Below are 140,820 nucleotides of genomic sequence, written 5' to 3' on the forward strand. Positions count from 1 at the left end.
TTCAGCCAAGACCGAGAAAGAAGAACAACAAAATCAAACAAAAGAACCTTCCCTACAAAAAGATCGGCAAAACAAGTTAAACGGTTATTTCAGTCTGAAAATTCGCTATATAAAATCATAAGTTACAGTAAAATCAAAAAACGTTATAATAAATTCCAAGCTGAGTAAAAAACAATTTTTAACAAAATAGAATCATCAAATAAACTATTTGTATTCGCTGATAAGTCAAATGATTTATATAAAGTAGACAAATGCATTTACAAAAAAAAATTCAAAAAAAAAAATATGCGCCGAATATCAAATATCAAACAAAACACTATAAAAAAATTAACGATGAAACTTTTGACATTGTAAAAACATCAAAGTAGAAGGCAAAATACCAAAACTCCAAGAAAACCAAGTGTTCCTTATAACTAAAGACCACAAAGAAAACTTCCCCAATAAAATCGAATACAGAGTCATAAACCCAAGTAAGTCTAAAAATTTCACCTTTCACCAAATACTCAAAAAACTCAACGCACAAAACTATTTTAGCAGTACGAGAAGATTCTAAACTAAAACTATGAGAAAATACTTTCAAGTAATTATCTGGTTCAAAAATTCAAAATTTAACAAAAACTACAGATTCATAAAATTCGATATTACTAAATTTTAGTATAACTAAAAGTAATTAAATTAAAGCATTAGAATTCGCTGAAAACTTTTACCCCATAACAGACAAAGATATGAATCTATTAATACTTTCTTGTAAGGCAATCTTAACACAAAACAATCAAACCTAAAAAAAAATAAGTTCAAACCAGTTATTTAAAGTTAGCATTGGATCATTTAACGGGACAGAATCTGGGATTTAATAGAATATTTTTGCTGAATGAAATTATTAAAAGTAAGATTTTACAGATAGTGAATTCGGATTATAAAGTAACGGACTAAGGATAATGAGAAGCAAATCAACGAGATCAGCTGAAAACACTGCTAGATAGTTAATTGAATTATTTAAACAAAACGGCTTTAAAATAAGAATAGAAATCGGATTAATCCAAACAGATTTTTTAGATGTATGTATACTTTAATATTTTAAACTCAAGTTACCAACCTTACAACAAAACAAACTCACCAATTTTGTACGTAAACAACAACTCCAATCAACCCTGACAAGTACTAAAACAACTACCGGAAACATAAGACTAATAAAACTTTATAACAATGAAGAATCTTGTAACAATGTAAAAAGTGAAAATCAAAAAGCATTAATTTCAGCCAATTACAAAGATAATTTAAAATACGTCAAGAGCATTATATCAAAAAGAAAAAAAAGATAAAGAAAAAGATATATAATATTTTTAACCCACCGTTTAGTTTAACAGTAAGTTCTAAAATAGGCAAACGAATTTCAAATTTAATTAGCTCATCCTTAGATGAAAACTATCCATAAAAAATATTTAACCGCAACGCAATTAAAATATTATACAGTTGTACAAGTAATTTTAGAAACAAAATAACAGCACACAAAAATAAAATTTTAAACAAAAACAACATAAACGATAAAAGTAACAAAAGATAAACTTTGCAATTGCCGCAAAGATCCCTGCCCTTTGAAAAACTAATGCTTAATTTCTATCATAATCTATAGCACAACATTAACATCCAATAAAGCAACCAAACAGTACGTGGGATCTACGAGAAGTAGTTTTAAACAAAGATATAAGAATCACAAATCTTCATTCAACAACATTAACAAAAGACATACAACAGAACTGGCAAACAATATTTGGATTTAAAAAGGTAACAACACAAACTATAAAATTAAATGGTAAATACTAAACAGGACAAAATAAAATTTAGTACTTAATTCGGCTGCAGACTTTGCAACTTAGAAAAATCAAAATTGATAAATCAGACAAGACTATAACACTATACAAAAAAAAGCAAAAGGCAAAATATATGCAATCATTACCAAAAATTATTTTTTAGCAAAATTTAACCTAATTAATTATTAAATCAAAGTAAAATTAAGCCGCGCTCACGATCAGTTTAAAATAAAAGTTCTAATACAACATTTCCTTTCCATACTTTACAGAATTTAAATAGCAATTACTAAAACTTTTTCAAAATGTAAAATTTTTTAACCAGTAGCAAAACTAAAACCAGCGTATTTTTCAAACTTAGCTTACTCCACAAAAACCTTCACTACTACTACATCAAAACACTTATAAAAGTTTTAAATTGTAAATTTCTGTAAAACATATTTAATAGAAGTTTCGGTCAATAAAGCCAAGTAAATCACTTTTCACCAAATACTAAAAAACCGTAGAAAAAGTTTTAAACCTAAACCAATGGAAAAATACAGAGGAAGTAATTACCTGGTACAAAAATTCAAAATTTAGCAAAAACTACAGATTTATAAATTTCTATATCACTAAATTCTGTCAAAGTAAAACTAAAAGTATTTTAATTAAGGCATTAAAATTCGCTTAACACTTTACCATATAACAGACAAAGATATGAATCCAATGCTTTATTCATTTAAGACAATTTTAAATAATACCAATCAAACCTGGAAAAAAAGTAAGTTAAAATCAACTATTTTATGTTAGCATGGGATCTTTTACGAAGCAGAAATCTGCAAATTATTAGGACTATTTTTGCTAAGAAAAGTAAGATTTTTACAGATAATTAATTTAAACTATATAGTGATGACGAGCTAGAAATTATAATAAAAAACCAACGAGATCAGCTGAAAACACTGCTAGATACTTAATTAAATTATTTAAACAAAACGGCTTTAAAATAACAATAGATGTCGGATTATTCCAAACATATTTTTCAGATGTATTGTTTAACATATTAAACTCAAGTTACAAACCTTACAACAAACCAATCCTACCAATTTTATATGTAAATAATAACTCCAACCACCCCCGACAAGTACTAAGATAAATACTTAAAACAATAAACAGAAGACTCATAAAACTTTTTAAATGTAGAAAATCTATTAACATTGTAAAAACTGAACATCAAAAAGCACAATTTCAGCCAACTAAGACATTTCTATCAAAAAGAAAAAGAGATATAATGTTTTTCAGCCTACCATTTAGCTTAAGTGTAAGCTCTAAAATAGACAAACTTTTTTTAAATTTAGTAAGTACATCTTTTGACGAAATCACCTATATAAAAAATATTTAATCGTAATACAAATAAAATATCATACATTTGTACAAGTAATTTTAGAAACAAAGTATTAGCACATAACAAAAAACTTTAAACAAAAACAATAAAAGTAGCACAAAAGATAAACTTTGCAATTGTCGTAAAGGACTCCTGCCCTTTAAACAACCAATGCCTAGTTTCTAATACAATCTATAGAGCAACAGTAACATCCAATAAAGCAACTAAGTAGTACATGGGGTCTACAGGAAAGAGTTTCAAAGAAAGATATAAGAATCACAAATATTCATTTAACAGTACAAATAAAAGACATAAAACAGAACTGGCAAACTGTATTTTAGATTTAAAATATAAAAGTACAGATTTTAAGATTAAATGGGAAATACTAAGCAGAACATAATCAAAATTCAACTCTAAATTCGGTTGCACATTTTGTAACCTTGAAATAATCCAAATAGATAACGAAGATAAAACTAAATCATTAAACAAGAAAAGAAAAAGACAAAATATATGCATATATTATCAAAAATTCCTATTTAACAAAATTAAATTATTTAAGTTAAAATCAAAGTAAAATTAAGCCACGCACACGAACAGTTTAAAAAATTTAAAATACCACTTTTTCTTCCCTATCTAAAAAATCTTTTATAGCATTTACTAAAACTTTTTTTTAAATTCACAAGTTCTTAAATTAAATGACAAAACGAAAAGCAGCTATATTCAAGCTCAACTTACTGTACAAAATATTCAACATCATTATTAAGTCACAATATTTATAATATTTATAGATTCTAAAATTCTGCATAATATGTCAAATAAACTAAGGCTTTTCTGATGATTATATAAGATATTTCTATAAAAAATTTGTAAAAAACTTACGTTTTTTATTTAATCAAAAATATGTATGTATATGTATACATTACTTTTTAATCAAGCAAGCTTTACTATAATTGTTTCTCACTTTAAAGTTTAGGTAAGTTGTAAAGTTTTATGATATTAAAAACTTTAAAAAATCTTCAAGTTGATCAAAATCGGTTTTTGTAAAACAAAATTTAAAATACTTGTGTTATATGAATATAAAAAACTTTAAATCTACTTGTTTTATAAAAGTGCTTTTTCCACTTTCAGCTGCTCCTAAAACAAGTAGTTTTATTTGGGATTTTTGCATTTTTTTAGCTATTTTTAATTGCTCATCAATTCTTTTATTAGTTGACTTAGCTTCATCTATACTACTTCCTACGAAACATGATGATAATGTTGATGACATCTTAGTAGTTAAAGTTTTTTTATAAAACCTGAATAACTTAAAGATAAATTTATTAATACTGACTTAGACCAAAATAATACAATACTTTTACTAAAATTCTTTTTACAGACTTAAAATTTGTTTTTTTTAAGATTAAAGTAAAAGTTTTGTAAAGTTTTTATGCACTTTTAGTATGTTGAAAATACTTTTTTTCAGTATTAATTTTTTGTACTATGACAAAAACTCAGAGAAAAGGATTTATTTAAACATTTTTTTCATATACTTAATTTTTTTGTCAAAGTTTAGAATACATATTTGAAAACATGCATTTATTTATTTTTTTTTCATTTAACTTTTACTTTTTTTTTATATAATTATGACGTCACATGAGCAGAAAATACGCAAAACAATAGTTGAGTTTTATCCTAAACACTTTATTCTTTTTAAAGTAATGAAGTTCACAATAAAAAAGTAGTAAAAAAAAGTTGAATTTATAGTTCTTTAATTCAATATACCTTAAAAACAACTTAGTACGTTGCTTTTGTAAATAAGCTGACCATATTAACAGCATTTAAGTGTACCAAACAAAATTTAAAAATATCTTTACGCTAAGAAAAAGATATGACAGTAGTATCTTATGTATCTTATATAATATCAATAGTATCTTATACAATATTATTAAACAAATACTGTTAAACAGAACTTATTTCTTTAATTGAATTAGTAAAACACACAAAAAAAATGTTTCTTAAAACAATTTACTATAAATTAAACGACTCAACTTTTGCTTTTTCTCGGTTTAAAGTCATTTCTACTACCTGATTTTGTAAATCGTTTGACATTACCGTCAGTAACTAAACAAAAAAAACATAATTGTACAAGTTTAAAAGAGTCCTTTTGTTGATGTGACGGAAATCCCCCAATATTTGCTGAGTCAGCATTAAAAAATATAAAAATTTTATGTTTCAATTAGTTTTTAATATGTTTGGGTAAGGAGGGTTAGGGTAAAGGATATAAATTTAAAAAAATATTTTGGTTAAGGTGGGTTAGGTTTAAGAGTATAAATATTGAAATTATCAAAAAAAATTCTTTCAAGTTTGCTTTTTATTGCATTTAAGGCTGTTTTTCCAAATTTTAGTTTTGTACCTATGGCTGGCACTACAGGTAGTTTAATTCCTCCAATATAGAGACTAATATAGCCATCCGATTCTCTTTTGTCAAAATCATCTAAAGTTGCTGCGGTAATTTTTTCTCAGTGGACGAGACTTTTAGTAATAAAATCCAAATTAGTTTTAAATTATTTGATACTTCTTGGCTAACATTTAAAACTTTTATAAACATACAAGTAGCTAAAGTTGTAAGTTTAAGACTCCCATTAACCAGCTTTAACCAAAGTTTTTAATAAATAAGTACCTTAGGTGCACTAAGTTTAAGTCTTTTAAAAGTAGAAATTGTTTGTACATTTTACAGAAAATCGTATCAAAAAACTAAGTGTTCTCCAGTTTATTTTTTATGTAATGAGCTTCTGTGGCTTAAACTCTTCTCATTATCTGAACATTATCATTATCATCCAGGTTGTTATCTGAACTGCCTGAACTAAAATTAACAAATAAGATGAGTATGAAAGCACTTGCTCGCTTAGTTTTATTTTATAATTGTTTTCATTGCTTAATTTTTTTGTTTCTTCCCAAACATATGTTTTCAACTCTAAATCTTGCAACTGTATCATTTAAAACAAACTTAAAAACATAGTTCTTCTTTTATTGCATCTTTTGGACAATATCGCCTCCTTTTGAGATCTTTTTTAACTAAATGAATTTCAACGGTTTTTACCTTTTTAAATTATGTAATAAAAATTATTCAAAAATACTAACTAAAAGTGTATATAAAATAATAAAAACTGTTTAATACTGTAAAACTATGTATAAGACTAGTGTTTTAACGTTTGAATTTACTTAAAACATACTTTAAATGTAAGCTTTTTAAGCTTAAAACTTTGGTTATTAAACCTGTATTCATTAAATATATTTAATACTGAGTTTTGAAATATTTTTGTAAATATAAATGTACAGTGTTTTACAGTGCACAAAGCTAACAAATTATGTCTTTATGCGAACGCATGAAAAAACTTGTAAAATGTAAAGAAATAAACTTAAGAGTTGTGTGCATTGTTGTAATTTTAAATACAACTAAATAACAAAAGTTTTTCTGGAATAAATCTTCTTTTCTTAAACTTCCTACTATAACAAGTTTCAGTTTTTTAGTGACCTTTTTGTATGAAAAACTTGTTTTTCAGCTGTATAGTAATCTTTAAATAAAAAATCAAACTATTTTCCAAATATATACTTGAGATTAATAAGAAAATACATAGATAAGTGTAGTCAAATCAAAAAAGTAATAGAACTAAACTTCACAACTAAACTTAAAATAAAATATTATCAATTTTTAAAAATTAAAAGCATTTTTTAAAATTTATCTTTTAGTTACCTTATTTTAAGTACTTTAATAGTGTTGAATTAAACATATAATAGTTTTGATACTGTGATTATGAAAGTTTTATTGAAACATAGTTTTACTACTGAACGCTTTTAATCTAAAAAAAAGTTTAAATAATATAGTAAAATACCAATCATAGTAAACACTGATCTTATACAATGTGTAAACTAAAAACTTTAAAAAACTAAGATACTGAGTTTAAAGATATTTATTTTGAATGTTTTAAGTGCTAAACCCTACAAAATATTCATCTAAGATGATTAAAAATAAACAAGAAACCTATATTTTCTTTATTTTTAGTATACTAAGTTTTTTTTAAATATTATTTGAAACCTGCTACCAAAACTTAGCTTATAATCTGCCACACTACCTGACACTAAACATAAAAGTTAGTAATTTTTAATAATAGTTTAGACTAAGAAATAGTTTTTTGGTAATTAAAATTACACGATTTAAAAACTGTTTTATAGAAACATTGAAAAATGTTTAATTAACGACACGAGAAAGATAAACAACCTAATAATAGCTAAACATATAATTAAATCTAAGAAATTTTATAAAAATATACTAAGTTAATGGTAATATATCTTAAAGTAGTTAATGAGAAAACTCTAAAAGCGTGTTTGTTTCTTAACAAAAGTTTACACTAACCTAACTATTTCAGTTTTTATACGTTCTTTCCTCATTTCAAAATTATATTTAATGCTTTGAACACTAAACTCATAAACAATATTTTTAAGTACTTTAAGTAAAACAATGCAAAATATAAGTCAAAATGTTTTAAAAAACTTAACTTGTAATGTATTACTAAGCACTTAATACTGCTATGAACTAAACTAATAAAATGTACAGTACCAGATTTAATAATAATAATATGGAAAACCATAGAAATAAAACTTTAATAACTTCCTATAACTACTTAACCTTTGTACTATTTAGTTTTTTTTTATTAAATTCAGCTTAAGGTAAATTGAGTTATATATTTATAATTTGGCTGTGGAAAATATTGTTAATTTTTATTCAATAAAATTTCAGTATTTGTTTATTTTGAAAACTATGCAACTAAATGGTTATAGTTGTTTAAAGTGTAAAAGTAGTAATACTAAATTAGTTGAAAAACGCAGACCCTAATTGCTTACTGAATTATAATAGCACAGAACTAAATATAAAGTTCAGGTAAAAGTAAAAACAAATTAGTAATGAAAAATAAACTAAATTAGTTGAATGAAAGTTTTGTCGAGACCTTTCGTGCTAAAGGAATACCCTTTACATTTACCTATACTAGATATAACGGGAAAACTTAAAACTTTCATTAGACCAATGCTTTCCAAAGTGGGCTTATGGGCTTTTTAGAAAGTTATGCGGCCATAAGCTGCAAAGGGGAGGGGGAAAGGATATAATTATCCTGGAAAAAACATTAAAATGTATCCAAATGTTGTGCGACTCGATAATCGAAAGGTTTTTTCGTGCATTAGGTTTTAAGACCTAATAATTTTAGCGATTTTATTTTAATCGCTCAATAAACAGTTATAATTTGAAACTTTTACTAAATACTCTGGAGGTGATGATGAAGAGCAAAAAAAGTTCTTACGCATATTTAGATAAGTTTTTTGAGAGATCTTGTTGGAAGGGGCCATAACTTTATTAAATTCTTAAAATAGGGCCTTTTTAAAATACTTCAAACCCTGCTCTACAAAATTCTTCTTAGAAAATTTTAGCAAAAATTAACACTTTTTTAAAAGTTGAAGAAGATACTTTTAAGCAACACTAAACTAATCTTTTTCCAAGTATGTTTGTTAAGTACATTTAAGTGTTGCTTTGTCGTGTTCTAAAATTGTTCTTAACACAAAAAACAAGCTATAAATATAAATCTTAATGTTCTTAAAATTTTATCAATTCTGTTTTTTTCTCAAGTTAGTTATTTAAGCGTATTTAAAACTTCTCAAGTTAGTTGTTACACGTGTTGTCAAAATTCTTTTTTTTTTTTAAAGTTTGGTGATTGCTGTAAAAGTTATATTTTTAATATATTTATTAAGTTGTATTAAAAATATAAGTTAAAGGTAAACGTATAATACTTTTAATAACATTAAAACTAAGCGGCCACTATCAAAGTTTATATATTTAAGTAAGTTTCGTTTAACAAAATAATTTAGATTTTTATTAGCCTAAGAAATCTAAAAAGAATTCCATGACAATTCAAACTCCGACAGTTTGAGTTCTTAAAAAAGTATTTAAGAGAGCATATCTAAAAAAGTATTATATATTTGAAAAAATAGGAATAAATACGTATGAAGATATTTTTAACATGTACAAGATTTTTTTTTGCAAAACTTTAATATATTTTAAAATAGTAAAATTAATATTTTTTACAACTTAATTTAGCCATATCTTAAAATCTATAAAATGGCTCGTAGCTATTGATAAGAGCTAAACACATATTTCTTTTCTTTTTTAATATACACAGCTTTTAGTTTTGTATGTTTAAATTTTGTTAAAGAATTTGGATTGTCTGAATTTGAATAGCCGTGAACCCATTTAAAAGACTAAAAAATTGTGTATTCAAAGTACTCAGTACTTATTAAGTAAAAATACTAAACTAAATAATTTTGCTTATTTAGTGGTATTTGTTAGCTTTAGTTTCATTAAGTTATTTAATTGTTACAAAAAATCCTTAGCTCTATATTAGAGTTTTAATATTTTTAATAAACAATTTATTTAAGAATACTTAGTTTAAAAAGAAAACGTAAAGTTAAGGCTAATAAGTTTTGCGGAAATAACAAAATATTGGTTATAAACATTAAGAGTATTTAAATAGTTTAAAATTAACTTAAAAAGTTTTATTACTTTCTTCATCAATAGCAACAACTAAATATTTTAAAACATTAAAAAAAAAGTTAATATAAAGACGCATATATAGTTTTTAGTAATATATATTTGAATTATAATAAAAATTACTGTTTGTCAGCTAACTGTACAAACTTTAATTTAACGGTTATATAAAATTAAAACTTTATTTTTAATTTATAACTAAAAATAAAATCTTCACAAAAACTGCTAATTAAAACTTATTTTTACGAAATACTTACTTGGCGTAACTTTTAAAAGCATTAAAGTTTTAAACTTATAAAACTGTTGAAAAGTAAACTTCTAAGTTTCAAATCTAAATGACTCTTTTTATTTTAAGATTGCTTATAACTTTTTAGTTGCTATGTTTAATTTAAAAAAAACTTTTTTTTTATTTTCTTAAGAAAGCTGTTTTAAAACAACAAAGTTGTATCTAAAAGTTTCAATTTTTACAGTTTATCTACAAAAGATATATTAAAAACTGTACTAAATTAACAACAAATAAATAATCTCTACATAACAGGTATAAATGTCTATAAAACTAAAATTCATGCAAAACTAAAGTTTTTTATCTTGATTTAGTTAGATAATAATAATAATAAAAAGTTTAAAGTAGCTGCTTTGATTACCTAGATTAGTAATTACTATTCAATAGCTATGTTGTTGTATAAACAGCTGCTTCAAAATGAACACTATGTTTTAATAAAAAGTTACTGTTTTGTAATAAATTTTAAAAAGAAACCTGAACTAAAATACTAATTTTAGACTTAGAATATACTAAGAATTAAAAAAAAATAAACAAAACATCTTCATTTTATGTAAATTCCACTTAAATGTTTCGACTTTGTCACGTGACACAAACTCACGTGTATCGTTTATGATGTCACAAGTGTACAGGAAACAGTTAAGTGACGTCCCAAAATGTTCTTAATATCATAGAAACTAATTAAAACGCATATCAAATAATAGAGTTTATAAAAATTATTTAAATTAAATTTTAGTTATGAGTTAAGTTCAAAATAAGGTTATTCTACTAAAGTAAAGCAGTAATTATTACTTAACTTAAGTTTGACAGCTTTAGATTTCTTAGGAAATAAGACCTTTTTTTATAACGAAATATTCAAAAAAGAAATCAGTTTTCAATTAAAATGAGTTTTCCTAGAATTTTTCCTAAATCTTTTATTCACGCCTTAATTTTTATCAATATTTTATAAACCTTTTACAAACTTATTGTGTTCGATAACCATAAAACTAGATTTTTCGTCACAAACGTAATAAATTCAGCAGTTTAATGTTAAACAAAACTTTCTTCAAATACTTGAACAGTTAGTTTATGATTTGCTTTTAACTTAGTTATGCAAGTTATTACTATTTTAATTGATACTAATAATTTCTTATAATGTTTAAATTTATAAAACAGATACTGAAAATAAATTTGTTGTTAAGACTTTTTTAAACTATCTAAACAACGTTTGAAAATAATATTTTTCTAATGCTTAAAACAATTTTGCTATATTTGAATGTAAAAGCTTAATTATCGTTGAAATTCAATATTGATAATTTTGCTTACAAAACTTTATTTACATTAATTCGACACACAAACTACGATTTTATATGTCATCTATTAATGAACAAAATTAATGCAATACGAATATTTTATATTCGGTAGAGCTTAATTTTTCTGTCTGATTTATATATTTATGATGTTTATAATTAGAATATTAATAATTTGTATTTTTTTAAGTTTAACAACGACAAAAGTTTTAACTAATTAAAGCTACAAATCAATTTGTTTTAAAATAGTCGTTAACTTTTGCTATACAAAAGTATATTGAAACTAAATGAAATTAAACCTTAAAAATTCGGTGTTTTTTTGTATTATGATACCCAAACATTAAAATAATAAGTAACCACAATTCTATACAATTTCATGTTCACAGTATACTTACCTTCTCTCTTAATGAACATATTCATTAAGTTTGAACATAAATGCTTATTTTAAATATTTACATTTTAAGATAAAACAAGTTTCTGAAAAATAGTTTAAACTTAATACAAAATTATTCCAAGTGCTTAGCTTAGCGAATACCTAAAAAATAAAATTAACTTTAATCAAGTTGTTAGAAAGAGCACCTCGAATAAAATTGTATTTTAGAAGACTATAAAAAAAATATGTGCATAGCAAAAAATAATAGCCTAATTAAAGTAAATTAGATTAATATGACAAACAAGAGGAGAAAGTAAGTTCTAAATTATTTTACACTAAAAGAAAACAATAATCAAAGCATTAGGAAAAGAATATTTTTAAATTATATAGAAAATCAGCTGTTCTTACTTTAAACTTCAAATATTTAACTACTTATTTCTTTGCTTTGTTCATAAAAAAAACACATAAAAAATAAAATGAATAAAGTACATACATGCTAGAGTTGTCAAATAAAGATTTTAAGTAAACTAATAGATCAAAATCATTACTATAACAAAGTCAAAATTTAGAACAAAATACAAAAAATTTAGTGGTGATTGCTAGTTATGGTTTTGATATAAAGTAATTATACTAACTACTTTAACTATTAAATTAACAAACGCTAATAGAAAATTCAAACTATTTTAACACCAAAAGCAAATGGTCGGAAACATTTGATGCGTATGTCAGTTACAAGTTATTTTATTCTATCGATCAGAGCAGTGGTCGTCAAGGTGTACACTGGTGCACACTAGTGTAAACGAAATTTATTTTGGGTGCACGAAACTTTTAGGGTACACAAAACTCTTTTAGGGGTGCACAAAATTTTTAAACAACAAAAAAAAATCTGTTTTTATTATAAGATTTATCTAGTTTAAGCGACATAAAAATATTTTGAAAAACGTTTTAAGAGTACTGTACTGGGAATTATGTAGTGATTGCGGAGATGTGTTCAAATAATAAGTATGTAAGAAAAAGCCATATAAATAAAATATCAGTGTGCAAACAAGGTAAACCAAACAGAAAATTTCATTAAAAACAGAATCAAATGATAAATTCTAGTTTTAGTTGTTAAAAGGTTTGCATGTAAATATAAACTGAGTTATTACTTTAAAGGAGAAATGCATTAGTAAAAGTGTTTACGTAGTGACACCACTAACGGCACTTATTAAAATTAGATCTTGGGGTGAACCAATTTTAATTTTTGCATTTTGGTGTACAAAGATTTTGATTAGCTTGACGACCACTGGATCAGAGTATCTCATAATTTTAAACATTACTATAAATGTTCTAAAGAACTAGGGTCTATAGAGTAAAAAACAAAAATAATGCAATACTCATAAAACCAATTAAAATATTTTAAAGATTTTTAGTGTTTTAAAATATACTAGTTTCTTAACAAAATCAGTTAAATATGTTTTAACTTTAAAAACTTAATAAAAACGTTCAAACTATGGGCTAGCAACGTACAGATGCGGACTACAACCGGCCTGCTATACTAAAGTTTCAGTTCACGAGTTTTTTAAGTTTAATAACTACTTGTGGAAAAGAAGTAAAGTCAAAAGTTTTTGTAAGAGCTACTTTAAGTTTTAGTAAGTCAAAGTAATTTAATGATCACTTATTACAGTTTTGTTCTTTAAAAGTTTTCTTATTTATTTTTACTATATTTTTTTTTAATACGTAGCCTGTAAAACTTTGTCTAAAAAGTCTAGCCAGCGGATTTTTTTTTATACATTTGACCCGTCAACTAGAAAAATTACCAACTTTATTTTTACAATATCAAAATTAAACAATTTTTTTTTAAGTGTCAACAATAAAAACATTGCACATGATGAATGTTATTTCTTTTAAAACATACATTTTTTTAAACCAATAAATTTTGGAAACTGTTGTATATACTACATTTGATTCTTAGGTTAAACATTATATGGATGTATAAAAGAATAAACATTTTTCAACAGGAGCGGCTTTAGGCTGGTATCCTTAAGTCTGTGCTATTCCTGAATAACTTTAGAAAAAATAAAAAGGAAAGTCTAGACTATATACTCATCACTACATATGCTAAGTTGGGAGCCGTTTATTTCTAACCCGTGATCATTTCTAAACCGATCATTTCTACCCCAATCATTTCTAACCAGACACTTCTAACCCGAAGACTTCTAACCCGATCACTTTTAACCCGTTCATTTCTAACCCTATCATTTCTAATACGATCGTATCTAACTCAATCAGTAAAACTTTGTTTATTTTTAGGTTTTTTATATCAGGAAATACTATTAAAATTAACTAAACTTTAAAAAAATTCTCTTATATTTAAATTTATTTTTCCTAAACAAAGCTTAGTGTTTATATAGTTCAAACTATACTAAACTTTTAATAATATTTTCATATTATTTTCTTTGTTTTAACTTTTTGATCTGCTTAAATCAAACTTTATTTTGGTTATTTAAGACTTACTAAACGGCAATCATTCCAAATTAAGGAGAACTTAGTGAATTTTTTCTTGACTGGAAAATTCTAATAAACTATAGGTTTTTGTTCTTATGTAGCCCTTGAGGCCTGTCTTAAGGGATTACATAAAGTAGAATTAAATACAGAGCTAAAGCTTCTCTTACTCTATTGTTTTTTTACAGCCAAATGCTAAAAGCATTTGGTGCTAGGGGCAAGATCTACATTTTTCTGCCCCATGGTTATTAAAATGTTCAAAAAAATAAATTTTAAATACAAGAAAATAAATACTAAGTATTCTAATTTTATTAGTTAAATCTAGTTGAGAAATCATAACAACCAGTTTTACAGTTATACATAGTTTTATCTAATTTAATTTAAACTAATAAGAGCAATAAAAAACTACAATTAATTAACAATACAGTAACCTCTCGCATATTTACGCACTCGTGACGTTACGCACTCTCGTTTAGTTACGCATCTTAGAATTCTAAAAATCTCAAAAAATAGATTTTTTTTAAATATTGCACAAGTTAGGTTTATTTTATATTTTTAGTTTAACATACATTTTTAAATGCTAACTCACCTCTCTATATCTTTAGACTTTGTAAATTTATGTTCCTTGACTAATTGATAAACATTTAGTTATATCTCAGTATATCAGCAATTTTGTGAACAATAAGAGATTAAATAAAAATTGTGAGATAAATATGACTGTGTTAAATAATGAAAGTATAATAATAAGAGTTTAAAACACAAATAAATAATACAGCACTCTTGCCCTATATATGAATAAACATCTAAAAAAGAAATCTAATGAAACTTCCTAGTAAAAAGTAGAAGTAATACTTAATAAATATAGAGTTCACACTTAACACAAATCTCAATTCTTTTTTTTAGTAAACATATCACTAATATTCATTTGACGTTTCACTTAATTAATTATATCACTAAAACGAATATATGTTTTATATGAATTTAAGTTTTTTTTCAATATATGTATAGTTTTATCTTTTGTTTCCATATTTATAAATGAAGTATACAAGTTGTTAAAAATAGAAAAGTTCTCAGTCTGCTTTTAACTAGAAGCAATATCAAAAAACAGCCATTATAGTAAGTATGTTTGGTACCTCTCGTATCTTTACGATCTCTCGTATCTTTACGTATTTTTTCTGGGGACACAATGTGCGTAAATAAGCGAAAGGTTACTGTATGTACAAAATTAGTGCAAAAACATCTTATACTAATAACAACTCAAAAAAATAAACATTAACCGCCAACACACAAAAGTGGCCGAAAATTAAAACTAAAATTTAATAAAAAAAGGGCAAATTTGTCACATACTCTCTCGTTTAGCCCTTCAACTGAAGCCCTTACGAGGGGTTTCTGTTACCATGTTTCTTTTGTTAAACCAAAGTCAAAGTATTTAAATACATTTGAATTCAAAGACTAATTAAGCGCTGCTTTATATCATGAATTTTGTGACTGATCAAAAAAAAGTATTATGAAAAACTAATATAGAGAAATACTTCAAAACACAGTTAAGTTATTAGAGTTAGTCAAGTCTTATGAAGTTTTTATTCCTCCAGCGTCAGCTGCCGCTTCACCACGCACTCGTCATCTTCCGAACCGTTCCTCTCATCACGGTTTAAAAATAACGCTGCTGCTACCTCCTCTCAAACTTCTCTCCGTCTTGACTGTCCCATTTTATCACTGCATTCATATGTCGTCGCTTATGCTTACGGTTGAATCAGGTCCCTAGACTGGTCCTTTTATCTTCTACTACCTTGCTCTCATCTGTGGTGCTCTCTGACGCACGTTTCGAAGGAATTTTTTTATCTGTGGTGCTCTCTTAAATATAGTTCACATAAACTTTTTAAACTGTGGTTATCTCTAACACATATTACACTGGAATTTTTTCATCTTTGGTGCTCTCTGACACACATTTCACAAGAATTTTCTCATCTGTGGTGTTTTCTGACACTTTTTTCATAGGAATTTTCTCATCTGTGGTGTTTTCTGATACTTATTTCACTTAATTTTCTCATTTGTAGTGTTTTCTGACACTTATTTCATAAGTTTTTTTTTCATTGATCAAGAGTTTATGTGAGCCAAACTAACTAAGAAATCATTGTTCAGATACCAACCAAGCATTGAAACTTCCAAAAAGCTTTTTGAGGTTAAAACTTACAATTAACACAACGAAAAATTGCTAAAAAAATGTGTTCGTGCAATTTTAAGTTCAATTTTGTCATTGTTCGGGTACATAACTCCATTTTTATTTTATATAACTGATTTAAGGTTATTTAGTCAAAAATTAAAAGAAAACTTTTTGTCATTTAACTATTACAAAAAACAAGTTTAAGTAGAAACAAAGCTTCTACTATAAAAAAAATATATAAAACAAAACGATAAAAATTATTTTCTAAAAAAAGAAACTTGACTGTTACAAAAAACCGGCTAAAAATAAAAAAGTTACAAATTTAAAGATTTCTGTGAAAATTTAAAATTTGTTGAAAAACTCTTTTTAATGGTGCATATAAGTTTTACATGGTATTTAAACAAATAACTTAAAATAATAAAAACTAACAAAAAAGAAAAATATTGCTCAAGGTTACCATTAAAAAAAAATTTATTCTGCAAGAACAGTTAAGTTTTTTTGTTTAAACTTTGAGTAAACTGTCATTCTATTAAAAAAAAGTATTTTTTTTAAACTGCTATGACTTTCACCCTTAAACACTTAAAAAAACATAAAAAAAATCCAAGAATGGAAACATTTTGAAAATTATCTAAACAATTGAACTCATAGGAAAAAACCAAAAAGATTTAAAAAAAAAATTTAACCTGAGACTGATTCTCTTCTGAATATCTCCTGAGAAACCAAACTTATATATGGTTAAAAGCTAAGAAACTAATATTTACCTAAAAAAAATCCTAAAAACTTGATTTTTGATGAGTTAATCATGAAACTCTCTTCATAATTGATAATATTTTTCTTTCTCTCAGGTTGTACGGTCTGTTTTTCTCATTACTGATTTCACATAAGTTTTTCGAGAAATGAAAGCTTTCACATTTCTCATCTGGCATATGTCTGGGTTTTTATATCTAGGGCTATCTGTAAACTGTTAAGTTTCTCTGTGTACTAAGGGTTGCCATACAGAAATGGAAAGACTCTGTCTTACATCATAGTTTTTTTTTTCTTGGCTTGACCTAATTATTTTCTGATTAGCTTGGTCCTCCTGACCTATCTGTCTAGTCAACTCAAGATATCTGAGCTTGGGTTGGTAGAATTCTTCTTCTAGTAATTAAGCTGATTTCTGCCTCTCCAACTCTTCATTTTGGAGTTTTAGTTCCCTTATTTGTTCTTCTAAAGTTATGGTCAACTCACATGGGGTGGGAACTCTAGCCCTATCTTGTTTACAGCCTGAACTCCTAACAGTCCTGTTGCCTGACTAATCTACCTCACTGGGAGTGAGGACACTGGCCTTAAGTAGGTTGCTGCCTGAAAATCTTAAGGTTCTTTTGCCTGAATGGTTTGTCATTCTGGCATTATTAACATTTCCTGAGTTAGAAGATTGGGTATCAAAATCAGAGTCACTAATTGTAACCCTTGAGGCCTGTCTTAAGGGATTACTTTTAGTAGAATTATATCAGAGCTTAAGCTCCTCTTATTGTTTTTTTTTAACAGCCAAACGCTAAAAGCGTTTGGTGCTAGGGGCAAGATCTACATTTTCTTGCCCCATGGTTATAAAAGTGTTCAAGAAAATAATAATTAAACACAAGAAAATATGTATTAAGTATTCTAATTTTATTAGTTAAATCTGGATGAGAAATCATAACAACCAGTTTTACAGTTACACATAGTTTAAACGTTTTAATTTAAATTAATAACAGATAATGAACTTCACCACACGACCAACAACAACAGCATCCGAGACAACCTACGACCGGTTTCGTCCAAGTTAGAACTCATCAGTAGGCATAGTCGCGTGAAACCGCTGTTGCTTTCTAACCAAGCGGGGTTAAGCATTTGTTGATTTTTTTATGAAAAAATCACAATTTTTAGATATGAAATGTTTTAACAAAACCTATAGAACAGTTATATCATTTAACAAACCGCAAAAGCATGTAATGTCGACTGGCAGTCTGCTTTTATTTCATTAACAAACTTTTACCTAGACCTAGAGCAGAAAATTTAATGACACTTAAACAGACTTGTTTGTTAATACAATAAGTCCGAGGATGATCAAATCTCGTCTAGTTAATATTCTTTAAAAATTTCAGTTAAGTTTATAGATTATATGAAAAGTATTACCATTTAATTCACTTTTTTTGGGTTAAATACATTTAAATTTAGACTTATAATGATATAACTACTTTTTTAAATGTATTTTATTAAAAATATTTAAAACAACGTAAGCACAAACAAAATAACAACAAAAAAAAAACTTATATTTAAGTTATGTATAATTACGAGCAAAAGCTCGCAAAACTTATTTTCATAAAGTAAATGTAATTGTGAAAAAACAAACCTATAATATAAAATACTAATATAAGTCGTAAATAAAACAAATTGGATGTTATATAAACTTAAATAAAACTTAAAAAAAAGATTAACTGCAGGAGATTTAATGACCCTTGGACTTGTTATATTAATAAACAAGTCTACTTAAAAGGGTTATATTTAAAACTTATGATTTTCCTTTAAATAAAACAAAAGTATTCAAGTTCGCTTAATTTTTTTTTAATTCCATTATCTTAAAAGGTCTGTGCAACTTGTAAAACATTTTGTGCAAGTTTTCAAGCTTAAAGTGAAAACTTACTGACTATAAAATAGTAATAGATCAGTCAACAAATATACATCGCTTGCGCTAGACTTACAGCATAGTTCATAGACCTGTGTTTCTGAACCTTGGTAAATTTACACCTGGGAGTAAATTACCTTGTTATAGGGAGTAAATTTTCCTTATTACAAGTTATGTGTATCGATTTTTTTAAATTATTTTTCTAGTATATAAGTCAATATTTAACCCAAGCTTTAAAAGTGAAATAAACTCTGTAAAGTTTACTATTTTTTATACTTGTTAAGCTCAAATTTCAAAACAAATCTAGTATTTTTCCTTAAGTTAAACACTATTTTGTATTTTGGGGGTAAATTTGGTAATTACCTTCCAAAAAGAGGTAAAAAATAAAAAAAAAGTTTAGAATCGGTTTTATAGACTGTACTATAAAGATATTTGTATGTGACTATTACATTTGTAAAGGTTCAACCTTTCAAATTTATTTGTATTAAAAGTTTATTTTTGTTACGTAAACGACAAGTAGGTATAATTGAACTGTTATACAAGCTTATCTTAAGAATTTAAAAAAACATAATTAAATAAGAAATTAAAATAATATAGTTAATCTTATTTAATCAAAAAAATCGATTTAAGCAGATTGATATAACAAAAAAAAAATCAAAACAGGAAATTAGTTTAAAGTATAATGAATTAAAAGAAAATAACTACTGAAAAAATATTAAAAAAAAAACTATATAAACATTAAGTTTTGGTTAAGACAACGTATACTGTGTTTTAATATAAGAACATTTTTGTTAAGATTATTTAGATTTAAAATAAAATATTGATGAAAAAACAACTAAAACGGAACAAATTTTGACTGGTCGGGTGAAAAACGATTGGGTTGGAAATGATCGGGTTAGAAACGATCGGGTTAGAAATGATCGCGGGTCAGAAATGATAGTAAACCTACTAAGTTATTATGTTATTAAGAAAAAGTTGTCAATTTTTTTTATTCTGCTTTGGAAAGTTCTTAAATTTTGGAGTGAACTCATGGTTTAATGTTTGGTTAAAACAGATTTAACATAGGAATCAATTTAAAAAAAGTTGAAGATTCATATATTTAAACATCAAAATAATATCAAAATAAATTTAAGAATCTTTAGTTTGTTTTGAATTCATTCCTTTGATAAATCTTTTTTAGATAAATACCTAATAAAAAATTATAAATCCTTACTTAAAACAAAGTTAAAGTGTCTGATTACTTTAAATGAACTTTTAACTCTTTATAATTGAAACATAATGGCCAGAATGAACTATTTCTAATTTGTACTGGTGTTTTCATTACTTAGTCTAAAACAATATTGAGCATCAAACTCTTGAATAAAAAAATGCGATTAATTAAGCAGTTGGAATTAATAACAACTTATTCCGGCAAATTTGATAAAGAAACAAACATGTCATTTGTCAATCAAAAAGTGATACAGCTACTTAAAAAATTACTCGAACATGACATTTCAAGTTAAAACAAACAACATTAGAATTTTGGCAACCCTGCAAATCTGTTCTGCAAAAATATCATTCTCGATTTTTTAATGGTTATATAGAGACTGTTAAATATATTAAATTATACTTTTTCAGTTATGTAGTTAGCTTTAAACACATTAGTTTATGAATCAATTCTTTGCGCTAAAGATCTACCAGATCTTTAGTACCCGATCTGGTATATTACTGAAATTACTTTACTTGTTTTACTTCAAGATTTTGTACCTAAGTTTTAATTTAATCGCTGAAAAAATTTAAAACTTTAAAAGTTAATTTTAGTTGAAATTACAGCTCTTTAACGCCTTATTAGTTATTAAAAAGACATTATACTATTAAAAGAATTATTATAATCTGCATATTTTAAGTTTAAATCTTATAATAACTTCTTTACAGTAAATTCCGCACCGCCCAGTAATTTTTTTCTTCTGTGCATTATAAAAGATTATTTTCTGAAACTGGTAACTTGTACGAGCAAAAGCGTAATCGATTGCTTTAAAAACCGGCTTTAATTTCTTCACCACAACTTTAACAAACTGACATAGTTTTTATGTAGTTTAAGAGTTTAAAGATGTCTTTTGCAGTTGTAGTTCGTTTTATATATTTAAAAATTTGTTAAAGTTGTTATTCAATTTCTTTTTCTCTTCAACGAGATAAACTTAATACTAACTTTAATATCTAATAGTTTTACAACAATTTGTTACCCTTTTATTTTAGAACATTGGTATAATTAATATCAAGGGCTCGCTTGAGATAGAGCATTGGAGCACATATTACATCTAAAAAAATAAAAAGATTATTGTAACCTTATAAAAATTATAGTATTTTAATTAAACTTTTGTTTATAAACGATTATGTGTAGTTGTATTATTTTTATCTTACTATTTTAGTTTCAAAAACACTTGTAACTTTTCCACATTCCCTAACAAAAGTACCAAGCGTCGCTACTGGTTGATACTCTATTTCCTTTGCACAATTAGTCAGTCTTATTTTTAGTTGTACTTCGTTTTATTGTGATATACGTGTACGAAAGTTGATTTAATACTTTGTTTAACACTATAAGTTAAATCTTTTGTTGAGCGGAAAAATATTTAAGCTTATTTGTGCTTCGTTTTTTGCAGTTACGAAATTGGATATTAGAATTACTTTTATTTTGCACCATACAACAACGATTCTACAAATTTACGGTTAATGTAGCTTGCAATCATTAAAAAATGTGCTGAAATCTCATGTATGTAGCTTGATTTTTTTTTCTTCTAGGATGTATGTTTGTTGTTTATTTTAAAAATAAAATGATTCAACAATACAAATGGTTTATATTTATTCATACGTGAAGGTGTTTAATTTACAAAGGGTTTGTTTTGAAAAAATACTTTTCTGTTTGCTCTTTTTTACTAACTAGATCCGAATCGGCCGGATGTCTGTTAGGATCCGGCCGGATCCGGATATCAGACAAAAATGGCAATATCCGGCCGGGATCCGGACCCGGATAGTAAGTCCGGTACATCACTAAATAAGACTTCAAGTCCCGACCCCTGTACTAAATATTTATGTTTTCCCTTATTTATTAAGCAGTTAACCTAGTATATTCAATTTTGGTATTTACAAAAAATAAATAACTAAAAGTATTTTATAACCAAATTTTTAAAATGCACACTTTGTGAAAATATATTTTATTCAATATTTGTTAAGTACTTTATTTTTTATTAATTTTTTTGAATTGTTTGTATGACTTGCAATATATAAGTCTTAGTAAAAATATTTTATTCGATTTTACAGCTGAAGGTTTAAAACAACCAAAGTTAGAAAACACAATTAAAAGAAATGTACTATTCATATTTTGAACAAATTCATTTTCATTAAAGTAAAATAATAGTATATCTGAGAAAAAAAACAGTTTTGATAAAAATGTTAAGATTTTTTGAATGTTATAAATCAAACAATAGTTACAAATCCGTTAAACTTTTATACTGCTTTTTTTTTGTTTTTCAATAAAGTCCTAAAAGTCTAGAATTTTATCTCGTAAAAGCAACAAATTTAGCAAATAACTTCAGAGTTATAAATGATTTAATCAGAATTATAAATTTTAAGCCTAGCTAACTTATTTTAAAATAAAATTGTTATTCTCATACACTATTTTAAATAAAAGTTTTTATAGGTTTTCACAACAAGGCAACACATGAAGAACCATATGGGGTGTGTAGCAACATAAACTGCCTTGGATTATTTCAAACACTATAGCATTAATTTATATTTGAAGTTTTAACATAACTGCATACTTTAATATTAAGTAACACACAACTCCGTATGAAGCTTTCCGTTTATTACGGTCGTCCCCATTGTTTTTGTTATTTTGCAGATTCGCAAATTTTTTGATCTAGCTACGTATCTGGATGTTATTAAACATGCTTGCTAAGTATTACGTTTTAAGTTAATTACAAATTACCGATAAAATTGTGTGACATCAAAATATTAGATGAAAATAATTTTCAAAGATACTATTTACGCTACACTCACCTTTAAAAGAAACACTATTTCATTAATATGTATATATAATTGTATATATCTGACTCTTATAGTAACCAATTTTTAGATACTCATCTTCTAGACTCTGTTCTCTAGACTCTAGAATCTAGAGAACAGATTTGTAGGAAAGTAATTCTAAAGGTAAGACTGAACTGAAAACTGAGTCATTAATTTTTTTTTAAGCTTTTTCAATTATTTTTTTTAAACTAAATTTTAAACCCAAACATTTTTAAAACTAATTAAAAAATAAAGTTTTTATAATTAAGTTTGAAATCATGAAAAGAAAATGTTTTTTACTTCAGCAATTTTTTCAGCTCAGACTGTCGTCTAAGTATAGTAGCCCAGATACGTACATTTTTTGAGTCAAAAAATACTTAAAACATTGCACAACGTTTTAGAAAATTTTGAGAAATTAAAAAAAAATTCTAAAAATAATTAACATAAGTTACTTTTTTCATTGATATTTTTAATTTTACTTGTTTTTTATGTACGGTTACATCTTAATAAATTTTAAACAAAAAACGAAACTTTAAGCTAGCAAGTTTTTATATAATCGTTTAAATATACATATTAAAATTGTTTTATATTACATTGAGTCATAAAAACTGTAACTTTATTTGAATTTTAAAAACAAAGAAGTATTGAAACTTATATTTCCTTGGTTTTATTATATTTGTTACAAATAATAAATTTTCAAAAAATGCATTTAATGTAAACTTTCAATAAACAACATTGTGTTTTTTTTTAAAAAACACCATATCTAACATTTGCCAAAGTTAGTGATTTACTAGATTTACAAAAAAAGGGGATGCCAGAGCCTGATCCGGACTTGTTGCTAAAATTAAGATCCGGTCAGAACCGGATCCTAATCCTTTTTTGAAAATTATGATCCTGCGGGATTTAGATATAAGTGAAATAAGGAAATATCCGGCAGGTTTCGGATCCGTATAGTGGTAGTTCAAAAAGTAAAAAAAAAAAAAAATCATGCTGCTATTTATTACCCTAAAAATGCACTGATTGGTGAGATTGTAGTGTATAATGTAGTGTATAAAATAAATCGTTAAATATTTTAAAATATTTACCGTTAAAATAGTTGTTCTTAAATGTTTTACCTTAATTCAAAGTTAAGTTCTTACAAAAAATAAACTTATAGAACTAAGAGTAGGGGTTTAGATGTTAATAATAAAGATCTAAATTTCTGTAACTTATTTTAACAAAAAACGTAGATGCTTAAAAAAAATTTGGTCTAAGGACTTGGGTGTATGAAAAGATCTCTTGGTCATCGATTCGTTGTCTTTTTACTTTACTCTATATCCTTGACAAGACGTTAAAAGGTATCCGTGGTGTGCGACTCGATAACCGAAAGGTTCTGTGTGCACTAGTTCCTAAAACTAAGTATTTTTAGCGTCTTTTTTTTGTCTTTTAATAAACTAAACAGAATGAAAAAAAAATCAAAACCTTACTATTGCAGCCGATCTAAAATTAATGTATGAATACAATTACTAAATTTTAAACATCGAACACTAACAACTATTTTGTTTATATATGTAAATTGTTTATATAACTTGTATGCAAATAAGATAAAAAAGTTATTATTAAAACTACACTAAAATACAGAGTCTCACAAAAAAGATTTTAGCTAAAAAAAAACAAGAAATATTTCGGTTTGATAACATGAACCAGAAATATAAAAAAATAACTGATGGAATTTTAGAAGGAGTGTCTAGTCAAAGAATAAAAGAAAATAATGTATGTTTTATATTTTTGGTTAATGATGATAATAGAAAAGCTGCCTTTACTTAGTAAAAAAAGTCTAGGATAAATTAAATAGAAGAAATAAGGTTAGGACTTGTAACAAAGAAAATAGTATTAATTCAAATTTATAACAGGGTTGTTGAAGAGAGAAAAGTGACACTAATCAGGGTTGCCAAAAAACCTGGATTTCAACAATTTAGACTACTAAAACCTGAAAATACCTGATTTTTGAAATTTTTGAAAAACCAGCAGTTTTGAACAAAAATCACTATAAAACCATGAATTTTGAACAAAAATCACTAAAAAACATGGAGTTTCAAACATGTTGAGGAGTGAAGTTTTGATTTTTTTCATCATCAAAAACATTTTTTAATAAAAAACACAGTTAAGGAAGTTTTATCTTTTCAATGTTGTTATACTATTTAACACAGTTTTTTATTTTAAACTAAAAGATGTAATTTTAAAAACTTTGAAGAAATTTTGAAAACCCGGAGAAAGTTTGCCTAAAACATTTGGCAACCCTGACTAATGTTTTCTACCATAAAAAATTTAAGTAAAAAAAAAAATCATATGTTTTTTTGTTTATGTGTAATCATTGACCTTATGGTAAGGGCTCCTAATTATAGCTTAGAAAACTCTCTGATTTCGAACAGTGGTTGACAAACTTTAAAAAAAAACTACTGTTATTGATTTTCCAATATTTATTTGGATAATTTTTAAAGTAGCAGGGTAGTCATTTTTCCTACAATTAGAAGATTTTGGCTATAAAAACCTGTAATTTGAATAAAAATTTATTGATTAGAAAATTTGAGTAATTTCCCAGAAAATATGTTTAAAGTTGCAAAGGGTAGAGTTTAAGATTGATTTTTATCTTAATAAATATATATAAAACAAGACAAATAATGAAAATAGATAAGAAATAATTTTTAAACAATATATATTTTTTTTACACTATTCATAGTTCTTAGTTTCATTTATTGTAAAACAATTTTAAACTAGCATCTTTTCAGTAATTTTATACTATCAAAAACTTTTTTAATTTTAGTTATTACTTTTTACCAAAAAGAGACAATATAACGTGTACTTTAAAAAACCTGAAAAAAACAGTGGCCATTCTGAGCAGTCATTAGGACTTGTTTACCATTAGGCTACAAACTGGTAAATTTTTACAAAATCAACTATATTTTAAATTTTGACTTTTTTACTATGTATCTTTTTTTTAAACTTTGAAATATATAACTGTCAAGTTTCCCATTTAGTAGATATGCATTTTAGAAGGTCGAAAAAGTAAGTTATTCAAGTGTAATACTATGTATTATTTAACAATTAACGTTTATTTATACTTAAATAATTCAAAATAGTAACAAGTTAAACAGTATTCTTTCTCTATTACACTAACACATGTTTCTGTGTGTTAACCGCTTAACACACTTCAACCGAGCTCTGTGAAAAAAATAAATACTGATGGAAAGAATAGAAGCTAAAGTAGGTATGTATATATAATGAGGATATTATTCAAACTTGAACACCTTCTACAGAGTTCACTTGAAGGGCTTTTAAATAATTTATTGGAAAGGAAAAGTACAATTTTAAAAACACTTACACACATTTTTTATAAAGCTAAACGCCTTAACCATCAGCCAGTTCAATTTAAAATAAATATAGATGAAAATAAATATAAGCTCTTTACTAAACATAGATGCAAAAAACAAAAAACAGTATGACGTAATATTGTGCATCATCAGCCAATTATTATAAGAGGAGTGAATTCATATTGTCTTGTCGACATATGAAAAAGCTCCTCTTAAAATACAATAAATTTTGAAGTATTTTATAGTCACTTAACTGTGGTCTTTGTGAATTGTTCTTTAGTTTTTTTGCATAACTTTTGCATCTATGTTTAGTAAAGTGCTTTTTATTTTAAATTGAACTGGCTGATGATTAAAACTATTAGCTTTATGAAATACATGTTCCAGTATTTTTAAAATAGTACTTTTCCAATAAATTATATATACATGTGTATATGTGTGTTTATAAATAATAAAATAAGTACTATGGATTGTTTTAGACTAATGGTTAATAATAGATGCAATACATAATGTTAAATCCGACTGTTATATAACTGTATAATATTTGTAATTATTAAATCTAAATTAAATAAAGTAAAGTAAAACACAAAACAAAATAAAATAACAAATCGTAGCATAAAAAACTCACATGAAATTAGGAAATACAGACTTAAATTTTTTTTTAATCTATAGTATTTATTTTTGTTTTAAGAAACACATATATATATATATATATAAATTTATTGAAATGACGATTTTAAAAATGCTGGAACATATGTTTCATAAAGACAAAAAAGATTGTCTCTAATCTTCAGCCAGTTCAAATTTAAAATAAAAAGCACTTTGGTAAACAAAGATGCAAAAGTTTGCAAAAAAACAAAAACAATATGACGTAAGAATTGAACATTGTACATTACAAATAACCAGTACAAAAATCGATCTACCATCTAATTAATCAAACAACTAAAATTAACGAAAACAACAGTTAATTGACTATAAAATACTTCAAAATTTGTTGTTTTTTAAAAGGAGCTTTTTCATATGTCGACAAGACTTTTAAGCTTAAAAGAATCAACAGCCGTTATGTATGCGTTCAAAAAATAAGGTTGTTTAAATAAGAGGAGTGAATTTATATCTGTCTTGTCGACATATGAAAAAGCTCCTCTTAAAATAAAACAAATTTTGAAGTATTTTATAGTCAATTAACTGTTGTTTTCGTTAATTTTAGTTGTTTGATTAGTTAGATGGTAGATCAATTTTTGTACTGAATATTTGTAATGTACAATGTTCAATTCTTACGTCATATTGTTTTTGTCTTTTTGTAAACTTTTGCATCTTTGTTTACCAAAGTGCTTTTTATTTAAATTTGAACTGGCTGAAGATTAGAGACAATCTTTTTTGTCTTTATGAAACATATGTTCCAGCATTTTTAAAATTGTCATTTCAATAAATTATTTAAAAGCCCTTCAAATAGGGCTTAATATAAGGTGTTCAAGTTTGAACATTAACCTTGTTTTATATATATGTATATAGAAATAAGTTATTTAACTTAATAAATTAAATCTTTTACACAGAGCCAGAAATGCTTTATTTTGAACTTGTTTTGATGTTGATGAGTGCATAAGCACAAAACTTGAGTCCTTCAAGTTTTAAATCTTGAAATAAACCTTTATATATATATATATATATACACCTACTTTAGCTTCTATGCTTTCTTACAGTATTTATTTTTCTACAGAGCTCTGTTGAAGTGTGTTAATTTGTTAACACACAAAAACATGTGTTAGTGTAAAAATAAAGAAAGGATACTGTATAACTTGTTATTATTATATTTCCAGTGAACTTGTTTTGCTAGGATCTTCACTAGCAAGCCAAGCGCTTGAATTTATGTTTTGAATAGTTATACCTAAAAAAGTCTATTTTTAAATAAAAAATTACTCTTGGTGACATGCGTTTGGCAACAATCAGAAGGTAAAAGTTTTAATTTTAAAAGGCTACTTATTTAGTGCTAGTATTTTATACTTAGATTTTCATAAGAAAGCTAATTAATTTAAAAAACTGTTTATTAACACCTTCAGCTTAAATTCATTAAGCGTTTCATCTTTCTCTATATAAATTTTAGTAAATAAACTGTTAAAGTTCTTTAAAAACTGCTTTTTACTGTTAAATTCAATTTTTTTTTAAACTTTTGTGCTATAATATAAAAAAAAACACTTGAAAACATTTTAAACAATCAGAATGAAGATTTAGTGAATATAGTGAGGATGAAAAACTTTGCTAAGGAGTTTAGAGAGAAAAGATTAAAATTAAACTTTACTCAAAGAGAAGTAGGGACAGCTATGGGACAGCTGTATGGTTATGTGTTGAGTCAAACTACTATATCTAGGTTTGAAGCATTGCATTTAAGGTTAGAGATTGTCTGTCTTATTTATTTGATATAAATAACAAAAATTTATTTTTATATAGATTTGTAATAATAATGTGATTATTGTAAATCATTATGTACAAAGTACAAAGCCAAAGCTAGTTTAGTTCTAATGTTAAATGTATTAAAAGACAGTTTAAACTTTCAACAAATAAGATTAGTTATTTATGCAAGTTTTTTTGCTAGTGTATTAAAATGTTAACTATTTTGGTAGTAGAGTTTAATTTTAAAGTTTAAACATTATACATATGTTTAAAAATAAGTCACAAAATAAAGAAAATAAACGGTTTAAAGTACTGTATAAATTTTAATCTGAAGAAATGTATAAAAACATAATTCTTTTATTTTAAAATTTTAATTTAGTTTTAAAAATAGTATATCGATAAGTACTAAATAAGCCATAAATATTTATTTAACCTATATTAATCTCATTATTGTTAAAGATAAATTAAAAGTGTTATTTAATAAAACTTATTTCCTTTATTGATCTTAAAAATCCAATTAACTTTTGTAATTTACCAAGCTATTTGTACAAAATATGTTGGTTACATTTTAATTCTACAAATTATCACTAAAATATATAAGCACAAAATAGGAGACCACAAAATATTTTAATTACTACACTTAAAAAATGTGAGTTTGAAACTTTTACCATGTCAGTTTCTTATTTACGGGCATAGGGGGGTCCAACATTTTATTTATTTTTTTTTTTTAAATAAAATTTATATTAGCACTTACTTTAAAACTTAGAGTATATACTATAAGATAGTTTTTATAGAACAGAAAAATTCAATTAATTTTTAAGATGTAACAAGTTTTTGTAGCTGTCAAATTTGCACAAGCGTACAAAATTGTACAAGGGGACAAAATTGCAGAATGCACAAAATTGTAAAAAGTTACTTTTGCACGAGGGCATAAAATTGCACAAAGATACCTTTGCACGAGCAGACAATTTTGCGTGGATTAAATTTTATATATTAATTTTTTTGTTAATTCAAATTATTTTTAATTAATTTTTTTTTTACTGTTACTTTTACCCCTTACCCTTGGTCAATAAGTTATTGTTTTTTTAATTTTTTTTTTTATTTTAATTTTTTACTATCACTGTTACTCCTAACCCTTACCCTTGGTCGGTAGCTTTATTTTTAATTATTTATTTTTGTTAGTAAAATTTTATTTAATAGTTTTTAATAATTGTTTTTTTTTTATGTGTATTTTTACTATTACTGTTACCCCTACCCTTACCCTTGGTCAGTAACTTTTTTTTTATTAAATTATTATTATTATATATTTTTTCTGTATTCTTTTTATTTTTATTTATTTTCTGTATTATTTTACTCTAATGCAAAAACGTAACTCGTGCAAAATTGACTCTTGGTTCAAAATTGTCTTTGCGCAATTTAGTCCTCGCCTGCAATCTAGTAACCTCGTGCAATTTAGACCCGTTCCCAACAAGTTTTGTAACAAAGTTGTGATACAACAGTATTGAATCAAAAATTTTTAAGGCTGATTTTCTCAGAGTTGAAAAATTTAATAAAAATCTATCTCCTCTAAAATTTTTTTAGCAATTTAACTCAAATTGTCAGGAAGTGTAATTTTTAATATTACAAAAAACTTGTAGGAAGCGGATTTAAAAAAAAAAAACATAAACATTTTTATGACCAAAATAGAATTTTTTTTTTAATCAAACATTAAAATTTTTTTTTTTACAATTTGATTAAAATTTATTAGAGATTGCTCTGAATTTTTTTTAATTGCTCAAAAATTGAAGTAGAATATAGATTTTTAGAGAAGTAGTCTATTTTTGCCCTTTAAGTTTGTGCCTCCCATAAAGAACCTATTGAAGGCTCTAACTTTGATTTCTTATATCTCAAAGGTTACTTTGAATTTAAACAAGCGGTTAAAAGTAACAAGTAGTTTATCTAATTATGTTAAAAATAAGATTAAAACTTAAAAAAAAACTGGTCAACATCCCAAAAAGTAACAAGTTTATTTACAAACAATAACACTGACTACTGAATTAAATTTACTGAGATATAATGAAAATAAGTTTAGTGAAAAAATGTATGTATTTTTCAAGATATGCTACACACAGACTTAAAAATGACCAAAATGTCCTACTTTTTCTATGGACACTAGCACTGACCTAATAAAATAAAACTCAAAAAATGTATATAATTTCTGTTAGCTGTATCATTAGCTATCAAATTATGCAAACAAATATTCTTTAAGACAACAGATATTGTAGTGTATTGAAATTTTTAAGGCAAGTAAAATGTCTTAAATTTCCCCATTTTTTTAGACTGATTGTCATTTTTACTAAACTGTTTTAATTCTTTTTAAACATTCTGCTAAGCAGGATACTTAACGTAAGCTGTTATAAGTATATTTAAGTTAGATCTTCTTGTCATTTACGTAGCTAGAATGTTTTTAATGTTAAACGTAACAAGATTTTTTAAACTTAAACCTTTACAAATTTGATAATTAGATATAAAAATCTTCATATAAGTCTTAAAGCTAGGCTTTAGGTCTAGCACAAGCATTGTATAGTTGTTGCCTAGAACTAGTCTATTACTACTTTAAGTCGGTTAGTTTCCATTTTCTACTTAATAAAATACACAAATTGTTTTACAAATTACACAGACATTTTACTGAAATTAAAACTAATATTAGGCGAACTTTAATACTTTTCTTTATTTATTAAAAAAATCATAATTTTAGATATAACCTTTTTGAATAAAACCTTTAAAACAGTTATGCAATTAAAACATGTCAAACCGTAAAAGCATGTAATGTCGACTGGCAGTCTGCTTTTATTTAATTGATAAATTTCTTCCTAGACCTGGAGCAAAAAAATCAATGACATGTAAACGTATTTTTTTGTTAATACATCAAGTACAAGGATGATCAAATCTCGTCAAGTTATTCTTTTTTAAATTAAATTTTCAGAAAGTTTCATATAGTATTTGATAAGTATTACATCCAATTAACTTTTTTTGTTTGAAGTACAGTTAAATTTAAATTTATGTTGATATATATGCATTGTTTTTCTTTATTAAAAATATTTTAAATTACGTAAGCACAAACGAAATAACATTAAAATGAAAAAAGAATTAAAAAAAAAAAAAACTAACAGTTAAATTAAGTACAACAACAAGTAAAAGCTCTTTTTTTATTAAGTAAACTTGATTGTAAAAAACATATATCAACTTAAGTACTAATTTAATTTGTAATTAAAGTATTTTTGATGTTATTTAAATTTAAGTGAAAAAATTTAAGAAGGTTAACTAGACGAGATTTTATAACCCTTGGACTTGTTATATTAATAAACATGTCCGTCTAAGTAGTTCTATATAAAAGTTATGATTTTTTATTAAATAAAACAAAAATATTCAAGTTCGCTGTATGTTTGTTTGTTTGTTTAAATTGTATTATCTAAAAAGGTCTGTGCAAGTTGTGAAAACTTTTAAGCTTAAAGTGAAAACTTACCGGCTATTGAATAGTAATACATTAGTCAACAACTACACATTGCTTGTGCTAGACTTACTGCATAGCTTATAAACTGTAATATGAATATCTTTGTATCTGAATATTACATTTGTAACAATCTAATATTTTTAATTTACTTTGGTTAATAATATATTCTAGTAATGTAAATGACAAGAATATAGAACTTAAATACATTTATCACAACTTTCTTTAAGAATTCAACAAAACAGATTTTAAAACGATTTTAAAACAATCTAGTATATCTTATTTAATCAAAAAAAGTTCAAATTTAGCAGATTGATACGAAAAAAAAGTCAAAATAAGGAAAATAATTTGAAATTATACTAGGTAGAAATAAAATGATTATTAAATTAGTCTTCATTAAAACTGTATAAATATTAAATTTTGCTTAAGACAAAGTATAAACTATAATTTAATATAAGAACAACTTTGTTAAGATTAGTTAGCTTTTTAAATAAGTACAGTTTATATTAAAATAAGTCTAAAAAACAATAATGTTTTACTGATCGGGTTAGAAATGACTAGGTTAGAAGTGATCAGGTTAGAAATGACCGAGTTAGATACGATCATCTTAGAAATGATCAGATTAGATATGATTAGGTTAGAAATGATTGGTTTAAAAGTGATTGGGTTAGAAATGAGTAAATCCATGCAATTCTAAGGATGTGACAAAGGCATCATGAGTGGAAAGTGTTTTCTTCCCCTGCACCTGGAAAACGTCCATGTTTTGCTACCGTATAGTACACTACCGCATACACTGGAACAATAAATGTTAGCCTTTATGCAAATGCTTAACTTACGTCAGTTTTTCCAAGTTCTTGCAGTAAAGTGAGCAAAAATACCTTACCATCACGTCTATTGATGTCTGTTTCCAATGATGCGTTTGACCAGCAAATGTATACATAGTTTTTTAACAGTTTTTATTTTCTTGCAAGATTGATGGTGGAATATCTGTTTTTGACTTAGGACTTAAATTTTTGAGATTTATTATAAGGTTGAAGTTTGAGCATGCTGTTGAAAACTGACTCTGTAATGTCTACAGGATTTCGGGATCCGTACCAGTGTAGTCATGGTACGGACGTTCCAGCTTCCCAGTTTGAGAATATGGGTATATTTTCTGTTTTTTGTAAAGTTATTTGTTTTCAGTGTTTACTTTAAACTTAAAGCTATCCCTATTCACCCAATAAGGAAGGTAAACTGGCAGAACAACTCCTTATTGGCTCAGGGCTACTTAGCTTTAGACAGGCAGTGAAAAAAGCTCTTGTGTTTAAATACTTAATTAGCTGAAACAACATTAAGTATAAATATAATCATTGATTTAATACTAGCTACAGTTCAATTATTCTACTACATATCATTTAAAACACTCTTCCTTCTACTGAGGACTTCACTCTCAAGCATACCTGACACATTGAAATATTTTAACCCACGCAAGGCAAGTGGCACCTTATGCTTTGTTGGGACTATAAGAGCAGTAATTTGCTCACACAACTCATCTCTGTCAATTTCACTTGTTTCATCAGTATTGGCAATGTCAAAATCTTCTGTAACCTTTACAGGATAGTCAGAATGTTAACTCCGTACATTACCCTCCTGTGAGATGGGTTGATTTCTTTGCCAACCACGGAAAGCTTTTATTTCAATACTTGTAGAACTGGGTTGTACACCCTTAGAAACCTTCTTTTTCTCCAAGTCAGTCTCCGTGAGCCATCAATTCTCACCACAAACTGATTATTTGAAAGCACCTCCATCACTCCACTTCTGTCCCATTTATCAGGTGGGTGCTGCCCTGGTTCTTCAGTATACAACTATTGCCAACATACAGAGGTTGCAACTTCCTAGCTTTGTGATTGATTGCTTCTGCATGTTTAACAAATCTTGTACCCAGTGCCTCTTCTTTCAGTTACCATGCTTCTCTTAATACAGGACTCACAGCAGGATTAGAAAGTTTGTACAACTTATTTAAGAATGCAAGTTCATCTTGCAGCCGACTTCCATTATATTTTTTAACTAGGGATACTTGACAATTGCTGTCAGGGGTGTTGATGTCCTCAGCTGGAGCATTGCATGCATAAATTTATCTCTATCTAGGTAACCTGATTTGTTAACATTAGACCTTAGATTTTTTTTTTGCTTGCTTTACAGAAACTTCTGCTTTTCCGTTTGATCTTAAATAATAAGCCGAAGTTGTTCGATAAGTAACAACTCGGGTTATCAGAAATTTCTTAGTTATACTGGACAAAAGTTCTGGTCTATCATTGCTTAATATCTCCTCGGATACTCCAAACCTCAAAAATATTTCTTACCAACGTGACAATCTGTAGCCCACTACTAGAAAACTGTATCCAGTAAACTGAAAAAATCTGCAAATATATTTTCAAAAGAGCTTGAAAGAGGATCAGATTCATGTGGTAACGAGGGTTGGTAGGTCTCTTGAGTCCTTTCCATTTTAGTATGATTGTCCATGTTCTTGAAGTTGAATCTCTGGGGTTATTCTGAAGTCAATTCCTATGAGTTTCTTCATCAACAGTACGTTGTTGCGCTTGTTCAACAGGTTATTCCTGCTGTAAACTTTTGTTTGCGCCTCTTCTGGAACTTTGTTACTAGTTTGTAATTGTAGTTTACATCATGTGATTTCAGCTTACTTTGATCTTTTCATTTAAATTTGCAACAAGTTTAAAATGCCAATTAGGCAGCTGAGAACCAAACTGAGTTGGAAAATCTTTATTAATAATAAGGAGGTCAACCTGAATTTAGGAAACGGGTCAAAATTGCACAAAGACAAAATTACACGAAGTTACTTTTGCAGGAAGACAAATTTGCACCAAGGGTCAATTTTGCATTAGTTACATTTTTGCACGAGAGTAAAAAAAAAGAAAAACATATATAAAAAATACAGAAAATGAAATTATAAAATAGATTAATAAAAAAAGAAAAAAAAAGTTACTGACCAAGGTTAAGGGTAACAGTGATAGTAAAAATAACTAATAAAAATTATAAAAAAAAAAAAACTAGCAACCGAAGGTAAGGGTTAGGGGTAACAGTGATAGTAAAAAAAATAATAAATAAGTTACCAAGGGTTAGGGGTAATAGTGATAGTAAAAAAAAAAATTCAACCCGTGCAAAAATGTCTGCACATGCAAAAGTATATTTGTGCACTGGTACAATTTTGTCCATTGTGCAAATTTGACAGCTACCCATCATTCATACAAAAGAAAAAAACCCTGTTACTGAGTCGCTTACATAGATAATACCATTGCAGCTGAATACCTCATTCTTTAGAAAAATTCCACTAAAAGTAGCTTTAAAAGCTCCTAAAATGTTTACTCGAATTTTATTAGCAGCACGAATTGTGATTAATACAAAAAGTAAATCATTTTTATTAAAACCATCAGACCGCCTGTATGTCTCCAACTACAGTTTTTGATCAGAGTTTTGCATCTTCTAGAGGAATGGATTTACAGTTCTAATGAGTTCCCTCTACTCCAGTGTTTAAGACTTATCTAAGTCTGATTTTTCCTCAGGGTTTACTGCCGAAGCCTTAGCTTTCGCAAGAGCATACGCAAGGCAGTGGAGTTAGGCAAAGTTTTTACAGAGCTGGTGCCAAATCAGCTCCAACCCCAAAAATGTAAATGACCCTGCTAACAGACATTGAAAGTCACACCATGCTATTGTTTGACTTGAAATATAAAGTGAGTGCAAGTGCTTTGATATTGAGATATTATTAATCTTAATAAGTTTTAATTGTTTTACCAGATAAAACTAAATTAATAAAAAAAATTTTAGCATGAAAAACATGAGTAAGCTGAAACCGTTGCTTGAAAGATGGCTGCTTGACACAAGTTCAGTATATCAAAATACTAAATCAGGTTTAATTTTTTTGCTATTATAAAAAGTATTTTGTATGCAATGTAAATATATTGTTGACTTATTTTATTATTAATATTATTTTTAAAAACAATTTTTGTTTTCTTTTATATATATATATATATATATAACGTCTTTATATATAAATATATATTACCACAGATGTTCTTGTGCTAAAACTTTATTTCAACTAACGGCGTTTCACTGCTCTCAAATAAATTTAAGAACAGATCTACGGAGTCTCAACAAGCTCTAAGAATAAAGTTTTAGCACAAGAACATCTGTGGTATACATTCCGATAAGCTTAGCTTATCAGGATCTCCAGGATTTAACGCCTTATAACGTTACATCTTATAAATATATATTATTTATTTTAAAAGTAAGATTTTGAAATACCAGTACACATGTTTCATAAGACTAGACGCCTTAATCATCAGCCAATTAAGTTAAAAATAAAAAGCACTTTACTAAACATAGATGCAAAATTTATACAAAAAAACAAAAAACGGTATGACGTAATATTGTGCATTACAAAAATTCAGTACAAAAATCGATCTACCATCTAACTTTCAAAAAACTAAAATTAACAAAATCAACAGTTAAGTGACTATAAGATACTTCAAAATTTATTGTATTTTAAGAGGAGCTTTTTCATATGTCGACAAATCGATATGAATTCACTCCTCTTATTTAAACAACCTTCCTTTTTTATCGACATATGAAAAAGCTACTCTTAAAATACAATAAATTTTGAAGTATTTTACAGTCAATTAACTGTTGTTTTCGTTAATTTTAGTTGTTTGAAAGTTAGATGGTAGATCGATTTTTGTACTGAATTTTTGTAATGCACAATATTACGTCATACCGTTTTTTGTTTTTTTGTATAAATTTTGCATCTATGTTTAGTAAAGTGCTTTTTATTTTTAACTTAATTGGCTGATGATTAAGGCGTCTAGTCTTATGAAACATGTGTACCAGTATTTTTAAAATCTTACTTCTCAAATAAATTATTTAGAAGCCCTTCAAGTGGGCTCAGTAGAAGGTGTTCAAGTTTAAATAATAACCTTATTATATATATAAATGTATCTCAATTGTTTATATAAATATATAAATTTTTGCTTATATTAGTGTATATTCATTATGTGTAGTAGTAAATTTTCCATATATATTTTTAGTTTTGTTATAAAAAGTTGCATATTTTTTAACGGATAAATTAAGGACATACTTTATAAGTAAAAGGTTTAAAAAAAGTTGTATGAAACACGTAATACTGTCTTTTTCATAGATTTAATTTTAATGTACCAATTTATTGCTAATAACAAATTTTTTTTTCTTTAAACAATTTTATTTGAGCAGTGCTTTCAAAGTTTAACTAATTTCTATTTCAAAACAAAATAAATTCTCACAAAATTTATTAATAAAACAAAATACGAGTAAACTTAAGTAACAACTAATAAAAAACTAATCAAATTAATTATAAAAACTAAAAAAGATAATTAGAACAATAAATAACTATCTAAAAACCTAAAGTTTAATTTTAGATACTTAATCAGAACCTAGTTGATGATTGAATTTTTAATCATAAATGCCTCTACTGCTAATAAAATGTTTTGATTTTTACAAAATTTAATTACATCAAAGCAGTTGAAAATATTATTATGATTTTGACAAATTTTCATTGTTCTATATGTGAGAATACTGCACTATTCGTGGGCCTTGTATGTTCTTTAATTCTGACAAACAGTTGTCGCTCCGTTTCTCCAATATATTGGGTATCCAGGTCACCTGGACATTGAAACTTATAAACGATGCAAATCCTGTAAAGTTTATCGATCTGATCTTTCAATGAGAAATAGTTTACAACTTTAGCTGTTCTGAAGGCTACTTTAATATTAAAACCAATTGTTTTCAAAGCTGTTGTTATATTTCTGCTAAGTTTTTCTGAAACCTCTTTTATGTAATGAACTGTTAAATATTGTTGTTTAACAAGGTAGGGTTTATCTCCTAATTTTTGTAGTTTTTCAAATTCATTAGTTATGAACTTAATAGGATAACCGTTTCTTAAATTAAGATCCTTTATTTTATTTATTTCTTGGTTCTGTAGTACTTCTGATACTAATTTTTCGTTTCTGATGAGCAAATTTCTGATCTAGTTTTTCTTCTATGATTGCGGGTGCAAGAGTTTTAAAATTTAGTACAACGTCTGTGTTTGATGGTTTCTTGTAAATGGAGGTAATAAAACCGTTACCTTCTTATTTTATACTTATGTCAATAATAGTTAATGAAATTTACAGCAAGATCAACAACAAACAGCTGTTGTTGTTGATCTTGCGGTAAAGTTCATTAATTATTATTGATGGCGCGAAACATCTCAACTCTGTTGATGATGGCCGTAAAAGCTACTGGTTAATACTTATGTGAAGAAAGAAAAGTTTGTTCGATGTACTGGATTTCATTGTAAACATAAGATCATAAAAACTTAAATGTTTATAGTGATTGTAAAGGTTTTAAATTATATTTTTGCCACAAAAAGTAACAAATAGTTTTTTTTAACTTTTAACTATTTTCGTTTTTTTTGCAAAAAGTTCAATGTTAAAATTAGAAAGCCCTGACTTCATATGTTTAAGATTTGGTATGATTTTTTTTGTAATTCATTTAAATATTATGCTCGATTGACGACTTACGCGTGCTTTGGCATTTTAGATAAACTGCATCTTTTGCTTAAAATTTATGTACCTTGGCACTAAAGAAAGTATAAAGGAAGGTAAATAAAATAAGCACAAAAAACGACAAAATTAAGTAGTTTTCAATCTTTGTTATCATTAAAACATCCGAAAAAAAAACACTATTATATTAATATTAATTATGATAATTCAATAGGCTACTAATACATACTTGTAACTTTGATTGTGGACTCACTCTATCAAAAACTGCTGTATAAAATACTTTTCTTACTTTATTGTATATGCAATTGCAACAAAATAAAACTTATATTCAGCACCTACAAACTTTTTAAACATTTTTGTAAATTAATTCGTATGCTGATTGAATATATTTTTACAATACTTTATTTTTCTGTTTTTTAAGAAAATGTTCAACAATTTTTATTATTGATTTGTTTTAGTCTTCGCTGAAGGTTTACTTAATTTAGACTGCTCTATTTGAAAAGATAATAGTTATTAGAAGACGATGCCTTTAAAGTGTAAAGAACCTGATGACTTATTACATAAACTCATTATTATTATAATAGCTAACTGCTAATGTGCCCTAGATAGTCAGGTTTTTTTTTAGCTCGATCTTTGGTAACCCTGGACTTTGGCATTCACTATTTCACCAAAAGCAACGTATTTTAAATAGAATCATATTTAAACAATAAGATTTTTTTTCAACTTCTGTCCTCTTATATAATTAAGAAAGCAGTGAAGTATGCGCCATTGCTACACTCCAAAACTAGTCGCATGAATTAATTACTAAAAAAAAACATTTAAGTTAGTTAAAAGTATATGCTAAATTTAGAGTCTTGTTAAATCACAAAACACTTTAAGAAAATAAAAACTGACAAAGAAGAAAGTAAAACTTGTAATTGTAACAAAAAATGGGTTACATGACTATCCAAATTCTGACAATTCAAATTCCGACAACTCAAATTCCGACAATTCAAATTCCGACAACTCAAATACGACAACTCAAATTACGACAACTCAAATTCCGACAATTCAAATTCCGACAACTCAAACTCCGACAATACAAACTACGAAAATTTAAACTCGGACAATTTAAATTCGGACATTTGAAATTCGGACAATTCAAATTCCGACAACTCAAATTCGGACAATTCAAATTCCGATAACTCAAATGCGGACAATTCAAATTCCGATAACTCAAATTCGGACAATTCAAATTCCGATAACTCAAACTCGGACAATTCAAACTACGACAACTTAAACTCGGACAATTCAAACTACGACAATTCAAATTTGGACAACTTAAATTCCGACAATTCGAATTCTTACCATCCAAACTCTAACATTTCAAATTTTTAAACTCAATTGTGGCAATTTAAATTTCGATAATTTAAATTCGGACACAAAAAATATAGTTTTACACAAAAAAAAACTGTATAAATTTGACATATTTTGAAAATTGAATTTTATTTTATGTATAGTGATAAAAACACAATTTTTGTCGTAATATTTTGTTTAAATCAAAATCAGAGGTAATGTCTTTCCTTATATTAAACCAATCTAAGAGACGTGCTTGGTTATATATAAGCGGTCCTGGCGGTTACTGACTATAACGCGCTAATAAAATGATATCCTTAGGTAGTTCTACGATACTTTTTAAATTAATCTCGCTAATTAATAAAGTAGGTATATGAAATATTAATTGGACTTATACTATTAATCTAATAGGTTGATTAAACCTAAGCATCTGTTTATTGCAACAGTTTTACAAAGCAGTTAGATTACTTAAACTACAATTTATTGAAGTAGGTTTATAAGATTGTTAGAAACCTTAAATACTTAAACTACTTGTAAAATGAAATCGATTCTATAAGTTTAGACTGTATTTACAATGAATAAATGTGCGATAAACTACAACAAGTTGTACTAACAAAATAGTTCGACAAGAAACACTTCGGCTTAACAGCCGAAGCGTAGAAAAAAGAAATATTATTTATTAATATAGTGTCGTAAGACATTTTAGAAACTTAAAATTTTAGAATTTAATGCATTACAATAAAATCAATAATATTTCGTAGTATTTAAAAATAATAATGTTTTTAAAATTTAAAATTACTTGTTCTATTATTCAGAGATACTTACAACGACTAAATTTAATATACCTTAATTTTTGTTAATAAAAAAGTAATAAGTTATCAAGTAACTGTGGTTTTTTTAATATAAACAGTAATTGTTCGACTTATACTGATTTTAATAATTGTTTTATAACGAAACAATACTTTTTAATTACATAACTAAATTAAATTGATATCACCATAAGCATAACAACTATAAAAAAGTACTAAAAACTTATTTCCAAAAGTTTATAAGCATTAAACTTTGAAATAAGTATTTATGAAATATAATGCTTACTTTAAGAAAAGTTTGACTATAAAGTTGTATATCATTAGAGAATACAAACATTTTCAGTTTAGATTGTTGATAAAGACACTTATTTAAATTTTATTATCTAATTATGTTAGCATAAGAAAATAAAATAATAATGATATGGTAATAAAGTTTTATCAATTTCAGCTATAAGACATCAAAACACTGTATTGTAATACTCGTTTTAATTTTTGCAATCAGAACTCTGGTCTTGGTCTTGTCACCGTGACTCGGTTCTCATTATTAACTTCTTATTATTGACTACAATGCATAAGTCTAGTTAGACTATCGAATTATTATTTGTAATCAGTTTGTTTCTTATTTATATTTTATATTTATTTGAAAAGAGGTTAAGCAGTTTCTTGTTAAGTAATGTTTTAATGATGTTCAATATAATTTTAAAATTTTAGCTTATTATAAAACAGTGATAACCAATTTTTGTTTTAATGGTATCTAATCTAAATAAATTAACTTATAGAATTGAGCTTTACAAATAGTACATTTACTTTATAATACTACACAAAAACTTAATATTGTTATTTAATTCTGTTTATGCTAATGTTGTTAGTATTAATATTGTTTTTTATTTATTTATTACTTTTTCTTATCAAAAGCTAAAATTTTACAGTACTTTTCTTTATATTTTCATTTATAAAAGTTAAGTTCAGTTATGGTAGAATTTACTTCTTTAATATTATTATGGAACTATACAACAGTTTATTTATCTATTCAAATGTTAAGATTTTTTTCTACTGTTCAGGTAAAATTGTTAAATAAAATAAAAATTACACTTTTAGCACAAAATACTGATAAAATTAAACGTTAAAGTGTTTCAGCGTTTTACATTTTTTACTTTTTACTATAGAGGTTGTTATTTATTATTCAAATAAGCACATGCTTGCTATTAGTATTGTTTGTCTCCTTTTATAAATTAATTTAAATTTATATAAGCTTATTAGTTCTTATGTAACTAACTAAACAAGTCTTTAGGTACATTTTTAAACAAAAAATTCAGTTAATATTCTATTAGCTTGCTTTTATTTCATTTCGTTTAATTAATTGTTTTAATACTAAAGATTTAGACATTTAAATAATAAAAAATTATCTGTAATAGCTCGTAAAAAACTCTATAAATATATAGTGTACAACTCGATAACCAAAAAGTTCCTTTGTACCCCAGGTCTTTAGACCAAACTTCTGAGCGCTTTTTTTATCGTTCAATAAACAATATTAACAATGATAATTTATTTACTTACAAAAAAAAATTATACATATTTTTTAAGATTACTTAATTTTTATGTCTAAAATTATTCAAAAATTTTTAAATAATATCTATATAGTCATTTATTTCTATTACATAATATTGTTTCTAATTGTTTGTTTATTATTTTTTTTAGAAAAACTTAAATATTTTTTTTTCAGTAAAAAAATAGTTCTATAAAAACTTTAAAATCTCAAACCTAAAAAGCAACGTTTGATGAAATTTATAATTTTCATTACATAATTTATATTAACATATGTGTACATTTTAGTCGTCTTATTTAAATAGTTCAATTGTCGTAGTTTAAATTATCCGAATTTGAGTTGTCGTAGTTTGGATTGTCCAAATTTGAGTTGTCGGAATTTGAATTGTCCGAATTTGAGTTGTCCGAATTTGAGTTGTCGGAATTCGAATTGTCCAAATTTGAGTTGTCGGAATTTGAATTGTCCAAATTTGAGTTGTTGGAATTTGAATTGTCCGAATTTGAGTTGTCGGAATTTGAATTGTCCAAATTTGAGTTGTCGGAATTTGAATTGTCCAAATTTGAGTTGTCGGAATTTGAATTGTCGGAATTTGAATTGTCGAGTTTGAGTTGTCGGAATTTGAATTGTCCAAATTTGAGTTGTTGGAATTTGAATTGTCCGAATTTGAGTTGTCGGAATTTGAATTGTCCAAATTTGAGTTGTCGGAATTTGAATTGTCCAAATTTGAGTTGTCGGAATTTGAATTGTCGGAATTTGAATTGTCGAGTTTGAGTTGTCGGAATTTGAATTGTCCGAATGTGAATTGTCGGAATTTAAGTTGTCAGAATTTGAATAGTCGTGCACCCCAAAAAATGGATATAATCTTTGAAAGTAGTTTAGTATAAATAGTTTTTTACATTTTGTTTTCTAGAGCTTATTGTTTCTGAACATTGTCTAGTGCAGGGATTGACAGGCGTTTAATGGTCACGACTGTTTGATTATTCTGCTCGTAACTTAAGGCGTAAAACTTCTTACTTATTTACAGTTTAATTATATTTGCGTAATGTCTTTTTGTTATACAAGCCCATTGGCCGCAGTTTCAAGATTTAAAACTGCTTATGTCCCTTCACTTTCTTGCAATTTCTATATTACAAAATATTGTTCTATTTTACAGGACAAACATTTTGGGTATCCACGGAAATAAGTAGGTCTAATTTGCCGCTTATAAAAAAAAGAAAAAAACGAACTGCCTTTGATGAAAAACAAAAGCAACAACTTATTTATTTGTTTAATAAAGTAGGTTCATTGACGTAACATTTTATGAATTTATATCTAATAATCTTATTCCATTTAGTATTAGTTTTAAAGTTGGTATTTGTATTACTAGCATTCTTAATTACTTATGAATGAAATAGTTTTAAGATTTCTATATATTTTTGAATATTTTAAGGGTAATACAAGTTTTTGAAAAAATCTTTGAAATTTGCTAATTTTTGTGTTGTTAATTGTAAGTAAGTATTTTAGATATTCAAATAGTTTTTAACCGAAGTTGTACTAAGTTGTAACTTCGGATCAGGTTTTTTGGCGTCACTTATACATGGTTATAATATACAAAAGAATACTAAAAATTGGTAACAGTTATGAACAAGTTATAAAAAGCTTTTAACATTTCTTGCTTAAAAGAAATTTCTTGCTAGTTATTATGAGTTAACTGTTTTGTCGTATACTACACAATTTAGGTATGCCAATGTTTTTAATTTAAACATTTGCACATGAATAAAAAGTTTATTATCCAGTTCAATTGCTTCTATTTAAATTTTTTTTGATAAATAACAGCTATTTTGTTTTAATATTTAAAAAAATATGTATTCACAGAACCCTAAACCTACTACAGAAAACATTCTAGAGATCGCTCAGAAGTGTAATTTACCAAATAATATTATTAGAGTCTGGTTTTGTAACCGTCGCCAAAAAATAAGGAAAATATCTCTACAAAAAAAAGTGGTATCTGATACAGCAGATAATAAAGTTGACCAGAACGATTACTTCCAATCAAATGAGCATAATGTTAGGCCCAGCTCTTCAATGCAATTTGGTTTGTTAACAGAGCTTCATTCAAAGCAAACTTATTTGCAGTTTATGAACCCACCTATTACAAGTGCTGATCCTCGTTTAAATTCTGAAGTTCTTTTACCTTCTTCTGCTAGCGCTACCAGCTATCGTGAATTACTTAACATGGAATTTAAGCATTAAAGTAAACATTTTGTTCTTTTCAATATTGTTTTTTAGTTAAATGTCTTTATTTCTTAATGATTACAATTGTTATAAAGTAAGAGGATAAGTTGCAGCAGTTAATTTATTTTTAATAAAAAATGTTTGTTATTAATATTTTCAATACATTTTTGATAATCCATGTTTTACAGAAAAATATTTTTAATTAGTTTTACATATTTCTATGACTGTTAAAAACTTGACTGAATGAAAAAGATAAGAAATTATATACTTAATGAGTACTAAAAACAAGTATTATTAACTATTTTAAAGATTTTTGCTTATAACCTATCTAGTTAAAGTAGACGTTTAACTCAGCAAAATTCCAAAAACAACTGTGTTTAATTAGTTTTTAGTAAACAGAAACTATTTTATACATTGATGTATTTCTTTAAAAATGATACATTTTCTAATATAGATGCATGCTTGTTGTACTAAGCTGAGTTGTGAGTTCTATGAACTGGTAGTCTACATTTACTTAGACTTTACTTTTTTTTCATTTGTAATACATAAACAATAAAAATAAGTATAGAATATTTTTCAATAAAGAACTACCAAAATAAAGTTCGTTATAATTATACTAAGTTAAGTTATTACTAAAAGCATAAATGAATATATTTTAGTTGTAACTAATGTATTGTACAGTTTTTTTTTATCATAACGAAGTTTGAAGTTATAGGTATGGTTTAATTCAGAAAAATATACTATTTAGTATTATATATTTTAATTTTACAAAGTAACTCTTTTTTTTGCATTGAATAAAATAATAAACTGCTTGATGTTTATTTAATTAGTTACATTTGCAACTTTTTAGTTAAAGTTTAAATTTTATACATTGATTAAAGTATTTTTATTTCAACAATTAGAATTAACTTATTAGTTTGTTAGGTTGAAAATAACATGAAAAACTTTATTATCCCGCTTTTATTTTTACGATTATTATCTATGTGTCTAAAATGTTTAACACTGTACTAAAACTTAAGTATTAAGCTACTTCTTTGTTTGTTTAAGTGTTGTTATTTAGTTTTTAACGCTGGTTTATTGTGTTTTGTTTAAGAGTTTCTTTTAAAAAGTCATTTAATAAATTCAAAGAAAATATTTTGTGGTTGTTGTTGTTGACTAACTAAAACTATTAGAGCTGAGTAAATAAGAAACAGAACAAATATTGAATTTGTTCAAAAAAGCTATGTTAATTATCGTGTTATAATTTGAATATAATTTATAAGCAATATGTTCGTTCATTTATAAAACACTAGATATATTATTTGATAGAGAAAATCTTAGCAGTTTTTCATTAACAGTTTTATACTATTTCTAATGTCCGTATGAAAATTTCATATAAAAAATCAAAACAAGATAAAATAAAAAAGCACCAGGTATTAGAAACAAATATTTTTAAAATTGTATTCTCATTTAATTGTTGTTAGTCTTTGTAAATATTGCAAACAGCTTTTTTGTATTACTAAATCGAAAAGTTTTATTGAGATTGATGAAAGCTACATAAAGAGTTCTCACTTCCTGGATAGTTGCAAATTTACAAAATGTACTTAAAATGAAGTTGAAAAACTGAAAAAACACTTAGTTTTACTCTTTTGCAACCTATTTATTAGATACCAACCTATTTTTTAAAACGCATTTATACTTAAAAGTAAATTAACTGTGAATGAGGAGTCAATCAATGCAACTGTCAAACTTTTGTATATTTCTCTTTTTCAAATAGGTTTTAAGTATCAATACCAATTTATTAATCAATTTTAATAGTATAGAAAACAAGTATAGAGAAAATTTTATTTACTTCAAACATTCTCCCTACAATAAATAAAATTATCAAGTAAAAGGCGACACGTGGTATTTGTGGTTCGGAAATATTTTCAATCTAAAATATTTCCCTGGCTTAAAACAAGTTTTTTGAGCTAGCTAAAGACAAGACCTTTTTAAGTAATATTATTACTTTAAATTGTTTTCAAAAAGTTTGTTTATTGAAATAATAAAAACGGATCTAATGTATAAAAAGTATGATTAATTTTAAACGCCTTACTTATCACCTAAAATAACATTTCTATTAAAGTAGAAAACTATTAGAATTTTCTCGACGTACTTTATTAACCTATCAACATTTATGACTTAACAAATCAATAGAAACAGAATAGTTTTGAACTTTAACCAAAAATACTAGTCTTTAAATAATAGTAATAATTCACCATTTTAAAACTTATACAGTTGTATATTGTAGAAGAAAATCATAAACATTGATATTGTACAGGGTTACGATAGGTTTTTGATAAATTTCTTCCAGGTTTTCTAAAGTACAAGTTTTTAGGTCTATTTTTAGTATAAAATTAAGTTTAACGTAGAAAAAACTGTCTTAATAAGTAGAATAACATTAAAAGCTACTTTAAATGTATTACATGATGAAAAATAATTTTATGGTAAATTTTGTGCGTCAAATCGAAATTTAATTAATTAACATGTAAAAACTGTTAAATAATCCTGGGTTTTAGTGAATTTTGTTCAGTATTTCAGGCTTTTTTTTTTAATTCTAGGTTCTTTTAACCTAAATTGTTAAATTCCAAGTTTTTTGGCAACCGTGTATTGGAATGAAAACTATTTTCTAAAAGCCATTTTTTAGTTTTGAATAATAATAATCAGAGCCATTTTTCTGAGAGTTATTAAAAATGTACTAAAAATCTACCTTGTACATTATCTTTAAAGTGTTTTATATAAAAAAATCTTTTTAAATCACAAACAACTTATAGAAAACAAATATTTTTAAATAACAGTTTTGGATTGAAAAAACTTTTTCAAAAATGAATAAAAAAATAAACAACGGTAAATTTTGATTTAGTTATCTTTCCTATTAACGTAAGTTGTTTGTTTATATTATATTTTGTTGTGTAATTTAGCTTACTTATTTATTTTAGACTTAATAATTACAAATATCATATAATTTTATAACAGTCGGATTTAAGGTTAAGTATTTCACCTATTAATAACTATTATCTGTAGAATATATCTTATTTTAATGAAAACATATATACACCTACTTTATTCTATGCTTCTATTCTCTCATTACAGTAATTATTTTTTTACAGAACCCAGTTGAAGTGTGTTGATTCGTTGACACACAGAAACATATGTTGGTAGAATAAAGGAAGATTACTGTATAATTTGTTTTTATTTATATTCCAGTGAAGTTACTTTACTAGGATCTTTTGTTAGCAAACAATTAAAACTATATTTTGAATAGTTAAAAAAATTCTCAAAAGTTTTTTAAATCTTATTAAAGATTAGACTGAAAAGATCAAAAAACAGTTGTTAAAAAACTGGAGGACATAATATAATCTCTTTTTGTCTTAACACCTTAAAAGTTGTATGGAGCATAGTATGAAACAACTCATAGTTTTTAATGTAAAAAAATTAAACTAAATTAAAAAAAAGTTATTTAACTTCATAGCCTTAACTGGTTTAAACTTACATTTTTTGAGGGCATAAAAGGAAGCATGGACCCTCATGGTCTAAAAATTTATATTAAAAAGAAGAAAAACTTCATTGCTATTTTTCCAAAAAAGTTTTATTAGAAGAATATAATCAAAAATTTCTCAAATCAATAAAAACTAGTGCTTGATATGTTATCTGCAATATTGTAGCAACCAAAGTTGAATTATTTTTCAATTTCCAAATAAATTTATTCTACTTTTTATCATTATAGTTATTTTCAAATAACATTCTTTTGTAACAGTTTTTCTCAAATTCCAGGTAAAGTGGCAATCCTGTAAATACATTAATTAAAACAAAAAACTAACTGTTAGAAAATAAGAGTCTTATAAGATAGTCTACTCAAAAAACGTTTATTGACCAGTTCATTTAAAATTGATAAATTTTTAACTCTTACTGGTTTGTACAACAACACAATTTTATTTGTTAAACTAGAAATTACTTATAGTAAAACTTTTAAGTTAACTGAGATTTAAACTAGTCTTTTTTGTAGTGATGCCCAACACTATATCAAAAGCGTGCTTTGTTATTAATTTTCAATACTTGTTTGTATTAAGGTAAGTTTAGTTTGATTAAGAAAAAAACTTTGTATTTTATTCCTTGTAAAAAAAAATAATTTTTATGAGTACCAAGGAACTCAGCGCATTCTGTACTAAATTCTTATGAAAGTTATGCATTAAATATTTTTCAGAAGTACTAGCATACTTTCTATGTCTCCTAAAACGTTATTTTTAGTCTAACAAGTATACACAATCAAAAAAAAAATTTAGCAGGGAAATAAAAAGCTTAAAGGATAAAACTGATGCATTTTTAAATATTTTTCTTACTTCTTCTTCAAGTGGAATAACTGCTGCTCCATTGATCCTACTCAAGCGTCACCCCTGTTTACTAAATAAATAAACTTATAAATTAAAAGCCGATTCTTCGATTGGTAGTAAACTCAACAAATTTAAAATATTATATACTAAATTATATATTTTTAAGTAATTAAAAACTTCAAGGTCACATCATTGGTTAATTAAGACATTAGAGATTAATTATAAACTAATACACAAAACTAACTAAAACGAAGTATATTTTTTATTAACGTAAAAAACGAATAAACACAGAAAAACCTAATCATTGACAAAAAGTATATTTACAAATATATTTGTACAAACCACTGTGAAAAACAATCAAACTTTAAAAACAGGCATTACAAAAAACCTTTCAAAGTACTTAAAGCCAGTATTTATTTCGGCCATCATCAACGAAGTTGAGATGTTTTATGCAATCGATAATAAACAATGAACTTTACCGCAAGATCAACAACAACAGCATCCGAGACAATCCTACGACCGGTTTCGTCCTTATTAGGACTCATCAGGCAGGAATAGCCGCGAGAAACCGCTATTAAGATCACAATAGCGGTTTCTCGCGGCTATTCCTGCCTGATGAGTCCTAATAAGGACGAAACCGGTCGTAGGATTGTCTCGGATGCTGTTGTTGTTGATCTTGCGGTAAAGTTCATTGTTTATTAAAGTACTTAAAGGTAACATTAAATAAAGTGGTCAAAGGTATAAAAACAACCTTCATACTTAATCATAGCTTGTCAAAAAATAATTTTCATTTTATGACTTTTCGTTTATTTGTGAGATTAATTAAAAGTGTGTGCTTCTAAGTATGTCAAAATGGCACGAAAAAGAAGAATTAAAAAATTAAGATGAGTGTTTAACTTAGAAAATAATGAAAAAACACTACTTTTCTAAAAAACTCATAAAGTGTACTTTTATATTTTTATTACTGTTGTTAGATATAGAATAGCTTGAATTTTTTGGCACATGATAAGTAGTGTTTAAGATCATCACTGTACTTTTTCCATTTAGTTCAAATGTAATATTTTCACCCTCTTCGACAGTAAAACACTAGAAAAGGGAGTTTATAATAACATAGTTTATTATATTATAAAACAGAACATTGATGAATAGTTTAACTTTAAAATTTTTATTTTAGTAATTACTAGTTAGACATAAAAACATTATAGAAAAATTATCACATGTTTCAATATTCTTACAAACTAAATAAAACTTTGTATATAACTTTTTAGTACTACATATCTTGTACAGAAATCTAAGACAAAATCATTCAAAAACATCTTTATTAAAGCAACAAACAAGTAAAATCGATTTCGGCTAACGCTTTTCAATTACTTTAGTTAGCAACTAATTTTAAGATTAAATTTTGAGTATATAAATAGTTAGAGGTTACATCAGAAAAATCAATTAACACTAATTAGCATAATTGAGCTAAAATTAATTAGACATTCACAATTCATAAATGCATATATAAAACAGTTTATCAGTAATTTAACTAAGATAAGCAACATTAAAAATAAAATAAAATAAGCGACAAAATTCAAATAAAATCTATAACAACTTATAAAGATTAGATTTATAAACGTATTGTTGCTTACACAAATTAGGTTTACATGTTTTTATAAATAGAGATTCTAAAACACTTAGGTGATAATCGTTACGAGCTTTACTTAAAATTAAAAAGTTACTATCACTATAGTTCTTTGCGCAATATAAATTGTTTAATAAGTGTTCAGCTATCGCTGATGATCTATTAGATGGTTTTTTTAAACTAGTGTCCATCCATCTTCTGAGGGAATTAAAAACGTGTTGGTCCCTTCTTATATGGAATCTTTGGGACGTTCTGCCAATGTACTCACTGTCACAGTGGCATTTGTACATATAAATTATTTTGCTTTTTTCATGATCGAGGAATTGTTTGAAGAGGAATTAGATAAAATAAAAAATATTTTTGAAGCTCTTGGTTATCCATCGCATATAGTCAGAAAGACAATTAACAATACAATCTCAAAATTTGAAAAACCGGTTAAATTTGGTCCTAGTAAATGCCCTGTATATTTGAGATTGCCATATCTCGGTAAAGTAGCAACTGTTCTAGAAAAGACTGTTAAATACACTGTAAACTCCACTTTTAACTCTGTACAACTAAGAATCAGTCATGCTACAAGAAAGCCCTTAAATGGAATTTGTAAAGACCGTACTGCCGATCATGAAAAAAGCAAAATAATTTATATGTACAAATGCCACTGTGACAGTGAGTACATTGGCAGAACGTCCCAAAGATTCCATATAAGAAGGGACCAACACGTTTTTAATTCCCTCAGAAGATGGATGGACACTGGTTTAAAAAAACCATCTAATAGATCATCAGCGATAGCTGAACACTTATTAAACAATTCAGATTGCGCAAAGAACTATAGTGATATTAACTTTTCAATTTTAAGTAAAGCTCGTAACGATTATCACCTAAGTGTTTTAGAATCTCTATTTATAAAAACATGTAAACCTAATTTGTGTAAGCAACAATACGTTTATAAATCTAATCTTTATAAGTTGTTATAGATTTTATTTGAATTTTGTCGCTTATTTTATTTTATTTTTAATGTTGCTTATCTTAGTTAAATTACTGATAAACTGTTTTATATATGCATTTATGAATTGTGAATGTCTAATTAATTTTTGCTCAATTATGCTAATTAGTGTTAATTGATTTTTCTGATGTAACCTCTAACTATTTATATACTCAAAATTTAATCTTAAAACTAGTTGCTAACTAAAGTAATTGAAAAGCGTTAGCCGAAATCGATTTTACTTGTTTGTTGCTTTAATAAAGATGTTTTTGAATGAATTTTGTCTTAGATTTCTGTACAAAATAAAACTTTAGCACAGTAATCTAACAGTGTATATAAAGAGTGAAAAAATACCATGTTTAGTTATACCTGTAGTTACTGGGATTGTTGTAAAAATATTAACGAAATGGTAGATTTAATTTCAAAGGTATTCTAGTTCAAAAACTAAAACTAATAAAATTACATAGAACTTTAATACATTTTTCGACTTTCAAAAACACAAAAATTTTACAAACTAAAATATAATTAATAGTTACAGGTTTACCAAAGGTTTTTTGAAGTTTTTCCAATTATTAAAAGTTCCTTCCAGGTTTTTAAACGTACTATTTTTTTGTCTATTTTTAGTTTTAAATAAAATTTAAGGTAAAAACTGTATTAAAAAGTAAAAAAAAACATTGAAAAGATACTGTAAACCTTCGTTATATGTGTTTTATAATGAAAAAAATTACAAAAAACTTTTATCTTTGCAATATATTTTTTGTATTTTATCGAAATTACTTTACATGTAAAAATAGTATAAAATTCCAGTTTTTTTAGTTATTTTTGTTCAAATTTTGAGTTATTTTTTGCAAAATTTCTCAAGTTTTAAGTTTTTCTAGGATTCATGTTTTATTTTTAGGCAACCCTGAATTAATTTAATCCGTTTTAATCAATATTTTTAAATTTATTATAAAAAAGATGCTTTCTAGTGAAAATAACGTTTTTTTTTGTTTTAACTATGACAGTTAAAACTTTATAACTATAACTATTTCTAATTCTATTTTACTAAAAGGTTTAGTATCTTATATCTTTGAATGTTGATAAGCTTTTTAAGTAATTTATGTATAAAGTGTTAATCAAAATACGACAAATACGTATTTACTTTTTTACAAAACTAATTTAGAATGTTGGAAGATAAAGTTTAATTATCAATTACATAAATAACACGTATAAAATAAAACTAACTAAAATCCATTCACCAACGAAAACTTTTGATTTAGTACAGTATGGGTAAACAATGAGGTTTCCACATTTTGCATCATCAACATTAAACGTATATATTATTTCAAACCCGTTAAGTTGATAAAAAATAGGATCTGATATGTCTAAAATCATATATTGACGCATTTAAAAAGGATCATAATTTTAACATAAGGTTATGTAATATATATTCTTAATAAACTAAGTTTTATAAAAAATCATCAAAATCAGTAAATAAATTGTTAGCGAAAGACTGTGAAAGTAATTATTTTTTCAAGTTTTTATTTAAATTATGCCATTAACTTATGCTACAATGAAAGATATATAACGTTTTTTCATTAAAAAAAGCTGCCTGTTTGTTGTTAATAATTAAATTAAACTTTAAATTAAAAAAATAAATACTGTATTACTTATACGTAAACTTACTATAGGTTTAGATTATGTTATTGTATATTAGAAATTTATTATTTTATAGCAAGTAAAGGCAGTAGTAAGGAAATAACCTCCACACTTTTTCTTCTAAGAACTCAACTTTTTTACATATACTACATAGTTGCAACTAAAAAAGAGCACATTCATAACATTTTGTTATAATATCACGTTTATAATTTAACAAACTCGTTAAAAAGTATCAGAATTGTGTTTATAGTTGTGAGATAGATGGCTAAAAGAAAGATACAGTTGCTCTGTTCTAGTACTTCATTAGACTTTTTTATAGTCAAATAAAATGATTAGTGCTTTAATAATACTGAAGTTCAAAAATTAAGTAGTAAAAATTATTTGTTTTTATATTTAAAATGTTTTGCGTTTTTTCATACAGTTTAGAAAACAAAAAGCAAATAAAATGTAGTATTATATTAAACATTATTTTCAGTTTTCAGAACAAAATAAAACTTTTTGACCAAAAAACTTATTATTTATTCTATTTTAGTTTATGAGTCCAAGTTACATTTTACTATACAAGATTTATATAAAAACGCTCAAATCAGTTCAGGACAAAGTCAATTTTTTGTATGTGATTTTTCTTCAGCATCAATAATTAGAAAAAATCAAGTGATAGTATTGGAAAATCTACAAATTTTTATTGCACATTACATAAGTTTAAAACGTTTTTAGATTTACAATCCGTCCTCAATAAACTTTTAATAAACTAATATAACTAAAACACATTTATGCAACTAAGTAAAAAAATAGTGAAAAAATATATTACGACGTAGTAATTCAAAACTGTGTATAATATTAATTTGTAAATTGCTAGATTTTTAGCATTATAATGATATTTTTTTATATAAAAGTAAACTTAAATGTTATGAAAATAATATTAAAAACTTTTCCGATATAAACTTTAAATTAAAAGTTATCTTAGTAAGGAACTGTTTGATGTAAACTATTGTTAATAAATCTGTTATCGATGAAATAAAGATTTAAAAAAATTTAAAACAAAACTTAAAGAAAGTATAAAATCTTATCTTACTTAGAAACTGTTTCTTATAAACTTCTCATCTTAACAAAATAGTATCAAAACTGAATAAAATTGATTTTTTCAAACAAATCCTAAGTAAAAAAAGAAAACCAAAATGTTTTAATAATAAACTACTTTTCCTTTACTATTGCTTTTACAGTAATACTTTTATCAAACAAACAATTAAAATATTTTCTAAAACAAAATTATTTTTAATAAAACTATCTTAATAAAAAATTGGTTGTTGTAAAATTATTGGTTCTATAAGTTTACCATTATCTATAAAAAGACAGTGTTGTTTTGTTTATGTTTGCTCGTAATAAATTGACCCATTTACTCTCTAAATTATCTAAGTTCGTATGGTTGCTTGTTTTTATCATTTTTATAGACTCAATAAGTCTTTTACCAAATACTATTAATAAAATATAAAAACTTAACTTTTTTTTTTAAATACAGCCAGTTTTATAAAAAGTTTAAGACGCAAACATACTTTTTAAAGTTTTTTAGTGACACTACCAAGTGATTAAAATACTTTCCTTAAGTTTGTAATGCTAGAGACTTTAAATTTTCAGGAAATAGTCCTTGCATGACTTAAAACTATTTCTTTTAGGTAGTAAAAAAAACTACAAAATATATGTTGTCAAAATAATAAAAAATCTAAAATTTTTAAATATAGTAAAAGTATAAATTTTAATGAATAACTTTTAAAATATTTACGAATAACACTTTACTAATATACAGAGAAAAAAACACTTAAAAACTATGGTAAAAAACATATTTTTAAGTTTAAGGTACCAACTTTAATACGTTATATCTAAAAGTTATATATGGTTAAAAGCTACTAGCTGAAATTCTGCAAAAAAATTATCAAACTTTAAAAAAACTATCTTGACTCCTATGGCATTAAAGTATTTTTTTTTTATAAACTAAAGAAAAGCATAACCTTTATGATTGAATTAGTAAATATTTTATAATATAAAGCCATAGTGAGGATTATTAACCTTGCAGAGTTGTTACTCTTTGAGAAAAAAAATTTAACGTGTGTTTATGAGGAAATAAATCGAGTTTTAAGATCCAGAAACAAAACAAAAACTGATATTTAAAAGAACTATAACATCAACAAAAAACTTTACATCTATAAGAAAACATATAGCTTAAATAAAATTAATTTTTAGTCATATAAACTAGCCAAAAACTAAAAAATTCAGACTAGCTTAGTTTCATTTATTAGTTTTTTAACAGGTTTCCCTAACTTTTATATAATCGCCCCCTTGGTAAAAAGTTTAAAATAATCGCTACTTTGACTAAATTTTTCTGCCCATTTTCTGTTTAACTACTCATTTACTTTGTGGAATCCTCAATAATTATTTTCCCTGATAAACAAATTTCCCAAAAAGGTCGATGTTGCCCACTTTTGAGAAATTCTGAGGTAAATTTACAAATAATGTATAGTAACAAACCGTTAGCATTATTTGATGAACTTAACGATAGATTTTGTTCCATTTGCTGTGATGGAAATTCTAAAACTACATTTTGTTGTACAGCAGAAATACAGTTTTGAGAATTCACAACACTACCAATATCTTCGTGTAAAGAATTATTTGCTTCGTTTTCATGTTCTAATGTCTTATTTTCTGTTTGTATTGCACAATCTTATATACTTAGATAATATTTAAAAAACAAAACAATTTATTATGTACCAAAAAACTTTAAATATTTTTAAAGAACTAAAAAACTACATATTAAGAAGTTTTTGAAAAATTAAATTATAAATTTAATAGACAATGTTTAAGTTATAAGAACGATGCTTTAAAAAACTAATTAAAATGCTTTTAAAAACTAGATGCTTACATTCATTGATAGTTCCTTATCTCAAAAACGAATATATAAAAGTAGTTTACACTGATATTAAACAACCTTTCAATTCAGTAACACACAGACGATTATCAAAATATTGAGTCAGTATGGACTACATAAATCTTTAGTGAAGTGGTTCAATAACTTTTTAATTGGGAGATCACAAAGAGTGGTCATTAATGATGCGCTGTTAGACCTTTTAACAATATACAGTGGAATACCACAAAGTGGTGTAATTGGTCCCCTTTTTTTTTACATTAACGATATTAATTCAAAAATTGATATTAAAAGTGACATGAGTTTATTTGCGGATGGCACCAAAAATTTTAGTTAGTTAAATATCTCTTTACAATCTACTCTAGAAAATATCTACAAATGGCTAAAAACAAGAAAACTCGATTTAAACCCTAACAAATGTAAAATTATAAAATTTAAGAAAAACAAACCGTTTGACCCGATTGACCTAATAATTATTAACACTAAGATACCAACAGTTAAAGTTTTCAAGGATTTTAGAATATATATCTGTGAAAATTTAAAATGGAATGAACACATAAACTATATATATATATAAAGTTGCACAAGTTTCATTCGATAAAATATCAAAAACTTTTGAAACTAATTCAGCTACTCTTCTGACAAAACTATTTAGTATATACGATCGTCCTAAGCTTGAATACAATACCCGAATTTGGTCACCCTAATAAAAAAAACATTAATAAAATTGAGTCTGTGCAAAGAAATTTTACCCGTTTTATATGTCCTCTAGAATATAGAATATGGGAATTTGATTTATTTACGCTTTATAAAATTATTAATCGCTAATATAAGGTTTTTTCAGTTAGTTTTTCCCATAATAAATATCAGTTAAGAGGAAATAATAGAAAAACAAAATGTAAACATAATTTTAACAACATTCAGTGGCAAGGTTCATTTTTTCGCTGAGCAAAGACTATGTGGAACAAGTTACCTAAGGATACTTACAAACCAAATAAGTTTAAAGTTATTAAAGAGTTTTTTATAATTTTAACTTTGTTTAATATTTAGTTTATGTTTATTTTTTGTTGAAAATAAATTATATTTTATTAATTTTAATTCATTTCTTGTGTGTCCTGTTTAAGTGGCTCAGGTTTTGATTCCTGAGTTAAACATTGCACTACAAACAATATAACAATAAAATGATTTTAGTAAAGATTATACTATTATTTCATATGCATCATGTTAACAACATAAACGTATTAATAAACTTATTTTCATTTTCATATGTTGGACATTTATATTAAATTAAGTACCAACAATACTATATTATTATTAAAAATTAATACTTTGCTTTTTACAAGATAAGTTTGTGCGAATGCTTATAAGCATCCTTAACAAGCTATTAAAATGACTGTAAAACTTACTAAATACTGAAAACCACTTAAAAAAACATAAGCGAATTACATAAGTACAGTATTCAGTTAAAAACAGTGTTTTAAATTATTTTATTTAGTTATTCCAACAATCCTTTACTAAAAATATTTAGTTTAGGATATACAAAATAATTTAAAAGTTTGTTTTTAAAACTAAACTATTTATCTGAACAGCTGAACAACACTTTCTTTAATATTCCTTTAATAGATTGAATTAATAGAGTTCTTACTATTTTTTATTAATTAGTATACTAAATCTCTTCATAACATTAGTGACCTTTTAAATATTGTTTAGATAAACATTGATTATGAAAAAATCAGTCTATACGTTTGTATGGGAAATTTTTTTATAAAAAACATTATACCCAACAGAGTCACTTATTTATTTTTATACTATACAAAAACTGGCATGAAGTTTATTCTGCAGGATTTCCGATATAAGTCGATATTAAATTTTATCGAAAATTTCCCTTAACACTATATGCCCTTAAAAATAGCTATGTTACGCTTAAAACTTGTATATTCGGAGTGTACGTAAATCACATAATTATTTTAAGTATTATAAAGTAAACTTTGCTCACTAAATAATTCTGAAATATATTTAAATATTCATTGTAAATTAACCTAAAGTTTTTGTAGTTTTTTGGGTACTTAATCTAGCTTTTACTATTGTTTTCCCTTTTGCTTTATTTGCTTTTTTTGTGTTTGCTTGTAATCCGGATTCTTTATTGTTTTTCTTTTTTGAATCTGAAAAATAAAAGAAAAATTAAAGTAGAAGTTTAGCATACTACTTCTAAACTTAATTCTAAATTCTATTGTAAAGTAAGCAGAATTTTTCAAAATTACTTGATACGGTAACTAAACAAACCATAACAAATATCTAAATAACCTCTTATATTGGTTTTTTTTATTTAATTTTATTCTAACTTAAATTACTTTACTTAGTTTTGTTACTTATTCGGTATTTGTTTTTTCACGAGCTTTTTGTTCATAAAAAACTATAAAAATTCTTAACCGAGATAAAATAAATTTATTTTGACTACAGTCAAAAAGTAAGCAAGACATTTTCAAACAACTTAAAACAAATTTACAAGAGCATCATTTTATTATAATTTAAATTATTTAAACTATATTAAACTTTTATCAAAACTAATATATAAAAATTAGGTCGTAAACTACTCTTTATTTTAATTGTTTTCATTTTAAAACCTAACTACAAAATACAAACAAACTTTTTGTTTTATTTTTTGTAATTGACTTTGTTTTTTGAGTATCAGTAGGCTCAAAGCTTTCATTTTTATCACTTTGTATATTTTCCAGTATAGTAACATTTTCATTTTCTTGACCTTCATTCAAGTTGTTCGGACAATCATTTTTATTGAAATATACTGTAAAATTTTTCTCTATAGTTTTTTTATAACAGAACTAAAGAAGTAATATATTCTTGTTTGCTATTTTTGATATAAATTTCATTATTTAGTAGCTTTTAATTTCTTTGACAAGTATTAAACATTGGTGATGGTTGTAATTGTTGCTAGGGGTAGAAAAGGACATTGCAACCTTAGTTGATTCTGCGCGTACTTGTTTGCAATCATTTATTAATACAGCGTTACTTGAAATTTTCATTTACAAAAGAAATTTTACCATTTAGCGCGAGGTAATTTTAAGAGTATTTGCTTAAACTAAAATTTGTAAACTTTACTTATATGGTTATTTGTGTTGACCTTAAAAAATATTGCACAATTTACTGAGTAAAGAGATTCTTTAAATAATAATACAAGTGCGAATTAGCTATTCTGTTTATTACCAGGTTCGATAGGAAAAAAATCCGACTTTGTCAAATATTTATAAAATTGTTTTAATTTTTATCAATATTTCATCTATTAATTTTTAAATACTTTTCTTTTATTCTACTTTACCAATATTTTTTAAGGTCGGAATTTTGTCCCACCGAAATATGTAATAAATAGAATAATTAATTTACACTTGTTTAATCGTTTAGATCAGTGCTTCTGAAATAAGGTTCCGCGACGCCTCTCAGGGGTTCCGCGAAGCCTTTCGAAATTTAAATAAGAACATTTATTTAATTAAAAATTTTATGTAAAATTAAAATTAGGGGTTCCGCAGAAAAGTTGAACTTTGGAAAAGGGTTCCGCCACTAAAAAAAGGTTCAGAAGCACTGGTTTAGATAACTTTAGTTGAAATTAAGCGTAAAAAAGAATACAACATTAAAATATTTAAATTCTTACTTATATAAATATTTAGTAGATATAAAAATTATATTTTGAAGTTGTATTGTTTATTTTGTTTAAGTAGTAATTTAATCAAAAAAAATAAGTTTATTCCGCAAAATATATAAAGTTTATGTATTTTTTGCCTTTTTTGGTCTATAACCTGGTAATTCTTATAAATGGTTTAAACGGCACGCCTGGAGAGTTTATAGAAATGTAAACCTTAAATTTAAATTATCTTAATTATTAACATATAATTTTCCACTTATGCGGTTTTTGTTTTTTGGTTAAGCTTTTTTTATTTCAAGCCCAGTAATTGTCGAAAATACCCTATAAAACAGATATTTTTAGTTTTTAAATTTAAATATGTTAAAACAAACTTGTTCTTTTTAAGCATATAAATTTTATATTTTACATATGTTAAGGAAATGGGGCTAAGTGCTTATTTTACGAAAATTAACATATGGTTTTGGTAGGTGTCAAAAAAGCACAGCGTCACTTTAGCACGGAGTGACATTTTAGCACAAAATAGTTTTAGATTTTTAAAAACGCTCATTTCAATGTTTTTCAACTACCTAATAAATATTAAGTTAACAAGCAAGTAAATGCAAAAATTAGTTCTGACACTTTTGAAGTATCTCAAAAAATAATAATAAACAAAGTTTTTAATCGTAGCACTTTAAATTGAGCTGAACCTTAAAGTTTTAAAAAACAAAAATAATAAAGAGCTACTACATAAAGTCCAATAACTTTTATTATACAAGACATTTTTAAATTTTGTTTTGAGAATTCAACCCTAGACTTCATTAAAATCAAATATTTGTAAAGACTTACATATATCTATCTTTTAATAAAATTAACTCCCTATTTTTAGTTAAACGCGATTTGGGCCAACTGTGAAGCTACTACTAAACATTAACACTTAAAATGTATTATATTTAAATAGATATTTTTTTTAATATCACAAATTATAAAGCCAACAATTTTTAGAAAGTATCTAACTTAAACTAATAACTTTTGTTCTATATATTTCTCAACTTCAAAAAATTGATCAACATAATTTTGAACTACTATATTATTAATTTAGAAAATATCTACAACGCAACATTAACTTTATATCCTTATTTCCTATTTATAGTTTGACAATATATGTGGGCCCTTAGAGTCTTTGTAACTTATACTTTTATTAACTGAAAATAAATAAAAATTGCACTCTTCATTTATTACACTAAGTTTATCAGAAACCAAAATATTTTGTTTTATTAACCTAAGGCTCTATATTTTATAATACCAAAACTTTTAAGCATTTTAAACAGCTTCAAGATATCTTTAATATAAATAACTAACGTTAAAATAAAAGTTAGGAGAGTTAATTCTTTTAATCTACAAAAAGATTATAAAATTACAGTTGAAACTTGTTTTTAAATATTTATTATAACTTAATTACAATTAGTACACTGACTATTAGAAAAAAAAGAGACAAATGATACATAATAGAGAGTGGAAATATTTAAAACTTAACTAAAAAAAAGTAACTATAAAAAAAAATAATAACAATATTCAGTACTAGTCTTACCAATTTTGTAAGCGTTAAAATTTGTTGCTTCATCAAGCGTTTTTAGTCCTATAAGTGAACCATTTGAGCTGAAAAAACATAATACTTTTTATAACACAATTTAATTTAAAAGCTGTGTGTGAATAAAATCTATTCAAAGTAAAAATAAATCTATAAATTGTGTTATAAATTGTTATTGTTTTGATGAAAATAAAACATTTAAAATCGGTATAAACGGTGTTTCTTCAGGATATAGAGCAGGGGTCGGCAGGCAGTTGGTGGTCGCGGGCCAAATTTCAAGTTTCCAAAGTCTTCGCGGGCCGCAGTTTTAGTTTTAGTGACATTTGAATAATATTTTGGTTTTAGTTTTAGTCACACTAAAGAAAGGTTTTACTTTTATTCACCATATTTATTTTTTAATGACTTTTAGCTATACATAGAATGCCTATTTTATTAATATTTATTAGAATAGAATTTACATTGACTAATATACTTAAGTGTTAATAAACTATGTACTTTCAAAACACTTAATAAGTTAAACTTAATACTTTTGTAATTTTACTTACAACCTAACTCTCTATAAAAACCTAACTTGAAAGACAATTTATGGGTTATTTTAATACACTTGTTATATTATCAACCCTTTTTTCATATTTCTAAGAATATTTACTTCAAAAAAAGTTTTTGCGTGTTAAATAATTTACACTCATTAGAAAATTTGTAACAGGATATCAAGTTGCACTTGATTACTGTTTAGATTTGGTTGGAAGTTTTGAGCTAAAAGTTCATCCAAGCGTTAAGAGAAAGCTCGCAAGGTCAAGTTTTATACTGATGCAAGTTTAATACAATTGACAAAAAGAGAAAATAAAGTGCAGACCAGAAACCCTGATGCAACATTGAGTTAGGGAATGTTATATATAAGCTGATACAACAGACAGACGGAGATTCTAGCCACAGCCTGCTGCAGTAAACGTGATAATGAAGAATAGACATTTATATTGTTTTCTTGTGTTATATAAAGTGTTTTTTGATTAGTATTATTTTTATAAGTATTTCTTAGTTACATTCTAAGTAGTTAACTCGTATTTTGTTTTATACATTCTTAAAGTATATTCTTGCTAGATTAAAACTTGTGTAAAGGTTTTGACCACATTTAAAGTATTTTCTTAATTTGATGTTCTTTACATATTTGTTAGTGTTTGCAATTGTTCTTTATATAAAATATGTTAACTCATGTCATGCCTAGTTTTATATAGAGTAGCCTAAGTATTATTAGTATCATTATTTAGTATAAGTTAAGTTTAGTATTAAAGGTACCTACATCTGTAGGTTACAAATTTATTAATTAGTTGTAAAATTTATTACATGTTTGTATTCCAAAAATCTAAAACAAATTCTTTAACATAATTAATTCTCGAAAACTTTAATAAAATATCTTATTAGTAATTAGTATTTTACATGGTTGCCACTTTAAAAAGCAAAAATGTCTGAGTTGTATCAAACTAGCCTGAGTTTATTAAAAGTTAAAAAAGCTACTAAATAGTTGTTAATCAAGCTTAAATACCTAGTTAAAATATCATCATTATCAAAAAGTACACAAAATGTAAGAAAAAAAGAAAAAATTACAATCAATAAACTACACTACAGTCATAAAAACTATTCTGAGAATTGAAAGATTTCTTTAAAGTGATTTAAATAAAAGTTTCACACACACCTGAGTTTTCAAGCTTTTAAAATAGCCTGTTTGTGTAGCAACCCAGTTAAAATAAAGTTCACAACATAAAGAAATATTGAATGTTATTAACAGTAAATAAATTACATGCCAAAAAAATATAAGTCAGCTGGAATGGACAATTAAGATTCTTAAACAAATTTAACAAAAGTATAAAATTCTATTCAGTCATCAGCGAAGTAGAAAAACTTATTTTTTATTAAGCATTTTAGCAATTCTTTATCTGAAATAAGAATATTGTATTTAAAAATAGTAATTGTAAAATATAAGACGAGCTACAAGAATAAAAAATACGTTAGTTAGGAGTTATTGCGAGAAACGATAAAAAACAAATCACCAAAGTCAGTTTTTCCATAAAGCACATGATTATCTTCAGTAACTACAGAATGATAAGAAAAAATTGTTAAGGCAAGTTATAAAGTAGCAAAATTTATTAATTAAAATGAGACACCGTTTATAATTGAAAACTTTTCTAAAGAATTTATGTTGGCGGTAATGAAAAGCTTTTGTTTATTTCTTCAATGACAACTAGACGTCGTGTTTAGGAAATGCATTAAGGTTATAGTCGCATAAATCAAATTAGGACTTTAATCAATTTTTTAATATGAGAGCACTGACAAAAAAACTATTGCTCATATGAGAATTTTTATTAGAGATGTTTTTACTAACTTTGACATTTTAATAGAATTTCTTGGTTTAGTTTCAAAGCGAAGTACAACAATCGGTGAAATTTTACAAGTAAAGGTTCAAAGCACCAAAACAAAGTTTTTGAAAGTACAATTCCTTCTTTTAATTTTAGTAGAAAGTTTAATTTAAGTTGATAAAAATGACTTAACAAATATATCAATATTAAAAAATACTGTTAAGCTACTTTAATATATTTTCTAATGAAAAATATTTATTTGGTAAGTTTTTTGTGTCAAATCGAAATCTTATTACTTTACAGGTTTTTTCAAAAATCTCAATTTCAAGTTTTTTTCCAGATCTTTTAAGCATAAGTTTTCAAATTCAAAGCTTTTCCGGGATTCAAGTTTTTTGGCAACACTGATTGTTCACACTTAAATGTACACAAAAATATAAATAGCATTTTAAATTATATTAGCTGCAAGACTTAAAATTTAACATATATTAGAGTTCAAACTAACACTGTGGATTGAGCAAAACATACATCATAAGTTTAATTTGCCACTCTTTCAAGCAAAAAAGTCAGCCTGAGTCAACAAAAACATTCCTGATATTTTTGTATACAAAAAGCAATTCTAGCCAAAAACTTAAAAAATGACTTAGTTGGCTCAAGATTTAAAGTCTTCAAATAGTGATAGTCTGAGTGTGTGACAATGTTTAGTTGTTTATTTGCTTGAATTTGAACTATTTTGATTAACAATGTACAAACTTAATATACTTACCATCCCTAAATCTAGTTTATATTAAATAGGTAGCTCAAAAAAACAGCAATTGTGTGTATTGATATACAAGGCATAAAAAGTTTGACAAAAAATGTTTAAAAAATTAAATTGTGTACCTAACAAAAACTATATTAATTCATGTCATATTGTTTTAAACGTGTGTGTATAATTTAGATATTACATGTAGAAACAACAATGTTAGAAAACTAAGCATAAACTAAACTTTAACTAACTAAAGTATTAAATAAAAAGTGGTTTAAAGTATGAGCATCTTTTTAAGTTGGTGTGCATAGAAATTAATTCAATGTGCAGAGAAAACTTTTAAAAAGTTAAAATGTGTCAAAACAAAAATCAAATCTTATTTCTTATTACTATGTTATGTTAAATGTTTTTACACTAAAATATAACATTTACAAAAAAAAATCTATAAAGGAAACTTAGATATAAAAAATATTGAAAAAGAATATCTAAGCTATAAAGAAATGACACTTTAGTTAATTACTGTGCAATACTTTTGTACAAAATGGAAAACATTTGCATTTAGTTTATTTAATAAATAGCTATTATATATCTAATTTATTAAATCCGAGCATTCTTTACACTCTTTTTTCAGTAAATTACTTGCTGTTGTTAAAAAGAAGTTATTATGAAACTGAAAAAAATATCCTGTTAGAATGCTAATCTGTATTTTTCACATTTTTAAACTAAAGCAGTAATTTCTTCTAATTATTTTTAAATATTATACAGAGACTTAAAACCAAACTAATCAAATTAAATCGAATTACCAAAAAAATTCAACTTGAAATATATTTTTGCTCAGCGGGCCACATTTACATACTAGCCGGCCACGAAATTTTCTTTCGCGGGCCGCATTCCATTCAAAAAAATACCGTGCTCGCGGGCCGCAGATTTACCCTTCGCGGGCCGCAATTGGCCCGCGGGCCGCAGTTTGCCGACCCCTGATATATAGTAAAACTATATTAGCGTGTTAATTTTAATTAATAATATTTACTAGTTAAAAGACAGTAAGCAACCGTATAAATTAAATAAAAAATATTATTTTATAAAAACAGTTCTTGTTTAAAGGGATAAATAGTTGCTACGTTTTAATATACTAATTAGTAGTATACAACGATACAGTTGTATAAGTCAATCAAAACAACAAATAAATTAAAATTAAAACCTAATAAATTGCTACTTTCTCAAGTAGCTTAACACTTCCCATTTTATCTTAATATTTAAAAACTAAACACAAATAATTAAAACTTAAAGCAAGATTAGGCCACATACACGAACTGAACAGTTAATTTATTTTATCTTTTTTTTACGCATTCTACTAAATATAAGTTATGTCAGTTACAACGCTTACTTAAAAATTTTTTCTTCACCTTTCCAACGGCAAACTGGCTGAGTAAACTTTTTGCGATTAGACCTTCTTACACCTGGGGTAATATCTTCTGAAGGCACTAAAACGAAAGTTGCTTTTTATTAGTCGTTCTAATTTATAGATTACTGGTTAGGATAAGCTTTCTAAAAAATATTTTTATGAGTTCATATTCAAAACAAACGCAATGGTCGGCAAACTACAGATTGCAGGCCATATTTGAACCATGATGCATTTTTAAAATTAGAAAAAAAAATATTTATTATATTAATTACTTATTACAGGTATAATGTTGGTTTGACTGTTAATAAGTTATGCAGTTGATATAAACTAGTGATTTCAAAATTACTTTATTATACTTTTTTTTATAAACGTAAAACTGATTTGAAATCAGATGTATTATAAAATACATACCTGAAAATATGACGGCAAGCAAATTACTTTGTAAATTAAATCAAACTGTTACTTATAAAGGGATACCAAAAATGTGTTTAAACACTTATAAATTTACACACTAAAAATTAAAATAACTTATTCTTTTAACATGTATCATTTTCTAAATTACTTAGTGTTATTTATCAATGACTTTGTATTACAAATTTTATTTCTAACACAAAAGGGTTACGTTATTTTTTTAAGAGTTTGTTATAAATAGTGATCTACCAATTCCGATTTTTTTTTAACCAAAATTCAGCCTGATACGGATTTTTCAAAATAATTAATGATAAAATAACCTTCGAACATGTTTTTATTGTTGATTAGCTATTATACTGTACCTAATATTTAAAATAAATTATATAAAAAAACTGCTGGTTCATTGATCTTCAGTTATCGTTTTTAGAGTTCATTTAATGAGATATAAAACGGTTAGTTGATATAGGAATATAAAAATCATTAAAGTTTAAAACAATACAAAAAAATACATGCACAAATAAATGAAAAATGAAGAATAAGACTACGGATCAATAAACATGATTTTATGGATCTAATTAACAAAAAAAAAAGGCTAATTCAAGCTGAAAGTTTATCTTTGAAATTTCATTTTAAAAAAATTGCAACTTCTATAGTAGGGATAGAAAATTTACGGCCGTGAAGTATTTTTAACTTGAAAATAAATTATGCGAAATAAACAAATAAAACTACCTCTAACTTTTTTTTTTGAAATTTCCTGCTCATTTTATTTTTATTACACACTACACAGTAGTGTTTTTTTAATGATCATTATAGTTCTTATTTAAAAAAAAATAACTTTTTTTGCACATCTTGTACAACTACACGACATAAAATAGCTATTTTTAGTAAGTTTAGTCCGCTGACTAAAAGTTTCCTACCACTCTATTCTTAAAGTTGCTAAATGTTTTTAGTAAATTTCTTTCAGGTTTTTAGAAAACAAACATTTGTTGGTCCATTTCTAGTTCAAAATTTAATCAAAGTTTAAAAAACTGTCTCCAATAGCATAAAAAGATATTGTGAAGCTACATTGAATGTGTTTTTTATTAAAAAAGTTTAAGCTGAAACAAAAAATGTTTCATATCTTTGATAAATTTTTTGCATCTTATTGAAACTTTGTTACATTACATGCAACAATAATAAAATATTCTAGGTGTTCTAGGATTTTTTTTCCTAAACTTTTAAATTCCAGGTATTTTGGCAACTCTGTATGCTATAGCAGAGTGAAAATATTATAAATTTTCGTAAACTTTTTGATCATAAATAAATTTACCTATAACTATGAATATGTTTTGCATTAATGGTTTGATTAAAGCAGGGTTTCCCAAAAGGGGATTACTAAATTACAAACAATTTTTCATAAAAAATTAATAGTTTTCCAAGGCGAGCAATATCGCCCCCTTAATCCCTTCCTTTATATTGGAAAATATTGCCTTAAAACTTTATCTTTTCAAGACTCTTTTTGTGATTTTTCTATTAAAACTATTGAATTTTTTTTAATAGAAATAAAAGTTGTCCTGTCCAATTAATTTGATCCAGATCGGGCAGATCACTAGTTATAAAAGTTATAAACTACTTTATAACATAAAACCAGCAATTGAAAAATTTGTAAATTACAGGGTTTCCACAAATCAAGTTGACTTTTCCTGACTTTTTACTAAAATTTTTCTGACTTTTCTAAATCAAACTCTTAATTTAAACTTATTCTAAAATACATAATCTAACACTTGAAACTATATAAAGCTTTCAATCTAATTTTAATACAGGTTAAAACAATAGTTTTTTTGCTGAATACTATCATCAAACTTCCAGTACATCACTTAAACCATATGTGTATGATTGATGTTTGTAATAAACAGCTCTATCAGCAAAATACTTGTATTACTACCTTATAAACACAACTTGTCTGAAAAAAGACACAATATTTTAGCATTTTCTAACATAGATGTATCTAAATAAACGAAACGACATATAAGGAACTTTCACAATTAAAACCTTAAATTAATAACAAACTTTTAAAATAAAAATCTTAAAACAACAAAGAACTTAATCAAATACTGTTTTTTTTTAATATATGTTCTAAAATTTATTTTCTCCGTATTTTTATTAGCACTAATTTATTTATTAACTAAATTTATTTAGCATTAATCATGGCATATACCTCTCTTATAACTTATTTTACAAAATTAAACAATTTTGAGAAAATTATAAAGAGGTAAAGTATATGGGTAGCTGTCTAAACTGCGCAAGCGTACAAAATTGCACGAAGATAGATACTTTTGCACGAGCAGACAATTTTGCACGGGTTAATTTTACTAATTTAATTTTTAGTTTTTTTATTAATTTTTTTTTTACTATCACTGTTACCCCTAACCCTTACTCTCGGTAGATAATTTATTTTTATTATTTTGTTTTTTTTTATTTTTGTTTTTTATTTAAAAAAATATTCTTTATTTTTTTTTACTATTACTGTTACCCATAACCCTTACCCTCGGTCGGTAGCTTTTTTTCTTTAATTAATTTTTTTTCAACTAATTTTTATTTTATTAGTTATTATTTTATTTTTATTTTTACTATCACTGTTACCCCTAACCCTTACTCTCGGTCATTAACTTTTTTTTGTATAATTTTTTTTTTTTTTTTTTTTCTGTTTTTATATTATTTTTATTTTTGTTCTATACTTTTTTACTCTCGTGTAAAAATATAAGTCGTGCAAAATTGACCTTTGATGCAGAATCATCTTCGTGCAATTTTGTTTCCTGGTGCAATTTTGTGCCCTTGTGCAAATTTGGCTTCGTGCAATTTTGTGCATTCGTGCAATTTTGTTCTCGTGTACTTTTGTCCCCTCGTGCAATTTATACCCGTTCCCAAAGTATACACATCAACTTGTTACATAAAATACTTAACTAACTGCTAAATTATAAAGAACTCAATTAATTACTTAACAAAAAGCACTTTGATTCTAAAATTATGCTAAATTAATAAACTTTTGTGTATATATCAGTTTCACTATGGAAGTGTCCTTGCTACAGATCATCAATACTAAAAAGCTTACAAAACCTGCTTGTTCAAGTAGGGTACTTGTTCAATATGTTAACAGAAAAATTTTGCAGCTTTATAAAGGATGTTTTATTAACTTATACCAGATGAAGGCAATGGAAATTTAATAATTTTGTAAATTTCTAGGAGAGTTTTGGAATTTTTTCTGACTTTGAAGGACTTTTGTTAATTTTTTACCATTTGGAAAATAAGGAATTTTGTAAATTTAAACTGACAAAAACTGACTTTTTTTAAATTTTGTCAAGTTTCCTGACTTTTTTTCAAAAACCCCCCATTTTTTCCTGACTTTTACCATTTTTTCCTGACCTTGTGGCAACCCTGAAATTATACAAAAAAAATAATTGTTTTAATTTTAGGTTTTCAATTTAAAATTCATAAGAAAAATTTAAGTTTAATTAGTTAACACTTTCAAACTAAGTAAAGACTGAAAAATTAAAAAAACAGCTTATGTATGATTTCATTAAATGAAATTTAAAACAAATTAAGTAGGACAAAAACTTGCTAATACAACTTTTTGTAATTTAATTATTTGTTTATAAACAATGGCATCCAAATAAACTTTATTAAAATATTAATCATAATTTACGTTGAAAAAATAAAATAACTAAGAAATCAAAGCTATCTTAAAAGTATTTTGTTTGAAAAAAAATCAAATATGTCAGCAAATTATTGCTTTTATGTAGTGATGTACCGGACCCACAATTTCGGGTCCGGCCGGACCCGGATCCGGACTTTTTTTTCAAATTAGAATCCGGCCGGAACCGGATCCGGACTTTTTTTTCAAATTAGAATCCGGCCGGAACCGGATCCGGACTTTTTTTTCAAATTAGAGTCCGGCCGGAACCGGATCCGGACTTTTTTTTCAAATTAGAATCCGGCCGGATCCGGATATCAGACAAAAATGGCAATATCCGGCCGGACCCGGACCCGGATAGTGAGTCCAGTACATCACTAGAATAAATTAGCCTGAGTCAGAATGAGGTTTTTAAAAACTGAAAAAAAAAGAACTTTAATCAAATAATAAGTAGAACAGCTAGCCACAAGGTTTTTAAATTTAGGTGTTATTTACAATTAAAAATCTGAAATCAAGTTCTTGAACAAAATACACTTGAAAATTACAAAATATTGAAAACTGGATCAGCTCAAACTCATTCAAAATCTAAAAGAAAACTAGCTTGAGTTTATATAAAAAACTAAACTAGCCTGAGGCAGTCCAAGATTTTCTAAAATTCCTAAAAATTTTCAAACTAGCAGGGTTGCCACTGTTTAAGTCAATAAAACTAGATAGAGTGAGTATAAACAAGCCTGAGTCAGAATGAGGTTTTTAAAAACTTAAAAAATTACTTTAATCTAATAATCAGTAGAACAGCTAGCAAAGGTTGACAATTTGGTAGTAAAGTTGTGGACTGATTGTGGTACACTTAACTTATTAGTACTACCCATCATAATTAAATCCTACCTTATTTAATTAATATCTAACAAATACTAAATTCTAACTGAGACTACTTTCTATAATCAGACACGACAGTTTTGAGTGATGAATCTTTTATATAAAACACAACAAGAAATATTAGCATATACAACATTATTAATTACTTTGGTAACACTTTAAAAACTGGAAGCTATTTAAATCTATATCAAAAGACTTAAAACAAAACACTAAAAATTAAATAAAACTTTTAGTAAACAAGAAACTGTAAAATTTTTAATAAACTATTAAACTATAAACCTTGCTTAAATATTTAAACAATTAAACACCTGTTGAAATGTTCACTTTTAAAACAAAACACTACTTACAATAAGCATTCACAAAAACGTTCAAGATATTTTGTTGCTTCAAGCTACACACCAAACTAATTAACTGCTTACATATAAACTGCCTGTCATGTTCTGATGTTTTGTTGCGTCAGTATTTAGTTTGAAACATTTCGTCATATGATTCTCATTGGCTCTTACATTCAACCGTATTAACTCTAAATATTCTCTGAGCTCAACTTTAAACAATAAATAATACAAGTATTCATTCCAAAGTTTTCAATTTTACAACATATGTAAAGAGTTGCATTTCATGAAATGTTTATTTCATAGTTTAAATGTAAACAAATGTTAATAAGTCACGCGTACAAAATGAGCCAATCAGGGTAGGGTGTTTGATTTCAACTGACGAAAATAACTCTTATTAATTTACACATGGTTTGTTTTTGAAAAAATACTTTTCAGTATGCTCTTTTTTACTAACTAGATCCGGGTCCGGCCGGATCTTTGTTAGGATCCGGCCGGACCCGGATCCGGAATTTTTTTTCAAATTAGAGTCCGGCCGGAACCGGACCCGGACTTTTTTTTCAAATTAGAATCCGGCCGGAACCGGATCCGGACTTTTTTTTCAAATAAGAATCCGGCCGGATCCGGATATCAGACAAAAATGGCAATATCCGGCCGGACCCGGACCCGGATAGTGAGTCCGGTACATCACTACTTTTATGTAACAAACCTATTGAAGCTGGTTTGAAGTCCTCTAAATTCTTTTTTCGTTTCCGCCTAGACAATTATTAAATAAGTAAATATAGTAAATTTTCTATTCTGACAATGTTATCACTAAGTTGATAAATAATAAATAAAGAAATACAGATTATTTTTAATCATTATAGGGTTGCTAAAGGTATTTTAAATTTTTTCGAGGTTTTCTGAATTTCTTCCAAGTTTTTGAGAATACAAGATTTTTTGGTGATTTTTAGCAAAAAAACATTAAGCTAAAAAAGTCTTAAATAAATAAAAGTATTTAAAAGATACTGTAATGCTAACTTAAAATTTCTTATTATAAAAAATCATAAATGATAAAAAAATGTTCTATATAATAGATTTTTCGTATCATATACTTTAATATTTTACATATAAAAAATTGTTTAAAACTTCAGGTTGTTTTAGCCTAAATTTACAAACTCCAGGTTTTTTAGCAACCCTGCTATTAGCATGACTAAATTTATATACTTTAATTAAAATTCGACTAATTAAAAAATTAATCCTTGATCTTATTAATATTTGATTAAAAAGTAACTGTAAATTAAATTAAAAATGTAAAAGCAAATTTTAAATTATAAGCTTATGTTTTATTATGCTCTAACACGACTTTTACAAATATTTATCTTTTAAACAGTATTAAACTTATGGTAAAAAGTGTTTTAACTAATCAGAGAAAAACTACTTATCTTTTTATAAGTTATAATAACATAGATTTTTTCAAAAACCTTTTACTTCTTTTCTTTGGTGACTTTTCAACAGCTTTTCTTTTACTCCTAAACCTAATGGTTTTATACAATTTTATATTAAATATTAATGGACTTATAAGTTATGAGCATATTACTATTTAAACAGTTATATAAATCACGGCCTGCAAGCTTATACTTAAAACTAATTTTAAGGGTCCTACATTTTTTTTTACAAAAATTAACTTTGGCTTTTATATGAAAGCTTTAAATACAAGCTACAAGCCTATTTTTATAGAATTCATAAATATCATTTAACTTTTGAGATCTTTTATTTTTTGTAAAAAGTTTCCGATACAATCGTATGGACGGCAAATTTTTCGAGGTCAATTTTCTCGGAAATTTAAAAATTCACTAAAAATCTATCTCCTCCTTCATTTTTCAAGCAATCTTCTTCAAATTTTCAGGAAATTTTCCTTATATTAAAAGGAAAAAAACGTTACTTTAGAATTTTAATAATGTAAAAAAATAAAAATGTTATCACAAAAATTAAAAAAAAAGTGTTTTTTTTTTTCAATAAAATAATATTTTTACAATGTTTTTTTTAATTCCAAAGTAACGTTTTTTTTGTTATTGTGTAAAGATTAGACTGTGAAAGTTTGAAGAAGATTGCTCGAAAAATGTAGGAGGAGATAGATTTTAAATAAAATAGTGTTTTTTTTCGCTGTTTTAGTTTTCCTTTTCCATAGGGAACCTATTATGCGGCCCGACTTTGACTAGTCATATCTCAAAAAAAAATTGAATTTTTGAAAACGATAAAAAGCATCTTCAAGCTTAGAAAAAACTCTTTAAAATAAGATCAACTTGTAAAAAACATGATTTACCCCCCTTATAGCCTTATGCTAGTCGGCAAGAGGCATTTTAAAATATTTATGCTAAAATCAAATTTAAATAACTTTAGCATAGAAAACCAAAAAAAAAACCTTAACATAGAAATGTTAAATTAATTTTTATAGTTTTTGTACAAGTTTTATTTAACAAACTTAACTATAAATTAAATCAATGGTTTCTCAGTTTATTTTTTCTTTGCAAAATGTACGCAAAGTTTTTTAATTTTAGCCTGAAATGCCCTGATTAAGCTGGATATTTAAAAAGCCAATATTAGTGGGTAGATTTCAACTTAGAGCCACAACAATGAAAAAAACTTAAGTAAGAAAACAAAATATCCTTTTTCTATAACTTGTTTATAATTTAATGAAGATAAGACTGAAAAAGTTTAAAATTAAACTTTTTACAGTGAAAGCTACACTATAAGTATGGTAAATTTTGTTCGAAAAATATATTTTATGTTTTGTTTCAAAATTTTTCATTATTTAATTTTAAGCTACAACAAAACTTTATTTTCCAAAAGATTTATAAATACTGATTTTAAACAAATTTACATTTCCTATTCACAGCTTAAAGCAATTTGGCATCGCTGTCTAAACTTTTTGTACTTTAAACTCAAAAGACTAAAAAAAAATATTACGTTAACACAAATTAAAAAATTAAACAACTACTTACTTTAATTTTTCTCTAGATTTGTTTTTATTTTTTAATTTGATACTCTTTGAAATTGTGGGTTGTTCAGAGTATGATTGTTCTTTAGTAATACTTTTCTGAGGCAAAGTACTATTAGAGTTTATACCATCAATATGCTCATTATAATTTTCTGCTACATTCTTATTAATATTTTCTATTGTCTCAGTAATTTCTGCTATAATTTCATTATCATCTGCTACACTCTCGTGAATTTCTGATACACAATCATTAATTTCTACTACATTTTCTTGAACTTTTGTTACACTGTCTGCGGTTTTTAGCAAGCTCCCATTATCTTTGAAATTTGTATCATCGTTGATGTCTTCGTCACTTTAAAAAAATTTAATATCATCGATTTACCTTCAAACATATAAATGTGTAAAACCTAGCTACAAAAAATATTACTCAGTCTAGAAATTTATAAATAGCATATAAAGGATTTTTGAAAAAATTAGTATTTAAATAAGAAATTTGTTGAATAACTACAATTCATAAGTAAAAACTCATATCTTATACTTTAATAAAATTTGTTTTTTGCTGAAAACTTATATTTAGTAACTCACACAAAAAATAACTTACTACTAGTAAAGGTATTGTTGAAACAATATAGTTGTTAGGTAAATGCGACTGTTAGTAAACTTTAGAAGACCCGAAAATACTTTGATAACACAAGAAAGTTTTGCACTTTTATTAAGTGAGTGATCTACCGCATTCAATTTTTTTAAAGACAATAGTCAACATATATATATATATATATATTTAATTTAAATAAGAGGAGTGAATTCATATCGTCTTGTCGACATATGAAAAAGCTCCTCTTTAATACAATAAATTTTGAAGTACTTTATAGTCACTTAACTGTTGTTTTTGTTAATTTTAATTGTTTGAAAGTTAGATGGTAGATCGATTTTTGTACTGAATTCTTGTAATGCACAATATTACGTCATACTGTTTTTTGTTTTTTTTTGTATAACTTTCGCTTATATGTTTAGCAAAGTGCTTTTATTTTAAATTTAGCTGGCTGAAGATTAAGGCGTCTAGTCTTATGAAACACGTGTGCCAGTATTTTTGAAATCTTATTTTTCTAATAAATTATATATACATATTTATTCATTTATTTATAATATAAAAAAACAACTAATTTTCGAATCGTTTACTTAGTTTCAATGCTTTGTGCATATCCTCAGAACGAATTAAAGGACAAAGTAAAATTTTTAAGAATCACACAAAAAAACACATTGTGACGTTTCAACTAAAATTGAATAATTTTAGTTAGCCAATTTTAAAAACAACTTATGTACAAGTCAATTTATTTCTGCTTTGTTTGTTCTTGTTTTTGGATTTGTTTTGTTTTTTTTGTTATTATTTAGTGGTTTTTGTTCTTTTAAAATACATGTTTTGAGTGTATATATATATATATATATATATATACATATAAAAAGGTTTATTTCAAGATGTAAAACTTGAAGGACTCGAGTTTCGTGCTTATGCACTCATCAACAGAAATAATCAGTTTTACATCTTGAAATAAACCATTTTATTAAAAAAGCCCTTAGAGTGGGCTCCGTGTGAAAGATTTAATTCATTAAGTTAAATAACTTATTTCTATATATACATATTGATAATTTTTACAGCTACTTTTCAGTTTCTGGCTAGAAAAAAATTAATGTTTTGTAAATATCATTAAAAAAACCTATGCAAAATTTCAGATGGTTTGAAGAAACTTTCACCTTGGCACCAACTGATTTTCTAAAAACCACCTTAATGCAAAATGTATGGGATCTAAAAAATGAAAACTTTAAATTTTTAGCTGAATTTTTTTTTACATGTCGCAAATTATCACACAAGCACATTGTGAACAATTTAAAACGATTTAAATAAAGTTTTATAGTGGGATTTCGGGTGTTTTGAAATAAAAAACTGGAAATCTAAGAAAACTTACAAAAAGTGATAAAAATTACATAAAATCAAGAAATTCCACCATAAGACTTTCTTTAAATCGTTTTTAATTGTTTCAACTTGTTTGTGTGGTAATTGGTCACATTTAAAAATGTTTTCAGCTAAAGATTCCAAAGTCGAACTTTTTGGGGAACGGATCAAATATCCACGAAGGGACACTTTTGCACAATAACTTATTTGCAGCGAAGACATTTTTGCACGAGAGTAAAAAAAAATAAACATTCAAAAACAAAAATTTTTAATTAATTTAAAAAAAAAGTTACCGACCAAGGGTAATGGTCAGAGGTAACAGTGATAGTAAAAATAAAAAAGAAAGAACAACAAAAAAATTATTAAAAATAAAAATAGAAAAAAGTTATCGACTGATGGTAAGGGTTAAGGGTAAGAGTAAAAGAAAAAATATATATACCTATTAAAATTTATTAACGAAAAAAAATAATAAATAAATTATAAAACAAACAAAAAAAAACCGACCAAGGGTTAGGGGTAATGTTTTTTTTTTTTTAATTCAAGTTAATTAAAAAAAAAATTCAACTTTGTGCAAAAGTGACCCCTCGTGTAAAATTGACGCCGTGCAAAAGTGTCTACGTGCAAAAACGTCTTTCGTGCAAAAGCATCTTTGTGCATACTTGACCCTTCATACAAAAATGTCTCTTCGTTCATATTAGAACCTACCCCACTTTGGATCCCATGCATTTTATATTGGGGTGGTTTTTAGAAAATCGGTTGGTGCCAAGGTGAAAGTTTCTTAAAATCATCTAAAATTTTGCACAGGGTGTTTTTATGATATTTCTAAAAAAAAAGTTTTCCAGTCGGAAAATAAAAAGTAGCTGTGAAAATAAGCACCCTAATATACATATCAACAACAACATATACAAATAAAATCACAGGTTTTAGAAATTTGTACAAATTGGAATATATTTAAGTTATTACTAAAATTTTAAACTACCTTGGTATGTTAAAATCTTGGTTAGATGTCAATGTCAACTGGTTTTTCTTTATACTTAAAAAACTTCCAGGTTGATTGGTGACAATATCACTAAAAATAATTGTAGATAACATTATATTATTCAACCATACTAGCAAAGTTTTACACAAACCTAGTTAAAAAAAATTACAAAATTGTTTTTTTTTTTCTAATTTTAAAATATAGATTTAATTTTTTAATGTGAGATAGTAAGTATTAATTTCTGTTTTTCATCAGAATATCCAACATTTGTAAAACAATTAAAAACTACTTTACATAAATTTATTTAGTGTGAAGTAAATATGAAACTAACGAAGTACAATAATATTACGGATTTTTTTTCTTCTTTTAAGCAAAAACTGAGGTAAACAACTATTGCAACAATTTTAATAAATTTCATGTAAACTTTTATTGAATATTTTTTTTATTTATGACTTTATATCAAAAACTCACGGTGATTTTGGAAGAACATCATATGTGATATCAGCATGTAACAATTTACTATGGTCATCATTAGTTTTCAGTAGATTTATTTTATTTCTAAAAATAAAACAATAATTAACTCGGTTTTACATAGTATACATTATATACATAACTTTACATAAAAATCAACATAATTCTAACTTTTTTGTACTTCTTGTTATTCTCTTTGTTGAATCAGTAACATTATTTTTCAACATTTCCTTTAGACCAGACACCCTAACATTTCATTTAAAGTTAGATATATGATATTTACCAAGTATTTGTATGTATACTAGAAAATAATTAACTATAGTATCTACTATACAATTCAAAGGAGTGTTTTTTTATAGTATGAAAAATAAAATATTTGCACCAATCTTAAATATGACCACAACGTAACAACTTAATAATTAATTATCAATAAAAACTTAAGACGACGATATTTAAGTTATCGATTTAGGTCATGATGGGGTCCAGGTATTTGTTGGCAAAAATTATCACAAGATTTTGTATAAATAAACCTTAAAGTATGAATCTTTTGTCACTTTTTAAAATCTATATATTTTACATATACTTTTTGACATACTGTTGGTTATTTAATATATTTCTGTATATACATGTATAGTCGGTAGTTTTTTCACCATTATTTTTCTGAAAAATTGTTTAAAACATCCCTATAAGTTTTTTAAGCTGGGTCCTAAAATTGATAAGAAAAATTATTGAAAGTATATAAAGACAAAAAACCATAAGAGCAATATCAGTCTCAAGATTATTTTTTCTATAAAACATTTTTATTTTGAAACATGTGAAACAAGATAAATCAAATTAATATTTTTTTTTAAGACTTTAAAATTCGCTTAAAAAAACTATAAGAAATGGAAGAGAAATAAATAAGCATTAAAAGGCAAAATACTTCTTTAGTATTTTTTTATCATTTTAAGTTTTCACTTTGAGTACGCTTAAATATTGAACTAAGTAAGTTTGAACTTTAATACCTCAAACTTTAAATTTGATGAAGATGGAATAACTCAAGTTTGCTAAGATAAAATATTCAAAACAAAGCCAACTTTTAAAAAACAGTAGGGATTTGAATTTAATGTTTTTTGTAATAGAAGTGGATCTATAATTATGATACTAATTCTAGCATTTTTCAAATCAGGGTTTATAACAATTGATAGTAGTGATCTACCGGATCCGGCCAGATCCTAGCTGAGGTTTGGCCGGATCCGAATCCAGTTAGTTTGGAAATACTTTGTTTTCTGCGAAGAGCTTCTTTCAGTTTTTTATACTTAGATTATTGTGTTTTGAATATTTAATATATATAAAATTAGTTAAGCGAAACAGACTAGTTAAAGGTTAGTTAATTCAATCATTTGTTGTAAACATACAGGTACATACATCCGTTAGAGTAAAATAGTGAATCGTTAATTTAAATTTTCTTCGCAGATTAGATTCTTTTACTGACTCTTTAGTTTAGTTCAATTAATATACTTAAAATATTTTCTTCTTTTAATATTATACATTTATTTAAATTCCAATGTATTTCAATTTGTTAAATGGGCAAAAACTCACGAAAGTTAGCAACAAGATTCAGTTGATCAAGAGATTGAGAAATTAAAATTTGTTTGGCTAAAGAAAATTTATTTGCTAAAGAAGTTAAAGAAGCTGAAGTTTTGTCTTGGTTGAACTCAAACAAGAAAAAATACACACATCTTACCAGGTTTGCAAAAAGGTATCTTTCGACACCACCATCTTCTGTTTATTTTAAAACGTTATTTTAGGAAGCTGGTACTTTGTACAAACAAAAGCGAAATCGATTGCTTCCAAAAACCGGCGGAAAACTTTTATTTCTTCAATACAACTTGAAAAAACAAGAATAGGTTTTTTGTGGCTTAATGGCGCTGATATGAGTAAATGTTATTTACTAAATTACTTACTTTTATATATGTAAACAGTTGTTATAGAAGTTATTGTTCATCTTATAGTTCGAACTTTTGTAAATAAAAGTATAATGCAAAGCTAACCATTAAAAAAAAATTCTCGTTATTTTTTAAAGCATTGCAACATTTAACTTCGTTTTCTTTTACGTCATACAGGGTACAAAGTTGAAGTTTAATCGTATAAGTATCTTGAAATTTAACATTTAAACTGAGATTTCGTATAAGTATTTCCTTGTTTTTTTACAACGTTTATTTTCTAGTGTTCAAATAAAACATTTAGACAATAACATTATATATATTGTTGTGTAGGAAAGGATATTCTCCTTAGTTAGTAAGTAGAACTATTAAATCTCACCTAAATGGCTTAAAAAGAGAAAAGGAAATTGGACAAGAAAAGTAAGTAATCACCTTGAAAATTCCATGCATAAATAAAAGATCTGTTTATTTAGAGAATAATAATAAGCAACTAATAAGTTCTACTTTTTTAGCTGCAAAATCCAGAGTAGTTTTTACCTTAAGTCCTATGTTGACACCTGAAGGCAAAAACCAGATATCCACATTTAATAAAAGCATGGTTATATACCAATTAAAATGCTTTTGTGACAATATCTATATCGGCCTTACAACTAGACAGCTAAAGAAAAGGGTCAAAAAACATACAGCTGCTTGCATTGATAAGTTTTTGAACTTAGCTAAAAATGAAAAGGAAAATAATTCTAATAAAATTATGAATGCAATATAAAGATCTGCTATTGCGGAACATTTAGTGAACAATCCGTGTTGTGTTGAAAATTTTAATTTCAAGAGATTTAATACAATTGAAAGTTGTTATAACGTATTTGACTTATTTAAAATTGAAGCTATATGTATTTTAAATATAAAACTTACCCTTTGTAGGCAAAAATAGCTTGACTATAGTGTTTTTTTATTTACTTAATGCTCTTTTTTGGTGTTTTTATGTTTGTATTTAATCAGTTTAATAATTAGTATTTTGATTAGTTTTTTGTAATTGACTTTGTATGTAATTAATAAATGTTTATGATGATCACTACTTTTACTATATAAGTTGTTTTTATCTTTTATTTATTGATATGTATTCACTGACAAAAATAGCGTGAAATACATTGGGATATTGAGTGTCTTTTGTATATTGTTTAAAATAACATTATGTTTTTTTTTTAACAAAATATTTGCGTTAAACATTTTTTACTAATCAATGGTATTATAATAATTAAATTTTATGGGTTTGTTCTATATCGAAACTACATAAAACTTTAAACATTTAGGATCCAGAACCGGATTCGGCCGGATCTTAAATTAAAAAATTATTCCGGATGGATCTTAAATTTTAAAAAAGATCTGGATCCGGTAGACCACTAACTGATACATAAAGAAAAAAATAGTATTAGTATTAAGGAATTAAAAATTACAATTTGTTATAAGTATTTCAACTCAATTGTTACCAAAACTTAATTTAAATTAATTTGTTAACACTAAATACAGGGTTGCAATAGGTTTTTTTTTAATTTCCTAGTTTTCTGAATTTCTACCAGATTTTCAAAGTAGTTTTTTTTTTTGACCCATTCTGAGTAGTAAGTTAATCTTAAGGAAAAAAAGTACTTTTATATAGTTATAAATTACTTTTAAAATACTATATTGCTATTTAAATTTTGCTTTATTCTATTGTAAATTGTACTAACAATTTCAAATACTTTCTTCTCAAAATATTGTTTAAAAGCCTTTATATTGACATAACGTAAATAGCCATAAAATATACATAAATTATTCATAAGGTGTTATAAAAAATTTTAATATTTTATTTATCAACAGTACTTTTTTAAGTTTAAAATAATTTATATAAGCACTTTCAAATATGTGTGAAAAATATAAATGAATCATCTCAAAATTTTACTCTCTTTCTTGTTCTTTCCAGTACTTTTCCACTCACATAGAAAACAACAAAAAATTATTTTTAAAAGTTGTTGGTGCCATACAACAATAATAATACTAAATAAACTTTTTTATAAGTCTTAACAAGCAAAAATTTACTACTTCTTATCATAGTTGTTAAAAATTAAAATACTAAAAACTCCAAAGCTTTTCCAGGTTTTTTTTCAAAAACTTTCAAATTCAAGGTTCTTTTTGACTAAATTATCAAATTACAGGTTTTAAAGTTTTATGGCAACCCTGTGAATAATATATATTTCAATAAATTAGGTGTGATTAGTTAAAACGGATAGATTTGATTAAATTTAACTTACACGTCAGTTAATGAGGCTCGCTTATTTTTAGCACTTATTTTGTTCTTTGAAATGTTCATCGTGAAAGTCTTCGATTTGGAATTAACTGGTGTTTTACTAAGAAAAAAATAATAATAATAAAATTTATCAAAAAATTTTATTAATAGATTATATGTTCAGTACATTTTTAAACCACATACTCCGTATTAAACAACTTATACAATACAAAAAGTGTTTAGTGAAACATAAAAAATTAAGCTATCAACAAAATGTTACTTTTCATGAAACTTTTGTGAACTAGCGGATGACTGCTCGTCTGAAGTTCTTATTTGACCAATTTTTCTTCCTAGTCTGTTTAAAAAACACTTTTTGAGTAAAAAAAAATTAGATTTTAAATTAAAAGCTTAAACGAGACCGATTCTAGCTTTCTCAAGTTAATATTTTTCGCTAGCTGACGCTATAATCCAGCCAAAATTAGTTAATTTTAAACTTAGTACATAATTGTAAACAACGTTAAAAAATGTCTTTTCATCCTTCAGGTTACGCGCTGTAGGCAGCTCAACTCTATTATTCATTAGGTTATTTATCATTTCATTATTTTTCTTAAATTACTATCATTATTACTCGCAGTTTTTGCATAGTTTTTATTCATTAGTGAAAAGCAGTTTGATTGTTTAAGCTTGAAAGCTTCTTGTATTAACTTAAAAGTATTCATTAAGCTTAGAGTATTAGTTTAATTAATAAATTCGACTAGGTAGTTTAATTTAATTAATAAGTTCGACTAGGTTCATTAAAAGAATTTATTTTAAAAGTGAACCTAGTTACAAAGTACTAATTGGGTGTTAGTTTCAAAACTAGACAGAACATTATCACTAGTTATAAACCAGGCCCATAAATATTTACTACATAAAACGAATACTCGATTTAATATAAAACCAATAAAATAATGTCCCTTAATTATGTTTTCTTAAATGACAATATTTTTATATTGTATTTATATATATATAAAATTAAAATAATTAATCCTACAATTTTATATCAAATTTTGAATGCTTAACCAGTTTAAGTTACTACTATTAAAAACTAAGCATGTGTTGATTTACTTTTGCAATAGGTTTTTATTAAAATATATCTTTAAAATCTTATTTTAAGTATTAGCATCAGTAACCAAAACATAACTTATGAATAGATCTAAAAAATACGATGTCAACAAAAACAGACTCATCACTTTGGCCTTCCTCAAAAATAGGTTCCTCATCACGTCGAGACTCCGCATAATCGTCGACAAACTCTCCATCTCCATCATCTTTAGACTGAGTTTTTTCTAAAAAAATTTAAGTTGTAGAAAAAGGTTTAAATATAATTAAATGCGTCTTTCATATTCTATTCCATTATTTGAATGTTGAATATTAATTGTTTAAATATTGAATGTTGAGTATCACAAAATGAGTCAATCGGAATGAGGCGTGAAAATATAACAAAAATATAGACTTGTATTATTAGGATAAGGGATAGGTATTAAGACCTTGCTAAAAGTTATAATTAGACCTTTTTTTTAACTTTATTGTACATTATTTGTATGTTTATGGTGTAAATATAACAGGTATTATTTAAACCGTAATTAACTGTTTTACAGCCCTTCAAATATTTTATACACATTAGCTAAAGTTTTAAAGAACTTTTCTATTAAACATAAATTGTTATTAAATCTTACTTATTCCAAGTTATTTATAAAAGCAACTTAGATTTTTGAAACAGAGTTTTTATAGTAGTGTTTTGTGGTTCTTTTTTATAATAAATACATTACTCAAACGGCTAGCTGTCAAATTTGCACGAGCGTAAAAATTGTACGAGGGGAAAAAATTACACGAGGGCACAAAATTGCACGAAGATACTTTTGCCAAAGACACTTTAGCACGAGGGGAAAAAATTGCACGAAGATAATTTTGCACGAGTTGAAGTTTTTTATTTTTTTTTTAATTTTAATTTTTTTTTACTATTACTGTTACCCCTAACCCTTATCCTCGGTCAATAACTTATTTTTATTTTTTATTATCACTAACCCCTAATTCTTACTCTCGGTCGGGAGCTTTTTTTTTCTTTTTTTTTTCTTTTTTTTTTAATAATAATTTTTATTAGTTATTTTAATTTTTTACTACCACTGTTATCTCTAACCCTTCCTTACCCTCGGTCAGTAACTCTTTTTCATTTTTTTTATTAATTTATCTGTTAGTTAGTTTATTCTGTTTTTTTTTCTGATTTTTTACTCTCGTGCAAAACTGATGTCCGCTCGGAGGGCCTGGTAGCACCGGCGGAACAGGTACTGCCTCAGAGTCACTTCTAATAGTTGCAAGGCTCTAGCTGGTACCTTTCTTTTTACTACTTGTAGTCATGTGTCTCTCAAACATAACCAATAATAGATATCAAATATAATTATAAATACAATATGAATATCAAATTGGAAACCAATATGAATATCAATCTGAACATCAATAACAATAACGATAACTACACCAATTATTTTAAATAAAACTTAATATTAATTAATAACTACAGAAACATTAACCTTAAATATCACTAAAATAGTACTATAAATCCCTAATAAATTATACACAACTATAAAATTACTCAATCTGAACATCAATAACAATAACTACACCAATTATTTTAAATAAAACTTAACATTAATTAATAACTACAGAAACATTAACCTTAAATATCACTAAAATAGTACTATAAATCCCTAATAAATTATACACAACTATAAAATTACTTAATAGCCCAACTTTAATAATTACAGAAAACTTAAACCTTAAATATCACTAAAATAGTACTAAAATTCATCAATAAATTATATACAACTCTAAACATAATAAGTTTATTATCAATGAAATTAACTATGAGGTTGCAAAGAATAAAATAATAAGATGTAAGGAGAGAACAGATAAGAACTAACATTTGCTTTTTTATTAAATATTCCTTCTTGCAGATAAAGATAATTTTAACTTTGCAAAGTACAATCACTGCGAATCTCTAACTCAACAATTACCCAACTGAAGACTTATTTTGGCGCTCACAAAGTTTTATGACTATTTTGTCCTTTTGGGAAAAATAACCTAACATTACACTGACACTTGGTGCGAAATTGTCTTCGTGCAATTTTGTGCCCTCGTGCAAAAGTATTTTCGTGCAATTTAGTAACCTCGTGCAATTTCGACCCGTGCCCACTCAAACTGTCTGTCTGATTTGTATAAAGTAGACTAAAGTTGCATCAAATAATTGAATAATATATAATGAACTTCTCACGACCTACAACAACAGCATACGAGACAACCTACGACCGGTTTCGTCCTGATTAGGACTCATCAGACAGGCATAGTCGCGAGAAACTACTGTTGTGATTTTACCAAGCGGGTTTAAGTACAAAGTACTGAAGCGACCGTTTGTAAGTAAAGTTGAAAAGTTGACACAGATAAATAATTCACAGCCCAACGTCTCAGAAATTGTCAGCTTATTGTGAGATTATAGTCTGTGCTCATTTGATCAGTTCAAACAACATCTGACAATGCCTGAGACGTTGGGTGTGGTAATTTAGCTGTGTCAATTTTTTCAACTTTACTCACAAACGGTCGCTTCCGTACTTTGTACTTAAACCCGCTTGGTTATATCACAACAGTGGTTTCTCGAAACTATGCCTTCCTGATGATTCCTAATCAGGACGAAACCGGTTATAGGTTGTCTTGGATACCGTTGTTGTTGGTCGTGTGAAGTTATTTATTTAATGTTGATGGCGCGAAGTCTCAACTTTGTTGATGATGACCGATAAAGATGTTTGTAATTAAAATAAATTAATACTAATTATGACTAGTACCAATAAATCAAGTACCTAACAATATCCAGTTGCTTACATTAACATAGTTTAGTTGTTTTAAACGTGATCACGTGTCAATCCTATTTAAATTATTTGTTCGAATATATAATATTATTTCATCTTTATATTTTATCATACTCGATGACGTGTTTAGTCGGTTAGCTAAACAAGAAAAAAAAGCTAATGTTTGAAAAGATTAATAAGAAATATTTATTGTTTAGAATTTAATACAAGAATATATGCTTTAACTGTATACTTATTGTTTTAATTCTATATTTTCTTCTAAAACTCAAATTTAACAAGAAAAAGAAAAAAAATTTAACAAATGAAACACTTAAGTAAAGTTTGTACATTTAAATGAAAATCACACAAAAAATTAAAACAAGATTTTTTTTAAACAGTCTAAACTAAAAAAAACTTATATTCTGTAGAATTAAACAAATTAAATAAAAATTAATGTCTAAACAGTTTCAAAAAAGTAATAATTAAACGTATTTTAGTACAACTCTTACAAACATACAGCTTAATATTATTAATTAAATAAAAGTCTAACATATCTCTAAACAACTTTAAGGAAATAAAGCTTACTTATTACTTTCTAAAAAGCACGATTAATGTAAATAATTTAATTTGATGTTAAACTTAGTCATTTACAAATTTTCTTTAAACTTTTATTACTACAAATTAAAGGTGTTTCACTTTTAACTAAATTAATTTTAATATTAGTTATTAGTTTATAAATAAAGTTTCAAACTAACCATTGGTACCATCATCTGTGGTATGATCATTGATGTCAAGCTGTAATAATTTTTTTATTTAATATACTTTATTCAGATTTTCCAAGTTATTTTAAAAACTGTTAATATCTATATTTAATTTTAGCATCTTAATTTCAGTAGCAATAGATATTAAGCAGTAGCAACAGATAACATGTAATAAAAAACGAAATTCTAACTAAAGTGTTAATTAGTACTTAAGCAAAACAACTACAAAGGTATTTAGATAACTATATAGAACAGCATTTCTATTAATGTCCAGTATTTTTTCAATTAAAAACAAAAATATTCAATAAACTGCAGAACCAACTTGTAACAGGGTTGCCACTCTTTGAGTCAAAAAATCTTTCCTGAGTGACCAGAAATTTCCCTGAGTAATCTTAAACTTCCCTGAGTTTCTTTGAGTTTTTTTTTTCAAATCCTTAAAAATTTTATCATTTATTAAAAAATTACTATGTTAATTAAAAGAATATTGAAAAACTAGCTGTAAGGTTAAAAACTTTCTAAATAAGCATTTAAAAAAAAATAAAAAAATAATTTTGATCAAAATTTTGAAACTGGATTAACTAAATCTCATTCTAGATCCAGAAAAAAAAATTCTCTGAGATTTTTTTATAAAATCTTAAAATTTCCCTGATTTTTTATAAAAAACCAAAACTGCCCTGAGTTTCCCTGAGCTAAAAAAAAATAAAAATTCCATGAGTTTCCCTGAGTTTCCCTGGATTCCCTGAGTGTGTGGCAACCCTGATGTAATAGAATTAAATGAACAAAGTGTAAAAAAGAGCACAATTAGGTGAATAAATTATGTTTAAATCATAATAACATTGTAAATATTAAAAAAAAATTCTAACTATATGTGAAGTCTCAAACATATTGTCATTGGACCTGGTGTGGAGATAAATCATACTGTCATCAAGCTATGCACAACTCTTTCATGTTTTTTTTTTGTAAAAACTTATAACACCAATTTTTTTTAACTACATAGAAACTTAAATGTTTCTTTAATCCATTGCTGCTAATATTGACCATAGGCAGACCCAATATTTTCTCATTAGATTAAAAATTTTACGATAATTTACGATCACACTTTTCTACTGCCCTTACTACAAGAGCAACCAGAAAAATACAACATACAACTTAGTACTAAGCTAGTAATAAAAAATTGTGAATATAATCTAAATATAAATTGTAAAAATAAGGTTTACAGTCATTTCTAACCCGCGATCATTTGTAACCCGTCGGTTAAGTCGATTATATATTAATTTACAGGCAGGTGATGATTTTCAAATGTTGTTACCACGCATTAACTTTTAGTATTTGTGTCGCAATATTAGTTTTTTGTACAATATATTTTTTGTTAACTGCGTATAGGTTCCCAATAGGAAGGGAAAACTAAAACAGCGAAAAAAGACTATTTTATTTAAAATCTATCTCCTCCTACATTTTTCAAGCAATCTTTTTCAAACTTTCAGTCTAATCTTTATACAATAAAAAAAAAACGTTATTTGGAGTTTGAAAAAAAATATAAAAATATTATTTTTTTGAAAAAAAACACTTTTTTTTAATTTTTGTGATAAAATTTTTATTTTTTTTAATTATTAAAATTCTAAAGTAACGTTTTTTCCTTTTAGTATAAGGAACATTTCCTGAAAATTTAAAGAAGATTGCTTGAAAAATGAAGGAGAAGATAGATTTTTAGTGAATTTTTAAATTTTTGAGAAAATCGACCCCAAAAAATCTGCGGTCCATACGTTTGTATCGGAAACTGTTTACAAAAAATAAAATATCTCAAAAGTTAAATGATATTTTCGAATTCTATAAAAACAGGCTTGTAGTTTGTATTTAAAGCTTTCATATAAAAGCCAAAGTTAATTTTGTAAAAAAAAATGTTGGACCACCCCCTATGGCCTTAAATTGAGTGAATTATTATTAATAAAATATGCTTGTTTTTGAAAGTTATATATAATTCATGCATAAAACAACAAATCTTAACTATTAGCATAGTAAAAAAATAAAAAATAACCGCGTTTTCAAATGCAGTTTTTTCTAGCCATCTTTCAACTTTTTGAGCTGGAGAAACATTCACAGGTAAGCAAGGAGTTGAAGATGAATTGCAACTAATGTCTGATTTTTTTTGTCTAAAAGACTCTTCATCAACAATTATGTTTTTTGAACAATTTGAAAGTCTAACGGTCGGCGATAAAATATCGTGAGCAAATGAATACACCTGATAAAAAATGAGCAATATTATCAATAAGACATTTGATGCAACTGATACTTAAAATTACTAGTAAGAATTTATAAAAGTTTTAAAAGTAAAATTAGCGTAAAAATTTAAAAACTTAATTTTTATTCAATATTCTCTAAATAAAAGTCATAGACATTTATTTGTTCTTACTTGGTGGTAAACATAATAAACTTTATAAATCAAAAATAAAAATTTCAACAGCTTTATGAGTCCTACAAATTGTAACCTAACTAGTTTTAAAAGTATTAAAAATAAACATAAAATTTTAAAATGGAAAATATTCATGAACATCAAATTCGTTTTTTAATATGTTGCAGCTACATTACAGAATAGCTAAAAGTTATATAAAAACAGATAAGTTTAAAACTTTCTTTTGAATTTATCTGATACTAATGAGTTTTATCAACAACTATATCTTATTTTTATGGTTTTTAACTGAAAACTATTTAAGAAATATTCCATTAATAATAATAAAATCTTCACATGAACTCTAAAAATACCTTGAAAAAAATATTTTAGTAGGAAAACGCCTAAATAATCACAACTTTTTAGAAAGAAAACTTTTTATGAAAATCATTAAAATTTTTGCTTATAATTTTTGTTACTAAGTATATATTAAGCTTCTAGGAATAAAAAATCTATTCAAAATATTGGAAAATCATAGATGCATAGATAAGGTTTAAAAAAAAAGGTGTTAAATATAAATGTATTTATTTGATTTCAAAACTTTAATATTTAAAAACTACAAAAAAGTTAAAAGGTATAAAAAGCAAAAAGTTAAAATTTACTTCAAGTCATGCAAAGATCTTCGATAAAAGTTTTGATTTTTTTTAATTCACATGTTCTAGAATATATGTTAAATATATTTTTTAACTAAAAAATCGAAATTTAATCTAATCTTTTAAATTAAAAAAATTTGATAACAAAAGCGCAATTGTGGCAAGAAACTCTATGCTAATTTTGAAAAAAATACTTTTTTTTAATTATACTATAGTTCTCTTACTACGACTTTACTACACTTTGTATTTAGAAACATGTTATGTACAATAAAAAGTTTACAATGTACTGGTAAAAATTTTAATTACAAACTTACATTTTTGTTAGTAGAATTATCATCTTTTTGCTCTTTTACATTCTGAATATTTGATACTGAAGTTCTAATAAGCTTTTTTGATTGATCACTGTGAAAAGATTGAACATAATAGAGTGCATTTAAAAAATTACTCTAACTTTTTTTTTTAATCATTGATTTAGTATATGCATAAACTTAATAAACAATTTATTTAGAAACTAATTACAAGATAAATACAAATTAATTAAACTTGCTTAAGTAATAACAACTAAATAAAATACATTTTATGCTTAACATACTTTACTCTACTAGTCTAATGATCTACAAAACTTCATTTACACAAATAGTAAAAATTTTATTCGATTATAAGATAAAAACTTGTTTGATTATGTTTTAAATAAAGTTATAGAGTTTAGCTATAACAAAAAAAACATAACATAAAAAAAAGTTTACTTATGAATTTGATTAAATAAAGCATTACAATATAATCGGCTGAGAATATTTATTTAAAAATATAGGGTACTCAGTTGTTTTTACAGCTTTCTTTTAATACATGGGTAGGTAAGCTACGGCTCGCAAAGCAATAATCTGCTTAGTGATATGTACTTTTCTGTTAAAAACATACTTTTGTGCTGCGCCAACGCTATATATGGTATAAATTTAAAAGATACGCAAATAAGCTAATAACAGTAGAATAAAGAAACAGCGCTCTGAAGTTTTTTTACCAAATTATTGTAAAAATAAATAAAACTTAAAATTTAAAAGAAGTTATATTCTTTGCAAGGCTTTTAAAACAGCAATTTTCTTGCAATTTCGCAAAGTAGCGTGTAAAATGTTTGTTATGCGTAAAATTTGTCATTGTAAAGTCATTTTGCTTAAAGTAGAAAAGGTAGCCGGTTCGTTATCTTAATTTCTAAGAATTAAAAGTAATCTTATCGTTCATTTGTGTTAAAAGTTTTGTTATCATTTTTAGTCTAGCTTGCTGTTCATTTAATCTTTTTCATTTTCCTTATTTTGTGTAAATAAAATATTTCTCATTAACATTTTATTATTAAGATAATATATCCTCTACTTTTCCCATATTTATCCCTCTCTAGTAACCCGTAAGTGCATTAGCGCTTTTTATTTTTTTTAGAACAATTTTTTTAAATATTTTGTTGTTTAAACTTACAGTTAGGCTCTTAATTTATTAATTAACAATTATTAGTGCTTAATTATTGTTATTTTATCATATTTTCGGTTTAAAAGAGTATTTTTTTAAAGATAACTACAACTATTTTAAAATGCGGCGGTATATAAAATACTTTTTTAATAAAGTGAGGCCCGCGAGCAACTTCCTCTAGAAACATTATAAAATAACAGCCCCTGTTTTGATAGAAGGATTTTTGTTTTTTATTAAACAAAGGTTCTGAGAGTGAAGTTGGAATTTCAAAACTTTCTATAAAAATAAAATGTAAACATTTTTTAAATATTAAAAGACCAACAAGATATTTTAGGCCATAGGAGAGTCTAAGTTTTACTTTTACAAAAATTAATATTGGCTCTTATTAGAAAGCCTAAGAGCATAAACTAAGAGATACTTTCTATAGTACAAAAAAACTCAATTAACGTCAATAATGCTTTTTAAGATATAACTAGTTTTGTAGGAAAAACTTGTAGTAAATAGATTTTTGAACAAAAACAAAAAAATTATTTAGACTTAAGCTTTAAAAAAATCGATTTTCTATTTGCTTATACATTTTTTCTAATAACTATGAATAATTTAAAAGTCAGTTTCCTACAAGTTATTCAAAGTTATAAATAAAAGTAATAAATAATACAACTTCTAAAACTGAAAGAGGAGACAGATTTTTAATTAACTAGTCTATTTTCGACTTTTCAGTTTGCGCTTATTAAAGAACCTATTGAACATTTTAATTCTTATTGTTTATACAAGGTTACCACTGGTTTTTGGCAAATTTTCTCCGGATTTAAAATTTTTTCCATGTTTTTGAAAGTATATGTTTTTGGGTTTAATTTTAGTTTAAAACTAAGTTTAAGGTAAAAAACTGTGTTAAATATTATAACAACATTAAAAAGATACTGTAAAGCTACTATAAATTAGATTTTCAATAAAAAAATTTGTTGATGATAACAAAAAAATTAATCAATATGAGAGATTTTTTGTGTCAAATCGAAATTTTACTACTTAAGATGCAAAATTGTTTAAAATTCCAGATTTTTCTAGGCTTTTTAGTGATTTATGTTCAAGATTACAGGTTTTTCCAGGTTTTTTAGTTTAAATTGTCAAATTCCAAGTTTTTCCTGTATTCCAGGTTTATTGACCATCCTGTTTATATCTTAAAGATAACTTTGAACTTTTTCTAAACGGTAAAAAGCAACTGGTAGCTTAGTTTTTTATGTTAAAAAATTTACTAACTTTCAAAAAAATTGATTATTCCCCCCCTCCCCTATGGCCTTAATAGGTGCACAACTATTCAAATTCGGATAATTTAAATTCCGACAATTCAAATTCTTATGAAAAAATATTTAAGAGTTCATATCTCAAAAGTAATTTTTTTTCAAGTCAATAAAAAAAAAATTCAAATCTTTTAAACGCTTTTTTTTTTTGAAAAATTTTGTTTTTTGAGATATGGCTAGAATTAATTTTACTTTCATAACTTTATTAATTTGATCTGCAAACGCATTTTTTATTTTTATCTAATTTATAACATGTTTTGAGATATGGCCTTTAATTTTTTTTTAAAGAATTATAATTGTCCAAATTTGAATTATTATGTAACCGGCCTCAACACTGGTTGCAGATATACCAAATAAAACGTAAAAAAAAAGTTAACGTTGTTTAGTTATATTTCAAAAAATAGGATTGCCTTGAAATTTCTTCATTAACTTGTTTAGCAGTAGCCTCGACCAAAATAATTCTGTCCTGAGCTTCATAACAAATTTAGATTAAATTAATAGTATACAAGTCACCTATCGCGGAATTTCACTCATGTAATTTCGCATGTCATATCTTTTTTGAATACTTGAATTCTCATAAATTCCACCAAAAAGTAAAATCAAAAGCAATACTAACGTTTGTTTTTTTGACTTGCTATAATTAAGAGCTGGTTTAGAAAATATTTCTTTAGCTTTTTCTCCATCACTTATGTTTAAAAGTTTCGGAGCATTCCATGTTTTTCTCCTCTTTTTTTTACTTAGCTCACTTGTATTCGGTTTCTGTCGCTAAAAAATTAATTATTTAAGCAGGGTATTTTTTTAATTTGTCTAAGTTTTAAATCAAATATTTCTTAGCATTTATAAATAGCTTTAGGACATCGATAGTAAGTGAGATTTAATACCAAGTAACTAAGACATATGAAGTGCATTATTCAAATAAAAATAAATTAATTAGTTGACTAAAATTGTTTACTTTTTTTTTAATAAATCAAGACTGCCAAAAGCTTTTTTTTTTAATTTTCCAGGTTTTTGAAAGTACCGTATTTCTAATATAAAAATAATTATGGGAAAAAAACTACCTTAAATAGTATAAAAACATTAAAAAGATACTGTAATGATACTTTAAATGTGTGTTATGATAAATAAAATTCTAAATGATACAAAAAAATTATTGTATATGATATATTTTTGTTATTTATCTAATTTCATTACTTTACCTGAAAAAAAATGTTTAAAATTACAGTATGATACTTTTTTATATCTTATCTAAAGTCATTAGTTTACCTAAAAACTATTTTTTTTAATTAGAGGTTTTTTAATGAAGTTCATTAAAAACTCCAGGTTTTTCCTATTTTTTTAAAATATTTTTTTTTCAAAGTAATTTTTGCCTAAATTTTTAAAGTCCAGGTTTTTTCAGGATTCCAGGTTATTTAAAAACTCTGGTAAACGGTTCTCTTTTTAATTTAAATTGTATTTGTATTTACATTTCTCAAACTCAATCAAGAATAATGTTTCTATAGTGGAGTTTTTAACGATTAAATATAATACAACTTCAACAAGTAGTAAAAAGCTAAGTTTTAGCATAACTAATCTATATTTATAAAGAAAAATATTTTATAACATCTCCAAAAACATTAAAACTTTTTTGCAACAATACAGTTTTAATTTTGAAACTTAGTTCTTAACTACGTCCTTCTAAAACGAGTAAAATTTATACAAACCTGTACTTTATTTAAAATTTCGGCAGTCTGCTTTGAGGCTTCGAATGGAGTTGTCTGACATGCAGAGTCAACCATTTTCTTTTTTATAGGAGTAAGTGTAGCTTTTTCATTTACTAGTTCTTTTTCTTTTGTTGTACTCGATACATTTTGAACACTACCTCCCGATTGCTTAACTGATAAGTCAAAACCACTTTTTCTTTTTCTTATGGCATTTAAGTCAGTAAGATCCGCAAAGTTTTCTTCAGCCTATTTTAATTTTTATTAACCTTTTAAGTACAAACATTTCAAAAGTAATGAAAATTTACTTCAGTTTTTTTTTAATTACAATTTATTATACTTATTACTTTAACGGTCACCCCTAAAAAGTAAAACAAAATAATGTAAACATTAACGCCAAATTGAGCTTTAAAACAATTAAAAATTTATTACCTATCAATAAAAATACTTTATTTAAAATATTTTTATCTGTTATAACTTACGCCTTTAGCTAAAGGTGGTAAACAGCTATCAACTTTTTGTTTTTGAACCAATTTTGAAGTTTTTGATGTTTTAAGATCATCCAGTTTTGTAGAGTTGGTGTCATATGAGGCAACTAAAAATTTTTTTTTTTAGTATTTATTAAAACTCGATAAAATTAAGATATTTATATATTTACTGTACCTGTTAAATTTGAAGCTTTCATACTTGATGTGTCAAGTTGATTCTTTTCTGTTAAATAAAAGTTAAACTTTAAACACAAAAACATATTTTTTGACCTCAAACATTTCATTTAGTGTATAAATATTTAAATAAATAATAAAGGGCACTTAAACTAAATAGCTAAAATATATTGCGCTATTCTTGTCGACTTTAAATTATCTTGTATCTTTCTCTAAACTATAAGTATTTACACATTTTAAATTGTTAACCAAGTGTTCTGCTATGAAAAAAGGTTCTGTAGCATTAATAACCTTATTGATTTCTCCTTTTTAATATCAATAAAGCTAAATATTTTTCAACACATCTTAAAATATGATGGTTCGTTTTCAAATATATTGATGTTAACTAAATACTTCTTGTTTATAGTTTTGTAAGATTTAAGATAAATAATATTTCTAGCAACATTTTTGATTTGGTTTAGCTTAAAGCAATTTGTATCTTATTAAGAAGACAAAAACTATCTAATTATACTTTTTATTTATCTATGGAATACGTTTTTATACTTATCCAGTTTTGTTTATTAATTTAGTGTGGTTTGTATAATCAATTTAATTTTTACTCATGTTAACTGTGTTTTATATCAATGTTATTAAAGACTGTTTTGTTTGATTAACGTAGATTAATGATTTGTTTTCGAAATAAAATTTTATTGATTATTGTACTGTTTAAATATAAATAAACATTTGATCAGTTCATTTGTTATTTTTATGTTAACGACAGCACGAAATATATTATGTTGTTTAAATTGAGTTTTTTTTCATATATTGTTTAAATACTAACATTTTAATTATTTTTAAAAAATTAAATAATTCAAAAAATATCTATTAAGTAGTAACTTAAAAAAGTTTTAGCGTGTCTAAAAAGAAGTCAGTAAAACGACTACGAATCAATTAATTAACATGCTTTTAGTGGTCCAATTAAGTACATCATATGCAAATAAGATGCGAGACGTAAATTTTCCTTTATATATTTGCTTAAATATTTGTATAACTAACTAAGCAACAAGAAAATAGTTTTAAATCTTATAAATTAAATATATATATATTGAATCAATTGTTACTTTTAAAGTACCTAATAATATTGATTTGTTTGTACTTGTTTTTGCTTAGCGCTTGTCTCTTTTCAAAGGAAATTTTTTATGAACTTAAAGTGAGTATTTTCTTAATTATAGACGTATAGGTTCAATAAATATGTACTCCTGAATAACTTGAATCATACTCTTACAAACTAATTTGATCCGACTGATTTTTTTTGTATTATTAAAATCTGGCTAAATCCGGTAGATCACTAGTTGTAATAAGTTGATACAATGTTATTCAGGAGATTTAACCCATTTATAATGAACGTCGCTGATCGGTGTTAAACTTAAACTATTTAAAGGAGCTTTAACTGTTAGATTCAAATTGAAATTTTTATAAATACAGATGTTAAATGATGTGTTTCAAGAACTATTTGTTTAACGCAATATATATTTAGTTCATAATTAAAAAGAGGAATAATAAAAATGAAAAGATTTACATTTTTTCTGTGCAGCTTGTAAGTTACCCATACTTAGCAATTAAGATTATTCAAACTAATAAGTGGTTTTGTTTTAGCTAAACAGTTAATTAAAAATAATTATAATTAAAAAAATAGCATGCAACAGGTATTTCACTTTGCTCCATAAGTAAAAATTATACTTAATATAACTTATTGGAATTATCATTCAGAATAAAAATATTTTTGTAAAATATTTTTTAATTTTCTTTCTGAAACTTAACGACATAGTCATGTTTTTTTTTTTTGTCTGTAACAACAGCTCAAAACTATTTCTACTACATTAAAAAGTAAAACTACATTTGTAACGATATTTATAAACAAATGCATTTTGTATAAGGAGTTATTAAACGTAAAATAAATGACTGATACTTTCCACATAAACTGTTTTATTTTTTTACTTTATAAATTCTAAACTAGACAAACATACTTTTACATGGAAGCTTCTGATAGGTTGGTGATTTTCTGTAATTTAAAAAGATTTACTTACTTTAGATAGATAAATTAACTTGGCATAAAAGCTACAATAAAGAAAACTGTATAAACTTTTCTTGGTAAGGTACATGTTAGTTATAAGTTAAGTGACATACTTGTTAGTTGAACATGATAAATAAGAGCTTTTTACTATTAAATTTTTTAATGAGTTACGAGCTATGTTATAAAATATGAAGCTTATATATTTAATCAAAAACTATAATATATAAAACTATATTAAAACTGAAAATATACTTTATGCTGGATTATTAAAACATACTTAATTTAAAACTTAAAATAGGTTTATTAAACCTATTTATTTTAATTTTTTTGTCCTAAATATTAATTCCAAATAAATTCAAAAACTTTTGGTCAATAATACGAATAATTTAGTAACTAACAATATAGATGTCATGATGTAAATATTTTTCAAATAAATTATAACCCTGAAGAGAGAAAAAAGTTTTTAATCCCCAGCTCTAGTTTGAATTGAATTGCACTGTGCTTATTATTAATGCAAAAGTCACGCCAAAAAAAAAAACAATGTGACGTAGTTATGAAATTTTATAGAGGACAAATTTCAGTGCAAAGATAAATTTTCAAACATATAAAATTCACAAAACTACAAATATAAGCGAAGATATCATTGAATATTTTAAAATTTAGACGAGCTTTTCATGTTTCGACAAGACGATATGAATTTGCTCATCTTATTTGAGCAACCCTCTTTTTTCAACGCAGGCATAACGACTGTTGATTCTTTAAAGCACAGCCTACAGACAGGGTTACTACCATCAGTTATAGACTGTGCTCTTTTTATCACCTCCCAGGTTATTCTAAAATCAATGCTTTTTTACGCTTTACGTCTCAAAAGTACTTTGAAAGCTTAGTCCCAAATTCATATACACCACCTTTAAAATATTTTTTATGGTTAGCATATCGGAATCTGAACTGAGTTGAGCATAAGCCGATGTAGAACTTCTTATCAAGGTCAAAGTTAACTGTTGCCTTATAAATAATATTCTCCGAACGGCAATAGCCCCCTTTCAAATTATATTTGCAGCCACTAGCGCAATTACATTGATTCTGAATTAGACCACTTTTATTTAATATTTTATTTATTATTTGACTTAATTGATCTCTTTAAAATAGCAATACATAAATAACTAATTTGCATATTATGTATATCAAAGGATTTTGATAGTGGATTATTTATGTTGAAATGTTTTTTCACTAGACTTATAAATTCTCTACCGATATTTGTTTAAATGAACTACTGAATGGGGAATCATACCAAACTATATTTCGTTTTATTTTATTTTTATTGTTAGTTTTAGTTTTTGCTCCGTTTTTTCAAATTTAAGTTTACCATTGTGACGGCATTTTTTTAATTAATTCGTAATTGTTTTTTGTCTCTAAAAAAATTCTTTATTAGTTGATCTTTTATTTAAACGTTGATCAATTATATTTGGTATTTGTCTTATAATATTTTTTGGGTGCTATAGTTTTTATAAATATACATAAATTTGCGGTTTGCATTTTACAAGGCAGGTAGGAGAGATCGGCTGCATGACAATTCAAAATCGGACAATTCAAATTCTGTCAGTTAAATTCTCAGTAAAAATACTCAAAAATTAATATATACTTGAAAAAAATAAAAAATACGTGTGTAGGTATTATTCATATATATAAGCCATTTTTTATTTTTTGCAAAACTATAATTATTTTCGAGAAATATAAAAATTACTAAAAACAACTGTATTTTAAAAATTAATTTTAGGAATATCTCAAAGTAATGTTTAAAGTTTTACAAAAAAAAAAGTTATTAATAAGACCTACATACGTATTTTTTCTTATCTTTAAAAATATATTACTTTTTGAGTTGAGGCCCTTTATTTGTTTTTTTCAAGAATTTCAATTGTCGGAATTTGAATTGATCGAATTTGAATAGTCGTGCACCCAAGAGATCATACAAGTTGAGCTTCACATCTAGGTAGTCAGTTGTCATCATTGGTGATTCAACAGTGACTTGTCACCCCATAGACTTAAAGAAGGCATGCGTTTGTTATTTTAACCTTTCAACTTTAAAGCCAGAAGAATTAGACAGTACAACTAGCCCATCATCCCTGTATAAACCAACTCTTTCTAAATCAAAAATATGTTTCAACCCGTCTAGCAATAAAAGTCCTACTAATTCACATAATTTTGCATCCATAACAGATCCCTGTGCTACATCAAAAAGAGAACTGGTATTATTTGCTCTCTTCTTGCGCCACAGGTTTCCTTGTTCGTGGAGTACTGACTTACATGAGTTTTTTTATTAGACTTAAGTCTTCATTAGGTACGCTAGTATAATTAACAGTGAACTTTAGTGATTTTATTACTAGTTCTTTGCTGATAGAACGATATAAACCCACTACATCAAACTTAAAAAATATGTACGTTTGTTTTTCTAAACCAGTGAATCAATTTAAGACTTGGTCTGTATCAGCCACTGCATAAGTTTAGATTTTAAACGAACAGCTTTATTGATGCAGTCCATCTTAACCTTACATATACGAACTATATCGGACTTAGAAGTGTTGATTAATCTACACTTTTAATGTGTCAAAAAGTTTTCTTAAAGGTTTTGACCGTTATGTATGCGTTTTTAACGGGAGTTTTTTAAGTCTGTCGTGTATTTTAAGATTACTAGTTAAATTTTTAGCCTCTAGATTAGAATCTTTTGAAGTTTTATCAGATTTTTTGGTTAAAATTAATATGATTAGATAAACTAAATCAACTTCCACAAGGCCACTTTAAGGGCTCTTAAATACTTTATTGCAAATATTTTAATTTAAAACAAACATTACATATGTTTCAATGAAGTTGTTTGTAATCCTCAGCTGTTAAAGCTCAAATTGAATTGCACTGTGCTTAACATTAATACAATAATTACGTCACAGTGTTTATTTGTGTAACTTTTGTATAATGTTAAGCACAGTGCAATAACCATCAGCTGTAGGCTGTGCTTTAATTACCACCTCTAAATTTATTCTAAAATCATTTTTTACGCTTTAGGTGACAAACATATGTCGAAAGCTCAGTCTCATTTTCATAAACATCACATTTAAAATAGTTTTTATGGTTAGCATATCTGAATCGGAATTAAATTGAGAATAATCAGAGGTAGAACTTCTTTTCAAGGTCAGATTTAACTGTTGCCTTGTAGATAATGTTCTCTGAACGGCAATTGCTTCTTTCAAATCATATATATAGCCACCAGCGCAATTACAGTGACTCTGTATTTGATCACTTTTATGTAACATCTTTTGGTCATATGACTCAATTAATGTCTCCAAACTAGCCGTATATAACCATTATGATTATGTATGCGTTGAAACACAAAAGGGTTGCTTAAACAAGAGAAACTAATTTATATCGTTCTGTCAACATATGAGGTTATTTAGTTCTGGTTAGTATTTCATATTTCATCTTAAAATCTGTATTGTAAGCAATGCCTAATTTCCAATACAATCTAATATAATCCAACAATAACATCCAATAAAGCAACCAAGCAGTACGTTGGGTCTACAGGAAACAGTTTCAAAGAAAGATTTAATATTTACAAATCTTCATTTAACAATAAAAATATAAAACATACAACAGAACTGGGAAACTATATTTTGGATTTAAAAGACAACAATACAGATTTTAAGATAAAATGAGAATTATTAAGTAGAACTAATTCAAATTCAACACTAATTTAGGTAGCAAACTTTTTAGGCTAGAAAAAACCCAAATAGATAAAGTAGATAAGACTAAACAAAACAAGACAAGCGAAAGGCGAAATATATGTAAATATTATCAAAAATTCTTGTTTAGCAAAATTAAACCCAATTAAATTAAAATCAAATTAAAACTAAGCCGCACGTAAGAACAGTTTAGTACATTTTTCACCACTTTTCCCTTAAATTAAAAAAAATTATAACAGTTACTAAAACTTTTTCAAAATGCACAAGTTTTTAAATTAATAACAAAACGAAAAGCAGCAAACATTTCAAACTCAACTTACTGTACAAAAATGTTCAACATCATTATTATGTCACAATATTTATTTAATTTGTAAATTCTAAAGTAAAACAAGTCAAATAAACTAAAGCTTTTCTGATGATTATATAAGATAGAAACATATCATATATGAAACAATTGTAAAAGACTGTCGTTTATTGTATAATTATATATACAGGGTTGCCAAATGTCTTTGGCAAACTTTCTCAATATTTTTAAAAGACTTTTTAAAGACTAAAAACAATAACCAATTAATAATAAAAAATGCAGTTACAATGATAAACTAAATTTTGAATAAACGGAGAAAAAAAACTAAAAAAAACAATAAAAATAAAAGAAAGCGAAACATAATTTGGTATAATTCCCTATTCTATAGTTCATTCAAAACAAATATCGGCAGAGAATTTATAAATCTAGTAAAAAAACATTTCGACAAAAAAAACCATTATCCAAGATCTTTAACAAACATAATATGCGAATTAGTTATTCATGTATGGCGAATTTGGAGAGATTAATTAAGTCACACAATCAGAGGATTTTAAACAAGAGTAATTTAATCAAAAGTCAGTGTTAGTGGCTGCAAATATGATTTGAAAGGGGCAATTGCCGTTCGGAGAACATTATTTAAAAGGCATCAGTTAACACTGACCTTGAAAAGAAGTTCTACATTGGCTTATGCTAAACTAAGTTCAGATTCTGGTATGCTTACCATAAAAAATCTTTTAAAGGTGGTGTATACGACAATTAGACTGAGCTTTCAAAGTATGTTTGCGGCCTAAAGCGCAAAAACATTGATTTTAAATTAACTTAAGAGGTGATAAAAAGAGCACAGCCAATAGCAAATGGTAATAACCCTGTTTGTAGGATGTGCTTAAAAGAATCAACAGCCGTTGTGTATGCATAGAAAAATGAATGTTGTTTAAAGAAGGAGTGAATTCATACCGTCTTGTCGACATATGAAAAAGCTCCTCTTTTAATACAACAAATTTTAATGTATTTTATAGTCACTTAACTGTGGTTTTTGTAAATTTTAGTTGTTTGTTTCGTTAGATGAAAGATCAGTTTTGCCAACGAATATTTGTAATGTACAATATTCAATTCTTACGTCTTTTTTTTTGTTTTTTTGTATAACTTTTGCATCTCTGTTTACCAAAGTGCTTTTTATTTTAAATTGAACCAGCTGAAGATTAAAGACTTTTTTTTTTTGTTTTTATGAAACATATGTTCTGGAATCGCATTTTCGTAATAAATTATTTAAAAGCCATTCAAGTGGGCTCTGTAGAAAGTGATTAAGTTTAAATAATCACCGCATTTTCTGTGTTGAAAAATTTAATTTATTAAGTTAATGGTTTTATTTCTACATATATATATATATAAGATGTAACGTTATAAGGCGTTAAATCCTGGAGATCCTGATAAGCTAAGCTTATCGGAATGTATACCACAGATGTTCTTGTGCTAAAACTTTATTTCAACTAAGTTGAAATAAAGTTTTAGCACAAGAACATCTGTGGTATATATATATATATATATATATATCGAAAAAAGTTAATTAACTTCGTAAGTTAAATCTTTCATACGGAGCCCACTTTAGGGGCTTTTTTAATAAAAAGGTTTATTTCAAGATGTAAAACTTGAAGGACTCGAGTTTTGTGCTTATGCACTCATCAACTTTTAATTTAGAGAATATCATTAAGGCACACAACCAAAAAAATTTAAATCAAAACTCAGAAATTCGGAAGTCAATGTGGTTGCGCTGGTAGCTGTAAATATAATTTAAAAGGGGCAATTGCCGTTCAGAGAACATCGTTTACAGGGCCACAGTTAACTCTGGCGTTGAGACGAGATTCTATGTCGGCTTGTGGTCGACTCAGTTTAAATTCAGGTATGCCAATCATAAAAAAAAATCTTTTAAAGGAGGCATGTATGAAAATGACACTGAGCTTTCAAAGTATGTTTGTGGCTTAAAGCGCAGCAGTATTGACTTTGAAATATTCTAGGATTTATCAAAAGAGCGCAACCTATAGCTGCCGGCAATAGCCCATAATGTAGGCTGTGTCTCAAAGAAGCAACATCCGTTGTATATGCACTGAAAGACAAGAGATGCCTAAATAAAAGAAGCGAGTTTGTATCGTCTTGTAGACATATAAAAAAATAGTCTTTAAAATTTAATAAGTTTCAATTTCATCTTATAATAATTTAAATTAAAATTTTTATCTTAATTTTATTTTTATCTCTTTCAATTATCTGTCCAAATATACAGTTACTCACTGAAGTTTTATGAATTTTTGCCAGTTTATTGTCGATTGGTAGACTAATTTTTGCACAAGCCGTTTTGCATGATTTTTGATAGTTTCAAAATTACGTCATAATCCATTTATGCTTACTTTTTAATTTTCATTTGTGTGTTTTGTTTTGTGCTTTATTTTGAACTGGTTTTGAAGTTGATCAGTGCATAGGCACGAAACTCGAGTCCTTTAAGTTTTACATCTTGAAATAAATCTTTATATATATATATATATAATTTATTAGAAAAATTTGATTTTAAAAATACTGGTACACGTGTTTCATAAGACTAGACGCCTTAATTATCAGCCAGCTAATTTTAAAATAAAAAGCACTTTGCTAAACATAGATGTAAAAGTTTAACAAAAAACAAAAAACAGTATGACGTAATATTGTGCATTACAAAAATTCAGTACAAAAATCGATCTATCATCTGACTTTCAAACAACTAAAATTAACAAAAACAACAGTTACGTGACTATTAAATACTTCAAAATTTATTGTACAACAAAATTCAACAAATTCACAAAAGCTAAACTAGACACAATAAATAAAAGAATAATAATAGGCTCAAAACTAAATCAATGGAAAAACACTGACAGCGTTATAAACTGGTTCAATAAACTAAAAATAACCACTAAAACCCAGTTCATAAATTCGATATTACTAAATTTTACCCATCCATAACAAAAACAACTTTAATTAACTCATTAAAATTTGCTGAAAATTGACACCAATCACAGAAAACGATCAAAAGTAAATACAACATTCCTGCAAGTCTACAATCTTTCACGAAAATAAAACATGGGAAAAAATAAACACCCCTGACCTCTTTAACGATAGCAAGGGATCCTACAATGGAGCCGAAGTGTGCGACATGGTAGGACTTTTCATGCTAAGCGAAAATAAAAAAACTAATATATTTAATGAAGAACAGTTGGGTATATATAGAGACGATGGCATTGCGGTCATCCAATCTAAATCGCCGAGAACCACAGAAAACACAACAAAAGAATTACACAAAAATTTTAACAAATGGGTAAAACAACAGTAGATGCAGGACTAATCAAAACAGATTTTTTGGATATCGAATTGAACTTACCCAACAAAACATACATCCCTTTTAGATAACCAAATTCGGATATCCTTTATGTGAGCAATAAATCAAACCACCCTAATCAAATATTAAAACAATAAACAATGAACTTTACCGCAAGATCAATAACAACAGCATCCGAGACAATCCCACGACCGGTTTCGTCCTTTCGACCGGTGGTCGTGGGATTGATACGTCATAAAAAATTTAACAAATTAATCAATAATTTATGCAGCTTTGAGACATGAAGTATCAAACTTGTAAGTGTTTGTGATTGTATATGTAAATGTTGTGAAATAAATAAGTGCATAAGTAGACAGAGTTATTTAAAGTAGAGTCGTCGGTTGTGGAGACAAATATTCGATAAATTTTGCCGCTAGTTTAGAAGTAGGTCTTTATCTTCTGCTGCAATTACTGCTCTTTCTGTATTGCAAGTTGGGCAAATTCTACTTACTTATGCACTTATTTATTTCACATCATTCACATTTACAATCACAAACACTTACAAGTTTAATATTTCATGTTTTTAAGCTGCATAAATTATTGATTAATTTGTTAAATTTATTATGACGTTACATTTCTGCACAACTTAATTTAATTTTCATTTTTAAAAACTTGCCTATTCTTAGAGCTTTTTTGAGGTTAGTATGTGCTTTTATTAAATTTGCAATTTTTGTAGACAATTTTATACTTTTATGTTTTTATTCCAAACTTTGTTTTTAAACCATAAAGTTCGTTTATACTTACTACCAACATAAACATTATACATAACTATACATGTTTTTTTTTCTAATGTGTGTTAATATTTTATAGACTCCGTAGATCTGTTCTTAAATTTATTTGAGAGCAGTGAAACGCCGTTAGTCTGAATATAGTTTTGACACAAAAACATTTATCTTAGCTTATCAGGATCTCCAGGATTTAACGCCTTTTAACGTTACATCTTATAAATATTTATTTACTTATTTATCTAGTTATATAACAAACTATAAATTTATACAGCTGTTTCGTATATAAGATTTATTGTATATATATACTTATACTACAATAAACAAACGGAAGATATGTTCTGTTCAAGTGAAACGATTGTAATTGAAAACTAAGTGTTTTATAAATATAAATTTATACCACAGATGTTCTTGTGCCTACAGAAGTTAGTCCAGAACAGAGGTTAGTGCCTACTTTTATTAAATTTGTTTATTTTATAATTTTATGCTTTTATCCCAAACTTTGTTTTTAAACCATAAGTCCATTTATAGTTACTACCTAGATAAATACTATACATAATTATACATGCTTTTTTCTGCTTTTTTTCTAATGTGTGTTAACATTTTATAGACTCCGTAGATCTGTTCTTAAATTTATTTGAGAGCAGTGAAACGCCGTTAGTTGAAATAAAGTTTTAGCACAAGAACATCTGTGGTATACATTCCGATAAGCTTAGCTTATCAGGATCTCCAGGATTTAACGCCTTATAACGTTACATCTTATAAATTTATATATATATATAGAAAATAATGCGGTTAAATAAATTTAAACACTTTCCACAGAGCCCACTTGAAGGGATTTTAAATAATTTATTAAGAAAAGCAGATTTTCATTAAACCAGAACATACATTTCATAAAGCTAAACGCTTTAATCTTTTAAACTTTTGTATCAATGTTTATTTTAAACTGTATTAGCGGAAGACTTAAGTGTTTAGCTTTATGAAACGTATGTTCTGTTTTTTTTTCAATCTACTTCTCTTAAAAAATTATAAATATTTATATGTATATATATATAATTGTCTTAACTTAACTTTATGTGTACTTTGACTTATGTTTTATTTTATTATCTACTTAATAAAATGACTAAGGATTTTTTATGTTAAACAGAATAGTAAAACAATCGTATCAGAAAAAACTGTAGTGTTGTACTAATATATATTGTCTATAAATACTTACATTTTTTATTACAAAAACATGCATCGGTTTATTAATATGATAAAGCTTAGAAGACCTAAAAACTTATATTTGTCATCGAAAGTGTAGAACAGTATTTTATGTCACAAATTGCTTGATTACGATAAATGGTATTATGCATATAGTCTGCCTATTTTAGACTAGAATCGGACAGCTTTTGATAATTTGACAAAGAAAAAGTTGCTTAAAACCCATTAAGACTTGATAAATAGGTACGAAATATTTTTACTTCTTTATAATAAAGAGTAGCCTTCAATTTTATGAAACTTTTTTCGAAAATTTGTGTTATTTCAAAAACCTTTAAAATTTATAATTTTTTTCAGGATTTTTAAGTTTTTTTTCACTTTTAGTACAAAATTGTAAGGCGTTTCAATAGTTTAAAATTGCTGAAAAGATACTGCATATAAAGACTTTACCAAAAATAATTTGTTGGTTACCAAAAGATTTACCAAAATGGTTACCAAAAGATTATTTTATTTTGAAAAATATTTCCAGAAATATAAGTTTAATTTTTTTATAGTGTAAAATTATTAATATAAAGTATAAAATTAAGTAAAGTATTCTATGTAGTAATATACATTTTTTGTATTTAATCTAAATTTCGTTACTTTACGCGTAAAAATTGTTTGAAATTTTAGGCTATAACAGGTTTTTTTTACAAATTTCTCAAATTCAAAATTGCAGGTTTTTTGGCAACCCCGTAAGTTATTAAAAATCTAAATTTAAAAAATCACAGTTAACTTTTTATAATAAACAAAAACAGTAAAGCTTACATTGGCTGAGGTGGTTTGAACGAAACTTTTGAAGCAGAAACATCACTATCACTTGAATATGCTAAAAAAAAACTTGAGTTATATTTTTTTCTTTACAAAACTATTTAATCAAGTTTTTTCTACAAAAACTAAAAAATCAGAAATAATAAACATTTCTAAAACAATTATTTAAAAATTGATAGCAAAAATAAATTAAATGGGATATCTTCTGCTCTGCAGACTTTCGCCGATATTTTTGTTAATTGTACATTGACGAGCGTACCAGCTGTCTTGCCTAGTGGACAATATATTGAATGTTGCTCGGCACTGATCAATACTAACAAACGGTTGCTTAATGTCGCATGTATAAACCATTAATAGATTGATATCTAAAGTTTTTCGGTTGTGACTGACTGATGAGTCCTAATCAGGACGAAACCGGTCTCATTCGGTTTGTGTACCGAAAGTGTGTGGTCTGATGATCGAATTGGTATGATCAACCCTTTTATTAAAATGAGATATATTATAATTTTGAAAGACTTGTGATACAATATAAAATTATTAGCTTACATTTTCAATAAAACAAACGTTTTACTGCTAACTTAACTTGTATTTGATACTTTAAATTTAATATGTTAATCAAAGATCTTATAATAAAACATCAGTTAGGGATAGTTAGGACTAGGTTTATGTCTTACAAATTTCAATAACTGTATGCATTTGAACTGTTTCTCTTTTGCTATTCTAATGAAATAATCTTTAAAACTGATTTTCTTCAATTTTCATGGTTTTAAAAAAGATGTTAAGTAGTTAGATCGCTTACTATCAAAAATTAAAAGTATACTTCATAACTTGGTAATACTTAAAACTTAAATTCAAATAAAACCGGCACAAGCTTTATAATTTCAAATAACTTATTTCTTAATTACAATCTGATAATGTTTAAGTACAAAAATTGATTTTTGTTAAATCCCAGCAAAGTTATTTTCCATCTGATCAATTTACAACGGAATGAATTAAAATCCAAATAATTTACCCTTTGACCAATTTCCAGCCAGATATATTTGTTTCGATCACAACATTCATCATATGAGAGATTTATTTTAATTGTTTTCTACCCAATTAATTCAAATCTAAATATTTTACAATACAATTCACAGACTTTTAAATGGTTGACAGCTAAATAAAAAATTCTAACTTTAGTACGCTTTTGAAAAAATTGCGGCGTTTATTCTATTTATATCAAATTTAAGGTTAGAAAGACTCATGTATGTTCATAAATTAACCAAATACTACTGATTTTGAAACAAGACTAACTTAAATTTTTATTTAGGTTGGTTTTTATTTTCAAAATAAAATTGTACTCAGTTTTAAATAATTAGTTGTATAATAAACTAAAAACAGGTTAAACAAGATATTTGAAATTTACCCTTTAGTATCTAGTGGTCATAAATACTATTTTTAAGTCTTTTCTAAGATAGCAATCAATGGTCAACTCCAAAATTTATTCTTACACCAATTCACGAGTACAACTTATACTAAAAAATATTCTGGATTCTTCATATAAGTATAATAACTATAAAAACAAAAACACTAAATATATTTCGAGCAATTCTAATCAGTAGAGTACAAAGCTAACAAGTAATAAGATTTTACAAACTTATATAGTAACTAAGTAATCAAGTAATCATAAAGTAATCAAGATATTAATAAAAGACAAAAGCAATTAGTAACACTTAAAATCAAATAAGTTCACTTACGTTATAATTGATCTACAGTAAAACTAGACATATATAAAATAAAAACAATCAAAGTATTATATATAAAGTATTATATTGGATTAAAGACAAGACATCTATGGAAAAGAATAAAAGAGCATGTACCAAAAAGTGTAGAGAATTTTTGCTTTTATTAATATACCGGGAAAGGTTATAAACGCATCTAAACGTTCATCTATTGTTAACATAGTTAATAATTTAGTTAATAATTCAACTTCTGTAAACATTTATAATATAAATAGATATAAAATTATTAAAACTTGTAGTAATGTTTTCGGTTTGATTAAATTAGAAGCCAATTGTATTTTGTTAAGGAAACCTGTTTTATGTAAGCAAAAATATTTTGACTATACTGTTTCTTTATTTTCGTAATACTTTATACGGATTTTTTCATTTTATTTAAGTTTAGTTTTACTGTAGATCAATTATAAAGTAAGTGAACTTATTTGATTTTAACTGTTACTAATCGCTTTTGTCTTTTATTAATTTCTTGATTCCTTTATGATTACTATATAAGTTTGTAAAATCTTATTACTTGTTAGCTTTGTACCCTACTGATGAGAATTGCTCGAAATATATTTAGTGTTTTTGAAATTGTTTGTCTTGTGTAACTTATTGTTGTTTACTGGTCACTTATGTTCCAATATAAAAACAAAGTCATAACCTTTAAATAATTTTAGAAAACTAGTTAAGTGGATAATAATTCGAATTAAAAGTAAACATCAAGGACTAATAGGACAAGAATAGAAGGATGGAATGTAAACAAATGGAAATATTCTATTAAAAAACTACTCAGATAGGAAGTGATTCAACAAGGGTTGGGTTGGTTCGAAAATAATTGAATAAAAAAAGAACAGCTGCTACTACTAACTCATTTTATACTACCTTGTTTAGAAGTATTCTATTGAATATAACTACAAACATTTAATTTAAAGTTTGTTTTAGCTCACAACCTCAAAATCAAAAGCTTATTGGTTGTTTTACAATGCAAACTTAAGTTTAAAGGCATTCATTTAAATTATTTCATGCTATTGATTATTTATAGTTTGAAACAGTTTAAAATAGAATACTTAATTTTGTATATAACTAAAGGAATAGTGATTAAATCAATTATTATAAATTAGTTTTTTACTTATAAATCTAAGCTACCAGTAAATTTTTACTGTTTAAAAATTTAAAATATTTTAAGTAATTATTGACATACAATCAATCAAAGTTTCAGAGAAGATGCCAATGAATACTACTTATTAAAATTCTACCTCCTTCAACAGTTTCCGGGCTATATTTTTATTACAAGATAATCAGTCTGTAAATCTGTATGCTTGAAAAAAAGTTTTAATTTTTTTTTAATATAAACAAAACACTTAAGTTTTTTGATCATTTAACTTTTTTTTTAAACTTGTTATAACAGATTTGTCTAAACATTGCAAAAAATACTTCCTGAAAATTTTAGGCCTCTGGCTAAAAAATATTAAATAGATTTTTTGTAAAATTTTAAGTTTTCGAAGAAACTGACAATGAAAAGTTGCGGTTTTTATAGGTTTGTGTTGGAAACTTTTTAGAAAATGACTATTCTTACTTCTAGCTTTAATTTAAGAACCAATATTATTAAAAAAAAACGTTGGACTACTTCTTATACACTTAATTTATCTAATAATGGTAAATAGGTATAAAACATGGGTGGCTGTCAAATTTGCACGAGTGCACAAAGATACTTTTGCACAAAGACACTTTTGCACAAGGGGATAAAATTGCACGAATATACTTTTGCACAAAGACTTTTTTGCACGAGCAGACAATTTTAAACGGAGACATTTTGCACAGATTATTTTTTTTTTATTAATTTGGTTTTTTTTTTACTATCTCTATTACCCGTAACCCTTACACTCGGACGGTAAGTTATTTTTTTTAACTATAACTGTTACCTCTAACCCTTGGTCAGTTGCCTTTTTTTTTAATTATTATCGTTTTTTATAATAATAATTTTTACTAGTTACTTTCTTTTTATCTTTATTACCCGTAAACCTTTCTTCAGTGAACTTTAAACTAACAGAACAGAGTTAGTTTAAAGTTCACTGAAGAAGGACGGTTGTCCGAAATCGATTTGAACTAAAGTATGCAACAAACTTATTTTTTTTTTTACCATCGTTTGATTTTTTGTAACTATTGATGCAGGGGAAAAAAATCACAAGTAAAAACAATTGACTGTGTCGTGGACCGATTTGAGAATTATATATAAATCTTGTTAATTTAAAATGGAAATAAATTAAGAACTTAGAGTGGGTATCAGGGAATTCAGAGAAATTTAAGCTTTTTAAAATGTTTTTGTATTTTATACAAACTGAGCAGCTATAAAAATACGTTAAGTATGAGCCACAACTGCATTTAAGCTAGTTTATCTTGCTCCTATGATGTTATCACGCATTGCTATTGGTGGGTAAATCTTTTTTCAATAATATACGCTCATTAAACTAAAAAGTATAAATATCATCCTACAAACTTTTAACATTTCATTTAATTTTTAAGATACTTTTGACTTTTGGTTTAGTAAAAAGTTATAAATACAAGAACATATTTTCTTGGTTTATTAAGCTGAAATTCCAATTTTCAGGGACTTTCCTAAACAGCTTGAAAACCAATGAGCAATGGAATTTAAACTCATAAATGTTAGGCCGGAGTTTTAAAAAAATAAAAAGTTAACTAATAAAAATCAAAATTTATGAAAACATTTAATATCTAATTTAAAATAAAGTGCAAAAATTCAAGAGATGTGGGAAAATTTTCAAAAGGATTTTTATTTGGACATTAAGCAAAAAGTCTATTTTATCTTTTTTAGTTTGCAACTTCTAAAATAAACCTGTCAACTATACATCTATAACCTTAAATTTCTATTTTGTATTCTATAAGGTTAGTTTATGAACTTTTAAAGCTGTAAAAAGAATATAGTGGCTGAGATAAAAGTCTACAAAATAAAATTTGTATTACAGATTGTCTAATCACTCATTAAACAAGTACTTGCAGTGTGTAACTTTTTTAATTTATAACAATTCAAACATATTTATGTAGTTAGTACCTTCTCTGACTAATTAATGTATTTTCTTTTAAGGGCATACGGAGGTAAGACACTTTTATAACATGTTGATAATATTTCAAGGATCTTCAACTTAGCAAACAGTTGCTTTTTACTGTTTTTTATAATGAAAATTAGTTTTTGGTATATGAAGGGACTAAGTCGGGAGTTTAATAGGATCCTTATGGAAGGGCGAAGTTTAAAAGGAAAAAAATTGACTATTTAATTTAAAATCTCTCTTCTCATACATTTTTTGGTAAAGTTTTTAAGTTTAATCTTATCTTAATATAAACAACCCTATTGTAGAAAGTTTTAAATTTTTGAGTATAAATTTTGATTTTTTTTTCTTTTGATCATAAATTTTTTAATCTTAATTTTTTTAAATCATTTCAATAGAGTTTTTTTATAATGCAAGTGACATTTCCTAAAAATTTGAGGTCAATAGATTTAAAAATGAAGGAAGAGATAGAGTTTTGGTGAATTCCAGGAAAAAATTTAATAACACACGGTTGTAGCGGATCTTTTTTACAAAACATTTTATATCTCAAAAGTTAATTGAAATTGTTATGTTTCATAAAAAGTATCCTATAGTATAGTGTATACTCTATCTTTCGAATAAGAGCCAATGTTAATTTTTGTAAAACAAATGTTGGACCCCGCTTCCCTATGCCATTAAGGTGGTTATACAAAATATGAAAAAGTAAAAAAAGGACTTAAAATTTATAGATCAAATCAAAGGTAACGTATTTTTTACAACTTGGTCCCATATTAAAGACCCATGTAAATTTTTCCATAAATATGTATTTAAAACTTTTAACTAAACTGGTTAAATTCTTTAAATAAGAAAAAACTATTTGCTGTTTTTGTAAAAAAATGTACCTCCCTACTCAACAATGACCTTAAGCTGTAAATATAAATTAACTTAAATAATCTGTATGTTGTATTGATATAATTATTAACATTTACAGTACTGATAATACATTACAATACATAAAACATACTTAAAAAAAATGAGTAAATTATTTATTGAACAAGTTTAGAAATATTAAATTTTGATCTGCCTCTTATAAATAAATTTACTAGTTTTAAGACTTAAAATTAAATTGAGATAACAAAACAATAAAATAGGATTAAAGTAGTAGAAGATTTTTTTTTCAGATTTAGAAGAAATCTTCAACTAGACGCTAATATAAACTTTTATTAAATAATATTTAGCAAACTAAACACTCACATTTAGCAAGACTTTTCAAAAGTTCCATATCTTCTAGAGTAGTATTTTGCTTTCTGAAAAGTTATAACTATAAATAAATCTGGAAGTATAACTGGAGACTAGTTTTTATTGTTTAAAAAATGGATACTCAAGTTTAATAAACAATAAGTTTAAAAAAATACCATGTTTCTACCTATTAGGATCGTCAGTTATAATACTTCTGAAACATAAAATAGGCATAAAGATATAAAATTTTACTTAAGTGTTTACACTCCTAAAATATTAATAGTAAAGTAAACAACTACACCAAAGAACAAAGTATTAGTTCAAAAAACTTTTAAAAAAATAAAAACTATAAAAAGTTTAAAAATCATAAAGCATTAACATATTAATATAATGGTAAAATAAGGACTACAAAGTCTATTTGCTGTTTCAGTTTAGGACGCTTACTTTAAATTAGAATTGAATTAAAATCGCGAAAATCATTATTATATCAACCAAAACAAAAAAAAATTATGCAGAATAAGGTAAAACATAAGAAAAAGCCGGAACCAAAATAAATAAAAAACAACTGGTGCGATGGAGAAATTCATTTGAGGTAATTGTTGCAGTTGGTTAGAGAGCATCAAAAACGAAACAGTAAAAAACTTTCTTAATTAATAAATTCTGTGGGAGAAAATTTTAAAAAAATTAAAAAATAAAAATTTTATATAAAAAATAAACAAAAAAACAGTTTTGTTTTTTGTTTTTTTGTTATAATTTTTTTTTTTTCAATTCTGTTCCGACAGAATTTTTTAAATATTGCAAGGAACATTTCCTGAAAATTTGAGGTAGTTATCTCAAAAAACGTAGGAGGAGATAGATTTTTAGTGATTTCTAGTTATTTGCCGTTTTAGTTTGTGCCTCCCATAGGGATTCTATTGTTGCCTCCGACTTTGACCGGCTATATCACAAAACTATTTTGTTTTTTTTTTAAATCTGTAAAAAGAATCTTGTAACTTAGTAAAAACTAAATAAAATAAGATCAAATTTCAAAAAAAGTCTATTTTTAGTTTAAAGTTAAGTTTAAGGTAATAAACTGTGTTAAATAGTATAAAAACATTGAAGAGATACTGTAAAGCTACTTTAAATATGTTTTTCAATAAAAAAAATTATATCTATATGACAGATTTTTAGAGTCAAATCGAAATTTTACTACTGAAAATGTGACAATTATAAAAATTCCAGGGTCTCCATGTTTTTTTTGCCAAAATTGTCAAATTCCAGGTTTTTCCAGGATTCCAGGTAAAGTGGCAACACTGATTGGAAAATCAAAACAAGAGTTTTTGTACTCAGTACTCTATTGACTTTGATGTGTTTTCTTATTTAGGGAGTAGGTGAAATATTTGTATAAATGTTTTAGTTTAATAAAGAAAGAGTATACTCGAGTACTGTATAAATTTGTTATTTTTATACTTCTTTTTACAATTTTGAAAGGTATTTTACAGTTTAATTTAATAAATACTATTAACAGCTTGATCAAGTTTTTTTTTAATAAACAAACAAAAATTAAATGAAAAAAAAAACATTAGATTGCTAATATGTTTGTTAAAGGCAAGGAGAGCGTAAAAAACTTTTTGTTAATATTTTTTACATAAATAACTAGGCTGCCAGTTACTTTTTACTACTTGTTTAAAATTTAACTTTTAAGATATAAGCCATTGAAGTTTGAGAGTTCAATAGATTCGTTATGGGAGTCACAAACCAAAAAAGATAGAGTAATATCAAATTTTCAGGAAATGTTTATTGCAATATCTACAAAAATGTATTGTAAGATATTAATAAAGTGTTAAGAGCATAGAGGGGTAAACCATTTTTTGAAATTTGATCTTATTTTATATAGTTTTTACAGATTAAAAAAATTCAAAAAAATTTTTGAGATATAGCCGGTCAAAGTCAGAGGCAACAATAGGTTCCTTATGGGAGGCGCAAACTAAAACGGCATTGGGGTGGTGCTGCTGACTGTTACTTAAAACCAATTGTTTGTATGCAAAAAAGAGTAATCGGGTATGTTTGTTGTGTACCTGCCTTGACCAAAACAAATCCTTTGTTTAAAAAAACTGGTGTACTAAAATTAAATGATGTGTATAGATTGCAAATTTGTAAGTTGATGCGTAATACTATAACAGGGTTTGATGTAGAACACAATAGATTTACACTTGCTAGCTCTGTTCACTCACACAATACAAGATTTTCAAAGAAAATGAATTTTATAATTAAAAGACCTAAAAACAAGACTTGGTCTTAACTGCTTTAGGTACTTGGGTCCCAAGTTTTGGTCTAGTGTCCCTGAAACTTTTAAAAACTTAAAAATAGATTGTTTTAAATTTAGATATAAAAACTTGTTGTCGAATAATAACTACAAGGAGTAGACCTAGAGAGCTTCTGCAGGTATGTTTTGATTTTATTTCTCAGATCCCAGGTTTTTCCAGAATTCCAGGTTTTTGGGCAACTCTGAGTAATTTCGAAAATCTTTTTTTTTAAGATAATTTTTTAAATGCAACTGAATATTTTTAAAAACGTCAAAAAACAATATGTTATAAAACATTATATTTTAATTTTATGTTGTTACGACAGAATTTTCTAAATACTGCAAGAAACATGTCTGAGGTAATTATCGAAATAAACGTAGAAGGAGATAGATTTTTTGTGAAATAGCTTTTAAAGATTTTAGTTTAAAATTTCACTATTAAGTAGATTATACAATAAGATCTACAAGATACACATTTTCAATAAAACTAGATATATTTCGAGCAATTCTCATCAGTAGAGTACAAAGCTAACAAGGGATAAGATTGCGTCTGATGTTAAGTCTTTTTACTAACGTACCCTTGGAAGAGGTCATCGAAATTTGTGTTGATACATTGTATAAGATAAGTAAACCTATAATTAACGGAATGAATTTTTTTAAACTTTTGAAACTTGCTTTGAAATTATGGATAATTTTTAAATATTTTGAATAATGCTCATAAATCTATCAGTTTCACAATGGAAAAAGAAAGCAATAATGAACTTACATTTTTAGATGTACTTGTAGAACAAGAAGAAAACAGATTTTTAACATCGGTGTATAGAAAGAAAACTGTTACAGGTTGTTATTTGAATTCTCAACCCAACTGTAGTTTAAAGAGATTAGTGAATATAATCAGAACTTTGTGTCATCGTGCACATAAAATTTGTTCCGAGTTGCTACTAAGTTAAATCAAACAGATCAAGTTACTATTAAACAAAAATAGGTACCCACAAGAGTTAGTTAACAAAACAATTCGTTTACATTTGAAAAGTTTGGATTGAATAAAGACATTAGGACCTTAAAAATGTGTAGTTAAATTTAAAATTCCATTCATTTATTATAGCTCAGAAATGTTATAAAATAAAATTAGACAATTGATAAGAAATACTTATTATGCAGCAAACCCTAGAATCGTCTTCACCTCTAAACCACTATTATCACCAGGTGGTAAAGATCCAATATCAAACTTTAAAAAAAGTATGGTAATTTACCAATACAGCTGCTGTTGTAAAGCAAGCTATATTGGATTAACAACAAGACATCTAAGGAAAAGGATAAACCATGTACCAAAGAGCATGTACCAAAGAGTGTAGAGATTTTTGCTTTTCAGATAAAAAAGATGATATACCAGTCAAGATTTTAAATGCATCTAAACGTTCATCCATTGCAGAACATTTGGTTAATAATTCAACATGTGCAAACAGTAATAATCTAATAGATTTAAAACTACTAAAACTTGTAGTAATGTTTTCGATTTGATTTAATTAAAAGCTATTTGTATTTTGTTAAGGATACCTGTTTTATGTAAGCAAAAATATTTTGACTATACTGTTTCTTTATTTTTGTAATACTTTATAAGTGTTGTTTTCAATTTATTAATGTTTAGTTTTACTGTAGATTAATTATAACGTAAGTAAACTTAAATGATTTTAATAGTTACTAATTGCTTTTGTCTTTTATTAATCTTTTAAATACTTTATGATTTCTTGATTACTGGGTTACTATATAAGTTTGTAAAATATTATCTCTTGTTATCTTTGTACTCTACTGATGAGAACTGTTCAAAAAATATCTAGTTTTATTGAAAAAGTCTTGTATATCTTATTGTACAATTACTTGTCACTTATGTTTCAATATTTAAGTAGATTGAAAATATATAAAAATATTCAAATTTATTTTCAAAACTAATTTAGCATAGGTGAAATTTGTAGAATTACTTTTAAGTACATGTTAAAAGCCATAACTTATCATACTTTATTTTGACTAGGTCTTATGATATTTTCAATATCTTAAAGAATTTTACACATAATCAAACTATTGCTCTAGATTCAAAAAACTAGCTTTGTCATAATAATTGAAAAACTTAGACAACTAAATAGGTAAAGGAAAAAAAATTATAAAAAATATTTTTAATCAAAGCAATTACTCTAAATTTAATAAGATGTTTAAATACGTGAACTGGTATGATGAGTTTGTTTCAAATTTAATTATGTATGTAATTTAAATAATAACAAAATCATGAACCTTTTATTTTTGATATGGCTTCTTCCAATTTTGCGCTTTTTTGCCTCTTTTAATAAGGTTAATAGTTGTTGATTTCCATTCCGTTGTTGCTTAGCTCTATTTTTCTTATTTCTGGTCTTTATTTGTTTTGGGATTTTTTAACACTTTTTGGATTTAAATTTACTTTTAACAATCTTTTCTTTAATAATTAGTTTAATAAAAATTAAAGCAAGTAAATTACACTTTATAATAGAATAATAAGGAAACTGAGAACTTGTTTTGCACTTAAAAAATTGATCGACTTTAAATATGAGTTTCTCTCTTTATTTTTTAATTATAAAACAAATTTTATTTTTGTTTGGGCCATAGGAAGATCCAACATTTTTTTTAGTTAACATTTACTTATAACAAATCCTAAACTTCAGGTTTTAAAGAATTTGAAAACTTCAATTAAACTTAAAAGAAATCTTTGTAAAAATATTCCATTACAAACGTAAAGACGACACTATTTTCATTGATAAATTGATTAGAATAATAAAATTTACCTTTTTTTTGAGTCAATTATACCAGATTTTTAGGAAAGTTTCCTTGTAGTATTAAGAAATAATATGTTTGAAAAAAAGCAAAGAAATACAAAAATTAAGGCCATTAGGGTGGTAAATCCTTTTTTACAGTTTTATCTATAATCTATAATTTGTTGAGTTTAGCTACAAGTTGCTTTTTACATACTTCTAAAATTCAAAAAAACTTGAGTTATAGCTGGTCATAATCTGAGACTACAATAGATTCTTTATGAGAAGCTTAAACTAAAACAACCAATTACTAGAAATCACTACTTATCTATCTCCTCCTACTTTTTTTAAATAATTACCTCTAATTTTTAGGAAATGTTCCTTTCAATATATAGAAAATTCTGTCACAACAAAAAAAAAAAAATTTAAAAATATAAATTTTATGAGAAAAAAATAAAAAAACAGTTTTTTTGTTTATTTTTGTTATAAAACTTTTTTTTTTTAGTTTTGTTTGACCAATTTTTTAAACATTGCAAGCAATACTTCCTGTAAATTTGAGCTAATAATCTCAGAAAACGTAGGAGGAGAAAGATTTTTAGTGAAATATTTTTTTTTACCTTTCTAGTTTGTGCCTCCCATAAGGGATTGTAGTCTCTGACTTTGACCAGCTATAACTTTGAAATTATTTATTAATATCACTGACTAGGTTTTACTAAAAATAAATCATTGATAATGAAAAATGTTTTACTCTAAAATTTCTGTTTGAAAAAATGTTTTACTCTATTAGATATCTTCTTTTTTTTTTTAATTCTTTTTCAAATAGAATCATTAAGGATAAATAAATATGACAGTGGTATAAAAATGCTTTGCTGATTTAAAACAGACAACACTTAAGAAAAAATATATATTATGTAATGGTAAAAAAAGTACATGTTTTCAATTATAATAATTAAAATAAAAAGTAACTTAATTAGATATATATTGGTATTCAAATAACTATTAATGATAGCTTAAGTTTTATTTCAAAACAGCTGAATTTTAAATTTAATTTTTGTACTAAGAATTCTTAGTGTAATAATAAAACAATGAGCAAATACCTGTAGTTCTTTTTTAATAAGTTCAGTAATTTCTTCTGAATGTATTTTCTCTGCAGACATTATTATTGCAATTTATCTGTTTTAAGAAAAACTGTATGTTAATTAAAACAGAACTCTTTTAATAAATACTTTTAAAATAGATGACTGTTGAAGTTTTCATTAGAAACCTTATAAGTTGAGAAAAAACATTATCATTACAATTTATTTCAATACTTATATACTTAAAAAATAAAACTACATTATAAATTATCTATGAAAATTATAAAATTTCAAGCTAAATTGAAGTTTATCAAAAATTAATTAGATTTGAGGCCATAGGACAAGTTTGTTGAACACCATAAAATATTGAAAATCAAAAATATAGTAAAAGGGGGAACGGTTTAAAATTTCACAAAAACAAAATTGCACAAGGGAACAAAATTGCAGAAATTAAAATATATAAGAAAAACACAAAAAAAAAACTATAAGATAAATTAATAAAAATACAAAAAGAAAAAAAATTACTAACTGAGGATAATGGTAAGGGGTAACAGTGATAGTATAAATAAAATAAAAACTAATAAAAATTATTATAAAAAAATTGTGAACAAATAAAAAGAAATTAATTAAAAAGAAAAGAAAGCATCCGACCGAGGGTAGGGGTTAGGGGTAACAGTGAAAGTAAAAAGTTAAAAACTTGAAAATTTAAAAAATAATAAAAATTAATAAAAAAATAAAAATAATAAGTTACCAACTGAGGGTAAGGGTTAGGGGTAACAATGAGCGTAAAAAAAATTAATTAATAAAAAAATAAAAAATCAACCCGTTTAATAATGTCTTTGTGCAAAATTGTCTGCTTGTGCAAAAGTGACCCTTTGTGCAAAAGTATCTTTGTGCAATTTTGTGCCCTTGTGCAATTTTGTACTCTTGTGCAAATTTGACAGCTACCTAGTAAAAGGACTTAATTTTTAGAGTGACCTTTTGGCAATTAATAAACAAACCGCTTATTTACTATAACTATTTTGAGATTTATTTAATTGAAAAACTTGAAGTTAAAAAAATTAAAAACATAATATAAGTAAATTTAAATGTCAATAAACTTAAAATAAGAAAAAAAAAAAGTTGTTGTTAGCTGGTAGAAAAAAATTGCTTAGTCTAACAGACTCAGGCTTAATAACTTATCAAAACATGTAGAAATCAAAAATTATGTGCTCTTGATTTTTTTCTTTGTGAGCTAAAAAAATTCAGTAAATATATTTACATTGATCCCACTGAATTTCTAGAAAAAAAAATTATAGAGATCATTATAGAGAAATTATAGATTCAAATATCTAAGGAAAATTATCAAAATACTTTGTCTTGTAGATGGTGCTAGAGAGAAAAACTATATTAAGCAACTGATCCTATTATTTTGAAGCTTAAGGGCATAGGGGGGTGAACACCTTTTATTGAAATTTGATCTTATTTTATATAGTTTTTACTAAGCTACAACATGCTTTTTACAGATTTCAAAAATTAAAAAAAAATTTTGAGATAAAGCCGGTCAAAGTTGGAAGCAACAATAGGATCCTTATGGGAGGCGCAAACTAAAACTGCAAATAATAAATACCACTAAAAATCTATCTGCTCCTAAGTTCTTTGAGATAACGACCTCAAACTTTCACAAAATGTTTCTTGATATATTTAGAAAATTCTGTCAGAAAGAATTTTTTTTTAATTAAAAAATAAAAACTTTATACAAACAATAAACAAAAAAAACAGTTTTTTTTTTTTTTTTTTTTTTAATTTTGTAAGAACAACTTACCTTAGACTTCAGAGAAAGCTTTGACCTCTAAACAAAAGAAGTTTTTAACAAATGTTATAAAATAATGACCTTTTAAATTGGTAAAAATATACTACTTTTTTCTTTTTAAATACTTTATCTTGAATTTTTTATATCTTTCATGTGAATTAAAATGAAAACTACAAAAATCTAAATAAAAATACTTGGTAAAAACCTGCTAAATTTTTTTAGTTTCAAAATTCTACTTTAATTTAAAGCTATAACTCTAAATGGTAAAAAAAAACTTATAAACCAAAAAACAATATTGGTTATTGTAACAAAAAAAACTTAAACCACAAAGAAAAACAAAGAAAAATCTAGAGAAATTTAGAGATTTTCTTTTGTTTTCCATTGTGTACTGAAATCGTTATTTGTCCCTGCGTTGTGATAATAGTGAATAAGTTTACAAATTAAGAATTTGTAAACACTGAGAAGTATAAATTTATTAAAGCACTATGACGTTTGCTTAACGACCAATTTTTAATACAAAATGCTATTCTTTTTGTAGCAATGGGCAGTTATTGATGAACTCTGATTGATGACAGCACATACACCTTTGAATTGAATTGAATCTCTGAGTGGAATTCAGTTAAGCGTTTGAACTTTTGTAAATTTGATGCTATAAAAGAAAGTGCCAAATTATAGATTAAACTTTGTTGCTTATTAAAGAAAGTACCAAATTATTAAATTATTCTTTAGCTTTATTAACTTTTTGTACAATTTCACTTGAGTTAATACGTATTTTTTAATTACATTTGTTATTAAATATTGTATATTAAATTGTGATGTGTAACTTATAACCAGTTGTTTTTAATTTAAGCTACTATTTAAGTGATTACTATACTATTAGAAATGATTAAGACTAAGAAGGGCTTAAGATAAAAAAATAAGTTAACGGGTCTTGCAGATACTGAGCCATCAGTATCTGCTGACTTCAATTGTTTCTAGAGAAATCTAGAATTTTTTCAGAAAATTGGAAATCTAAGGAAATGAGAGCCCTGTATATAAGCCATGTAAATAAAATAAAACAACAAATGAAATTATATAGTATATTTAACTCTCTATAAAGGAGAAAATAAGCATAAAAATTAGCTGTTATTATCAACTTTATAAAGTACAGGGTTGCCACTTGTTTTTTCAAAAAATTTTCCAGGTTTTCAAAATTTTCTCCAGGTTTTTAAAAGTACACAATTTTGGGTCTATTTTTAGTTTAAATTTAAGGTAAAATACTGTGTTATATAGTATAAAAACATTGAAAAGATATTGTAAAGCTACTTTAAATGTGTTGTTCAATAAAAAAAACTGATAATGACAAAAATATTATCTATATGGTAGATTTTTTGCGTCAAATCAAAATTTTTCAAATTAACATGTAAAAATTGTTTAAAATTCCAGGTTTTTCCATGTTTTCAGGTAAAAAGCCAACCCTGACAGTATTACAGTTATAATTTAACTATTAAACTTTTCTGAAAACATTTCTATTTAAGAGTTAAACACTGATAAACTTGAATTTTCCAATGTGTAACATTTTAGTATAGTAACATTATATAAAGAAATAAAATCACATTTCAATTTGATCTTAAAAGATTTCTCAATTTTTTTAATCAAAAATTTTCAAACATTTAAACTGAGAAAAACTGAGATTCTCAAATTTTTAAATAAAAAAACTTATTTAGCCTGACATTTTTCAAATTTTTTCAAAAAACATATTTAGCCTGACTTGGCCTGACTTGGCCTGACGCAAAAGAACCCTGTAGAAATCACTAAAAATCTTACTTCTCCTACGTTTGTTGAGATAACTACATCAAATTTTAAGGAAATATTTAGACAATTTTGTTGGAAAGAATTAACATCTTATGGAAAAATTTAATTTAAATAGCAGAAAAAAATAATGAATATAAAAATAATCTAATTTAACGTAATTTAATTACCACTTGCTTTTCAGATTCTTTGAGAAAATATATAAAACTCTAGGGCAAAAAATCATTTTAAAAGAACAAAAAGATACATTTTAGCTTGGGAATTTTGGTTGCCAAACATAGATAGCTGTTTAAATTAGTCTACTTGAGTAATAAAATCTAGATAATCAATATCTTAAACGATTATACATTTATTTTTTGTGAAATCAAAGACATTAGTTAGAATTAGGGTTTTCTACAAAAAATCCACACACATTGTTCAACTATATTTCCAGGAGTTTTTATTGTTTATTTTTATTTTCTAGAATTAGTACAACACAACATCAACATATTTTTTAGTTTAAAATGATAATCCACAAATAAATTGTTTGTATACCATAATATTAATGTTGTAGTCAGATATTAAAATTGTTTTCTATGGTGACGTCACAGTAGTGGTAGGATTGAGCTGATTTTCATTTCTACCGATACTCACGTTGTGCCGAGGACGCATACAAATTTTCATCAACAATTACCAAGTAACTTTGCTGGAATTGTGTTCCAAAGCAAAATCCTTGTTTTCTATGGTGAAGTCACAATAATGGTAGGATCGAGCTGATTTTCATTTCTACGGATACTCACTCGTGCCGAGGACGCATACAAATTTTTCATCAACAATTACCGAGTAACTTTGCTGGAATTGTGTTCCAAAGCAAAATTATTGGATTCTTTTTGCAAATTGCTATAGTGACGTCATAATAGTGGTAGGATCGAGCTAATTTTTATTTCTACTAATACTCACGTCGTGCCAAGGACGCATACAAGTTTTAAAGAACAATAACCAAGTAACTTTGCTGGAATCGTGTTCCAATTTTTTTTTTACAATTTCCACTGTGAGAAGATTTCTATGGCATAGGGACGCCCACCTTGATTTTTATTTAAAAATTACCTTTTTTTTCAAGATTGCAACGTTCAAATTCTTTTAAACTATAAAAGAAACATTTAATTTTAGTTTGAGGTCTCTAGCTCAAAAAATGAAGAAGATAAATTTTTAATAAATTTCTAAGTTTCCATAAAAATTAAACATGAAAAATTTGTGGTTTATACGTTTGTATTGGAATCTTAAAAAAAGAATAACAGTATCTCAAAAAGTTAAACCCTTCTACGCCCTTAAAATAGTCACAAAATTATGAAGTATCTAAATAAAAATATGTAAATAAATCTGTGGGAATCTGATTCAATATGACTAATAGCTTTAGTTTTACATTGGTGTTATTTAATACCCTTTTAAATATATAGTTAAAGAATTATTGAATGCTTTTGGATCTCTATTCTGGGGTAAACTTGAAACTTAACCTTTATTTTAATAATTTTTTGTATAAATCAGTTAGATACACTAACTCTTGAGTAAAAATTAGTTTTTCAATTTTCATTAGCTTATCAAACAACAACAAAAAATATGCTTAAAATATTTGGTTCTAGGACCTGGTGCACAAAAAACCTTTTGGTTATTGAGTTTCACACCACAAATACTTTTTAACGTCTTGTCCAGGACTTTAAAAATAAAAAGGACATAAAAAACATTATTTTTTTATGCTGTAGAAAAAATGAGAGCTACTGAATATAATTTCTTAAAACTTTAAAAACAAAATACTTAATTAGATAAAATTAGTGTAAAAAAAATTTTAAATACTTGTTCAACATTATATTAGCTGTAGAAAGTTAGCTGTAAAAATTGGTTTTAAAAAAATTTACTTTTTAAGATAAGAATTAGTATAAAACAAAATATTTTAAATATTTGTTCAACATTATACTAGCTGTAAAATGTTTATGTCTTACTTTTATGCTTATAAACTTCTGTATAAAAATTTACTTTCTAAATTCTTCAATTATACTTTATTGAAAAAGTATTTTTGTATGGTAATCCAAAGATAAAAAATTATGCAATGTGTTTTATAACTTTTAGGATTGATAATTCACAGTAATATTATAGAGTATAACACATAATGATATACATATATAGATATTTATGAATTATACTGTTTACAGCATGTAAAAACTTTCTTAACCTAATTATTTGGAATATTTTACTACTGTATATATTTGTAGCATTTTAAAAAATTACCCTCGAAGACAAAAATGAAAAGCAAAATTTAAAGTTTTTAATTGCTTTTAATTTAAGCACCTGTACTAGTGACATAGCATAGTAACTAAAGATTATTTTTTTTAATAAAAATGGTTATCATCAATGATAAAATGTGTTTTTTTATGTACAGTAACCTCTCGCATCTTTACGCACTCGTGACATAACGTACTCTCGTTTAGTTACACATTTTAGAATTCTAAAAATTTCAAAAATTAAAAACAATATTTTTTTTTAATGTTGCACAAATTAGGTTTATCGAGATTTTATTTATATCCATTAATATACCTTTAATACAATGCAAGACAAGTTTATTCTTATGTGGGCAAATGTCAAATTAAAAAAAGTTGTAGTAACATAAACAATTTTTATTAAACATTTTTCTTATATTTTATAAGTTAAAATAAAGTTTTAAATCTTAATTTTGCTTTGTTAAGTTTGTTAGTACTTTTAAAGTTTTATATATGAAAAATAGCATTTAAAATAAAAGCCTAAACTTTAACTTAAACACAGTTAAATTCAGACTAAAGTCAAGTTAAGTTTACAAGAGCTAATTTTTAATTTTACCTTTTACTATGTTTATAATTTTATTGTATTAAAGTTTATTTTCTTACAGTTATTAATTTACTTGCTGAGGAAGGTTTTTAAGTACTTTTAATATTACATATTTTAAAAGAATATGAAGCAAGACAAGAACTCAAGCATTTTCTTTCATAAAAAAATGAGCAAGTAAACAACAATTTCTAAACACGATTACTTTGAGTTTTAGTTTTTTATTACCAATTAGTTAGTTTATTTTCAATAATGTCTTTTATTAGATTTCATTGTAAATTTACGAATTAACAACATATAACTTAACTAGTTTGTAGCATATAGTTTTTTACTGATACGAAACAACAACTTAATAGCTGTTATGAGGCAAAACCTAGATTTATTCCTAATTAATAATATAAAATAAATTATATTTCTTTATGAACTTTTTATTTTCTTGTATTTTTCTATAGAACAAAAAAAAAATTCGATACCTTGATTGGTTTTTGTTAACTAAAGAATTTGTTGTATTTACTACTATACTACGTATTTTTGATCAAAAGCAAAAAAAAGAATTTAAGTGATTTTTATCGGACAAGGTTATTAGTTTTTTGTAATGCTTCTAATACTTTTTGTTTTAATAGAGATAGTTTAATATATTAGAAGCAGTTATAAATAATTTTTCAAGATTCTTGTAGACACCTATCTGTTACTCCCATCGTAAAGTAGTTCTAGTTAAATATAGTTGACATTTTCTTGGGTCATAACGAGCTTAATTTAATTTTCTTTTTGTCTTTCTTTTAATGTTCTAATCCCGTGAAATACTAATAAGGTTTTATATTATAAATATTGTTTTTTTAATGGAAGTCGCATTCTTTTGGCAAACTACAAGTCACATATCAAGCAAAAACTTCAACTGTGTTTTATATACTTTAAATTACCTTTTTTTAAAGTTTAATAAGTATGTAGTACTAAACTGTGTAACTATGGTAACTATGTACCAGGCACGTGGCTTGGTACGTTTCTGCAAATCTACAGAAACGTATACTTATATGCGAAAAAACTTGCTTTTATTTCAGCTTAAAAAGACTCTGCTTTCTAAGCTTTAAGTATTCATTTAAACTTAATATGCACTCCTGAGAGATAATTTCGACGTGTATTTTCTCTCTAGCATTTTTAGTGTCGTAAAGATTAAACGAACTAAATACATCCAAATTGTAACATTTAGCGTGTTAAAGCTTTAATTTGACAAAAAGCTGCATTGCAAAATTGATTCTAATGGAAGCTGTAGCTTTAAAAATCAAAATCATACAATTTTATGTTACAAAAATTTGCATAACTTGTTGTTACTATTGACTACGTTAAATGTTTGATTTTGAATAACATATAAATGTTTTTGAGTTAAATTGTGATTTTCTTATACTTATTTTAATGAATGTTTTCTGGGTTTACAAAAGTGGCAACAAATAAAGAGTCATGGGGGGTGTGGAGCAAAATAAATTGCCTTGTATACAGTTATCACTCGTACTTCAACATTCCATTTTTGATGTATTAACATAACTGCATAGTTTTAGATTAAATTTAATAACATAAGAGGTAGTTTAAGTTGCTGTGTTTCCGCTAGGACGTTATCACGCGTCATTTCAGATGTTTTAATTTTTATAGATTCGTAACTTTTTTGAGCGAGCTACGTCCCTGCTATGTACTTTTAAAAAACGACAGCTTGGATGTTAAACAACTTTGAATTTATATCTAAAAGAAATACACAGTAATTAACCTGTAAGTACTTTATAGTCATACAAAGGTGTCCACTTTATATTTAACAAAGTAATCTTATTTTGTAGAGTTTTTTCTTAGATAATATGTAATTTTTACCGCTTAACTATATTTAAAGTAACTTTTGAACTATATGGGATGGGATTAAGTTTGGTGAGTTTGAAAGGTTTTTTAAGAAAAGCAAGGCACAAATTAAAAAAAAAGTAAAATGAAGAGTATTTTACTGAAAATATCCTTCATTTTTTACCAGCCCTTTTCAAAGATTAACTGTTAGTCTTTTACAAATAAATCACTTATAGGAATTTGTTTATTACAAAAAAAGTTGTATTACTTATTTCAAGTTTTTTAATAAATTTTTAACAGCCATAATGTAATACTTTTTATATGGGCTACATCATCATTCATACGAACCTAATATTAAAAACTATAAGTAGGATGAAGATCGTTTAATATATCACGAAGTAGGCATCACATTTGTCATTTCAACATTTAAAATAATCGTTCGAGCGTGACATTTAGTGTAAAAAAAATATTAATTATATTATCAAGTATTCAGTGTTCAGTTGCCATAGTAATATTAACAGTCTAAAAACCATGCCGCAAGGCGCAGTAAGATAAAAGAAGTAAAAACTACGTAGTTTTTAAAATGGAAATATACTTGATGTACTCCGGACTACTGAGGTCTCTAGCTTCATGGGAAACCGCCTCTGTAACAGGTTCGGCAGTTTCGACAGGAGCCAGATTAGCAGTAGCTTCGGAGCCATCTTTACCTTTAGTTGCTACCTCGGTCTGCGACCGAGTGTGAGAGGGTTTAAGAGCTAAATCCCTATTCATTTTACTTTTAATTTAAGTTTAAATATAGACTAACAAATATCTATATGCTTTATTATACAGTAAAATGAAAGAACAATAAGAAAGGTTTACTACTTGAGAAGGCTTCTTGCAGTTCACAATTCTAGTTGTACTGTAACAAATGGTTGCTCGTACAGTTTACTGGTTCAGAACGTAGGGATTGATACTTCCTCGTTGACACCGGATGTAGAGCGCGCAAGATAAAAAGATACAACAATGAAATAAAGTAAATTAGAGATAAAAGTAATAAGTTATGCCACCGAATGCGTGGGTTTAAGCGTGGAGTTCAATGTTCAATTTGATCTAAAGAAGTTGTCTGCTACAGTATGCGTAGGCTTATGAGTATGGCACGTTAACAACTCAAATCGAGTTGTTCGCCCCGTCGACGTTGTTGAATAAGAAGGTTTTCCCGGAGGTCATCTAGCTTTTCCAAGATGGCGACTTATGTTCAGAGCACCAAGAGAAGGTTTTTCCGGAGATCAGCTAGCCTTTCCAAGATGGCGGATAATGCTCAAATTTGCGAGCAGTAGAGTGTCGCTTCGTGCTTGTTTCGAGATGGAATGCCTGCTCACGCTCTGATTGGGCGTATTTATAGTTTTCGGTTCTTTTTCTAGAATTTCCGATGGACTTTGGACTTTAGATCACGCGATCTCTCATTTGATTCTCTCATTTTTCCTGGACTTTGGACTGTAGATCACGCGATCTTTCATTTAATTCTCTCATTTCCCTTAGCTAACAAATTATTTCCAGTTCAATCAAGAAATCAGAAACACACTCATTATAAATTAACGCTTATTTTGTTTGTGAAAAATAGTTTTTTTGGGAATTAGTTTTACTATATTTATTTGTTGTTTTTTAAAGGAAAAACATAATATCAAGTGAAAAACATTAATTTCTTCAAATTATCAAAATTGGACACATAAGGGAAAATAAAATTTTGCATAAGTGTCCAACATTTGTATAGTAAATGTTTTTAGCTTGGAATGAAAGTAAAATTGTATTTTTGTTTATTGTTCTTGTAAATTTTTAATACAACATCAGAATCTTTTAGACACATAGTTTTTCTTAACTATCAGTAGTTTTTCTTTAGTTTACAAAACAAAACTTGCATTTTTTAGTAATAACTATTTAACTTATTTATTAAAAGTAGTATGACTTTTTTTTATCTTTTGATATAAGTAGTCAGTTCAGTAGTTGGTTCGGATTGGTCGGAGTGTTTATACTGTTGTATTGATTTTTTTCGTTTAGCGCTACTAGACACTTTAATATAGGCCCTTGATTTTCCCAAACTTAGTTGTTTTTATACTTGCAGTTTTAGTTAACTAAGTTTCTACTATGCATCCACCAATGGGGTTTTGTTTCTTAATAGTGCAGAAGAAGGAAAAGGATGAAGCTTAGTTTTTGTTTTACTGCATCAATTAATGAAACAGCTAGCGTTATTTACTAATGTGTTTTCTTCTTTAGAAAATTGTTTAATACTTTTTTTATTCCAGGGTTTTCCAAAACTTTTAACAAAAGGCTCCCTTTAAAGAAATTTAAAAAAGCTATAGCCCCTTCAACAATATTTCTCAAAAATCCACCATTAAAACTGCCCGAGACCTTTTTTTTGCTCTTCATCTTAACTCCAGCATATCTAGTGTGAGTTTGAAATTATGGCCTTGTGGCTTCCATTACTGCTCATGCCATCTCTTTTGCCCCTTTGCTGCTCATGGACCCCTAAATTACTGACAAGAATTGGGAAATTAAACAATGCGATGCTTTAAAAACCAAACACCTTTTTAAGCTTTTGACAACAGTTTTAGTTAAACAACATTAACTTTTTCACAGAAAAAGTTTTTCATCTCTTTGAAAGTATTGCAACTAAATTACGTTTTTAAGGTTTTATACGCAAAACAGAAACTAAAGTTTTAGTTTAGCTGTTTCGTAAAACCTCTAAAGAATCAAGTTAAGTAAGTATAAACAAATTTAAATTAGAAAAAAAAAATTGTTGTTAAGTGTACATCAACTTTGAATATACTTTTGAAATAGGTAAATCAACAATTAAGTTTAAACTATAAATTTTTAAAGTTCTCTAGAAGCTGTTTACTACTATTATAGATAATGATAATAAATAAAATTTATCGTAACCATATTAGTTTCTATGTAACTTCGTTAATTATATAATTAACTCAATAAAATAATGTCTGTGTAAAGTAAAGTCACCAGATTGAAAATGTTAAAATAACAAAGCATGAGGTTATGATTTTTTAAACTTTATATTGTTTTGTTATTTGAGTTTTTTCATTGTAGAGAGTGTATGCTTTGAACATAAATGTTAGAATTTAAGTATAGTTTAGATCTAGTGACTGTAAAAACTACATTTTGTTTAACTTAAATTATCAGGTCAATAGCTTAGTATTGATAAGTTAAAGTTAACAATCTTAAGTTTAAAAATAGCTCAATAAAATTATTTATAACAGTTGTGCTTTATAAACTAGTGAAGAGGAAATTCCAAAACGATGTAAAATAATTCGTTGTGCAATTTTAGTTTTAATATATTTTTATATAGTTTGCCTTAATTATAATTGCTAAAATATGAAGATGATGTAAATTTAGCAGTTGTAAATGCTATTTTTTTAAGATTTGGTACTAAAGTTTATTGTCTTGAGTCTTGACAAGTTAACTAAAAAAGAACATTGTTTTTTTAGAAGCCTGTTTAATAAAGCTTTATTTAGAACGGATCTGATTAAAAAATGCTCAAAAGTTCCACATTAGAAGCTGTAAATTAACGGTTTTAAAGTTTTGTGTATTTTTATTTAGAACAAAGAGAAAATGCCAGAGTACTGACTGGTGTAGGACTCGATAACCTGTCAAAAACTCTTGCGATAGATTCCAGAATCCAGAGTACTAGTGTACCGAACGGTTTTTTTGTACACCAGGTCCTAGGACCAAATATTTTGAGCGCTTTCTTTGTCGTTTAATAAACAATACTAAAAAAAAATTGCTACCGTAACTATTCTCTAAGTGGTTATTTTAGTTTTTTAAATATATAGGCTGTTAATTAAAACAAATTATTTTTAGATTTTTAGATATCTAGCACTTATTTTAGCATATAATTAAAATGATATCTCTATTTCTACCGTATGTAATCACTTTCGTTAAGAGAAAAACTTTGTTTTGTAATAACTATAAATGCTGTAGAAATTTGTGAAGTTTTTATTAAACGGAAAGTAAAGTAGAAGCGCAGTGGGTTTCAGGTTAGGTAAAATTCCCTTTTTATATTGTTTACATAATTTTGATATTTATATCCATGTTTACAAACTTATATTCAAAATGTACCTTTACCAGGGCCTAAATTGAAGATGAAAATTTAATAATGTAGTTTATCAAACGACAAAAAAAAAACGCACAAAATTTTTGGTCCTAAGACGTGTTATACGAAACAAAGAACCTTTCGATTATTGAGCCTTGCACGACGGATATCTTTTGTAATATATAATAATTATTATATAACTGTAATTATTATAATAATTATTATTATAAATTATATAATAATATATAGCTAATAATAAATTATATATAAATTATAAAAATTATAATAATAAATCAAATATATAATAATTATTGTATAACTGTAATTATTATACATTATAATAATATGCAAAAAAAATTTAATAAAATAAATTGATATGTTAAACATTTAATTGCATTAATAGTCTTTAAAATATTGCATTTTTATGAATATAATATAACGAAAATTAAATATCTCAGTTTAATTTATTTTATTAAAACTTTAGCAGCATGCAACATTAAAACGTAAAATTAAATTAAAATATTGCAATTTATATTATACAGTTTAAATTTAATTTGCTTATAATATAATATTAATATTCATGAAAGAAATATACAAATTAAAGTATCTTTAGTATAGTTTTAGAGAAAAACATTAAAACTTTAGCTGCATAATACATTAAATATTTGATTAAATTAAAATATTTCAGTTCAAATTTAATTTACTTATATTATAATGTTAATATGTATAAAAGATAAATATTAATTTAAATTTTACCTGGGGTACACCTTAATGAACAACTTACCATGAAAATAACAAATCAAAAATTAAAAACAACTTCCAATTAAAAACTCAGTACAACTATTCTAATTTTATCAAGAAAACAAAGTTTTTCACGTTTGAACTCAATCAAACGATATCATCATTGGAAAAAGTTCTGTAATTTTTTTTAATATAAACATTCAAGAAGGCATTAGGCTAAACTATTCATATAAAATATAAACCGTCAACCTTTGGTACAATATACTTTAACAAACTATATTTTATTGAAGTATATTAAAGGGGATAACATATACAAAGTACAATAAATACTATCTAAAAAATAAAGCTTAAATTATGTTTTTTAAAATTAAGTTCATAAAAGTCTTCACATGATAAAGATTACTTGAATGAAACTTAAACAACATTATTTAATGTATGATTCAATCTGGTACATTTACGGTGAATATATATTTACGCATTATACAATTTAATTCACATAAATCTTTAACTTTGAGTACACTATGTTTTAACAAAACTATATTTTGTTCAAGTTCTTTAAACATGACCACATTTATAAAAACAGTTAATATTATCAAAATTTTTGTTGTTGATGTTTCAGATAATTTCAAAAGTTTTTTAATGTGATTACTACTTATAAACTAAGTAAAACAAAAAGATTCCAAATTTTTTATAAAAAATTTATCTTTTAAAGTTTTATTTAAATTTCATGTTTTAAACCGAATTTATAATTATTAATTAAAATAAGGCATTATTGATTTCAAAAGTTGTTCACAAAAGAATAATAAATATAAACTAACTTATATTATTTGTATATTTAATAAAATATACTCATTTAAACTGCTTTAGATAAACAGGGTTGCCACTCGTTTGAAAAAAAAGTTTCCAGATTTTCCAAATTTCTTTCAGGTTTTTAAAAGTACAAATTGTTGGGTCTATTTTTAGTTTTAAGTCAATTTCTTGATTAGAAACTGTGTTAAATAGTACAAAATTTTGAAAAGATATTGTTAAGTTACTTGAAATGTGTTTTTTAATAAAATTTTTACTTGATGATGTCAAAAAATCATATTTATATGATGGATTTTTCGTGTCAAACCGAAATTTTGCTACTGAAATTGTTAAAAATTCCAGGTTTTTTGATAAAAATTCCAGGTTTTTCCAAATTATTTTTGCCTAAATTGTCGAATTCTAGGTTTTTCCAGGTAAAGTGGCAACCCTGTATAAATATTTCTTAATTGCAATATATCATAAAACATATGCTAAAATATCTAGTCAACAAAATTAAAAAAATTGAATTAAATTTATATTTATTATAACAAGTCATTACTGTTATTAAAAAATGTTTTCAAAATAACAATTTGACGTAAACTAATTTACGTTATTTGCTTATCAAATTTAAAATGTATGTTTAGTATGCGTTGTATAATACGATATTGTTCGTTTCGTTTAACTTAAAGTGCGATATTGAGCTTTATTGCAATATGTTAATAGCAATACGATTATAAAACATTTGCAATTGAATATTTATTAGTTACATAAATTGTATACTTATTTTGTATATATTTATTATGTTATTAGTATATTTTGTTTAAATTGCAACATTTTAGTATAATTAATTAGATAAAAAAACTTAACTTTCGTTCTATTTAAAGTGACAGAATTGAAATATGTTGTAAAAATTACGGGCAATTTAATTTTTAATATAAGAACTTTAAATTGTGTATTCTTTTACATGTTAATTTAATATAAAATATATTATACTAATATGTAAACTTTAATTTTAAATTTATGATTAGTTTATAAATAATTTGAATATGAATTTGAAAAATTGAATATCAATATCAAAATGTAATATGTAACTATAAATTCTCCTTTGTAAAAGTTTTGATATTGAAAAAGCGTTTTTCTCTTAAGATGGCCATAAGATAGCGGGGGGAGAAGGCTAATTTCAGCTTGATATTGGTCAAAATAATTAATAATTCAGGAAATATTACCAATATTTTATATTTAATGTAACAAAATTGTTTTTAATAAGCTAAAATCTAAATTAATAGTTAACTTTCCACATGTGATGATGTGACAAAACAGAGTGCTTGTATTCAAAAAATATTTTAAACAAAAAATAAGTTATGAACACAATGCAGCCTGAATTATCATGTAATAGTGTAACGGTAATCTAACTAAAAATTCCTTACGATTAACTTTATTTTTGTACTTACAAAATATAAATTTTTATACACTTTAAATATGATTGAAAATATATCAAATATAATTTCAGCTTGATATTAGTTCAACATCATCCTAAGTAATTACTAACATTATAGTTTATAATCAATATAATTAACTCTGGTTATGGTTAACTTTAGGTGAGCACCAATACAAAATTGAAAATATAATACATTCAATGTCTAATTGAACCATTATTTTTGACTAAAATAATGATACTTTGTTTCAAACAATTTATATAAATACATAGAATGAAAACTAAAGTAAAATATTATAGACTTAAATATTTGACCAATTTTATTTAACAATATCATAATCAATATAAATTATGTATTGATATAATCATTTTATATTGTAAAAAATAAGCAATTAAATATTTAAGTTTATTAGTTCATGATATATAAGTTTAATTTTATTCATGTATTTGTAAAAGATTAATTTTTAGCCTAAAATTGTGACTAAATAAGACATCAAATGTATTATAACTTCAGCTTGATATTGGTGTTCATCTAAAGTTAACCATAACCTTAACTCTTCCTATGTATTTATATAGCTTGTTTAAAACAAAGTACCTTTTAATATTAAACATTTAAGTCTAAAACTTTTAATATTTAACTTGAAATTATGGTAAAAAAAGATATTGATTATTATTGAATTTCAGTTTAATATTGGTAGTATAACAACCTAGTACTAGGCTAGGTAAATACTGGAAAATTTCCTAATAAATTGATCTATAACAAAACACTTTGAAAATAGTTATTCTGACCTGCAACAGTGTTACAAAAGTTTCTGTGAAAATTATTATTGATGTGTGGTCTGATGGCATAGGGGGCCTAATGACAACTTTAAAACTCTCTGAGTTGAACTGGAAAATTGAAACCTAGTGGTTGACACATATACAATAAAAAAATTTGTAGTATCTAATCTATTCAGAGAATTAAAGTGATTTTCAACTAATATCAAAAAAAAAAAGTATATAACATTTGGTTATGCTCTTCAGGTCAGCACCAATATCAAATTGAAAATACAATCCATTTGATGTGTTATTTAACCATAGTTTTAGGCTAAAAAAACAATACTTTGTTTAAACAAGCTATATAAATAAATAGAAAGAACTAGACTAATATATTATAAACTAAAATATTCAATCAATTATATTTTACAGTATCATAATCATAATCAATATAAATTATTGAATTGATATAAATTAATTGTAATAATTAATTATAATAAATTGTAAAATAAAAGCAATTAAATACTTTAGTTTATTAGTTTATGATATACAGACTAATTTTATTCATGTATTTACAAAAGATAAATTTTTATCCAAAAATTATGGTTATATAAGACATCAAGTGTATTATAATTTCAGCTTGATATTGATAGTCCACATAAATTCTTGTATTGAAATAATCATTTAATACTGTAAATTAAAAGCGATTAAACATTTAAGTTTTATTGGTTTAAAATGAATATGTTTAATTTTGTTTATTACTTTGCCTTAAATCATGCTTAAAAAACACATTGAATTTTTAGCCTAAAATTGTGACTAAATAAGACATCAAATGTATTATAACTTCAATAATAGGATACAATTTCAGATTGATATTGGTGAAACATCATTCTTGGTAATTACCAAACTGCAAATTAAAACCTAGTGGTTGACACATATACAAAAAATTTTTTAATTGTATCCTATTTCGAATTTGAAACAGTTTTGTGTATGTAAGTGATAATTTAGAACACTTACATATGACTTATAGTTATATTACTATAATATTAGTAATAGTAAACATCACCATAACAGATAAAAAATTAGTAAAAACTAAACACAATACTTAAAACTCTTGTGTATAGCTATTTATTTCTTATTTCTGTTTTTTTGTTAATTTCTAATTATTTGAATTTTGAGCACCTTTCTCTAGCTTGCATTTTTTCAACTGAAAGCGCAGTGTATTACTGACTAAAACTAAAAACAGACTGCGGGTACCCTTTAGTTGCCTTATTAAACTATTATAATTGGGCGAATATGTTTGACATAGAAAAGTTCCATCAAAGTGAATTCAATAAAAATATGTTCAAATATTATCATCATAGAGTAATTTCTGTTAAGTTTCAATACACTTTGATTTTGAAAAGTTTAAAAACTGAAAAGCATTTAAAAACCATTGCTATGCACACCAGTGGACAAAGATGCTTATTTTTGAACCCGTTTTTATGAAACATTTAAAACTTCACAGTTTTAAGAAGATCACAATAATGATATATACTCAAATATGTAATGACCATATAATTCTATGTATTAATGTGTTATAATAAAGAAATGGAGAAATCTTTCAGATTAGATCAATCATTTACAATTATGGAAGTTGTCATACAATAAAAAAATTCTGATCATTTTCTTATGAATTTATACATTAAGTTAGTAAATAATCAATAAACCATAACATGACAATATATATTTTGTTTCATCATGCAGTTAAATGATTTAACCAAAACCTTATTTTTGCAAGGTTAGATTACTGTAAGTGAAGTAATGAAAATTTGTATAATTACTGTATAAGACTTAAATAAATAGCTTTTTAAATTTAAGTCTTTCATTCCAGTTTTATAACAGGATTTCAAACATATCAAAATTGATAAATTGGAAATATTTTTGTATATCTCTAATTAATTCAAACAATGGAATTTATAAAGGTCTTTAATAATTACAGTACAATTTTTCATTACTTTACTTACAGTAACCTAAACTTGCCAAATTTTTTTAAAACAAAATTAAAAAAAACAAAAAAACAACCCTTATGACAAAAAACAAAATAAAATAGTATTTTTTTTCTTTATTTCACAATAAAAATTTTACTTTTTCATTTTTCAAAAATTCTTTCCAACAGAACTTTATAAATGATGCAAGGAACATTTCCTGAAAGTTTGAGGAAGTTATCTCAAAAAATGTAGGGGAAGATAGAATTTTAGTGAAATAGTTTTTTTTTGCTGTTTTAGTTTGTGTCTTCCACAAGGAATCTATTGCTGCCTCCAACTTTGACCGGCTATATCTCAAGAATTATCTTGAACTTAAAATTTTTTTTTTAAAGGTAGAAAAACATCAGAATAACTTACTCTCCCCTCTGCAACGATAAACGTTTTCTGAAGGTCAAGCAAGTGAGTTTGAGCTCATTAGTGTTATTCCACCGGCCCTATCTTTAACTTTACTAAGAAAAAATTTACTTTTTAATCAAAAATAAAACTAACTCTGTCTATAAACTAAAAAAAAAATTAACAAACCAAAATAAAAACTAATACTAAACCTTTATTCAAAAAATAAAACCCTTGGTGACACATCATTTGGCAAACACTCACAAGGCTAAAATCTAAACATCAAAAACCACAAAGTTAGGGAAAACAATGAAGCTCAAATCCCAAAGTAAGTATCCACCAGCGCTACAACAAAAAACACATCAGCAATCCAATCATGTGATCACTGCCACCAGTGTGAACTCACAATTAGCTGTTGCAAACTCAAATAAATCAATAACTAATTTAAAGTATTTAGTTCTAGAAAAAAACAAACTAGAATAAAGAATACTGTAAGTAGGAAAAAAGATACAATTTGTATTGATTAAAAAAAAAGTATATATATATACATATCAACACTAAGATCAATAAAATGATCAGTATTTTATAATTTTTTTAGAACTAACTTGGTACAAATCTCAAAAAAATTAATATAACAAGTAAAGTAAATAAAATAAAAATTAAATAGTAAACAAAATAAACTGAAAAAAAATTATATATGTAAAAAATAAACAAAAGTTTGGATTAAATTTATACTTTTATCTCTAATTTCTAATAAAAAAAATTAAAAAATTGACTAAATAAATGAACTATGTGTGAAAATGAAAACAAATAAAATAAATTAACAATTAACAAAATTTGTTTTAAATATTTTATAACAATCACTCTTTCATTACCAGGACATTCAGAAAATAAAGACCCACACGCCACAATCTAATGCCCCAATAACATCAATCAATTTTCAACACGAACAAAACATACCTGCAGAAGCTCTCTAGATCTACTCCTTGTAGTTATTATTCGATAACAAGTTTTTATATCTAAATTTAAAACAATCTTTTTTTAAGTTTTTAAAAGTTTCAGGGACACTAGACCAAAACTTGGGACCCAAGTACCTAAAGCAGTTAAGGCCAAGTCTTGTTTTTAGGTCTTTTAATTATAAAATTCATTTTCTTTGAAAATCTTGTATTGTGTGAGTGAACAGAGCTAGCAAGTGTAAATCTATTGTGATCTACATCAAACCCTGTTATAGTATTACGCATCAACTTACAAATTTGCAATGTATACACATCATTTAATTTTAGTACACCAGTTTTTTTAAACAAAGGATTTGTTGTGGTCAAGGCAGGTACACAAAAAACATACCTGATTACTCTTTTTTGCATACAAACAATTGATTTTAAGTAACAGTCAGCAGCACCACCCCAATGCCGTTTTAGTTTGCGCCTCCCATAAGGAACCTATTGTTGCATCTGACTTTGACCGGCTATATCTCAAAAATTATTTTGAATTTTTTTAATCTGTAAAAACTATATAAAATAAGATCAAATTCAAAAAAAGGGCACCCCTCTATGCCCTTAACACTTTATTAATATCTTACAATACATTTTTGTAGATATTGCAATAAACATTTCCTGAAAATTTGATATTACTTTATCTTTTTTGGTTTGTGACTCATATAACAAATCTATTGAACTCTCAAACTTCAAAGGCTTTTATCTTAAAAGTTAAATTTTAAACAAGTAGTAAAAAGTAACTGGCAGCCTAGTTATTTATGTAAAAAATATTAACAAAAAGTTTTTTACGCTCTCCTTGCCTTTAACAAACATATTAGCAATCTAATGTTTTTTTTCTTCATTTAATTTTTGTTTGTTTATTTAAAAAAAACTTGATCAAGCTGTTAATAGTATTTATTAAATTAAACTGTAAAATACCTTTCAAAATTGTAAAAAGAAGTATAATAATAACAAATTTATACAGCACTCTTTCTTTATTAAACTAAAACATTTATACAAATATTTCACCTACTCCCTAAATAAGAAAACACATTAAAGTTAATAGAGTACTGAGTACAAAAACTTTTGTTTTGATTTTCCAATCAGTGTTACCACTTTACCTGGAATCCTGGAAAAACCTGGAGTTTGACAATTTTGGCAAAAAGAACATGGAGAACCTGGAGTTTTTATAATTGTCACATTTTCAGTAGTAAAATTTCGATTTGACTCAAAAAATCTGTCATATAGATATAATTTTTTTTTATTGAAAAACATATTTAAAGTAGCTTTACAGTATCTTTTCAATGTTTTTATACTATTTAACACAGTTTATTACCTTAAACTTAACTTTAAACTAAAAATAGACCCAAAAATGTGTACTTTTAAAAAACTAAAAGAAATTTGGAAAACCTGGAAAAATTGTTGAAAAAAAGAGTGGCAACCCTGTCCAATGAGCTTGGCTTGTTTTGATCTGTAAGGTGTAATTTGTTAATACAATATATCTTCACTTGATGTTTTTGAATGTTTTATACAAGTAGTTATAAAGAGTTTAAATGAACAGTGTTCATGATCAGGATACAGCATGGAACACAAGGCTAAATAAACATTTTGTATTAAAGTAACATATTTCTATAATTGTGTGATGGTTTTATATGTGTATAGCTATTTCTACGTCCTGCTATTTAGTTTAAGATAAATTTAAAAAAGAATCTTATAAGAAAATTTTTATATGTAGGTTTTTTTTGACTGTTTTTTTTGTTAATTTTTTATATAAAATTTTTATTTTTTATTTTTTTCAAAATTCCTTCCGACAGAATTTTCTAAATATATCAAGGAAAATTTCCTAAAAATTTGAGGTCGTTATCTCAAAAAACGTAGGAGGAGATAGATTTTTAGTGATTTCTAGTTATTTGCCGTTTTAGTTTGCGCCTCCCATAAGGATCCTATTGTTGCCTCCGACTTTGACCGGCTATATCTCAAAAATTATTTTGAATTTTTAAAATCTGTAAAAAGCATCTTGGAGCTTACTAAAAACTATATAAAATAAGATCAAAAACCAAAAAAGGGTGTTTACCCCCCCCCCCCTATGCCCTTAAAAAGTTGGTATATATTTTTTAGCCTTTCTAAGAACTTTAAGGGCATAGGGTGGGAAGGGGGATAAACACCCTTTTTTGGATTTTAATTTTATTTTATATAGTTTTTACTAAGCTACAAGATACTTTTTACATATTTGAAAAATTCAAAATATTATTTTAGATATAGCTGGTCAAATTTGGAGGCAACAATAGTTTCCTTATGGGAGGCCCAAACTAAAACAGCAAATAACTAGAAATCACTAAAAATCTGCTACCTCAAATTTTCAGGAAACGTTCCTTGCAATATTTAAAAAATTCTGTTGGAGCACAATTTAAAAAAATTAAAAAATAAAAATTTTATAACAAAAAAACAAAAAAAACAGTTTTTA

The 140,820-nt window shown here is 25.7% G+C and overlaps 3 protein-coding genes across 4 annotated transcripts in view; 1 reads left to right on the top strand and 2 right to left on the bottom strand.

The window, feature by feature from the left end:
- LOC145829292 (guanine nucleotide-binding protein subunit alpha-14-like) overlaps positions 1–4,400 on the bottom strand; it is a 25,612-nt gene extending 21,212 nt beyond the window's left edge. The window contains exon 1 of the mRNA XM_082937051.1: positions 4,265–4,400. Within this exon, the coding sequence (XP_082793177.1) occupies positions 4,265–4,336 (72 nt within the window). The 5' untranslated portion in view covers positions 4,337–4,400. The remainder of the gene's footprint in view (positions 1–4,264) is intronic.
- Positions 4,401–24,691: 20,291 nt separating this feature from the next.
- Positions 24,692–44,730, top strand: LOC145828568 (POU domain protein 2-like). Its single transcript, XM_082936322.1, has 5 exons — positions 24,692–24,766; positions 28,578–28,747; positions 36,062–36,144; positions 43,652–43,773; positions 44,353–44,730. The coding sequence occupies exons 1-5, from the start codon at positions 24,692–24,694 to the stop codon at positions 44,728–44,730; spliced, it is 828 nt and encodes a 275-aa protein (XP_082792448.1).
- Positions 44,731–49,801: 5,071 nt separating this feature from the next.
- LOC145849946 (uncharacterized) lies at positions 49,802–119,083 on the bottom strand. Of its 2 annotated transcripts, XM_082955072.1 has the most exons (28): positions 119,012–119,083; positions 117,424–117,539; positions 112,869–112,921; positions 106,811–106,871; positions 96,600–96,634; positions 94,595–94,642; positions 94,414–94,526; positions 93,935–94,180; positions 92,851–92,999; positions 89,796–89,883; positions 88,478–88,681; positions 86,437–86,476; positions 83,029–83,131; positions 82,084–82,158; positions 81,829–81,924; positions 77,790–77,864; positions 77,619–77,705; positions 77,148–77,237; positions 74,222–74,569; positions 72,701–72,754; positions 71,947–71,993; positions 65,931–66,027; positions 61,445–61,512; positions 58,870–59,025; positions 58,262–58,384; positions 55,829–56,002; positions 52,892–53,031; positions 49,802–50,147 (listed from the first exon to the last, which is right to left on the bottom strand). In XM_082955072.1, exons 1-28 carry the CDS (start codon positions 119,069–119,071, stop codon positions 49,980–49,982), a joined length of 3,114 nt encoding a protein of 1,037 aa, XP_082811198.1. In that variant the 5' UTR covers positions 119,072–119,083; the 3' UTR covers positions 49,802–49,979. The 2 variants fall into 2 exon arrangements, with proteins under 2 accessions (XP_082811198.1, XP_082811199.1); XM_082955073.1 differs by lacking the exon at positions 77,790–77,864.
- Positions 119,084–140,820: the final 21,737 nt, after the last annotated feature.

The sequence above is a fragment of the Thalia democratica genome, chromosome 2 (assembly GCF_965202585.1).
Source record: "Thalia democratica chromosome 2, ktThaDemo2.hap1.1, whole genome shotgun sequence".
Classification (NCBI taxonomy): domain Eukaryota; kingdom Metazoa; phylum Chordata; class Thaliacea; order Salpida; family Salpidae; genus Thalia; species Thalia democratica.

Bases quoted from the DNA above. Each gene is read 5' to 3' on its own strand.
- LOC145828568 (XM_082936322.1), top strand. From the start codon at position 24,692: ATGAACCAGAAATATAAAAAAATAACTGATGGAATTTTAGAAGGAGTG. The intron at 24,767-28,577 runs GTATGTTTTATA...TTAAACAATCAG, and splicing joins AAAGAATAAAAGAAAATAAT to AATGAAGATTTAGTGAATAT. The intron at 28,748-36,061 runs GTTAGAGATTGT...AAAAAATTTTAG, and splicing joins TTTGAAGCATTGCATTTAAG to CATGAAAAACATGAGTAAGC.
- LOC145849946 (XM_082955072.1), bottom strand. From the start codon at position 119,071: ATGTCTGCAGAGAAAATACATTCAGAAGAAATTACTGAACTTATTAAA. The intron at 89,884-92,850 runs GTTAGTATTGCT...ATCTTTTCACAG, and splicing joins AGCAAGTCAAAAAAACAAAC to TGATCAATCAAAAAAGCTTA. The intron at 58,385-58,869 runs GTTTGTTTGTAT...TTTATTTTTCAG, and splicing joins TACAAAAAATAAAACAAAAA to ATTCAAAAAAGAAAAACAAT.